At 43.3% G+C, this 141,071-nt stretch overlaps 10 protein-coding genes and 1 pseudogene across 21 annotated transcripts in view; 3 read left to right on the top strand and 8 right to left on the bottom strand.

Moving 5' to 3' along the window:
* LOC115200225 (ATPase MORC2A) overlaps positions 1 to 15,797 on the bottom strand; it is a 27,713-nt gene extending 11,916 nt beyond the window's left edge. For all 3 annotated transcript variants that reach the window (XM_029763098.1, XM_029763100.1, XM_029763101.1), the window contains exons 1-15: positions 15,626 to 15,797; positions 14,747 to 14,919; positions 12,945 to 12,998; positions 12,614 to 12,648; positions 11,333 to 11,401; positions 11,104 to 11,194; positions 10,801 to 10,909; positions 10,417 to 10,576; positions 10,208 to 10,319; positions 9,157 to 9,282; positions 5,797 to 5,876; positions 5,514 to 5,596; positions 5,314 to 5,399; positions 5,080 to 5,220; positions 4,794 to 4,948 (exon numbers count right to left, since the gene is read on the bottom strand). In XM_029763098.1, coding sequence (XP_029618958.1) covers positions 4,794 to 4,948; positions 5,080 to 5,220; positions 5,314 to 5,399; positions 5,514 to 5,596; positions 5,797 to 5,876; positions 9,157 to 9,282; positions 10,208 to 10,319; positions 10,417 to 10,576; positions 10,801 to 10,909; positions 11,104 to 11,194; positions 11,333 to 11,401; positions 12,614 to 12,648; positions 12,945 to 12,998; positions 14,747 to 14,814 — 1,369 coding nt within the window. In that variant the 5' untranslated portion in view covers positions 14,815 to 14,919; positions 15,626 to 15,797. The remainder of the gene's footprint in view (positions 1 to 4,793; positions 4,949 to 5,079; positions 5,221 to 5,313; positions 5,400 to 5,513; positions 5,597 to 5,796; positions 5,877 to 9,156; positions 9,283 to 10,207; positions 10,320 to 10,416; positions 10,577 to 10,800; positions 10,910 to 11,103; positions 11,195 to 11,332; positions 11,402 to 12,613; positions 12,649 to 12,944; positions 12,999 to 14,746; positions 14,920 to 15,625) is intronic.
* Positions 15,798 to 20,651: 4,854 nt separating this feature from the next.
* On the bottom strand, positions 20,652 to 34,636 carry plbd2 (phospholipase B domain containing 2). The gene is made up of 12 exons (XM_029763103.1): positions 34,410 to 34,636; positions 33,265 to 33,358; positions 33,004 to 33,162; positions 32,736 to 32,836; positions 32,317 to 32,531; positions 32,018 to 32,112; positions 31,777 to 31,937; positions 30,821 to 30,916; positions 30,632 to 30,703; positions 30,311 to 30,463; positions 21,558 to 21,720; positions 20,652 to 21,416 (listed from the first exon to the last, which is right to left on the bottom strand). The coding sequence occupies exons 1-12, from the start codon at positions 34,613 to 34,615 to the stop codon at positions 21,246 to 21,248; spliced, it is 1,686 nt and encodes a 561-aa protein (XP_029618963.1). The 5' UTR covers positions 34,616 to 34,636; the 3' UTR covers positions 20,652 to 21,245.
* A 105-nt stretch (positions 34,637 to 34,741) lies between these two features.
* Positions 34,742 to 45,868, bottom strand: rbm19 (RNA binding motif protein 19). The gene is made up of 22 exons (XM_029763102.1): positions 45,713 to 45,868; positions 44,697 to 44,879; positions 44,475 to 44,570; positions 44,191 to 44,229; positions 43,832 to 44,036; positions 43,487 to 43,746; positions 43,206 to 43,265; positions 42,923 to 43,073; positions 42,635 to 42,841; positions 42,395 to 42,525; positions 42,161 to 42,285; positions 41,918 to 42,014; positions 41,705 to 41,815; positions 41,380 to 41,580; positions 41,014 to 41,217; positions 40,837 to 40,897; positions 40,340 to 40,419; positions 40,179 to 40,234; positions 35,764 to 35,877; positions 35,505 to 35,616; positions 35,269 to 35,389; positions 34,742 to 35,176 (listed from the first exon to the last, which is right to left on the bottom strand). The coding sequence occupies exons 1-22, from the start codon at positions 45,746 to 45,748 to the stop codon at positions 35,094 to 35,096; spliced, it is 2,733 nt and encodes a 910-aa protein (XP_029618962.1). The 5' UTR covers positions 45,749 to 45,868; the 3' UTR covers positions 34,742 to 35,093.
* A 7,247-nt stretch (positions 45,869 to 53,115) lies between these two features.
* Positions 53,116 to 66,409, bottom strand: LOC115200222 (serine/arginine-rich splicing factor 9-like; annotated as a pseudogene).
* alkbh2 (alkB homolog 2, alpha-ketoglutarate dependent dioxygenase) lies at positions 64,921 to 90,334 on the top strand. Its single transcript, XM_029763093.1, has 4 exons — positions 64,921 to 65,304; positions 89,097 to 89,386; positions 89,469 to 89,667; positions 89,916 to 90,334. Exons 1-4 carry the CDS (start codon positions 64,997 to 64,999, stop codon positions 90,223 to 90,225), a joined length of 1,107 nt encoding a protein of 368 aa, XP_029618953.1. The 5' UTR covers positions 64,921 to 64,996; the 3' UTR covers positions 90,226 to 90,334.
* isg15 (ISG15 ubiquitin like modifier) lies at positions 71,798 to 73,072 on the top strand. The gene is made up of 2 exons (XM_029763097.1): positions 71,798 to 71,938; positions 72,388 to 73,072. The coding sequence occupies exon 2, from the start codon at positions 72,397 to 72,399 to the stop codon at positions 72,865 to 72,867; it is 471 nt and encodes a 156-aa protein (XP_029618957.1). The 5' UTR covers positions 71,798 to 71,938; positions 72,388 to 72,396; the 3' UTR covers positions 72,868 to 73,072.
* Positions 73,137 to 77,186, bottom strand: pxmp2 (peroxisomal membrane protein 2). The gene is made up of 5 exons (XM_029763096.1): positions 77,020 to 77,186; positions 76,449 to 76,571; positions 76,176 to 76,338; positions 74,006 to 74,125; positions 73,137 to 73,921 (listed from the first exon to the last, which is right to left on the bottom strand). The coding sequence occupies exons 1-5, from the start codon at positions 77,127 to 77,129 to the stop codon at positions 73,853 to 73,855; spliced, it is 585 nt and encodes a 194-aa protein (XP_029618956.1). The 5' UTR covers positions 77,130 to 77,186; the 3' UTR covers positions 73,137 to 73,852.
* On the bottom strand, positions 78,490 to 88,080 carry unga (uracil DNA glycosylase a). 2 transcript variants are annotated; one of them, XM_029763095.1, is made up of 7 exons: positions 87,854 to 88,080; positions 87,093 to 87,299; positions 86,909 to 87,004; positions 86,637 to 86,734; positions 83,815 to 83,903; positions 79,308 to 79,486; positions 78,490 to 79,202 (listed from the first exon to the last, which is right to left on the bottom strand). In XM_029763095.1, exons 1-7 carry the CDS (start codon positions 87,947 to 87,949, stop codon positions 79,062 to 79,064), a joined length of 906 nt encoding a protein of 301 aa, XP_029618955.1. In that variant the 5' UTR covers positions 87,950 to 88,080; the 3' UTR covers positions 78,490 to 79,061. The 2 variants fall into 2 exon arrangements, with proteins under 2 accessions (XP_029618955.1, XP_029618954.1); XM_029763094.1 differs by lacking the exon at positions 87,854 to 88,080 and having other exon boundaries at positions 87,093 to 87,503.
* Positions 90,335 to 90,376: 42 nt separating the features above from the next.
* usp30 (ubiquitin specific peptidase 30) lies at positions 90,377 to 114,633 on the bottom strand. 5 transcript variants are annotated; one of them, XM_029763091.1, is made up of 13 exons: positions 114,464 to 114,633; positions 98,476 to 98,585; positions 98,182 to 98,364; positions 97,900 to 98,003; positions 94,825 to 94,923; positions 94,647 to 94,692; positions 94,471 to 94,565; positions 94,298 to 94,357; positions 93,981 to 94,067; positions 93,785 to 93,865; positions 92,162 to 92,384; positions 91,817 to 91,925; positions 90,377 to 91,677 (listed from the first exon to the last, which is right to left on the bottom strand). In XM_029763091.1, exons 2-13 carry the CDS (start codon positions 98,573 to 98,575, stop codon positions 91,431 to 91,433), a joined length of 1,434 nt encoding a protein of 477 aa, XP_029618951.1. In that variant the 5' UTR covers positions 98,576 to 98,585; positions 114,464 to 114,633; the 3' UTR covers positions 90,377 to 91,430. The 5 variants fall into 5 exon arrangements, with proteins under 5 accessions (XP_029618951.1, XP_029618947.1, XP_029618950.1 ...); XM_029763087.1 differs by lacking the exon at positions 114,464 to 114,633 and adding an exon at positions 99,182 to 99,290; XM_029763090.1 differs by lacking the exon at positions 114,464 to 114,633 and adding an exon at positions 99,195 to 99,283.
* A 1,551-nt stretch (positions 114,634 to 116,184) lies between these two features.
* On the top strand, positions 116,185 to 134,954 carry svopa (SV2 related protein a). 2 transcript variants are annotated; one of them, XM_029763081.1, is made up of 16 exons: positions 116,185 to 116,386; positions 120,214 to 120,374; positions 120,644 to 120,729; positions 120,917 to 121,015; positions 121,255 to 121,326; positions 121,821 to 121,945; positions 122,301 to 122,364; positions 122,702 to 122,827; positions 122,917 to 123,045; positions 130,592 to 130,665; positions 130,904 to 130,980; positions 131,827 to 131,931; positions 132,084 to 132,195; positions 132,414 to 132,495; positions 132,973 to 133,062; positions 133,193 to 134,953. In XM_029763081.1, exons 1-16 carry the CDS (start codon positions 116,352 to 116,354, stop codon positions 133,406 to 133,408), a joined length of 1,653 nt encoding a protein of 550 aa, XP_029618941.1. In that variant the 5' UTR covers positions 116,185 to 116,351; the 3' UTR covers positions 133,409 to 134,953. The 2 variants fall into 2 exon arrangements, with proteins under 2 accessions (XP_029618941.1, XP_029618942.1); XM_029763082.1 differs by lacking the exon at positions 122,917 to 123,045 and having other exon boundaries at positions 133,193 to 134,954.
* Positions 134,955 to 134,963: 9 nt separating this feature from the next.
* Positions 134,964 to 140,586, bottom strand: LOC115200217 (D-amino-acid oxidase). Of its 4 annotated transcripts, none has more exons than XM_029763085.1 (12): positions 140,255 to 140,586; positions 139,937 to 140,003; positions 139,065 to 139,260; positions 138,643 to 138,757; positions 137,861 to 137,937; positions 137,594 to 137,659; positions 137,151 to 137,205; positions 136,586 to 136,690; positions 136,416 to 136,498; positions 136,107 to 136,224; positions 135,793 to 135,891; positions 134,964 to 135,655 (listed from the first exon to the last, which is right to left on the bottom strand). In XM_029763085.1, the coding sequence occupies exons 3-12, from the start codon at positions 139,256 to 139,258 to the stop codon at positions 135,530 to 135,532; spliced, it is 1,038 nt and encodes a 345-aa protein (XP_029618945.1). In that variant the 5' UTR covers positions 139,259 to 139,260; positions 139,937 to 140,003; positions 140,255 to 140,586; the 3' UTR covers positions 134,964 to 135,529. The 4 variants fall into 4 exon arrangements, with proteins under 4 accessions (XP_029618945.1, XP_029618944.1, XP_029618946.1 ...); XM_029763084.1 differs by having other exon boundaries at positions 139,937 to 139,984; XM_029763086.1 differs by lacking the exon at positions 139,937 to 140,003 and having other exon boundaries at positions 140,255 to 140,360; positions 140,513 to 140,559.
* Positions 140,587 to 141,071: the final 485 nt, after the last annotated feature.

Genomic DNA, 141,071 nt, shown 5'->3' with positions numbered 1-141,071 from the left:
TCAAGATAATAAGCCTGCTTTGTGGACAACATTAAATCAAGATTTCTGAGGTAAGATTACGGTCCGTGTACGTTTTGATCGTTAGCTTTCCAAGTTAAAACAGAGCAAACGGGAATGTGAAAACAGCCCATTTATTTGTTTTTGCATATAAAACCAAAAAAACACAATGTTTTATTTCGATGTTCAAATGTAGGTAGGGGTTAAATGTGGAATGCCTGGTCAAGTGCACAGCCAACACTTCCTGTCCTTTCAAAGCAGGTCACCCTTCTATACATCTATTATCTATTCATTAATAGCTGCCCGTACCGTTCCACAGTGCCAATATAAGGTAAGAGTTCTCAATTTCTACATAAGACTGTGTGTATTGACTTATTAACGAACTGCTGTTACTGTAAATGGTTAGCTGACTGATATAACCTCGCTACCATGGGTAATCTTATTAAATGATGCTATACAGCCAAAACAACAGTATCTATTGCTAGACTAGAGATATGCCCTAGCTATAGTCAGTCAGTGGTTGCACATCTAACTAGCTCAAATGAAGCAAGGGTGTGAATAGTAGATATGTAAATATATCCTTTCAGTGTTTCCAGCAGGTCTCCAGCTACCCAGACCTGTCTGATCAGCCTAGTAGGGTGTCGTGGGTGTGTCCAGCTTACACCTGTGCAAATCTGTGTGTATATAGCAATGGAATGAAACACCCAACCAATGCCTCAAGTGTAGTGCTATAGGTCCAACTCACACCTGGAGGGTTGTAGGGTCCTGTCCAGACACAACCCCTAGCCCCTACCCCTAGACACTGTGGAGATCTGAGAGAATTGGACAGGTGCAAGCAATCCTGCCAAAATTCAACCAAGCCTATCAGAGGGTAAGGTTGAGCTCTCACATGTCACCACCCATCAATCCCTCTCAGATCTCCACAAGTGTCTAGACTCTGGGCAGTAGGGGCTAGGGGTTGTTTCTGACAAGGCCATTGGTATTATTGTAGCTCAGTCAGTCAGTCTGGTACTGCCAAAAATACTTAATAGCTGTCAAATACTTGCTTTCTCTGTCCTTAGGAGAATCTCAATTGCATTTCCTTGATTCATTGGATCCTCTCTCCTCGTCTCCTTATCAAAACCCATTGAATGATAAGGTCAGAGGTCCCTACCCTTTCACCTTCTTATCCAATGGGTTTTGAGAAGGAGGCAAGGAGAAAGAAAGTGAGGAATGAAGGAAATGCAATTAAGATTCTTCCCGTGTTCCCTCCATTCCTCGCCTCCCTCTCAAAGCACATTGGGGGAGAGGAGGGAAGGTTCTTCCCCTCGGGCTCCAATGCACTTTCAAGGTCAGGCAAGGAGTGGAGGAAACAAGGACAGAGGAAGCAAGAAAGTGATGTCTAGTTCACACACACTTGCTTCAAGAGTTTAAGGATAATGATTTCGTTATTGGTCAATATTATTATTGTCAGAACCCATTGTATTATATTACTATACTGCTCAAAAAAATAAAGGGAACACTTAAACAACACAATGTACCTCCAAGTCAATCACACTTCTGTGAAATCAAACTGTCTACTTAGGAAGCAACACTGATTGACAATACATTTCACATGCTGTTGTGCAAATGGAATAGACAGGTGGAAATTATAGGCAATTAGCTAGACACCCCCAATAAAGGAGTGGTTCTGCAAGTGGTGACCACAGACCACTTCTCAGTTCCTATGCTTCCTGGCTGATGTTTTGGTCACTTTTGAATGCTGGCGGTGCTTTCACTCTAGTGGTAGCATGAGACGGAGTCTACAACCCACACAAGTGGCTCAGGTAGTGCAGCTCATCCAGGATGGCACATCAATGTGAGCTGTGGCAAGAAGGTTTGCTGTGTCTGTCAGCGTAGTGTCCAGAGCATGGAGGCGCTACCAGGAGACAGGCCAGTACATCAGGAGACGTGGAGGAGGCCATAGGATGGCAACAACCCAGCAGCAGGACCGCTACCTCCGCCTTTGTGCAAGGAGGAGCAGGAGGAGCACTGCCAGAGCCCTGCAAAATGACCTCCAGCAGGCGACAAATGTGCATGTGTCTGCTCAAACGGTCAGAAACAGACTCCATGAGGGTGGTATGAGGGCCCGACATCCACAGGTGGGTGTTGTGCTTACAGCCCAACACCATGCAGGACGTTTGGCATTTGCCAGAGAACACCAAGATTGGCAAATTCGCCACTGGTGCCCTGTGCTCTTCACAGATGAAAGCAGGTTCACACTGAGCACATGTGACAGACGTGACAGAGTCTGGAGACGCCGTGGAGAACGTTCTGCTGCCTGCAACATCCTCCAGCATGACCGGTTTGGCGGTGGGTCAGTCATGGTGTGGGGTGGCATTTCTTTGGGGGCCGCACAGCCCTCCATGTGCTCGCCAGAGGTAGCCTGACTGCCATTAGGTACCGAGATGAGATCCTCAGACCCCTTGTGAGACCATATGCTGGTGCGGTTGGCCCTGGGTTCCTCCTAATGCAAGACAATGCTAGACCTCATGTGGCTGGAGTGTGTCAGCAGTTCCTGCAAGAGGAAGGCATTGATGTTATGGACTGGCCCGCCCGTTCCCCAGACCTGAATCCAATTGAGCACATCTGGGACATCATGTCTCGCTCCATCCATCAACGCCACATTGCACCACAGACTGTCCAGGAGTTGGCGGATGCTTTAGTCCAGGTCTGGGAGGAGATCCCTCAGGAGACCATCCGCCACCTCATCAGGAGCATGTCCAGGCGTTGTAGGGAGGTCATGCAGGCACGTGGAGGCCACACACACTACTGAGCCTCATTTTGACTTGTTTTAAGGACATTACATCAAAGTTGGATCAGCCTGTAGTGTGGTTTTCCACTTTAATTTTGAGTGTGACTCCAAATCCAGACCTCCATGGGTTGATAAATTGGATTTCCATTGATTATTTTTGTGTGATTTTGTTGTCAGCACATTCAACTATGTAAAGAAAAAAGTATTTAATAAGATTATTTCATTCATTCAGATCTAGGATGTGTTATTTTAGTGTTCCCTTTATTTTTTTGAGCAGTGTATAGTACATTTTTATTTAACCATTTTGAAATTTTGACCCAGATGTCACACATTGGCGCCTTAATTTATAGAATGACCCAACTACGCTCATGAACAGTAGTGTCTCTTACTAGAGCTATTCACCTGATTAAATAGTTACATTGTTTTTCCACGCTTCTGTTTTTCTACGATCTGCTTATTTAGCCTACCAAACAATCTGCCTGCATTCTCCACTGTCCCTCTAATGTTGCATCCTAGACATAGGGAGAGGGGCATGGTATGCTACTTAAGTAGGGGTGAACTGTTTTGACTGTACTCATTTATGAACACTTTGAAAACACTATCAAGCAGTTAACTTACAATGTCAGTTGTATACTATTGAAAAGCAGAGAATGTCAACGTTCTAATGCTAGAATTACTGTAATGTATTGTTACCCTGAAGCCTAATTCATCTCTGATTAACCACTATTATGGTTATGTACAGTGCCTTCAGAAAGTATTCACAGTCAGCAAACTTTTCCCACATGTTGTTGTGTTACAGCCTGAATTTAAACTGTATTACATTTACATTTTTTCCCCACTGGCCTACACACAATACCCCATAATGTCAAAGCGGAATTATTTTAATTTTTTACAAATTAATAAAAAATGAAAAGACTTCAAGCCCTTTGTTAAGGCAAGCCTAAATAAGTTCAGGAGTACAAATGTGCTTAACAAGTCACAGAAGTTGCATGGACTCACTGTGTTCAACATGATTTTTGAATGACTACCTCATCTCTGTGCCCCACACATACAGATAATTGTAAGGGCCCTCAGTCAAGCAGTGAATTTCAAACACAGATTTAACCACAAAGACCAAGGAGGTTTTCCAATGCCTCGCAAAGTAGGGCACCTATTGGTAGATGTGTAAAAAAACACAAAGAAAACAGACATTGAATATCCCTTTGAGCATGGTGAAGTTATTAATTACACTTTGAATGGTGTATCAATACACCCAATTACTACAAAGATATAAGTGTCCTTCCTAACTGTTGCCGGAGATGAGGCCATGAGGCCAATTCAATGGTGACTTAAAACAGCTACAGAGACGAAAGGCTGTGATAGGAGAAAACTGAGGATGGATCAACAACATTGTAGTTACTCAACAATACTAACCTAAATTTTACAGTGAAAAGAAGGAAGCCTGTACAGAATAAAATATTCTAAAACATGCATACTGTTTGCAACAAGGTATTAAAGTAATACTGCAAAAAATGTGGCAAAGCAATTCACTTTTTGTTCTGAATACAAGACAACATTGAATCTTCCTGAGTGTCCTCATTACAGTTGGCTTAAATTGGCTTGAAAAACTATGGCAAGACTTGAAAATGGCTGTCTAGCAATGTTCAACAACCAACTTGACAAAGCTGGAATCATTTTTAAAGAATAATGTGCAAATATTGAACAATCCAGGTGTGCAAAGCTCTTAAGAGACTTACCCAGAAAGATACAGTTGTAATCGCTGCTAAAGGTGATTCTAACATACATTGACTCAGGTGTGTGAATACTTATGTAAATTAGATTTCTGTATTTCATTTTCAATACATTTGCAAAAATTTCTAAAAACATGTTTTCACTTTGTCATTATGGGGTATTGTGTGTAGACAGGTGAGATAATTTTTTTTTTTAAATCAATTTTGAATTCAGGCTGTAACACAACAAAAAGGGGAATAAGTTAAGAAGTGTGAATACTTTCTGAAGGCACCATGTACGTTAAGTGTGTTACCTATGTTGCTGTCCTTCCAGTACTGGGCTAGGTGTTCTCCCATGGCTCTCAGAAGGTGTCTGTATTCTTTAGCGTCCGCAAAGTCCTGCTTGTTGTGAGTGGGCTCCAGAACCAGGTATGGGACATCTACTACCCCCACAACACCCCCACAGGCCCTGCACACACACACACACACACACACACACACACACACACACACACACACACACACTTCATTAGAAAGCATTTCTGGTCATCACACTGGTCACAGACGATAGTCAATAAGAAAGGAGTGTGTGTTACTCACATTCCTCCCTCCAGCTGAGGTCCAGTCTTCTCATACATCTTGATGAGGCGAGAGCAGTTATACACAAACATCCCGTCCAGGTCTCTCTGCTCAATGTTCACCCCAAAGATAAAACTCAGCTCCTTTGGGTCCTTCAACGCTCTGGGGGAGGGAGAGAGAGAAGTGTTAAAGTTGTATAGTTTGCCTTAACTTTAGTTTGTTTATAAAGTTTGTTTGTCAAGTATTTTGACTGACTTCTGTTTGGACTCCTGAATCTTCTTCTTCACTTCTGCCTCCCGGCGAAGCATCATGGCACCCTCCTGAGCCTTACGCAATATGACCTGGAGGAGACAGAGACAGAGAGAGGGTGATTTGAATAAGGGAGGAGAGGAGTCAGACTATCGGGTCAAGATATTGTTCATCTTGCAGATTGGTGTGCGTATGTTGGTTCTTACCCGTGATTCTCTAGACATGTCGTCTCCCAGTTTGGTCTCCAGAGACAGACTTTTGCTCTCCGCCTCCCGAGCCTTCTCTTCAGCTGGAAAACACACACACACACACACACACACACACACACACACACACACACACACACACACACACACACACAGTCAGTGGGGGTAGTAGGTTCTAAAGGCAGACCTGGTTCTCTGTGTGTGTGTGTACCTTGCCTATCTTGGCCAGGTGATCTGTGTGTGTATGTGTGTGTGCGCACATGCGTGGATATGGGAAACTCACCTAATTTAGCGAGGTGATCAGCCTTTTTTACTTCCTGCTCAGCGCGGGTTTTGAATCGAGTCGATGTGTATTTATATACCCTGAGACAGAAAGACCCACACTTAGCTGAATAGACAAACAGGATTTAGAGATTCCTGCCTAGAGAGATCTCGCTCTCTCTCAAAAGTATGTGGACACCTGCTCGTCGAACATCTCATTCCAAAATCAAGGGCATGAACACTAGATGGTGGAACATTGTTGCGGGGAATTGCTTCCATTCAGCCACAAGAGCATTAGTGAGGTCGGGCACTAATGTTAGATGATTAGGCCTGGCTCGCAGTTGGTGTCCAAAATTAATCCCAAAGGTGTTCGATGGGGTTGATTTAGGGCTCTGTGCAGGCCAGTCAAGTTCTGCCATACCGATCGAAGTGCCTTCCCCAAACTGTTGCCACAAAGTTGGAAGCACAGAAACGTCTAGAATGTCATTGTATGCTGTAGCGTTAAGATTTCCCTTCACTAGAAGTAAGGGGTCTAGCATGTACCATGAAAAACATCCCCAAACCATTATTCCTCCGCCACCAAACTTTACAGTTGGCACTATGCATTTCGGGTAAGTAGCGTTCTTCTGGCATACCCAAACCCAGATCTGTCCGTCAGACTGCCAGATAGTGAAGCGTGATTCATCACTCCAGAGAACATGTTTCCACTGCTCCAGAGTCCAATGGTGGCGAGCTTTACACCACTCCAGCTGATGATTGCGCATGGTCATCTTAGGCTTTTGTGTGGCTGCTCGGGAATAAAAACACATTTTATTAAGTTCTCAACGAACAGTTCTTGTGCTGACGTTCCTTCCAGAGGCAGTTTGGAACTTGGTAGAGTGTTGCAACCGAGGAAGACGGTTGTCCTCGATTAGTTGAGGTCAGGGGTTTGTGGAGGCCAGGTTATCTGATGCAGCACTCCATCACTCTCCTTCTTGGTCAAATAGCCCTTACACAGCCTGGAGGTGTGTTGGGTCATTGTCCTGTTGAAAAACAAATGATAGACCCACTAAGTCCAAACCAGATGGTGTATCGCTGCAGAATGCTGGTTAAATGTGCCTTGAATTCTAAATAAATCACAGTGTCATCAGCAAAGCACCCCCACACCATCACACCTCCTCCTCCATGCTTTACGGTGGGAAATACACATGCGGAGATCATCCGTTCACCCACACCGCGTCTCACAAAGACATGGCGGTTGGAACCAAAAATCTCCAATTTCGACTCCAGACCAAATTACAAATTTCCACTGGTCTATTGTCCATTGCTCATGTTTCTTGGCCCAAGCAAGTCTCTTCTTCTTACTGGTGTCCTTTAGTTGTGGTTTCTTTGCAGCAATTCACCCCACGAAGGCCTGATTCACACAGTCTCCTCTGAACAGTTGATTTTGAGAACTCTGTGCAGCATTTATTTGGGCTGCAATTTCTGAGACTGGTAACTCCAATGAACTTATCCTCTACAGCAGAGGTAACTCTGGGTCTTCAATTCCTGTGGCGGTCCTCATGACAACCAGTTTCATCATAGCGCTTGATGGTTTTTGCGACTGCACTTGAAGAAAAGTTCTTGAAATTTTCCGTATTGACTGACCTTCATGTCTTGAAGTAATAACGGACTGTCGTTTCTCTTTGCTTATTTGAGCTGTTCTTGCCATAATATGGACTTGGTCTTTTACCAAATCTTCTGTATACCACCCCTACCTTCTCACAACACAACTGATTGGCTCAAACGCATTAAGGAAAGAAATTCCACAAATTAACTTTTAACAAGGCACACCTGTTAATTGAAATGCATTCCAGGTGACTACCTCATGAAGCTGGTTGGGAGAATGCCAAAAGTGTGCAAAGCTGTCATCAAGACAAAGGGTGGCTACTTTGAAGAATCTAAAATATATTTTGATTTGTTAAACACTTTTTTGGTTACTACATGATTCCATATGTGTTATTTCATAGTATTGATGTCTACACTATTATTCTACATTGTAGAAAATAGTAAAAATAAAGAAAAACCCTTGAATGAGTAGGTGTGTCCAAACTTTTGACTGGTACTGTATGTATATACATATACAGTTGAAGTCGGAAGTTTACATACACTTAGGTTGGAGTCATTAAAACTCGTTTTTCAACCACTTCACAAATTTCTTGTTAACAAACTATAGTTTTGGCAAGTCGGTTAGGACATCTACTTTGTGCATGACACAAGTAATTTTTCCAACAATTGTTTACAGACAGATTATTTCACTTATAATTCACTGTATCACAATTCCAGTGGGTCAGAAGTTTACATACACTAAGTTGACTATGCCTTTAGACAGCTTGGAAAATTCCAGAAAATTATGTCATGGCTTTAGAAGCTTCTGATAGGCTAATTTACATAATTTACATAATTTGAGTCAATTGGAGGTGTACCTGTGGATGTATTTCAAGGCCTACCTTCACACTCAGTGCCTCTTTGCTTGACATTATGGAAAAATCAAAAGAAATAAGCCAAGACTTCAGAAAAAGTATTGTAGACCTCCACAAGTCTAGTTCATCCTTGGGAGCAATTTCCAAATGCCTGAAGGTACCACGTTCATCTGTACAAACAATAGTACAAAAAGATCGTACTTTTTGGAGAAGGCTTGCAAGCCGAAGAACACCATCCCAACCTTGAAGCACGGGGGTGGCAGCATCATGTTGTGGGGGTGCTTTGCTGCAGGAGGGACTGGTGCACTTCACAAAATAGATGGCATCATGGGGAAGGAAAATTATGTGGATATATTGAAGCAACATCTCAAGACATCAGTCAGGAAGTTAAAGCTAGGTCGCAAATCAGTCTTCCAAATGGACAATGACCACAAACATACTTCCAAAGTTGTGGCAAAATGGCTTAAGGACAACAAAGTCAAGGTATTGGAGTGGCCATCACAAAGCCCTGACCAATTTGTGGGCAGAACTGAAAAAGTGTGTGAGCAAGGAGGCCTACAAACCTGACTCAGTTACACCAGCTCTGTCGGGAGGAATGGGCCAAAATTCACCCAACTTATTGTGGGAAGCTTGTGGAAGGCTATCCGAAACGTTTGGCCCAAGTTAAACAATTTAATGGCAATGCTACCAAATACTAATTGAGTGTATGCAAACTTCTGACCCACTGGGAATGTGATGAGAGAAATAAAAGCTGAAATAAATCACTCTCTCTACTATTATTCTGACATTTCACATTCTTAAAATAAAGTGGTGATCCTAACTGACCTAAGACAGGACATTTTTTTACCAGAGTTAAATGTCAGGAATTGTGAAAAACTAAGTTTAAATGTATTTGGCTAAGGTGTATGTAAACTTCCAACTTCAACTGTATATATATTAACCTGGGTTTGTAGAGGCAGCAGGACAGTCTCTTGGTCCTAACTTTGTGTCCCTGTATGAAGATCCTCATCCTGGGGTCGATGTAGAGGACAGCGGCATACGCTCGGAACGACCGACGCTCTGGCTTCCTGTATGAGAGAAGTGATGCAATCAACATAAACACAAAGTCCTAGGTAGTCTTCCGGTGATGTGACACAGAAAAAGCCTTAAATATTTTTCTTTGAAACATACTTCCACGCACACACTAGAGGTCTTCAGGGATCCACCTGTATCCCAATACCCAATCCAGGACCCGAGTGGTCTGGTGTTGTAGCTTGCTGTTGTTGTTGGCCAATCATAAATCATCAAAGCAGCAATAGGCTACAGTCATAGAGCCCCAGTGTGAGGCAAAAATTAGGAGATATCTAATCAATGGAATTAAAATGACGGAATTAAAAGTTAAAGGAGAAGAACAGGCTACAACGACCAAGAGCCAACAGGTAGGTTGCTCCTTAATATTCTGAATGGAGTTGTTGTTATTTGTAACTGTAGGATGAGAAAGTGCATGCACTGCAGCCTCAATTAACTTATCGAACTAATGTTAGCTAGCTTGACTAGCTTCTCCCGGTTTGATGCAATCAAGACAGGTGCTACGTAATGATATTTGATGATAAATAACCTAGCTATGGCAGCAAATAGTCTACTATAGTACGAGTCGGCTTGGTTGGTTGCCGTCTCTCATCTCTCCTTCCCTCCTCCCCGTTTCACAGTACGGCCCCTCCACCGCCTGCTAGAGCGGCATCTTGACCGCTCTCTCCCTTCTCTCGCGCTTTATCAGTTCCGGTTAATAAAGTAGCTTAAAAAAATGACTTTTCTGCTGATTCCCTCACTCGGATCGGATCTAACCAGGTCTATACTGAACGGGTATAGTTATCCTCGGGCTCGTTCATAACAGGTCTCTATTTTAAAAATGTTTTTATGCATATCGTGTCCGGGTGGGAAAGCCCCAGGTCCATTTCGGAACGAGTCCAACTTTTTGGACCTGTGAAGACCTCTAGCACACACCATACTTACACTCCCTCTGAGGGGGTTCCAGCCATCAGGATATCCTGGTGGTCTGTCTCCACATCCAGCTCTGGCTCTCTGGTGTCCATCAACTTCAGGTTATAGATGATCACCAGAGTACCTACAGACACACGGTTAGGATTATAGATTATCAACTACACATACACGCTGACACACACACGCCAACTCAGACACCCACATACAGCCACACGTCTCACCGCTGCTGCCCTCTATCTTGTTGAACTGTTCCATCAGCTGCTGTTCGTTTTTAAAAGGAGAGTATTTGTAGATGAGCTCCGTCTCTATGGCGAACTTCTCAGGGTCGCCTGTGATTGGCTGTCTGGTCAGCAGTTCCCAGGTGGGCAGGGGTACAATCACCTGACGGGGAGACAGATAGACAACCTTAAGATACACAGAGACACACTTCCCAAGAGGTGATGTTATGATGATGCAGAGTGTCGTTTCAAATAGCTGGACATAGTAAATCCTCTTTCAGAAAGTCGAAGGCTAACATGATTCACAAAATAAATATACTATTTTTTAAGACACTTGATGTGTGACATCACTGGATGGGAGAGTGCCTGCTGCAGCTGACCCCTCACCTCGTCAAGCCCCTCCTCTTCATGGAATGTTCTAGACAGGAACAGGCAGGACAGTGTGTTGTCCTTCTTGGTAAACAGAATAAAGTCTTTCCCAATACGCATGGAACCCCTAGAGAAAAACACACACAAATGATTTGGCTCACTTGGTGAGAGCTTGGTGCTTGCAACCCCAAGGTTGCAGGTTCAATTACAGCGGGCATCACATAAAAACACTATAAATGTATGTACAGTAGGTTTCTTTGAATGAAAGTGTCTGCAAAAGAGCATTTTTTGATTGTAAGGGAAGATTAAAGAGTTTCCTACGATTTGAGTCCATTCCCATACTGGCCAATGTGAGTGGAATCTGGTGTACGCTTACTGGACTTCCCAAATTGGATCACATGGGTCGCCTCGTCTGAGAGAGAGATACGAGGGAAATATAACCGTCATATATGGTTGACTGTTGCTTACTATGGTATTTATCATAGCTATATGGATCAACTCGATTACTGTACATGTCTACTCAAGTCATTATATTTTGAGTGGAACTCACTGGGGTCCATTCCTGTGCCGTCGTCTAAGAAACATAGCATGTAGCCTCCACGCAAGTCTTGTTTCTTCTCTGTTGGCCACGAGGGGAAGCGAGTTTAGACACAGGTTAGAATAGGAGGTGGATGACATCGAAAGCCACACACAGTTTAGATACAATAGGGGGAGAGAGAGCCTAACACAGAACTAGTCCTGACATAATGGCTTTTTCATAGCAGAAACTATACTTTCTAAAATCAGAACTAGTCAAAGTCTGGGTGTAGCTTATAATTAAAATCCGTAGTCAGGTAATCATTGGCACTCCAGGTATTCTAGATTGTTGATAGGCAGTGTGTGGTATGTATAGTATTGTCAGAGGGGTTATAGGTGAGGAATGTAATGTTTCCGTATATAAACACTGAACAAAAATTATAAAGGCAACATGCAACAATTTCCAAGATTTTACTGAGTTACATTTCATATGATGAAACAAGTCAATTTAAATAAATTCATTAGGCCCTAATCTATGGATTTCCCATGACTGGGAATTACAGATATGCATCTGTTAGTAACAGATACTGTACCTTAAAAGAAACGGGCCTCAGGATCTCGTTACGGTGTTTCTGTGCATTCAAATTGCCATCGATAAAATGCAATTGTGTTTGTTGTCCGTAGCTTATGTCTGCTTATACCATAACCCCACCGCCACTATGGGGCAGTCTGTTCACAACGTTGACATCAGCAAACCACTCGCCCACACAACGCCATACATGGGGTTTGCGGTTTAAAGGCTGGTTGGACATACTGCCAAATTTTCTAAAATGAAGTTGGAGGCGGCTTATGGTAGAGAAATTAACATTCAATTCTCTGGCAACAGCTCTGGTGAAGATTCCTGCAATCAGCATGTTAATTGCACGCTCCCTCAAAACTGTAGACATCTGTGGCATTGTGTTGCGTGCCAAAACTGCACATTTTAGAGTGGCCTTTTATTGTACCCAGCACAAGGTGCACCTGTGTAATGATCATGCTGTTTAATCGGCATCTTGATATGCCACACCTGTCAGGTGGATGGATTATCTTGGCAAAGGAGAAATGCTCACTAACAGGAATGTAAACAAATGTGTGCACAAAATTTGAGAGAAACAAGCTTTTTGTGCATATGGAACATTTCTGGGATCTTTTATTTCAGCTCATGAAACATGGGACCTTTACATGTTGCGCTTTTATTTTTGTTCAGTGTATGTAGATTTTTGTCTATGTACCTGTGTATGAGAACCAATATATTTGTGTGTATGCATGTGTGTACCTGTGTAGATGTCAATCCGGGTGGCATTGGCATCCCTGTAGTAGATGATTGGCAGGTGACAGACCAATCGGAAGACAGATAAAAACCAGTGTGGTTAGATGTGGTTCCTAGGCTTTTACCTTTTATTTCAGAATACAGTGAATAATAACACTTATACAAATCCCACAGGTTTAATCCTGGATCAGTTCACTATTGTTTCGCTGCAATTGACCCCTTGTGATTTACTAACACCTACGGATGATGTCCCACATACATACAAAGATTTTGGATGGGTAGAGATAGAAAAGCAGAGAATTGTGGATAACAACAGAGAGAAATGCATCGTTGGTACCTGGAGTTGTCCACCAGCTCAGCCAGAGCTCCAAACAGGAACTCATGGGTTGTCCTGGAAACAAATAACCAACCAATCAACCTACAGTTCTGGTCCTTAAAAAGTTCAATTTCCAAAAACGCTTGGCTGAGGTAAGGAGAGTGCATGTGAGCAAGCACAATTGCAAGTCAGTGTAAACAGTGTGTTTAACATGGGGTTTGGGCCCTGTGAGATCATTAGGCCGGGGGTTGGGTAACATCGTGAGAGTTATGGGGTGTGGCCGAATCATTGGTGAAAGTTGACGGTGGCATAATGGTTAGTGCTATCCAGGATCCTTGGAACATCCCTACCCTAAACCGTTTAAAATGTTAACTTCAATGGGGTGACGTCAGAGTTGGGACGTCCCACGGATACCGTTTATACTTTTCCGTGGATTTGGGTTTTTGTCTGAGAATCTCTACTGGAGTCTCATGTTAATGCGCTTGTGTAGCAATGGTGTTCTGATAAACCGAGTAACCTTGCTTGAGACCTGAAGACACATGCTAGCTCCCAGAAATAATGCCAAGGCTTTGACTCAGTCGGCCAACAGGGATGGACAATTCAGGTTTGAATGCAGTTTGTATCCTTCATCTTTCGGCTGTTCCGTTAATTTATTCCAGTGAAGGTATCACATCCTTTCATTTTGTTGTTTGAGAGGAATTGCCATAGGGAAGGGTAGAGTTAAGGAAGTATAACCATGGGCATAATGTATAAGAGGCTTTAGGAGGCTAACCTCATTACACCTGCTATAATCTCTATCCTCCCCAAACGTGAGAAAATAAATAAAATACACGTGGGGATATTATTGCTTGCTCTGACAACCCATGAATGTGGTTTTGATTATGTGTTGCCAGAGTTCGACAGCACATGAAGAAGTACAGTATGTGTGTGTTACGCTTCCTCAAATGAAATTCTCTCATTGCCTGCATCATCATCAAACATGAACAGTTGTTCTCTGGTGATGTCATGAGTCCTACATAGTCAGGCAGTATGATTGATAGCCATTTTATGTCAACAGGGCTTCATATGTTCAAGCCCCCAGTGACATAACTTCACGACTTGAGGGTGGAGTGTGTTGATCTACAAGTTGCAGCAGCTATTTATGTTGTGCTATTTGATGGTGTTAGTCTCTCTTTCTCAGCTCATCTTGGCCCTAGTCCAAAGTGCATCTCTCCTGTCCAGATATCACTCATACCACTGGCCTTCTGAGCCCTTAACTGTCCAACAGTAGTTGTTCATGCAGTGTTTTCAGGGAAGTAACAAAAGTTCAGACACAGTGGACAGCTGTCCTATATCAGCTGAATTCATCAATGACTTGGTTATGTAGGTACCATTAGCAACCATTTGACTTTCTCCTCTTCTGTGTTTTGATCACGAAGGTCTTTCAACCATATGATGCAGCCATATTTTGCTGTAAAAAGGCTTTTTAGCAGTTTATTTTTATGTAGTCTATTCAACCATCTTTTGTGAAATATCTGAAGGCACAATTTTAGTCACTCATGTTTTTGACAGTCAGTGTCCAAGGCATGAAATGTCCTTCTCCATAGTGTGGCCAATCTGTAGATCATTATCACTTGCCAGGCACAATGGCATTCCTCTCCTCTTTACAATGTGCACATTGAAAAAAACACTTTCATGTGATGTATTTTTTCATCCCAAAACAGAATTCCCACTGACTTGAACGCTGCCCTATGGCAATTTGTGACCTCCATGTGATGTGTAGCAGGAGTGTGATTCTGTGGAGTGTGTAGCTATGTTATGTATTTACCCCAGGCGGTACTTACGAGTTGGTGTGCAGATACTCGAAGGTGAGCTGAGCCCTGTTCAGTGTGCTGTAGTTAGAGTAGGCCATCTCCACTTGCTAAAAGCTATTTCCTGTTCTTTTCCTGGTCTTCTTTCTGACTTCCCTTCAGTCCGGTGTGGCTTTTCAAGAGCTTTATTCAAGAGCTTCATGCACCTACAGAATCACAGCAGCAGTCAGTGCCACTGGTCAACAGTATGAATGGTGTCAAAGACATTATGATGGTGCCTGGAATATAATGAGCTTTCATAAAGAGCAAAGAAGCACAAATAGCACTGAAGGAAAAGCATCTAGATATCTGAATAGAGGGAATAAGTCCTGTTGAACAGTATGAGTATTCAAACTTGAGAATAAGTCTTGTGGTGATTGACAACCTCTGGCAATACATGATTGGTTAGGAGGGTTTTTTCTAAGAGGTTAAGACATGTTTTCACTATCATCACACAGTCTATCTACACACATGCCCCCCTCTGTTTGCTCCCACTCTACAATAAACCATGAGCCAGGTAACCCTCCATTCAAACCGGCCGCCAAGATAACAGCACAAACAGGCCTCCCACGTGAGTCTTATTTGGATCATTCCAGAAGACTCATCTAGGCTAAATCTTGACGTCATTTTATTATCGAGTATTGATGATTAAAGAGACAAGGTCATTGTCAGTGATGGTGAGTTGCAATGTCCAGTAATGCTTTAAAAATGGTTAGTCTATTGACCAAGCTAGTTACTACAGTAGCTAGTAACCTATCCTGGCTGTCTCACATCCACAATCTCTGATAACGTTACCCATCCCCATGTAGCTAGCTAGTTGGGAAAACACATGTAAAGAACATATTAGCGTTTATATGTATCCAATATGCAAACCGTTTAGAGCACCCGCAGCTTCAAATTGAATTTAGGTCCGTGTAAAACATCCGTCGGTTCAGAATGAAGCGATAACTACTGATTTCCGAATAGAACCACACCGCAGGCCGCGAAAACCTCCTCGCCTTTCTCCCCTCCCTCGCGGTCCTGCGCACAGCGGAAAGGCGGGTCCGACGAGTACGCCCGCCTCTACCATGCATCAGAACACCAATAGGAACATATCTGATTTATTTACATTACTCCGATTTGTCAATCTTCGTGCTACTTGCACAGGGGTCAAATTGCGGGGATTATTGTTTCCGGTTTTTAGTATTGATGGGAAACGGGTTGGAAAACGAGGCTTTCAGAAGGCATTGGCGCTTTCAACAAATTGTGCCGGAAAACGGTTCATTACTCGTCAATTACCTGAATGTTCCATAGTTTCCTACTCTACCGGTCAGGTAAACGTTTTTGTACAAATCCTAACTATACTGAACAAAAATAGAAACGCAACATGGAACAATTTCAAAGATTTTGCCGAGTCACAGTTCATATAAGGAAATAAATAAATTCATTAGGCCCTAATCTATGGATTTCACATGACTGGTCACAGATACCTTAGAAGAAAAGGTAGCCCCCGTGGATCAGAAAACCAGACAGTATCTGGCGTGACAACCATTTGCCTCATGCAGTGGTGATTTTAGCATGCATTTCTTGGTGGGGCACACTCAAAAAAGATGTGCATTCATGCCAGCAAAGCCACTACACAACACTAAACAAAACATTAATTGCACCATAACGGTGACAAACGATGCCCACAAACTGTTAGGGCCTATATAAAGTTGTCCCAAAACCGGAGCTTTCTTTTCAGTGAATCCTTACCACTGCTACACCTGGCTATTAGCAGAGCCTTGTCTGGCAGCGAAACAGTTAATTCAGCCTCATTTACTGCCTTAAAAAAACAGCTGATATGGCTGACTTGATTAAACAAATGTGGTTTCTACTGACAATTGAGATGTACAAACTATGGCATAAGGGGACGACGAGCAGATAAGAAGCAATATTTCGATGAAGACACTAATGAGCGAGCTAGGACGGACGTTGTCAACATTTGTATTTATTAGGGATCCTCTTTGGCAGCAGCTACTCTTCCTAGGGTCCAAGCACTTACATTACATATAAAACAAAATAAAAAAAAGTACATCATATAACATTATTACACCACTAGATATCTACAATACAAAATGTATAATACAACCATACTAGAATATTAGAGAGTGCATGTGCTAGTTTATGTCTACCTTTTGTGTGTGTCTCTTCACAGTCCCCGCTGTTCCATAAGGTGTATTTTTAGCTATTTTTAAAAAATGTGATTCTACTGCATCAGTTACCTGATGTGGAATAGAGTTCCATGTAGTCATGGCTCTATGTAGTACTGTGTGTCTCCCATAGTCTCTTCTGGACTCGGGGACTCTGAAGACACCTTTGGTGGCATGTTTTGTGGGGTATGCATGAGTGTCCGAGCTGTGTGATAGTAGCTATAGTTACTACAGACCCGGATTCGATCCCGGGCTATTTCACAACCGGCCGTGATCGGGAGTCCCATAGGGCGGCGCACAATTGGCCCAGCGTCGTCCGGGTTAGGGGAGAGTTTGGCCGGGGGGGCTTTACTTGGCTCATCGCGCTCTAGCGACTCCTTGTGGCGGGCCGGGCACCTGCAGGCTGACTGGTTGTCAGGTGAACGGTGTTTCCTCCGACACATTTGTGAGGCTGGCTTCTGGGTTAATCGGGCGGGTGATAAGAAGCGCGGTTTGGCAGGTCATGTTACGGAGGATGCATGACTCAACCTTTGCCTCCCGAGCCCGTTGGGGAGTTGCAGCGATAAGACAATATCGAAATTGGGGAGAAAAAGGGGGTAATAAATAAATAATAGTTATTGTTGAATATTACTATTTTAATATGCATAATGAAGCCTACTAGCTAGCTAGGTAGCTGAGGAATTCAGGGAGCCCGTTATGCTGCTCTACCATAGTCCTAGGCTAGCTCTCTGTTTTTAGCCAAAACGAAACATTTATCTTTTGTTTGGACTTTTCTCAATTTTTCCCATGGTAAGTTTGTTGCACTAGCAACTGTTAGCTAACGGTTTATACACCAGTAAAGAATTCCCTGAAATGTTGCTAATAATGGAACAGGCTTTAACTTGTTTCAATAATATTCCTTTGTTTGAATCCTTTTGCTTGTTCATTTAGGACCTAGGTGAAATGAAGTGTTTTTAGCTGTGTGTTTTGTCAGTGTGTATGTTGTTGTTAGTTACGAGACAGCCATGTTGCTTGTCACTCAGGCAAATTCTGAAATGGCTGCCCGTGTCCTTGCTTGATACAATAATTAGTTTAACCATGTGTGCTTGTAATTTATTTACTTTTTTGAGTTGAGCATTACACCTGTATCTTTGCACAACTGTCTATTTTAAGTAGGCTACTGGAAAATGTCAATTGTCAACTCCCAACATTTAATTCAAATCAAATGTATTTATAAAGCCCTTCTTACATCAGCTGATATATCAAAGTGCTGTACAGAAACCCAGCCTAAAACCCCAAACAGCAAGCAATGCAGGTGTAGAAGCACAGTGGCTAGGAAAAACTCCCTAGAAAGGCCAACACCTAGGAAGAAACCTAGAGAGGAACCAGGCTATGAGGGGTGGCCAGTCCTCTTCTGGCTGTGCCGGGTGGAGATTATAACAGCACATGGCCAAGATGTTCAAATGTTCATAAATAACCAGCCTGGTCAAATAATAATAATCATAGTAGTTGTCGAGGGTGCAACAAGTCAGTAACACAAGAGTAAGTGTCAGTTGGCTTTTTCATAGCCGATCTTTGAGAGTATCTCTACCGCTCCTGCTGTCTCTAGAGAGTTGAAAACAGCAGGTCTGGGACAGGTAGCACGTCCGGTGAACAGGTCAGGGTTCCAGCAGGTCTGGGACAGGTAGCACGTCCTGTGAACAGGTCAGGGTTCCATAGCTGCAGGCAGAACAGTTGGAACTGGAGCAGCAGCACGGCCAGGTGAACTGGGGACAGCAAGGAATCATCAAGCCAGGTAGTCCTGAGGCATGGTCCTAGGGCTCAGATCCTCCGAGAGAGAGAAAGAAAGAAAGAGAGAATTAGAGAGAGCATATTTAAATTCACACAGGACACCGGAAAAGACAAGAAAATACTCCAGATGTGACAGACTGACCCTAGCCCCCCGACACATAAACTACTGCAGCATAAATACTGGAGGCTGAGACAGGAGGGGTCAGGAGACACTGTGGCCCCATCCGATGAAACCCCCGGACAGGGCCAAACAGGTAGGATATAACCCCACCCACTTTGCCAAAGCACAGCCTCCACACCACTGGAGGGATATCTCCAACCACCAACATACCATCCCGGGACAAGGCCGAGTATAGCCCACAAAGATCTCCGCCATGGCACAACCCAAGGGGGGGGCGCCAACCCAGACAGGAAGACCACGTCAGTGACTCAACCCACTCAAGTGACGCACCCCTCCCAGGGACGGCATGGAAGAACACCAGTAAGCTAGTGACTCAGCCACCGTAATAGGGGTAGAGGCAGAGAATCCCAGTGGAAAGAGGGGAAACCGGCCAGGCAGAGGCAGCAAGGGCGGTCTCTGCCTGGCCGGTCTCTTCCAACGGTCCTTTGTTATGTGACTACCATTTGAAGAGCTAGGGTGAAAAGAATGGTTCACCTCCAGGGATTAACATAAGCATCAGTAGGGCCATACTTTGTCTGCCTTTCACCTACACATAGGGGAGGAATGTAAAAGATCAGTAATGGAATTTTTGGTATTTTTTTATCAGTAAAACAATTCTCAGAGCAGGCTCAACTTCCACGACTGCAATAAATGCCATAAATTGTCTTTTACTTAAAAATGGAGAGGAGCCATAAATATCAGTTTTAGTCTACTGGAATTCATTGCAGTTTGGTTGTTTTTACTTAAAAAATAAATAACAAATCGCCAACCTCGGAGCAGGCTCAACTTGTGTGACTGCTCAGTTCACTTGCCCCAGGCAATAGGCAGTGTTTTCCCTACATGCATTTAGCAGCAGCACTCTGAATAAACTGCAAGATTCAACACAAGTTTTATCTGTCATTGTGTGAGTTTAGTGCCCACCACAAGTGATCTTTGTAGGAGAAGTGATAAGCTAGGGAAGGCAGTACGGGAGCCAAGGTGCATTGTGATTTAGAGACAGGTCCACAGGGATGACGTAGGCTTAGTCCAACATCAAGCCTCGAGTTGTTCTCTGCAATACTACCGCACATTGCTTGCCATGTTGTCAAGGTTAAGACAGACAACAGAATTTACCAGTCAAAGTACAACTTCCGTATCTGTGCTTTTCTTGATATTAAAAGTGTAGCACCTAGCTAGCCATACAACCCCATACTATCTAGCTAACTCGGATCCGAAGTCAACCAGCTAGCAAGCAGGCTTTGATACAATTGCAAACTAAATCATGACCATCCATCTCTAAACTAGCTACATCTGAAGTAAGCAGTTCACATGAGAAAACTAGCTAGTACTAGTAACAGTTACTGGTAGTTACATTTCAAACTCAGTTTATGCAGGAATATTTATGACCATTGATTTGAAAGGCAGAGGAACCGGAAAGATCTAACTCAGATAAACGGTTGATTGGTGGAAAGCACCTGCATTGTCATTGGATCTAAAAGGTGTGATGACCGTATCCTTTTTTCAGTCAGACTTGTTTTGCTTTCAGGACACACTTTTCACACCACTTCGATACAAAGTGATTTTCGTAGCAGGTTAGGAGAGCCTTTTCGCTAACTCTAACTAGAACCCTTTTCCTAACAACCTCAGTCTTCTAACCTGCTACAAAAAAGTCACTCCCGTATCGAAGTGGTGAGAAAAGAATGTTTCTCTTCTGCTTTCAGGTAGGCTTCAGAAAGTCTGTGCCATCTGATAGAACAGTGTCAGACAACAAAAGACAGTATGCCAGCTTTGTATTTATGAATAAGCTACAGTACACAACTGAAGTTCAAAACTAATTTAATGACAACCATTGACCATTGAATAAAAAAAACTGGACACATTCAAGCCTTTATCTGTCAAATGAGAAATGTAATACATATTTTGATCTGATTACGGTCTTAATAGCGTTGATATGAATTAAATGAATTGACCAGTGCCTTAGCAGCATGAATCAAATGGTAGAATACTTTAGGATTCAAATTGAAAACAGATTTAAAATGGAAAACAAAAATCATTCTCTATTGCCCAAACAAAGTATTTTTTGTGCGTCTAATAGGTACAATTTCCTACCTCAATATTGTAAGTCTCATTTCAAAACAGAGTTATACCATCTCACATTACATTCAATATGAGACAGCCAGTATGAGCAAAACATGATTTTGTTTTTTTTAACTGTTAAAACACATTCCCTTATCTCAAACAGCAGTGCAGTAAACAGTATACATATGCTAACCCTGAGCTTACTGTTGTACTGTATATCCATTTGCATTACATTTGTAATCATTTCCCCTTATCAAATGAAATCCAGCACCCCATAGTTTATTTTCTTACACTAATGGATGTGTGCTTGTAGGGTTCATTTTAAGGTTACGGGTTAGGTAGACCATGTGACGTGTATAGGTGTGAAAGCCCAGGTGTCGGGGTGTCCCATGTGCATCAGATCTGAGTAGGGAGAGGAACTCCACTGGAAAGCAGGTACCTGGTCCCACGTGGGTCCACTCGCTGCCAAGAACCCAAACTCACGCCACAGCCCATAAGACGTCACCTACACACACGCAAAGGTACACACACAGCCAATTAGTGATACCCACAGGAGGCATGACATTACAGCTCACCTAACTCATACTTAGATAGATGGAGGAGAGAGAGGAGGAGCAAGACAAAAGTAGAGGGAGGACAGCCTTACCTTCATATCCGTTCCACCATGTGGTCTCTGCTTCAGCGCTCCAAAGGGATATGTCCCGTTAGCCTGGTTCAGGTCGGAGCGGGCCGAGATGGTGTTCTCCCCGTTAGCAGGCGGGTCGCAGCCCTCGCACCGTGACAATGGGTCCTCCTTAAAGTTATTATACCTACACAGAGAGAGCGGGAAGGGATATTTTTATACATAGGCTAAAATGTCAGTAGGGGTACTCGTATACAGGTCAGGTGTGGACAATTCCACAGTAACGAAATTGCGCTGAGACTCCGATTCTTCACTTAAAAAGGTATGCCAAACAAAACATATAACTCTATGCACAAGGACTACTTTTAACAATTTACAAAACATTTACTGGAAGAACTGTACAGATGCAAAGTTTGGAAACTTCCTCAGTTTGTGTGTCCACATTTTCCAAAAACTCTTAAATACCTGCTCTGAATTAAGATTCAACAATGTCTGCAGAACGAATGGGGTGTCAGCTATGACATGACACATTGAAAAAAATCTCTTGGATATTGAACTACAGTAAGTGAAGTGGATTTTCACCCGGTAACGGAATCATGGGTTCCTGATGTGTACTACAAAGAAATGCATAACTATGAATGTAATTCTCTTCATGGTGATGCTTTCTAAATAGGTACAAAAAGGTATAAATATGCAATATCCTTGTTTGCATATTTGGGTATTATTCTACATAGTGGCTATTATTTTAATGAGCTCTGCCCCAAACAAGACAAAATTTGGTTGGTCCAGACCAAATCTGAACCAGTCATAGACGTCTACGTTTCACAAGTCTGGACATCAATGTACAGTACACATCTACCAAAATTGAATTTACTACTGGCAGTTTGATGCTGATTGACATCTCATTTCACCTCGTTGAAAGAAGCATTTATTTTGACATTTTCAAATCGAGGACAGGGAAGAGAGAATATTAACGTTGGTTGCGAGATACAGAAGAATAAGAATAACAGACAGAAGGAGAGAGAATATTTCCACAAGCTCTTTGCGATTGGCGAAAGCATCATATTTGAAGTAAGTTTTAGAATCGGGTTTAGGATTCCTGAACAATTTCTATGAAAGTTGAGTCGCTGTGTAAGTTAACGTTACACCTTTGGCTCCATGTATACTCAGCCTTGTCTCAGGGTAGTGAGTTGGTGGTTGAAGATATCCCTCTAGTGGTGTGGGGGCTGTGCTTTGGCAAAGTGGGTGGGGTTATATCCTGCCTAGACAGGGCTCTAACTCCCCTAGCTCCAGACTTGCTTGGGCCAAGAAACACGAGCAATGGACATATCCTGCCTGTTTGGTTCTGTCCGGGGGTATCGTCGGACAGGGCCACAGTGTCTCCCGACCCCTCCCTTCTCAGCCTCCTGTATTTATGCTGCAGTAGTTTGTGTCGGGGGGCTAGGGTCAGTCTGTTATATCTGGAGTATTTCTCCTGTCTTATCCGGTGTCCTGTGTGAATTTAAGTATGCTCTCTCTAATTCTCTCTCGGAGGACCTGAGCCCTAGGACCATGCCTCAGGACACCTGGCCTGATGACTCCTTTCTGTCCCCAGTCCACCTGGCTGTGCTGCTACTCCAGTTTCAACTGTTCTGCCTGCAGCTATGAAACACTGACCTGTTCACCGGATGTGCTACATGTCCCAAACCTGCTGTTTTCAACTCTCTAGGGACAGCAGGAGCGGTAGATACTCTGAATGATCGGCTATGAAAAGCCAACTGACATTTACATTCATCTATGAACATTTGAACATCTTGGCCATGTTCTGTTATAATCTCCACACGGCACAGCCAGAAGAGGACTGGCCACCCCTCATTGCCTGGTTCCTCTCTAGGTTTCTTCCTAGGTTCTGGCCTTTCTAGGAAGTTTTTCCTAGCCACCGTGCTTCTACATCTGCATTGCTTGCTGTTTGGGGTTTTAGGCTGGGTTTCTGTACAAAACTTTGTGACATCAGCTGATGTAAGAAGGGCTTTATAAATACATTTGATTGATTGATTGATTGGCTGGCCGGCCCTGTCCGGGGGTATAGTCAGAAGGGGCAACAGTTTCTCCCGACCCCTCCCGTCTCAGCCTCCAGTATTTATGCTGCAATAGTTTGTGTGTCGGGGGGCTAGGGTCAGTCTGTCATATCTGGAGTATTTCTCCTGTCTTTTCCAGTGTCCTGTGTGAATTTAAGTATATACATCCTCTCTCGCTCCCCCCCCCCCCCCCGCCCCGCTGTCTCTAACTCTGAATGATCGGCTATGAAAAGCCAACTGACATTTACTCCTGAGGTGCTGACCTGTTGCACCCTCTACAACCACTGTGATTAGTATTATCTGACCCTGCTGGTCATCTATGAAGTTTGAACATCTTGGCCATGTACGGTTATAATCTCCACCTGGCACAGCCAGAAGAGGACTGGCCACCCAGCATAGCCTGGTTCATCCCTAGGTTGTAGCCTTTCTAAGGAGTTTTTCCTAGCCACCGTGCTTCTACATCTGCATTGCTTGCTGTTTGGGGTTTTAGGCTGGGTTTCTGTATAGCACTTTCTGAGATCGTCTGACGTAAAAAGAGCTTATACATCAATTTGATTGATTGAACAGACAGTTAATCAGATAAGAGAGATCGGTTCCCAACATTGTGTTTACATCTGTGCTAGTAATACACGCATATACAGTGCAGTGTCATAAGTTACAGTATACGAATGTTTAGCTAATGTGGGGTAACTAGTAGGCTACAGCTGTCAGTGTTCAGCAAGTTAACATTCAGCAATTTGAAATCCATTAACTCAGATTTTTGTACTTGAACTCAAAACGAACAATTGTTATTATCAATCTGTTAACGTTACTCAAAAGATTACCACAATTTGCAGGTAGCCTGTTTGCTATCGTAAAGGTGTCAGAAATTATAGCTAGCTAAGTTACTTACTGCAGCGTAGGGATAGCCATGATCTAACTAATAACTTTAGGCTGGTAGTTGATTTTAAGGTACAGTTATGACAATGGGGATTTGTAATTAAGATTGAGATTGGACTAAAATGTGGGTAATTGGATGCTTAGATGTAACCAGATGGTCTTATTTTTGCATAGGGTCAATTAAACATGAAAAGAAAGGAAAGATAAAGAAGCACCAACAGGCAGATCAGGTGCAAACAGACCCCAGCCCTTGCATCACCACCGGACCCCAGAGCAGCTCCCTACCCGAGGCTACTCAGTGGTCAGACTTCCCAAGGACCCAGTCTACCACCACCAGGTCAGTTCAGAATTTAAGTTTAGCTTCAGCTTGTACTATATGATTTTGTCAGATGAAGCCTCACTTTAAAATGTTGGTTGTTGATTCATGGGTGTTCTTATTTTTATGGCTGTGGCATTTTTAGTGTGTTATTTTAATGTAATAGATGTATTAAGGGAAGACACAGAGACCTCTGTGGAGATGTCATTGAGCCCCTCCCAACTGCATCAAGCACCAGATATGCTGTTTCAAAAGGACTCAATGGTAGGCCAGGCCTATACTTTAAACTACACATTTTAGTTAGCAGCTGTTAGTATCTAATCTTGTGGATCCCTTAATTATACATTTCCATAGAGATACGACACGTTATTTAATGTGTATTTCAGAATATTTCAAGATCCAGAGAAGAGCTTGCCTACGGAGCTGTGAGGGGAACGGCACCTCCGTACCTTCAGGCTCTGATCAGTCCCTACACCCAAAGAAGGGCACTGCGTTCATCCACCTCTGGCCTGCTCGCCTCCCTACCTCTGCGGAAGCACAGTTCCCGCTCAGCCCAGTCAAAACTGTTTGCTGCTCTGGCACCCCAATGGTGGAACAAGCTCCCTCACGACGCCAGGACAGCGGAGTCAATCACCACCTTCAGGAGACACCTGAAACCCCACCTCTTTAAGGAATACCCCCCCCCCCCCAAAAAAAAAAAAGATATAGATGTACTATTGTAAAGTGGTTGTTCCACTGGATATCATAAGGTGAATGCACCAATTTGTAAGTCGCTCTGGATAAGAGCGTCTGCTAAATGACGTAAATGTAAGAGGGTCCTGTATAGCCGTGATTGAAAACATTTCACAGAACTCAGCATGGTACTAGGAAAAGGGCTTTCAACAGCAGTACTTACATTAAAACAATTGCAGATGTGCTCCTATTAACTGCCACTCAAAATGTAGCGCAGGAGGTCAGAGAGTCTGATGACTGTCGCAACAAGGGTCATTTTTTGACAATCTTAGAAAAAAATAGCAAAGCATAACCCTCTCATAGAGAAAAGGATGAATGCATGTGGAAATGTTAAGTACACAAACCACCATATCCAGAAGGAAGCTCTTGAGGGCTGAGCTGAGATGGTACTAAGTAAAATAATAAGAGAAGTAAAAGAAAGTGAAGTTTTTAGTGTAATTGCAGATGAAACCAAAGATTGAAAGAAAAAAATAACAAATGTCTTTCGTTGTGAGGTACTATTACAACGGGGCCATCCACAAAAGCTTTTTACACTTTCAGTCAGCTGAAAGCTTAGATGCAGCAGGTCTCACAAAAATGATAATTGATTGCCTTGAAAAACATGGTCTGGACTACAGAAATGATCTTGTGGGGAAAGGCTATCACTGTGCATCCGTCATGAGCGGAAAGCATTCTAGTGTGTCTGCACGGATTAAAACAGTGCAAGATCTGCATTTATGTGCACTGTGATGCACATTGTTTGAATTTGGTTCTTGTCGATGCTGTAAAATCAGTGCCTGAGGCAGTTAACTTTTTTGCTCTCCTGCAGAAGCAGGAGGGGTCTATGGCTCGTACGTTCATCTCAAGTGGCTTGCAGTTCAGAAAGAGCTGTATCCACAGCAGCAGCCCAGGGAACTACAGAGACTTAGGGATGTAAGGTGGACATGCAGATACATGGCATGCCGTAATCTGAGGGACAGGATTCCAGCAGTTCTGAGAGTGCTACAGGATATCACACTTGATAATAGTGGTGATAGTTCAGTGGAGGCAGGGGGCCTTCTTTCTCTTTTGATTACATTTTGTAATGTGGTTGGTGATGCCAAATGTCTTTCTGACATGCTCCAAATCAAGCTCTCTTGACCTAGGAAGGGCTGTGGATCTAGTAGGTGCCCTTACAGACACATTACAGGACTACAGAAGTGAGGGTTACTTTGGAGAAATATGGAAAGAGGTTGAAGAGATTGCAGAGCACTGCAAAATAGGTGTACAAACAGTGTGTAAACAACAGCCTAAAACAAGCTTAAGATTTCACAACTCATTGATTTACATTTACATTTAAGTCATTTAGCAGACGCTCTTATCCAGAGCAACTTACACATTGATGATGAGCACTGTAAGACAGAAAAATAGTGACCAAAGTGAAGGTGAGAGCTTCCAAAAAGCTATCTTCTATCAGGTGTTTGACAGTCTCACAGCTGAGCTGCAGAGGCGTTTTTCAAAGAAGAATTGCGAGAATGCAAGGGGTCCAGTCTCTCAACCCAAAGAGCACAACATTCTTGAATGAGGAGCCTCTCTGCCTTTGCTCAGACCTTTAGAGTCAGATTTAGAGGACCTCAAACATGAGGTTCATCAAACCAAGTGGCTTCTTGATAGGAGAGAGAAAAGTGGAAGGGACAGACCGTCTACTCTCCTTGACTTTGTTGTGTTTCTAGAACCTTATAAACGAGGTCTTCCATGAGCTATTTCGACTTTGTAAGATTTCTGTTATTACACCAGTTAGCAGTGCTTCTTGCAAGAGAAGCTTCTCAGCTTTAAAACTGATTTAATCCAACATTAGGACAACAATGGTTGATGACAGGTTAAGTCACCTCGGATTTATGCCGTTTTAAATCTACCTAGGATAATTTGGCACTTAGGCGGTCCCTCTGGTCATGATTAAAACCTGCACTGTGTACTAACTAGTACACTGACATTCTAAAATGATAAATCCAAAGGGTATCATGTCACACAATTTAATTTGATCTTGATTAGGCCAATTCCAAAACATTTCTTTGTTATTAGTTAACACACACACACACACACACACACACACATACATACATACATATGCATAAATATGATACTGTAAGTTTGTAATATTGATGGGCACCAAAATTATTTTTAAAGTCCATTTCTGCTTGATACCTGGTATGTCAAATTGCAGTGTTTTTGAAAATTTACTTTTTTGTAAATGGCCACTCCAGTACCTTGACTTTGTTGTCCTTAAGCCATTTTGCCACAACTTTGGAAGTATGCTTGGGGTCATTGTCCATTTGGAAGACCCATTTGCGACCAAGCTTTAACTTCCTGACTGATGTCTTGAGATGTTGCTTCAATTCCTCATGATGCCATCAATTTGTGAAGTGCACAAGTCCCTCCTGCAGCAAAGCACCCCCACAACATGATGCTGCCACCCCTGTGCTTCACGGTTGGGATGGTGTTCTTCGGCTTGCAAGCCCCCCCCCCCTTTTCCTCCTAACATAACGATGGTCATTATGGCCAAACAGTTCTATTTTTGTTTCATCAGACCAGAGGACATTTCTCCAAAAAGTACGATCTTTGTCCCCATGTGCAGTTGCAAACCGTAGTCTGGCTTTTTTATGGTGGTTTTGGAGCAGCGGCTTCTTCCTTGCTGAGCGGCCTTTGAGGTTATGTCGATATAGGACTCGTTTTACTGTGGATATAGATCATTTTGTTCCTGTTTCCTCCAGCATCTTCACAAGGTCCTTTGCTGTTGTTCTGGGATTGATTTGCACTTTTTGCACCGAAGTACGTTCATCTCTAGGAGACAGAAGGCATCTCCTTCCTGAGCGGTATGACAGCTGCGTGGTCCCATGGTGTTTATACTTGCGTACTATTGTTTGTACAGATGAACGTAGTACCTTCAGGCATATGGAAATTGCTCACAAGGATGAACCAGACTTGTGGAGGTCTACAATTTTTTTTCTGAGATCTTGGCTGATTTCTTGTGATTTTCCCATGATGTCAAGCAAAGAGGCACTGAGTTTGAAGGTAGGCTTTGAAATACATCCACAGGTACACCTCCAATTGACTCAAATGATGTCAATTAGCCCATCAGAAGCTTATGAAGCCATGACATAATTTTATGGAATTGTCCAAGCTGTTTAAAGGCACAGTCAACTTAGCGAATGTAAACTTCTGACCCACTGGAATTGTGATTCAGTGTACTATAAGTGAAATAATCTGTCTGTAAACAATTGTTGGAAAAACTACTTGTGTCATGCACAAAGTAGATGTCCTAACCAAACTATAGTTTGTTGACAAGAAATTTGTGGAGTGGTTGAAAAACAAGTTAATGTTTTAATGACTCCAACCTAAGTGTATGTAAACTTCCAACTTCAACTGTGTGTGTGTGTGTGTGTGTGTGTGTGTGTGTATGTATACACACACACACACACACACACACACACACACACACACAAAAACAGAGTGACCCAAGTCTCTCCAGTATGCGAGTACAGTGTGTGTGTGAGAGAGAAAGAAATTGAGCTGCAGTTCTGAGGTAGTGACACTGACTATTCATAGTATGTTAAAGAATTCTAGTGAAGTAACCCTTTTGGACCTCACTATCTGCCACATTGAAGAACTCTGGGTTCAGTGAATTACCACTTTACCTCTAATCAGCAATCATAGGATTCATTAATGCTCCTTAGATGCCAGGTTAGGGTTACACACTAATTTTCTGTCTTGGTCTATGGACCCCCTGAAGTAGCCTTGTCCACCCCATGTATAAAATTCTAGTTCCGCCACTGGACAACAAACTAGAATGGTCCAAACCCACCAAGACAGTCGTGAAGAAGGCACGACAAAGCCTATTCCCCCTCAGGAAACTAAAAAGATTTGGCATGGGTCCTGAGATCTTCAAAAAGTTCTACAGCTGCAACATCGAGAGCATCCTGACTGGTTGCATCACTGCCTGGTACGGCAATTGCTCGGCCTCTGACCGCAAGGCACTACAGAGGGTAGTGCGTACGGCCCAGTACATCACTGGGGCTAAGCTGCCTGCCATCCAGGACCTCTACACCAGGCGGTGTCAGAGAAAGGCCCTAAAAATTGTCAAAGACCCCAGCCACCCTAATCATAGACTGTTCTCTCTACTACCGCATGGCAAGCAGTACCGGAGTGCCAAGTTTAAGACAAAAAGGCTTCTCAACAGTTTTTACCCCCAAGCCATAAGACTCCTGAACAGGTAATCAAATGGCTACCAGGACTATTTGCATTGTGTGCCCCCCACCCAACCCCTCTTTTACGCTGCTGCTACTCTCTGTTTATCATATATGCATAGTCACTTTAACCATATCTACATACTACCTCAATCAGCCTGACTAACCGGTGTCTGTATGTAGCCTCGATACTTTTATAGCCTCGCTACTGTATATAGCATGTCTTTTTACTGTTGTTTTATTTCTTTACCTACCCATTGTTCACCTAACACCGTTTTTGCACTATTGGTTAAAGCCTGTAAGTAAGCATTTCACTATAAGGTCTACACCTGTTGTATTCGGCACACGTGACAAATAAACTTTGATTTGGACCCATTGTCCATCTGTTTGACCACTTATCAAAGCCTTTGCTTATTCCAAATGTATGCCTTCATTTTTTAAAATTTAAATATAGATTTTGACATGCTCGTATAAACTTCACATTGGTGCTCATGGGTCCTTTTACATGGAAATGACCGTGTATAAAAGCAGGTCTGTCCATCTCCCTCCTATGACACATTTGGATTGAGGCCTCTGAATGCAGGCATGTACCTCATGAGGCGGACCATGGAGTCCATGTCTGTGACGTGTGATTGGTTCCTTCTGAAGATCTGGGCTCGAGGATTCATGTCCAGAGAAAACCACGGACCAAACTGCTCTACCAGTTGTCTACAGCCGCTGGCATTAAACACCTCCTCATAGTACCTACACAAACACAAAGGGAGAGTGTGCGTCACACATATACACGTTAAAGCTGAACAAATTAGAACCACCATCTCCAACACCTGCAAGACCGACACAGTCAACTGCTCTTTTTATTAATAATATAGTCATTACTAATGTGTGGTAGTTATAGATGTTATTGGTACTTACGGGATGTTGTAACTAGACCAGTAGCCTTTCTGCAGCAATTCCTGGGTTTTATCAGAGTGAACAACTAGCCCACTACAGAACAGAACCACACACACCTATTATTGTTACTGATAAATAACCAGGCCATTTCTCAAAATGTATGTGTTGAGAGGTTGTGGTGTGTGTGTGTGTGTGTGTTGCCTGTCTTACGGGATCTGCTCCAGTACAGTAAACAGCTGCTCCTTAGTCTCTGTCATCCCTGGAGTGAAATGCCTGTAGTCCACTATCATCCACTGGTTATTATACCTAACGCACACACACACACGCACACACACACACACACATTAGACCTACATGCGAGGGAATACATTAGCTTTAAAGGTAGACACTACGTGGTATGTGGGTCTGTTTAAAGGCTGAGTAATTAATGACGATGATACACTAGTCAGTCTCAGGTTCCACTGTGCTGAGTGACTGAGGCTGATAAGACACTGTGTAGATATTCTAGAGATCAGAGGAGGCTGGTGGGAGGAGCTATAGGAGGACGGGCTCATTGTAATGGCTGGAATGGAATACATGGAACAGTATCAAACATATGGAAACCACATGTTGGACTCCATTCTATTCCAGCCATTACAAAGTCTATAGCTCCTCCCACTAGCTTCCACTGATAGAGACAGACCTAGATAGGCTAGATAAATAAACAAATAAGCCGCAGAAGACAGATGACAGATAAATGTAACCATACAAAACAACATGAGTGCGTCACCTTTGATCTCAGGGGACTTTGGCCTGAGTGGGCATTACTGATAAGTCCCAGCCCTGCTTTCCCAGGCCTGCCTAAAGTGTGTGTGTGTGTGTCATAAAAGACGACTCAGCACTTTAGAGACACTACTTTATCAGCTGACTTAACTCTGTCCTACCCCCACTCATGATATTTAATGTGATGTTTTATAAACTCTTATAGTTTTACTTCCCTTCATTCTTTAAAAAGATAGTTCCCTTCACTCTTCCTCTCCTAGCTTCCTTTAAATGGATAGTTCAAAAGCCTGTACAAGAGTTGGTTTACAGAGCTCCAGCCTGACCGAACCGGAGAGATAACCAACATGGTGGACATCTACAGGAAGAAGGGAAAAATGTCAACCAGAGGGACCACAGAGACTTACGTTCCGCTGTTGTGTTTGCTGAAAATCTCTGCCCACGCCTTGCCAGTTGTAGCCAGCCGATTGGCTACGATGTTCCTCAGCCACTCCATCACTGCTCCGGTTGGTTGAACAAACTTCCAGAGGGCGGGGTTACTGTTGCCGATGGTGGTCTCCAGAGTAACCTGAGGAGGGACATCTTTAAAATAAAAAGACTACACACACTGTATATGCTATGTCCACACATATTACACACAGCTCTCACCAGCCCAGTGCTAAGGATGTAGAAGTCATCTCCAGAGAAGATGGAGCCTGGATAGGAAGAGAACGCCTGGGTTCCACCAGGAATCATATCACTGTCTGAGAACAACAGAACACAGAAATCAAACTCAAAATATAGAACTCTGAACCACATAACTCATGTTTGTACTTTCCCTGTGTTCACATGCATAGTTTCAAGGAGTGTTTCATGAAGAGTGTATATGTTAGGGGGAAAGGGGGGACGTTGAGACGCTGTAGGCAGAGTTAAGTTATCCTTATGAGAGGTTTAGGGGTTAGGGTTACCTGTAGGAGAGACACGGTAGGCAAACTGGTACTTCTTTAGGATGCGCAGCATGGCCTGGTAGATGTTCCAGGTATCATGAGACACCAGTAGATCCTTGTTGCCAGGCAACAGCTTGATGAGGGCGGAGCAGGAGCCGGAGCCAAGAGTCCGTGAATGGCTGGATTTGTTTAGGGCCCCCTCAAGATCCTCTAGGTCTCCTCCCATCTGGAAAAGTCTGAATAGCCACATAAAAATGGAGGGTTGTCAGAGCTGTGATGCAAGGCATTATTGGCCACACTTAATTTAGCTCACCCCATTGGAACCATTTACATTGCTCCGGAGATGGGTACTCCACATTAAATCAAGGGCGCTTACAGAGACTGTCACTAATGGGGTGAACTCAAACCCACCAATCACAGAGATCACGGACCACACTTACAGGAAGCCGAAGGGGTTGAGAGTGAAAGGGCCTCTGGGAAATGACAGCTGATCATTGTAGCCGTCCTCCAGACCTTTCAGCTGCAGCAACGCCAACCGCACCTGAGAGAGAAAGTCTAAATGAAAAATATTCTCTACTAAGATGTTCTTCTTAGATCCCAAATGTGTACTGAATGAGCCACTCTAGCAATAATTCTTTACTGTTTAGGCACATAGAGAAAAGGAGCAGACACTTCATAATTTAGCACGCTGGCTGACCCAGACAGTACCTGGTGCCAGTAGGGACAGTGTGGATGCTCCTCTATCTGCTGACTGACCCACTGCAGGTTGGAAGTGATGTAATCCTTCAGTCTCTGGCAGAATCCCGACTCGAAGGTAAACGGGCCGCAGTACCCCATAAGAGTGTTCATCCAGTGCTTATAGATCAGCTGAGACAAACACAAATACACACACAATCGGCTATAGATTTAGACTCCACTGCCCCAGCAGGATATGGTTTTAGGTTAGGGGTTGGGGCAGACGGTTTCTACCTGGGAGGTGACTGCAGCCTCAACGGCCCCGGCAGCATACGCCTGGATGCTATCATTATAGCGTCCGCTAGTGGTCACTTCCAGATATGCCCAGCTGAGGGAGAGAACACTTAGTAAATACATCATGATCAAATTTGTTTGGGTGAGGAGTTCAACTTCGAATGGTTGTTTTGGACTGTCATAGGCAGTGCGGTTTGTAATACCGGTATACAGTCACATTTTTACATTGAAGTAGGCCTCAGTAAGCTACTGTAATTACATATTTTTTTGTAGCCTGCCCTACAATGTTTAAGAATTTCCTTGCAGTCCATCACATTTAGGTTGGGGGAAAAGTCGATGCAAAAAACTTTATGCTTACAGGGCCACAACGACTTGCCATGTTTTGCCTTAAGATTTATGGAACCACACCAAATGTAACATATCATAGTAATTTCAGTGTACCGGATTTACATTTACTATGTTACGTCTAGTCTGAGTCCAGGCTCCAAGGCAGGACATAGAAACTCAATAATATATTGATAAGTAAATCTCAAACAACAACTCGTCTTTTGCATGAATCGTACCAAACTATGCCGCAAATAAAGGGTGTTATTGTAAACTTAACAAGTGAATGTAGGGCGTATTTTCAGGCAGCGTTAATCCTCGTTCACGTATACATATATTTTTTTTATGGCAGGTCTGATGCGTATGTATGGCGTGCGCCAGGTTTATACGTCTCTGTATTTCTGTACATGCGCAGTCTTTTCAGAAATGGTGCATTTAAATCTCGTGTGAAATTTGCGCACCGTTTATAAATGAGGCCCTTGTGGTTTTAAAATTGTTCTGTTCATATTGGAATTTGTAACAGTAATTGGTTACATTTTATTTCAAACCTAGACTTTCAAATCTCTTTATTCCGCAACATTGGGACAACATAGCCTGCCATAACCCAATTATCAATCCAACGTTATTGTCTAGACTTATTCAGAAGTTATATTCTGCTAAAATGGTTGTGGTAACTCGCTGTTTACCCAAACGCATATTTTTATTCCTACATCGTCTATGAACCTAGATTAGCTCTGGTCCAGGGAGTTGGTGCGCGTTAGCCGAGGAACTCGGTAACGCTCTAGCCCAGAGATACAGCTACATCAGATGACTGAATTTACCCCGAGTTCTTGATGTCGTCGGTAAAGTTCGCCCAGGCTACATAGTCGTCTCGGAACCCCTCCTCCAAGGACAGCTGGCCAGTTTGTTTATCGAGAACTGCAGAATGAATCTCGGCCCGAACAGACGTCCATGATAAATAAAAAACACATAAAAACATAAACATCTTCTCTGTTGTTACTGACATCTGTGTGCGCCTGTCAGCCATCTTTATCAATGTGGTTCATGTGACCAAAGATGAAGGAATTTCAAAATAAAAGTCCAACCCTCTAACGTAGATAAATATGTTAAATTCTCTGATAAAATACAATTCAATAAAAACTTAAAGCCACAGTAGCAGATGGGTAAAATTTAATTGTTGTGTACAAATAATCCTATCAATCATGTCATCAGAGCTCTCTCACAGACATTCTCTCTCTGTCCCGCTTTCTCCTCACACACCCACCCACCCACACCCGTTCCTCGTAACAACAACGCTCTGTCAAAGTCCCTCAGTGTGTTTGAGAGGATTTGCTTGTCAAGGCTTTGCACAGAATCACTGACAAAATAATTGGCTTCTGTCGAGTTCTGGTCTGATTCTTTCTTCTCCTGCCACTCAGGTCCAGATTACGCAGTCACTCCTACCCACATGGGTCAACAGAGCAACAATCAGGGCTGGGTTGGGGTTAGGGTGTGTGGTTGAGAGGTCAGTCATCCTCTGTCCCCGCGGCCTCCATCGTCTCCATAATACCCTCCATCACCTCGGCCTTCCGCTTCTTCTTAGGAATTTCTAAGAGAAAGAGAGAAACAGGGACATCAGAGAACAGGTTTCTCAAAACATCAATCTGAAATGTATTACTGTATCTGTACGCTGGGTGTTACCATGGAAATGTTCTGCTGTTTTCCTGCGTAGCGTCTCCACAGTGTCTTCAGCGTCGGCCCACTCTAGAACCAGCCGCCGCCCATACAGATGGGTGCTGTGGCACAGTGCTGAGAACGCTTTCTACATGGGGACACAAGAAATAACAACACCGGTCAACACTACTGTACAGCAACAATACACATTTTAAAGGGGAAACAAGAAATAACACACACTGTGCTCATTCATCCTCACTCACCTTTGCATCCTGTTTGGTGAGGAAGTCTACAAAGCCAAACCCGCGGTGAGGACCCGTGCCGGTACCAGACGCTTTCTTCGGCAGGCGAACAGTCTTCAGCTCCCCAAACGTGCTGGAGGGGATATACATATTATCATCATAATTGAGTGATTAGAAATGCAATGTCTCAGTGAGAAAGCTCTGAGGATGTGTGTGTGTGTGTGTGTGTGTGTGTGTGTGTGTGTGTGTGTGTGTGTGCGTATATATATATATATATTACCAGAAGAGCTCTCGTATCTCCCTGACTGTGGCCTGGAAGGGGACATTGCGTACAAGGATCTTAGAGCTGGTCTGTTTCCTCTCTGCCTGCTTCTTACGAGACACTATTGCAGACCTATACAAAATAAACAAATACAAAAAAATTACAAAATACTCACGTATCTATAAGGTGTGGCATACAGCAGGTCAGCCACCAGGGGAGACTCGTCGGGGCCTATGGCGATGGCTCCATCTGCTGGATGTGCCAGGTCTCGACGGGCTCTCCGGCCAGGACTAATTGGGAGCTGGTGAGTAATCATGGGCTGATTGCTCACCAGCTGTGCAAGGCCCATAAAGCTGCCAGAAGGGCAGCACATAAAGGAGAGCGGGGGAAGAAAGGACTCCCGTATAGTTGAGTACGGTTGCAGAGGTATGTGCAGGGAGTTCAGTTTTTGTGCCTGACAGGATACAGCAAGACCACGGAGCCCAGAAGACGCTATCCCGGAGGGTCTCATGGGGGAGACCTATCCTTTTCTTTTTGATTTTTTGTTGTTGAATAAACACTCTTGAAACCAAGCTAATCATACTCTGTCCATGTTTGATCTGTGTAAACGTCTTGACCAAACCCCCTGGTCTGCCACAAAGGATAAACGCTGCATTGTGTCATCATAAGTGGCTTATACAGATCCCTTCCATTTTTCCACAATTTGTTACGTTACAGCCTTATTCTAAAATGTGTTAAGTAGAACATTATCCCTCATCAATCTACACACAATCCCCCATAATGCCAAAGCAAAAACAGGTTTAGACATTTTTGCAAATGTATTAAAAAAAAAAGACAGGAATACCTCAATTACAAAAGTATTTAGACCCTTTGCCATGAGACTCAAATATGAGCTCAGGTGCATCCTGTTTCCATTGACCATCCTTGAGATGTTTCTACAACTTCATTGGAGTCCACAGTTGACAATGCATGTCAGAGCAAAAACAATGCCATGAGGTCGAAGAAATTGTCCGTAGAGCTGAGACAGGATTGTGTTGACACACATCTGGGGAAGGGTATCAAAACATTTTTGCAGCATTGAATGTCCCCAAGAACACAGTGGCCTCCATCATTCTTAAATGGAAGAAGTTTGGAACGACCAAAACTTTTTCTAGAGCTGGCCGTCAGGCCAAACTGAACAATCAGGGAAGAAGGTTCCTTGGTCAGGGAGGTGACCAAGAACCAGATAGTCAACTCTGATAGAACTCCAGAGTTCCTCTATGGAGATGGGAGAACCTTCCAGAAGGACAATCATCTCTGCAGCACTCCACCAATCAGGTCTTTATGGTAGAGTGGCCAGACGGAAGCCACTCTTCAGTAAAAGGCACATAACAGCCCGCTTGGAGTTTGCCAAAAGGCACCTAAAGGACTCAGACCATGAGAAACAAGATTCTCTGGTCTGATGAAACCAAGATTGTACTCTTTGGCCTGAATGCCAAGCATCACATCTGGAAGAAACCTAGCACCATCCCTACAGTGAAGCATGGTGGTGGCAGCATCATGCTGTGGGGATGTTTTTCAGCAGCAGAGACTGGGAGTCTAGTCAGGATCAAGGGAAAGATGAATGGAGCAAAGTACAGAGAGATCCTTGATGAAAACCTGCTCCAGAGCGCTCAGGACCTCAGACTTAGGCAAAGGTTCACCTTCCGACTGGACAACGACCCTAAGCACACAGCCAAGGCAACGCAGGAGTGGCTTCGGGACAAGTCTCTGAATGTCCTTAAGTGGCCCAGCCAGAGTCCGGATTTGAACCCGATCAAACAACTCTGGAGTAGAGATCGACCGATTATGATTTTTCAACGCCGATACCAGTTATTGGAGGACCAAAAAAAAGCCGATACCGATTAAATCGGCCGATTATTTTTTATTTTTTTGTTTGTAATAATGACAATTACAATAATACTGAAATGAACTTATTTTAACTTAATATAATACATCAATAAAATCAATTTAGCCTCAAATAAATAATGAAACGTGTTCAATTTGGTTTAAATAATGCAAAAACAAAGTGTTGGAGAAGAAAGTAAAAGTGCAATATGTGCCATGTAAGAAAGCTAACGTTTAAGTTCCTTGCTCAGAACATGAGAACATATGAAAGCTGGTGGTTCCTTTTAACATGAGTCATCAATATTCCCAGGTAAGATGTTTTAGGTTGCAGTTATTATAGGACTATTTCTCTCTATACGATTTGTATTTTATATACCTTTGACTATTGGATGTTTTTATAGGCACTTTAGTATTGCCAGTGTAACAGTATAGCTTCCGTCCCTCTCCTCGCTCCTACCTGGGCTCGAACCAGGAACACATCGACAACAGCTACACCCTCGAAGCAGCGTTACTCATGCAGAGCAAGGGGAACAACTACTCCAAGTCTCAGAGCGAGTGATGTTTGAAACGCTATTAGCGCGCACCCCGCTAACTAGCTAGCCATTTCACATCGGTTACACCAGCCTAATCTCGGGAGTTGATAGGCTTGAAGTCATAAACAGCGCAATGCTTGAAGCATTGCGAAGGGCTGCTGGCAAATGCACGAAAGTGCTGTTTGAATGAACGCTTACGAGCCTGCTGCTGCCTACCATCGCTCAGTCAGACTGCTCTATCAAATCATAGACTTAATTATAACATAACACACAGAAATATGAGCCTTAGGTCATTAATATGGTCGAATCCGGAAACTATCATCTCAAACAAAACGTTTTTCCTGTCAGTGAAATACGGAACCGTTCCGTATTTTATCTAACGGGTGGCATCCATAAGTCTAAACATTCCTGTTACATTGCACAACCTTCAATGTTGTCATAATTACGTAAAATTCTGGCAAATTAGTTCGCAACGAGCAAGGCGGCCCAAACTGTTGCATATACCCGGACTCTGCGTGCAATGAACGCAAAATGACAATTTCACCTGGTTAATATTGCCTGCTAACCTGGATTTCCTTTAGCTAAATATGGCGGTTTAAAAATATATACTTCTGTGTATTGATTTTAAGAAAGGCATTGATGTTTATGGTTAGGTACAGTCGTGCAACGATTGTGCTTTTTTCGCAAATGCGCTTTTGTTAAATTATCCCCGTTTGGCGAAGTCGGCTGTCTTTGTTAGGAAGAAAGTCTTCACAGTTCACAACGAGCCAGGCGGCCCAAACTGCTGCATATACTCTGACATTGTTTGCAAGAGAAGTGACACATTTTCCCTAGTTAAAAGAAATTCATGTTAGCAAGCAATATTAACTAAATATGCAGGTTTAAAAATATATACTTGTGTATTGATTTTAAGAAAGGCATTGATGTTTATGGTTGGAGCAACGTGTACCTAAGCGATTATATGCAACGCAGGACAGGCTAGATAAACTAGTAATATCATCAACCATGTGTAGTTAACTAGTGATTATGATTGATTGATTGTTTTTATAAGATAAGTTTAATGCTAGCAAGCAATTTACCTTGGCTTCTTACTGCATTCGCGTAACAGGGAGGCTCCTCGTGGAGTGCAATGTAAAGCAGGTGGTTAGAGCGTTGGACTAGTTAACCGTAAGGTTGCAAGATTGAATACCCGAGCTGACAAGGTAAAAATCTGTCGTTCTGCCCCTGAACAAGGCAGTTAACCCACCGTTCCTAGGCCGTCATTGAAAATAAGAATGTGTTTTTAACTGACTTGCCTAGTTTAATAAAGGTAAAATAAAAAAGGGGCTTTACTATTCTTAAATCGGCCATTCCGATTAATAGGTCGACCTCTACTCTGGAGAGACCTGAAAATAGCTGTGCAGCGACAATCCCCATTCAACCTGACAGAACTTGAGGATCTGCAGAGAAGAATGGGAGAAACTCTGCAGGTGTGCCAAGCATGTAGCATTATACCCAAGAGGACTCGAGGCTGTAATCGCTGTTTTTGGTTTGTCATTATGGGGTATTTTTTTATTTTCCCTTTATTTAACTAGGCAAGTCCGTAAAGAACAAATTCTTATTTTCAATGACGGCCTAGGAACAGTGGGTTAACTGCCTTGTTCAGGGGCAGAACAACAGATTTTTACCTTGTCAGCTCGGGGATTCGATCTTTTTATTTATTTATTTCACCTTTATTTAACCAGGTAGGCAAGTTGAGAACAAGTTCTCATTTACAATTGCGACCTGGCCAAGATAAAGCAAAGCAGTTCGACAACATACAACAACACAGAGTTACACATGGAGTAAACAACTTGCAACCTTTCGGTCACTAGTCCAACACTCTATTCCCTGTAGAGGGATTTTTTTCTCCCATTCAATTCAGAAAAAGGCTATACCGTAACCAAATGTGGAAAAAATCAAGGGGTTTGAATACTTTTCGAATGGACTGTAATTACTACTATCAGTTTGTTGTTAATTAAATGTAACCATGGTTAGTACGATGGAGTGACTCACTTGGTGGCTCTCTCAGACACTTTCAACTCCAACTGGTGGTCATCCACACTGCAGTGCTGAGAGAAAGAAGAGAGATGGGGGATGAGAGAAACAAAGAGGTGTGAGGTCAGTATCGATAGGTGTAGAGGTTAAAGGTTAAGGATCAGGGCTAGGGTCAATACCTGAAGCTGCCTTATGGCCTTCTCTGCTGCCTTCTGCGTCCGATAGGTGACAAAGCCATACCCCATGGACAACAGCTGACCTACAGGGACAAAACAGCACAGACATCACTGAACCTCACAAATGTTCAATTTATGCTTGATCCGAATATGTGGTCGGAGACTGACGCAATTGCGGAGCCTCCGGAGGCACGCAGAGACCAAATTGAGCTCCGTTTCACATTGCTGTGCACCTCCCAAATGTATGTAACAAGGCGGAGGGCTCTGTATAGCTCCACATTGAAATGATTTGATTGACAGTAGGTGGGGGCGGGAGGTCCTGTATAAACACAAACTCAAGCCCTTGACAACTTCCTTCACAACAGCTCTGCGCTGCTCCGCAAATCACAAGAAGTATCAACGCCCTGACTTCTGCAGAGGCCGTATAACCATAAATGCTGCACTGCCAATGCAGATGTGGGATTGACCACGCAGCGCCTTTAAAATGTCATGTTTAGTACCGGTCTTGTCTTTTTTCTTGGAGATCGTGCAGGTCTTCAATGTGCCACATTTGGAGAATGTCTATAGAAAGACACAAACCAAAAACATGAGACATTCAACAAAACTTCCGACCTAACTGCATTGTCTAACTATGCCTCACTCATCGTCTATTCCTCATCATCTAACGCTAACCCTACCTCATGCAATGTCTCCTCTGTTGTGGTGAAGTTGAGGTTCTTGATGAAGAGGGTGGATCCCAGTGCTTCCTCCTCCTCCTCCTCTTCCTCCTGTGCTGAGGAATTGGTGGTGGGCCCCGGATCTGGTGTAAGTGTCTTGCTAGGCATGGCTGCTGAGAATACTCCCGTAGGGGCCCACTCCAAATATAAGGGGACATGCTGGAACTAGAGAGTGAGGCAGGCAGAGGGAGAGAGAGGCAGTATATGTTACAGTATACTCCCCTGAACGGGACCATGGTCTTCCTCAGACAGCGTTCTATTTTTACATTATATAGGCCACATTTGTATGGAACGAACACACACACACACACACACACACACACACACCTTGCTGTATGCCAGTCTAGTGAAGGCTTGTTTGGCCTCAGTGGGTTCCAGGTATTCTATGATGGCAGTCAAGCCTGCAGGCGGCAGCAGCACTCTACCCAGGGTGCCATGCGGCGAGAACAGTTCCTCCAAGTTCTCCACCGTCACTCCCGCTGGAAGATTCTTCACCAGGAACACAGACATGCTACGAGGCCCTGCCGCCTAAACACACAGACACAAATAACCAGAATCCAAAATTATAAATTTAAATAATGTTCTAAACTTTATATAATGTTATGTTCTTTATGCACGGTTAGCACATCCTAGAGAGTGTTTTACAACATACCTGACTGAAGGAGTCCAGACAAACGTGGTTGTCCAACAGGAACTGTCGAGTCTCCTGGACAATTTGAGTCTCTCCTAAAGCCATCCTCACTGCTACACTCCCCTTAGACTCCTGAGAGAGAATCACATCATTAAAGAGGATGGGGGAAAGGTGTATTCGGTGGTAAGGGGAGACGGGTGAAAGGGGCCGAGGAGACGGGAGAGTAGAACTCACATGGTCCAGGACTTGGCTCTTGGTGGTGTTGTATTTTTCAGCGATAGCATCTGCAACAGCACTGGTGCCCAGAAACAGGGTGTTCCAGTTATGGGAGCTGTAGAGGGACAAACATCACAATGTGAACAAACACAAAAAGGCAATAAGATTACTGGACAATTCCAGTACTGGGTTGTAAACATAAACTTGGACAATTTAGAGATATTTTAAACTAAGGAGAGATGTCTTTAGACTGTAACTGACCTGGTACTACTGGCTTTGTTCTTGGCATCTTTCTGCCGTTTGTAGGAGGAGGAGCCTGGGCCAGAGTGGGCGGAGTCAGCCTTTTCCTTCTTCAGAGTGGATGGAAGCAGGTGCAGCATCCTGCCCTGAGAGAGAGAGAGAGAGAGAGAGAGATGGGGGTATAGAAGATGAGAGGTTAGATGTTACAGGTTAAAGGTCAGAAACACACGATGGGTAAGGGTGTGAGATTAGTACCTGGAATATGTGTCCATCTAGCTGAGCCAGTGCTGTCACTGCATTCTCAGGGATCATGTAAGAGACGAAGGCATATCCTTTAGGCTTCTTGGTCAGATTGTCAATGGGGAAAACCACTTCAGCCAGAGGACCTGTAACACAGGCTGAGGGGGTCAGGGGTGTGTGTGTGTGTGAACTCCTGTTCAGTGCAGGTATACAGTGTGTGTGTGTGTGTGTGTGTGTGTGTGTGTGTGTGCGCACCGTGCTTGGAGAATAGGTCTTGGAGCTCCTCTTCTGTACAAGTGTAGGGCAGGTTCCTTATGAAGAGTCTTCCTGACTCTGCAACATCTTCCTCTTCCTCATCGTCCTTCAGCTCCCTGGTGAAGCTCCTCTCGCTCCCTTTCTCCCGCCTCACTGCGCGCCCCTCACCCTTCACACTCGTCCGAAAAACCTCAATATAGCGCCCCCCTTAGGACAAACAAACACAATACATGTCTATATTCTCAGTGAGGTCACCAACATGCACACACACAACAGTCTGATTCTCACCCATGTAATCTTTGTTCTTCTTCAGAGCCTTTTCAACCTCCTCTTCTGACCGCATGTCCACATATATATACCCGGTTTTGTTGCCAGTGGCATTCTTGATGATTCGAATGGCTGCAGGCTTCAGAGGAGTCATGAACTCTCGTACTTGTTGCTGTTGATTTCACACATTAACAACCCAAGAAGTCATACATAAACAAACAACTGCATCATAATAGAAGGACACATCTCCCTTTTCCCACTCATCTGAACTCATCACACCCCCATGCCATGCCCAAACACTTACCTCTTTGACATTGAAAGGACATCCTCTCAGTTTCACTGTGAACTCAGGGGTGGGCTCAGTCTGTGGAACACACACACACACATATTACCAAAGGGAATAAGGCAATGAAAACCCTCAACCCTAATTGCACTGTCAGAATGCTACACCATTATGCTGTTTTAACTGCTAACCTCCATCAGTTCGATTAAGGTTGGATTTGAGGTCAAATATACAATCCCAAAGTTTGAGGGTCAGTGGTGCCCGTCAAGTGCTAGGGGTTAAAGGTTAGGAGTCTGCCCTACCTCCTGCTGTTTGCCAGGCTTGCTGGGTTTGCCCTGGTTTTGATCCAGTGAAGAGGCTGGTGCGGTGGCCCTCTGGATACAGTCTCTGTCCCTACTCTCATAGGCACCATCTGTCTGCTGCACAGCGGCAGGCTCGTCTTCCGCATCTTCATCCTCATCGTCATTGTTCTCCTCCACAGCAGCACCCTCTGTCTGTGCCACTTTGGAGCGCAGGTACTCCATATCAGACAGGCCAGACTTCAGAGCCTCCTTATCAGCACCTGACAGTGAAAACACACCGTTTACACACACAGATCCTTACCGGCATCTGTCAGACAAAGGGTCTATGTAGGCATGTGTACCTACCCTGATTTTCCTCCTCCTCCTCCTCCTCCTCATCTGACTCGTCAAAGTTAAGGTAATCATCGGAGGCAGGCTTCTTCTCCTGACTCCTCCCCTGTCCGGTCTCGGGGGCTGCTGATTGGGGTAGAGTGTCGTTGGCCCAGGTAGACACCTGGTTGCGGTTCTGATGCACCGACACAAACTCCTGGAAACCCTCGTCATCCTCCAGCTGACACACACAGACACACAAGTTTAAACAGAAACAATATTAAACAGAGCACCAGAATGTCAAGGAAGACAATAATTGTCAACATTTCAGGCATTTGCGTTATCTTACACGCCATCCATAGTGTATTTCCTCTGCCAGGCAGACAAGGACTTACTTTGCCTAGAATACTGGGGGATTCCTTTTTCTTCTTCTCCTGGTGGAAAAAAACACACAACAAGAGAAAAATGTAAGAATAGATATGATCTCTCACAACAATTCAGCACAAAATACATCATAGTAAATACCCTGTTATTATGGTACATCAACACCCAATATAATAACTCCCCAATGTTACCCAGGACCCTGTGTCTAGACATGACCTGAAGATGAAGGGAACATCTCATGATGTGAAGCATTCGAAAACAAACACTTGACTGCAGCCCTATCATTATACTGTACCTTGTTATTCTCCCTGGGGGCTGTGGCTGGGCCACGGGAGTGTTTACTCCAGGCTCTGGCCTTAGTGGGGTCCCCAAACGACTTACACATCTCCACCTGGGCAAAAGCACAACACACACTATCTGTCAACCAGGCTAGCGAATCCAATTTGGCATACAATCTGTGATTGACTAGCTGTCTATCTCACCACTACTCAGGAGTATGGGTGGCTAACTGTCTCACCGTTACTCTGGACGTGTCCACAAAGCTTTTATTGAAATGCTTCAGCGCCTTGTCCGCATGCTCCTCAGTCTTGAAGCCCACAAATCCGAACTTGCGGAACTTGCCCTCCTTGGTGAACTTCAGGCCGCAGTCTGTCAAGGTTCCGAAGGCGGCAAACATCTCCTTGAACCGCTCCTCCTTCATCTGCAGGCAAAGCTCATCATTAGTAACCTAAACTCAGTTTAACAAACCCTGAATAACAAATCAACCCAGATCTAGCCACTACTCCATCGGCACTTGTGGAGAAAACATCTAAGAGGATTGATAACTCCACTTGACCTATCAGCAGGCAAGATGGAGCTACCACTTCAGACATAGTTACATATATTATGATATCCTTTCAAATACCCAAGTGCCTAAGAGGGTAGGGGCTAGAAGTTAATTTTGAACTAAGGGTAAATGTAAACGCGGTCATTAACTAAACTTAGGTTTAGTAAATTCAGTCACAAACGTAAGCCACTCATCTCCAGTTTACCACACATTAGCGCCTGTAATTCAACAACGAAATAGTAGATACAATTATTTGCTGTGTAGTTTTAGCCCTTTACGTTTAGCTTAGATCTGTAACGTTAGCTACACTCCATCAAAACCATCTGAAAACATTGACTTTCGCTATTACGCACGGTATGTACATCAACAAAATGTATGTATAAAAAGTTTTGTTTTTGACCAAGTGCGCAAATCACTCATTACTGCCACGCAGGTCGGCTGATCCAGCAGCAGTACAGTAACCCGAAAAATCATTGATATTTAAATTATACATTTTTTTGGAAGTACATAACGGCAGTAATGACGACAGTTGCTATGCGAAATACCTAACGTATTTGAACATTATCAAGTTTGCAGAGCTTATTATTGGGTCTTTGAATTAAAGGATCCTGGGCGTCAGAAAAGATCTCATCATATTCGTCTTCTCAAGCCCAGATACTGGTTCAAACTCCATCCTCCATTCAACAACACATTCTAACATAACTTACCCCGTTTGGAAGGTTTTTGACGATTAATCTCGACATTTTTGTCAACCTATATCCCGTCTAAACACTGAAATAAAGGGGAATATAGATGTCAACAACAAACACGCGTGGACGTCTGTCTTGGTGGTCATTGGTAACCTGGAAACATTTTGCAGAATAATATGGAATCACTTCCGTGTCAATTACAAAGAACCTTCAGTCTTCAAAATAAAAGTCCTTACCGAAAGATGTGTGCTGTACATTGGCATTAACAGTTTGAATTCACATCATTGGCTGTCCGTGGGCAACAGTGGGCTACATTACGTATTTTTCAGGCAATATACCACAACAAATGACATAATTTATTTGAATCCTGGACCCTCAGATTGAAAGTCTTTAGCTCTACCGACAGGGGGGCGCCATCTGGGCGCGCGTGTAGAAAGGATATTTTCCGTTTAACCGAGAACAAACATGACCGGATTGTCATGTCGGTAGTATTGGGCTACTTTGAAAACGTATTGGTCGCGGGATGAGTGTCAGTTTTTGGTCTCGGGCGCTGCGCGAGTGGAAATTTGAAATGGAAGTTATCGAACTCCCTCACATACTTCTGTTATGGGGAAAAGTCCACAATGAAACTGACAGTAAATGTGGAAAATTATACATTTGCATCTGTTGGGCATCAAGTAGCCTATTTCTATGCAATTGTAGGCTACTCTAGCCTACCATTTTATACAATAAATGTTGAAATGAAGATATGACTAGTCCTTGCAAATCCATTTGTGCCACTTGTGTAGCCTACCCAGAGGAGCTTGCAAACGAATTTAATAAATAACCTATAACTTCAGTTGGTTGTTATAGCCTTGTGTTATTATGCAATTATTAAAGGCCATGGCTAATTAAATGTAAAGTTATCAATTGAGATCATGGTCACAGCTGGAGCTCTGTCCTAATTGCCGATCAGCTGTTAGAATGCATTAGATTGATGGTAAAAATCAGTTGTATTTGGCTACAGGTAAAAAATAAACACTGTTGTTGACAATCACATTCAGTTCATATCCATATAATTAATATTTGATTGAGTGATTGAAATTATGACCCCATCCTCAGTAGCCTATTCGAGCAGGCTATTTGGCAACACAAGCGCATCTTACCTCGAAATAGCTTTGCTATTAATGTTGAATAAATTAGTCCGTAAATTTGAAATAAGCAAGTTGCGAAATCGTTCAGTCTACATCTTACCTACATCTTGCCTAGGCTACCTGAAATTAGACGTAGACCTATCAGGGACTACTTGTATCTGGCAAAGCAAACCATGGCAAAGTTTAATTACACAATCATAAACACAGATTTTAGTCAGCCTATGCCTATTAAAATGACAAGTCAATCTAGCAAATATACAATTTACAACGTTTTGTAGTCTTAACATCTGGCACATAATAATGGCACAATTGCCACAAAATAGCCTAACATTTGCTTTTTTAAGTTTGTCCAAGTGTTTCTTGTGCAGAGATTGAGATCATCTGTCCAACTTTCATTTTTTATTTATTTTATTTCACCTTATTTTAACCAGGTAGGCTAGTTGAGAACAAGTTCTCATTTACAACTGCGACCTGGCCAAGATAAAGCAAAGCAGTTCGACACATACAACAACAGAGTTACACATGGAATAAACAAACATACAATCAATAATACAGTAGAAAAAGTCTAATACAGTGTGTGCAATGAGGTAAGAAAAGGGAGGTAAGGCAATAAATAGGCCATGGTGGTGAAGTAATTACAATATAGCAATTAAACACTGGAGTGATATATGTGCAAAAGATGAGTGAGCAAGTAGAGATACTGGGGTGCAAAGGAGCAAAATAAATAAAATAAATAACATCATGGGGATGAGGTAGTTGGATGGGCTATTTACAGATGGGCTATGTACAGGTGCAGTGATCTGTGAGCTGCTCTGACAGCTGGTGCTTAAAGTTAGTGAGGGAGATATGAGTCTCAAGTTTCAGTGATTTTTGTAGTTCGTTCCAGTCATTGGCAGCAGAGAACTGGAAGGAAAGGCGGCCAAAGAGGAATTGGCTTTGGGTGTGACCAGTGAAATATACCTGCTGGACCGTGTGCTACGGGTGGGTGCTGCTATGGTGACCAGAGAGCTGAGATAAGGCGGGGCTTTACCTATCAAAGACTTGTAGATGACCTGGAGCCAGTGGGTTTGGCGACGAATATGAAGCGAGGGCCAGCCAACGGGAGCGTACAGGTCGCAGTGGTGGGTAGTATATGGGGCTTTGGTGACAAAATGGATGGCACTGTGATAGACTGCCTCCAGTTTGCTGAGTAGAGTGTTGGAGGCTATTTTGTAAATGACATCGCCGAAATCGAGGATCGGTAGGATGGTCAGTTTTACGAGGGTATGTTTGGCAGCATGAGTGAAGGAGGCTTTGTTGCGAAATAGGATGCCGAATCTAGATTTAATTTTGGATTGGAGATGCTTAATGTGAGTCTGGAAGGAGAGTTTACAGTCTAACCAGACACCTAGGTATTTGTAGTTGTCCACATATTCTAAGTCAGAACCGTGCAGAGTAGTGATGCTGGACGGGCGGGCAGGTGCGGGCAGCGATCGGTTGAAGAGCATGCATTTAGTTTTACTTGCATTTAAGAGCAGTTGGAGGCCACGGAAGGAGAGTTGTATGGCATTGAAGCTCGCCTGGAGGTTAGTTAACACAGTGTCCAAAGAAGGGCCAGAAGTATACAGAATGGTGTTGTCTGCGTAGAGGTGGATCAGAAAATCACCAGCAGCAAGAGCAACATCAGTGATGTATACAGAGAAGAGAATCGGCCCGAGAATTGAACCCTGTGGCACCCCCATAGAGACTGCCAGAGGTCCGGACAACAGGCCCTCCGATTTGACACACTGAACTGTATCAGAGAAGTAGTTGGTGAACCAGGCGAGGCAGTCATTTGAGAAACCAAAGGCTGTTGAGTCTGCCGATAAGAATGTGGTGATTGACAGAGTCGAAAGCCTTGGCCAGGTCGATGAATACGGCTGCACAGTATTGTCTCTTATCGATGGCGGTTATGATATTGTTTAGGACCTTGAGCGTGGCTGAGGTGCACCCATGACCAGCTCTGAAACCAGATTGCATAGCGGAGAAGGTACGGTGGGATTCAAAATGGTCGGTAATTTGTTTGTTAACTTGGCTTTCGGAGACCTTAGAAAGGCAGGGTAGGATAGATATAGGTCTGTAGCAGTTTGGGTCTAGAGTGTCTCCCCCTTTGAAGAGGGGGATGACCGCGGCAGCTTTCCAATCTTTGGGAATCTCAGACGATACGAAAGAGAGGTTGAACAGGCTAGCAGTAGGGGTTGTAACAATTTCGGCAGATCATTTTAGAAAGAGAGGGTCGAGATTGTCTAGCCCGGCTGATTTGTAGGGGGTCCAGATTTTGCAGCTTTTTCAGAACATCAGCTATCTGGATTTGGGTGAAGGAGAAATAGGGGAGGCTTGGGCAAGTTGCTGTGGGGGGTGCAGGGCTGTTGACCGGGGTAGGGGTAGCCAGGTGGAAAGCATGGCCAGCCGTAGAGAAATGCTTATTAAAATTCTCAATTATAGTTGATTTATCGGTGGTGACATTGTTTCCTAGCCTCTGTGCAGTGGGCAGCTAGGAGGAGGTGCTTTTATTCTCCATAGACTTTACAGTGTCCCAGAACTTTTTGGAGTTAGTGTTACAGGATGCAAATTTCTGTTTGAAAAAGCTAGCCTTAGCTTTCCTGACTGCCTGTGTATATTGGTTCCTAACTTCCCTGAAAAGTTGCATATCACGGGGGCTATTCGGTGCTAATGCAGTACGCCACAGCATGTTTTTGTGCTGGTCAATGGCAGTCAGGTCTGGAGTGAACCAAGGGCTATATCTGTTCCTGGTTCTACATTTTTTTAATGGGGCATGCTTATTTAAGATGGTGAGGAAGGCACTTTTAAAGAATAACCAGGCATCCTCTACTGACGGGATGCGGTCAATATCCTTCCAGGATACCCGGGCCAGGCCGATTAGAAAGGCCTGCTCGCTGAAGGGTTTTAGGGAGCGTTTGACAGTGATGAGGGGTGGTCATTTGATCGCACACCCATTATAGATGCAGGCAATGAGGCAGTGATCACTGAGATCTTGGTTGAAGACAGCAGAGGTGTTTTTGGAGGGCAAGTTGGTTAGAATGATATCTATGAGGGTGCCCGTGTTTCATCACTCAAACTCTCCTGTAAGATTTAGTTATGAACATGTGCAAAACTGATTTATTTAAGATTATAAACCATGGTTCGTTCCCTGAATGCTGATTGTCTGAAAGCAGTGGTATATCAGACCATATACCATGGTTATGGCAAAAAAGTACTTTTTATTGTACTAATTGAGTTGGTAACCAGTTTATAATAGCAATAAGGCACCTCTGGGTTTGTGGTATATGGCCAATATACCACAGCTATGGGCAGTATCCAGTCACTCCCAAGTTGTGTCGTGCATAATAACAGCCTTTCTTATGCACGACACAACTTGGGAGTGGCTGGATACTGCCCATGGCTGTGGTATATTGGCCATATACCACACACCACCGTACCTTATTGCTTAATCATAGCATTCAAACGAGTTAAATCAACATCCATTTATGGAAAATTATCTGGGGAGTTTAATAAGGGCAAATGATTTTCTCTTATATTCCATTTAATTTATTAAGTCACGTTAGCTCGCAAGAATGATTATTTTGATGGAGAACCACATTTTGATTATTTTGTTGTTACAAGTTATGTCAATATTCCTTCTTACTTCGCTCGATAACGTTATGGAAAATGGGTTTATTGGATATAGGCGGAAGTCTTAAAACGTTAAGTTGATCGATCCCGTGGAGGGAGGAGCTGATTTTTTGTAAATGACAGTAAAACATTATTTTGATGACTATAACATCTGTCGGAACATTCAATTCTTGAAAATGTTCTCAACACTCACACGCGCAGGAAAAATTGCAGAACTAATGAACTTGGAACCAAATCAGAACTCCCGTACATACCCCTCGTGATGAAGGCAGCCAATGGCCTGCTTCTATCTACGACGTAAACACAGCCTCTTGTGAAAAGGCGAGCTGCTGTCTGATGAAGAGGAACACACATACATACACTGAACAAAAATGTGAATGCAACATGTAAAGTGTTGGTCCCATGTTTCATGAGCTGACATAAAAAAATAACAGAAATGTTTCATATGCAAATTAGACCAGCTTCTAAGCTTGTGCGCAGCGCTTCTAAAAATGTATCTTTCACTCAGCTCTTCAAGCACGCACAGCCCCCTGCCAGACAATGTTGCAGCGCATGGTGGAATAGGCTCTATACAGTACCAGTCAAAAGTTTGGACACACCTACTCATTCAAGGGTTTTTCTTTATTTTTACTATTTTCTACATTGTAGAATAATAGTGAAGACATCAAAACTATGAAATAACACATGGAATAATGTAGTAATCAAAAAAAAGTGTTAAAAAAATCTAAATATATTTTATATTTGAGATTCTTCAAAGTAGCCACACTTTGTCTTGATGACAGCTTTTGCAGCTTTGAAAACTCTTGGCATTCTGTCAACCAGCTTCATGGGGTAGTCACCTGGAATGCATTTCAGTTAACAGGTGTGCCTTGTTAAAAGTTAATTTGTGGAATTTATTTCCTTCTTAATGCGTTTGAGACGGTCAGTTGTGTTGTAACAAGGTAGGGGTGGTATACAGAACATAGCCTTATTTGGTAAAAGACCAAATCCATATTATCACAAGAACAGCGCAAATAAGCAAAGAGAAACGACAGTCCATCATTACTTTAAGGCATGAAGGTCAGTCGATACGGAAAATTTCAAGAACTTTTCAAGTGCAGTCGCAAAAACCATCAAGTACTATGATGAAACTGGCTCTCATGAGGACCACCACTGGAAAGGAAGACCCAGAGTTACCTCTGCTGCAGAGGATAAGTTCATTAGAGTTACCAGCCTCAGAAATTGCCGCCCAAATAAATGCTTCCCAGAGTTCAGGTAACAGACACATCTCAACATCAACTGTTCAGAGGAGACTGTGGAATCAGGCCTTCATGGTCAAATTGCTGCAAAGAAACCACGACTAAAAAGGACACCAATAATAATAAGAAGAGACTTGCTTGGGCCAAGAAACATGAGCAATGGACATTAGACCAGTTCAAATCTGTCCTTTGGTCTGATGAGTCCAAATCTGAGTCTGTGATTTATTTACAATTCAATTCAAGGCACACTTAACCAGCATGGCTACCACAGCATTCTGCAGCAATACATCATCCCATCTGGTTTGCACTTAGTGGGACTATCATTTGTTTTTCAACAGGACAATGACCCAACACACCTCTAGGTTGAATAAGGGCTATTTGACCAAGGAGAGTGATGGAGTGCTGCATCAGATGACCTGGCCTCCACAATCACCCGACCTCAACCCAATTGAGATGGTTTGGGATGAGTTGGAAGACAGCGTCCTGAAAAAGGGACGTTTCTTTTTTTGCTGAGTTTATAAATGTGAAGCATCTGGTTGGCTTTTCCACTCACTACCAAATATGGCACTGGCGGGCAGTGAGAGAAGATGGAACTAGGTGTATTTTGGCTGACATTCTGCAAATTCTCATCCAGTAAACATTTGATCTCAATACAGTTTTCTATTCCCAAAACTAGAATATGTTATGAACAGAGTGGAATAAATTTTGTAGACTATACCCTTCGTAAAAATGTGAAAACTTTTGCTTACTTCAGAATATGCAGCGCGTGCTTGTTCTGCCCACTATGGCTCATTTGTTCCCAGTGGAAACGACAAGCCGTGGTCTCTTGGTTTAGCGATAAAGAGTTTCCATAAGTTTAAGTAAAAACCGTCCCATCCATTAAGTCAAAAAGCTTTATCTTGCTTATGATGACCTAGCTCCTGGCTGACTGAGCTAGCTAGATTTATCTCCCCAGACCAACAATGGAAAAATCCTGATTTTCTCTTCACGGTTAACACTTTCCAACAAAAACTGAAGATGTTAAATCAGAACATCATTGAAAATAATATTTTATGAATCTTTAGCCCTTCTCTGAAGGCGCATTGTTCCCCACTGTGTTTGGGTTAGTAATAATTTATAGTGGCTTTACTTTCCCTCAGCAGGCAATTTTTCACCCTTTTGAATGTCTAAATACTGGCCATGTTGAACTCCTATGGTGATTTGACAAAATTTCAAACATAGTCTTGAATTGGACTCACGGTGTCGGGCCCCCTTGTCCCCCTCCTGGTCTCGGGCCCCACTCGGTATTGCCCCGAAATACATGGAGAAAGACTGTTTGTCCAACCATAAAGAGGGTCAGGGCTTGGCTTCATTGCGCCTCCAAACCAGAAACTGAAGCAAAACCAAAAGAAACATCATCCAGAGTTGTGGATATTTGTTTACTCCCTTGTATGCACTGTATTCTCTATGAACATTGTTTATGTACAGTGTCATTATGTTGAAAAAGCAGAAATCCATAACTCCCAATGGTACATATGCTTCAAGGACTTGAGGCCACTAATGGATGAAAAATGAATGCATTGAGAAACTAAAACAAATAAACATTCTACTAAGAGTACTCACTTTATAAAAAAACATGTAAAAACTTTACAAAGCTGTTACGAGATAAAGATTAATTTGAGAATGGAGCAGGAATAGTACAATTATTTCACTCATGTAAAATAAGAGGAACAAAATTGAGACCAGCACAAACACATTTGCAAGGCAACCATTCACAAGGAAGGGTAGTCTAGACAGGTTCTTACAGAATTTTTTTTAAGTGAAGAAACACTACATTACTAAAGAGCTGTATTATGTTGTATCCCTCCAGTATGCAGTCTCCTTCACAAATATCTCTAACTAGCTATATCCTCGGTCTGAGAATGAACCAATTAGAATGTGAGGCAAATGCATATTTGTCCATCCGCTCTGTCTACGCTATTTTAAAAAGTCCTAATTTGTAGACAGTCTTCATAGTGGAATGCACATGACAGCCTAAAACAAAAAGCAAATCACCAGTCTTGGCTCCCTCCTATCGGTAGTGACGGGGAGGAGGGCTGCGGGGGGGGTGGGCTATGGTGTGCTGCAGGGTGGCGACGTGGAGGGAGGCTATTGCGAGACAACCTGCGAGCAGGGGGAGACTGATAGCGAGGGGGTGGAGAGCCGCGACCTTGATAAGCGGGTGAGTACCGTCCCCTGGATCTGGAACGGGAGCGTCCTCTGCTGGCCCCCATCTCTCCATGGACCCGGATAGATGAAGTCTCCCCCTGAAAAATGTCCGCCATGTCAGAGAATGTCCTGAAAATGCTAAATTTCTTCAAGACTGTAGAGCTGAGGATCTGAGTGTTTAGTTACCTGATGTGATCTGAACTCTGTCCTGTTTAGGCACCGCATGGCATACTCCATGTCCTCTCTGCGTAGGTACTCCACCACCCCTTTCCCGTCCCGCTGAACATCTGTGAAACAAACATCTCCCGCCTCCCTCATGTGATCTTTCAAGTCTTGCCAGCTTCCAGTCGGAGGCAGGCCTGTGGGAACAGAGACCAAACCATGAAGCACTTTATAGGCCGGTGTTTCCCAACCGAGGTCCTCGAGTAGCAGCACAGTTTTGTTGTTGCCCTTGACAAACACACCCTCATTCAACTCATTGAGGGCTTGACGGACCATCAAACAGGCAAAGTGTCAATACAGGACTAAGACTGAATCGTACTACACTGGCTCCGACGCTCGTTGGATGTGGCAGGGCCTGCGAACTATTAGACTACGAAGGGAAGCACAGCAGAGAGCTGCCCAGTAACATGAGCCTACCAGATGAGCTAAATTACTTCAATGCTCGCTTCAAAGCAAGTAACACTGAAACATGCATGAGCGCATCAGCTGTTCTGGACGACTGTGATCACACTCTCCGTAGCCAATGTGAGTAACATTCAAAGGTGGTAAGGATAGGTAGCCACGCTGATCCTCAACATGGGGCCCCTCAGGGGTGTGTGCTCAGTCCCCTCCAGTACTCCCTTTTCACCCATGACTGCATGGTCAGGCACGACTCCAACACCATCATTAAGTTTACAGATGCTGGTGGGCAGTACACACTACCCTCTGTAGTGCCTTGCGGTCAGAGGCCGAGCAGTTGCCATACCAGGCAGTGATGCAACCCGTCAGGATGCTCTCGATGGTGCAGCTGTAAAACCTTTTGAGGATCGGAGGACCCATGACAAATCTTTTCAGTCTCCTGAGGGGGAAAAGGTTTTGTTGTGCCCTCTTCACGACTGTCTTGGTGTGCTTGGACCATGTTAGTTTGTTGGTGATGTCGATGCCCTGCTCCACTACAGCCCCGTCGATAAGAATGGGAGCGTGCTCGGTCCTCCTTTTCCTGTAGTCCACAATAATCTCCTATGTCTTGATCACGTTGAGGGAGAGGTTGTTGACCTTACACCACACGGTCAGGTCTCTGACCTCCTCCCTATAGGCTGTCTCATCGTTGTCGGTGATCAGGCCTACCACTTTTGTGTCACAAGCAAACTTAATGATGGTGTTGGAGTTGTGCTTGGCCGTGCAATCATGAGTGAACAGGGAGTACAGGAGGGGCCCCTGTGTTGAGGATCAGCGTGGCGGATGTGCTGTTAGAATGGGTTGTTACCTACCCTTACCACCTGGGGGCGGCCCGTCAGGAAGTCTAGGATCCAGTTGCAGAGGGACGTGTTTAGTCCCAAGGTCCTTAGCTTAGTGATGAGCTTTGAGGGCACTATGGTGTTGAACGCTGAGCTGTAGTCAATGAATAGCATTCTCAAATAGGTGTTCCTTTTGTCCAGGTGGGAAAGGGCAGTGTGGAGTGCAATAGAGATTGCATCATCTGTGGATCTGTTGAGGCGGTATGCAAATTGGAGTCAGTCTAGGGTTTCTGGGATAATGGTGTTGATATGAGCCATGACCAGCCTTTCAAAGCATTTCATGGCTACAGACATGAGTGCTATGGATTGGTAGTCATTTAGGCAGGTTACCTTGGTGTTCTTGGGCACAGGGACTATGGTGGTCTGTTTGAAACATGTTGGTATTACAGAAAATGTCAGTGAAAACACTTGCCAGTTGGTCAGGGCGTGCTCGGAGTACACATCCTGGTAATCCTTCTGGCCCTGCGGCCTTGTGAATGTTGACCTATTTAAAAGATCTTACATCGGCTGCGGAGAGAGTGATCACAGTCGTCTGGGAACAGCTGATGCGCTCATGCATATTTCAGTGTTACTTGTCTCGAAGCGAGCATAGAAGTTATTTAGCTTGTCTGGTAGGCTTGCGTCACTGGGCAGCTCTCGGCTGTGCTTCCCTTGTAGTGTAATAGTTTGCAAGCACTGCCACATCAGATGAGCATCTGAGCTGGTGTAGTGCGATTCGATGTTAGTCCTGTACTGACGCTTTGCCTGTTTGATGGTTCGTCAGAGGGCATAATGAAATTTCTAATAAGCTTCCGGGTTAGAGTCCCGCTCCTTGAAAGCGGCAGGTCTACCCTTTAGCTCAGTGCGAATGTTGCCTGTAATCCATGGCTTCTGGTATGTACGTACAGTCACTGTGGGGACGACGTCTTTGATGCACTTATTGATGAAGCCAGTGACTGATGTGGTGTACTCCTCAATGCCAGCGGAAGAATCCCATAACATATTCCCGTCTGTGCTAGTAAAACAGTCCTGTAGTTTAGCATATGCTTCATCTGACTACTTTTTTTATAGACCGAGTCACTGGTGCTTACTGCTTTAATTGTTGCTTGTATGCAGGAATCAGGAGGATATAATTATGGTCAGATTTGCCAAATGGAGGGCGAGGGAGAGCTTTGTACGCGTCCGTCTCTGTGTGTGGAGTAAAGGTGGTCTAGAGGTTTTCCCCTCTGGTTGCACATTTTACATGCTGATAGAAATTAGGTAAAACTGAATGAGCGTTTTACTGTTTGCTTATGGCAGTATACAGCTCATTGAGTGCAGTTTTAGTGCCAGCATCAGTCTGTGGTGGTATGTAGACAGCTACGAAAACTCTTGGTAGACAGTGTGGTCTACAGCTTATGAGATACTCCACCTCAGGCGAGCAAAACCGCGAGATTTCCTTTGATATCATGCACCAGCTGTTGTTTACAAATATACACAGATATACAAATATACACATACCCCGCCCGTGTCTTACCAGAGACTGCTGTTCTATCTTGCCGATACTGTGTATAACCCACCAGCTGTATGTTATTAATGTCATCATTCAACCACGACGAAACATAAATATTAGTTTTTAATGTCTCGTTGGTAGGATATACGTGCTTTCAATTCGTCAATTCGTTTCAATTTATTTTCCAGCGATTGAACATTGGCTAACAGTACGTATGGCAAAGGCAGATTAGCCACTCGTCGCCTGATCCTCACAAGCACCCCGATGTTTTTCCACAAAATCTCAGTTTCTCCAGCGAATGACGGGGATGAGGGCCTGTTCAGGTGTTTGGAGTATATCCTTCCCGTCCGACTCATTAAAGAAAAATAATTTGTCCAATTCGAGGGGAATAATTGCTGTTCTGATGTCCAGAAGCTCTTTTCAGCCATAAGAGACAGTAGCAGCAACATTATGTACAAAACAAGTTAAACAATGAAAAAAAAACTAACAAAATAGCACGGTTGGTTAAGAGCCAATAAAACGGCAGCCATCTTCATATTACCTCAACTAACCGGTGCCCCCGCACATCGACTCTGTACCGGTACCCCCTGTATATAGCCGCGCTATTGTTATTTTACTGCTGCTGTTTAATTATTTGTTACTTTAAATTCTTTTTTTTTTACGTATCACTTATTTTTCTTAACTTCATAAAGCACTGTTGGTTAAGCGCTTGTAAGTAAGCATTTCACTGTCAGGTCTACACCTGTTGTATTCACCGCATGTGACAAATACAATTGGATTTGATTAGTTGAATCATGTGTGCTTGTCCAGGGTTACAATAAAAATGTGTACTGTTGTGGGTACTTGAGGACTAGGGTTGGGAAACTGTTATAGGCAACCCCCAACAATACCAGGGTACATATAACCTTGCATTGGCATACAGTGTCAAATGTAAATTTCACACCTATGATGGAATTATTTTACACGGATACCTTGAGAAATGCAGCATATAAAAAACAAAGAGGGAAATGAGCGCAAACTGACATTGATGGAAGGAAGAGATAAGCTTTCATTAAACAAATAAGCAGAGCTGGTGTAACAGAGCTGGTGTAACTGAGTCATGGTCTGAGCCGTTTCCCTGTTCATACGGTTTTTTCCTGTTTCCTGTTTCCGGTCACAACTTGCAGACTTGCAGACTTGTTTACGCCGCTGTGCGTTTTTGTTGCCGATCTTACTTTGCTACCTAACGGTTTTTACTTTTTCATTACCGTATATTTTTACTTTTTACCCTCACTCAACTTTTTTCATTCAACTTTCTTACCCCGGAGGTTTTATCTGGACATGGTTCGTCAGGACTTCAAACAGCCGAAGCTAAGTAACATTAACATGATGCCTTCTAATTGCAGTCGTTGTACTTATAATATACAGGAGAACGATCGCCTTACGGCAAGGATAGCTGTGCAGCAAGCCCAGCTTCAGACGCAATCGCTAGGCAAGGGTAATTTCAGTGTAGGAAAGGATGAAACAGCGTCTGTGCCACCAGTAAGTACAGATAGTAACGTTAGTATAAACCCCCTCGCACGGTCCCCGCAGCCGGACAACTTTCTCATGGCTTCTGGAGGGAAACGCTGTAGGAATGCTCAACCGGTGTCGCTTATTCAGCCGACAGAAACTTTCAACCGGTTCTCCCCATTAAGTGAGTCGGAGTCGGAGGCCGAGACTTCTCTGGTCTCTACTCCTCCCGCTGTGGGGTCTGAGACGCCGACGGCTCCCACCATTAGCTCTGACAAATTGAAAACCCTAGTCATTGGCGACTCCATTACCCGCAGTATTAGACTTAAAACGAATCATCCAGCAATCATACACTGTTTACCAGGGGGCAGGGCTACCGACGTTAAGGCTAATCTAAAGACGGTGCTGGCTAAAGCTAAAACTGGCGAGTGTAGAGAGTATAGAGATTGTTATCCATGTCGGCACCAACGATGTTAGGATGAGACAGTCGGAGGTCACCAAGCGCAACATAGCTTCAGCGGGTTATTCAGCTAGAAAGATGTGTCGGCATCGATTAATTGTCTCTGGCCCCCTCCCAGTTAGGGGGAGTGATGAGCTCTACAGCAGAGTCTCACAACTCAATCGCTGGATGAAAACTGTGTTCTGCCCCTCCCAAAAGATAGAATTTGTAGATAATTGGCCCTCTTTCTGGGACTCACCCACAAACAGGACCAAGCCTGGCCTGTTGAGGAGTGACGGACTCCATCCTAGCTGGAGGGGTGCTCTCATCTTATCTACGAACATAGACAGGGCTCTAACTCCTCTAGCTCCAGAATGAAATAGGGTGCAGGCCAGGCAGCAGGCTGTTAGCCAGCCTGCCAGCTTAGTGGAGTCTGCCATTAGCACAGTCAGCGTAGTCAGCTCAGCTTTCCCCATTGAGACCGTGTCTGTGCCTCGATCTAGGTTGGGCAAAATTAAAAATGGCGGTGTTCGCTTTAGTAATCTCACTAGTATAAAGACCTCCTCCATTCCTGCCATTATTGAAAGAGATTGTGATACTTCACATCTCAAAATTGGGTTACTTAATGTTAGATCCCTCACTTCCAAGGCAGTTATAGTCAATGAACTAATCACTGATCATAATCTTGATGTGATTGGCCTGACTGAAACATGGCTTAAGCCTGATGAATTTACTGTGTTAAATGAGGCCTCACCCCCTGGTTACACTAGTGACCATACCCCCCGTGCATCCGGCAAAGGCGGAGGTGTTGCTAACATCTACGATAGCAAATTTCAATTTACAAAAAAAAAAATGACGTTTTCGTCTTTTGAGCTTCTAGTCATGAAATCTATGCAGCCTACTCACTCACTTTTTATAGCTACTGTTTACAGGCCTCCTGGGCCATATGCAGTGTTCCTCACTGAGTTCCCTGAATTCCTATCGGATCTTGTAGTCATAGCAGATAATATTCTAATTTTTGGTGACTTTAACATTCACATGGAAAAGTCCACAGACCCACTCCAAAAGGCTTTCGGAGCCATCATCGACTCAGTGGGTTTTGTCCAACATGTCTCTGGACCTACTCACTGCCACAGTCATACTCTGGACCTAGTTTTGTCCCATTGAATAAATGTTGTGGATCTTAATGTTTTTCCTCATAATCCTGGATTATCGGACCACCATTTTATTGCGTTTACAATTGCAACAAATAATCTGCTCAGACCTCAACCAAGGAGCATTAAAAGTCGTGCTATAATTTCTCAGACAACCCAAAGATTCCTTGATGCCCTTCCAGACTCCCTCTGCCTACCCAAGGACGTCAGAGGACAAAAATCAGTTAACCACCTAACCGAGGAACTCAATTTAACCTTGCGCAATACCCTAGATGCAGTTGCACCCCTAAAAATTAAAAACATCTGTCATAAGAAACTAGCTCCCTGGTATACAGAAAATACACGAGCTCTGAAGCAAGCTTCCAGAAAATTGGAACGGAAATGGCGTCACACCAAACTGGAAGTCTTCCGACTAGCTTGGAAAGACAGTACCGTGCAGTATCGAAGAGCCCTCACTGCTGCTCGATCATCCTATTTTTCCAACTTAATTGAGGAAAATAAGAACAATCCGAAATTTCTTTTTGATACTGTCGCAAAGCTAACTAAAAAGCAGCATTCGCAAATGGAGGATGGCTTTCACTTCAGCAGTAATAAATTTATGAACTTCTTTGAGGAAAAGATCATGATCATTAGAAAGCAAATTACGGACTCCTCTTTAAATCTGGGTATTCCTCCAAAGCTCCATTGTCCTGAGTCTGCACAACTCTGCCAGGACCTTGGCTCAAGGGAGATACTAAAGTGTTTTAGTACTATATCTCTTGACACAATGATGAAAATAATCATGGCCTCCAAACCCTCAAGCTGCATACTGGACCCTATTCCAACTAAACTACTGAAAGAGCTGCTTCCTGTGCTTGGCCCTCCTACGTTGAACATAATACACAGCTCTCTATCCACCGGATGTGTACCAAGCTCACTAAAAGTGGCAGTAATAAAGCCTCTCTTGAAAAAGCCGAATCTTGACCCAGAAATTATAAAAAAAACTAATCGGCCTATATCGAATCTTCCATTCCTCTCAAAAATTTTAGAAAAAGCTGTTGCACAGCAACTCACTGCCTTCCTGAAGACAAAATAATGTATACGAAACGCTTCAGTCTGGTTTTAGACCCCATCATAGCACTGAGACTGCACTTGTGAAGGTGGTAAATGACCTTTTAATGACGTCAGACCGAGGCTCTGCATCTGTCCTCGTGCTCCTAGATCTTAGTGCCGCTTTTGATACCATCGATCACCACATTCTTTTGGAGAGATTGGAAACCCAAATTGGTCTACATGGACAAGTTCTGGCCTGGTTTAGATCTTATCTGTCGGAAAGATATCAGTTTGTCTCTGTGAATGGTTTGTCCTCTGACAAATCAATTGTAAATTTCGGTGTTCCTCAAGGTTCCGTTTTAGGACCACTATTGTTTTCACTATATATTTTACCTCTTGGGGATGTCATTCGAAAACATAATGTTAAATTTCCCTGCTATGCGGACGACACACAGCTGTACATTTCAATGAAACATGGTGAAGCTCCAAAATTGCCCTCGCTAGAAGCCTGTGTTTCAGACATAAGGAAGTGGATGGCTGCAAACTTTCTACTTTTAAACTCGGACAAAACAGAGATGCTTGTTCTAGGTCCCAAGAAACAAAGAGATCTTCTGTTCAATCTGACAATTAATCTGGATGGTTGTACAGTCGTCTCAAATAAAACTGTGAAGGACCTCGGTGTTACTCTGGACCCTGATATCTCTTTTGAAGAACATATCAAGACTGTTTCAAGGACAGCTTTTTTCCATCTACGTAACATTGCAAAAATCAGAAACTTTCTGTCCAAAAATGACGCAGAAAAATTAATCCATGCTTTTGTTACTTCTAGGCTCGACTACTGCAATGCTCTACTTTCCGGCTACCCGGATAAAGCACTAAACAAACTTCAGTTAGTGCTAAATACGGCTGCTAGAATCCTGACTAGAACCAAAAAATTTGATCATATTACTCCAGTGCTAGCCTCCCTACACTGGCTTCCTGTTAAGGCAAGGGCTGATTTCAAGGTTTTACTGCTAACCTACAAAGCATTACATGGGCTTGCTCCTACCTATCTTTCCGATTTGGTCTTGCCGTACATACCTACACGTACGCTACGGTCACAAGACGCAAGCCTCCTAATTGTCCCTAGAATTTCTAAGCAAACGGCTGGAGGTAGGGCTTTCTCCTATAGAGCTCCATTTTTATGGAATAGTCTGCCTACCCATGTGAGAGACGCAGACTCAGTCTCAACCTTTAAGTCTTTACTGAAGACTTATCTCTTCAGTAGGTCCTATGATTAAGTGTAGTCTGGCCCAGGAGTGTGAAGGTGAACGGAAAGGCTGGAGCAACGAACCGCCCTTGCTGTCTCTGCCTTGCCGGTTCCCCTCTTTCCACTGGGATTCTCTGCCTCTAACCCTATTACAGGGGCTGAGTCACTGACTTACTGGTGTTCTTCCATGCCGTCCATGGGAGGGGTGCGTCACTTGAGTGGGTTGAGTCACTGACGTGGTCTTCCTGTCTGGGTTGGCGCCCCCCCCCCTTGGGTTGTGCCATGGCGGAGATTTTTGTGGGCTATACTCGGCCTTGTCTTCGGACGGTAAGTTGGTGGTTGTAGACATCCCTCTAGTGGTGTGGGGGCTGTGCTTTGGCAAAGTGGGTGGGGTTATATCCTGCCTGTTTGGCCCTGTCCGGGGGTATCATCGGATGGGGCTACAGTGTCTTCTGATCCCTCCTGTCTCAGCCTCCAGTATTTATGCTGCAGTAGTTTATGTGCTGGGGGGCTGGGGTCAGTCTGTTTCATCTGGAGTATTAATTTGTCTTATCCGGTGTCCTGTGTGAATTTAAATATGCTCTCTCTAATTCTCTCTTTCTTTCTCTCGGAGGACCTGAGCCCTAGGACCATGCCTCGGGACTACCTGGCATGATGACTCCTTGCTGTCCCCAGTCCACCTGGCCATGCTGCTGCTCCAGTTTCAACTGTTCTGCCTGCGGCTACGGAACCCTGACCTGTTCACCGGACGTGCTTGTTGCACCCTCGACAACTACAATGATTATTATTATTTGACCATGCTGGTCATTTATGAACATTTTAACATCTTGACCATGTTCTGTTATAATATCCACCCGGCACAGCCAGAAGAGGACTGGCCACCCCTCATAGCCTGGTTCCTCTCTAGGTTTCTTCCTAGGTTTTTGGCCTTTCTAGGGAGTTTTTCCTAGGAAGTTTTTCCTAGCCACCGTGCCTCTTTCACATGCATTGCTTGCTGTTTGGGGTTTTAGGCTGGGTTTCTGTACAGCACTTTGAGATTTCAGCTGATATACGAAGGGCTATATAAATAAATTTGATTTGATTTGAAGCACTGACTTTATCCACTTACCAGTCACAATAACTCTGAACTCTTATCTCCGAGTAGGAGGCCCAAACCTCCCTTTAGGACCACCGGGACCTCCATCACCACCCCCACCCAATGGGACCGTTGAATTTAGAGAAGGCAGAGCGAGGGTGCTCAACGCGCAGCTTGCAGTCTCCATAACCATTCCTCCCATAGACTGCATCCTCTGCATCCCTAATGCATAAGGACGTGTGAGAATGTGGCGGCAGTCATATGGGAGTCAGTCACAGATGACAAAACTACAAACACTATTTATCTAGTCTTATTGGTCAACAATTGAGAATGCCATTCTTGGATAGTGGTTTATCTTACCGTGTATCTTCAAAGCGCACAAAGGCAAAGGGAATAGTGCCTCTGTTATTCTTTAACTCAATGTCGCGGATTTTGCCATATTTGAAGAATATATCCTCAATATCCCGCCCTTGCACATCAGCCGGAAGGTTCCCCACGTTGATCCTGCCATCTGCCATGATGTTACCAGAACTGATCCTGATGGGAAAAAATAAAGAGAAGGTTATCAATACTTTACACTTCCTGAACTCAAAGAACCCCCCCCCCCCCCCCCCAATTTCTGCCCTTCACAATGTCTAAACAAATGTTAACACTTCATACAACCCCTACAAGTCAAATGTATCAAGACTGCATAGACACAAAACTCAAATACCGAGCAAGGTCCCCACATGCTCCAAGATGGGCATCATTGTTCCTGTACCCAAGATGACATAGGTGACTGAATGACTATCACACCGTAGCACTCACTTCTGTTATCATGAAGTGCTTTGAGAGACTAGTCAAGGATCATATCATCTCCACCTTACCTTCTACCCTAGACTCACTTCAATTTGCATACCGCCCCAATATGTCCACAGACGATGCAATCGCCATCACACTACCCTATCCCATCTGGACAAGAGGATTACCCATGTAAGAATGCTGTTCAATGACTACAGCTCAGCATTCAACACATTTACATTTTAGTCATTTAGCAGACTTACAGTAGTGAATGCATACATTTCATAAATTTTGTATTTTTTGTATTGGCCCCCAGTGGGAATCGAACCCACAACCTTGGCGTTGCACACACCATGCTGGCGTGGCAAACACCATGCTCTACCAACTGAGCCACAGGGAAGACACCATAGTACCCTCCAAGCTCGAGACCCTGGGTCTGAACCCCACCCTGTGCAACTGGGTCCTGGACTTCCTGACGGGCCGCCTCCAGGTGGTGAAGGTAAGAAACATCTCCACTTCGCTGATCCTCAACACTGGGGCCCCACAAGGGTGCATGCTCAGCCCTCTCCTGTACTCCCTGTTCACCCATGACTGCGTGGCCATGCACGCCTCCAACTCAATCATCAAGATTGCAGACGACAACAGTAGTAGACTTGATCACTAACAACGACTAGACAGCCTACAGGAAGGAGGTGAGGGCTCTGGGAGTGTGGTGCCAGCAAAACAACCTCACTCAACGTCAACAAAACAAAAGAGATGATCGTGGACGTCAGGAAACAAAGAACGCACCCCCCTATCCACATCGATGGGACAGCAGTGGAGAAGGTGGAAAGCTTCAAGTTGCTCGGCGTACACATCACTGACAAACTGAAATGGTCCACCCACATATACAGTGTCGTGAAGATGTCGCAACAGCGCCTCTTCAACCTCAGAAAGCTGAAGAAATTTGGCGTCGCACCTAAAACTTTTCCAGATGCACAATTGAGAGCATCCTATCGAATTGTATCACCGCCTGTTACGGCAACTGCACGGCCTGCAACCGCAGGGCTCTCCAGAGGGTGGTGCGGTCTGCCCAACGCATCACCGGGGTCAAACGACCTGCCCTCCAGGAAACCTACAGCACTTAATGTCACAGGAATTACAAAAAAAACATCAAGGACAACAACCACCCGAGCCACTGCCTGTTCACCCTGCTACTATCCAAAAGACAGGTCAGTACAAGTGCATCAAAGCTTGGACCAAGAGACAGAAAAATAGAAGCTATCTCAAGGCCATCATTGTTAAACAGCCGTCACTAACACAGAGAGGCTGCTGCCAACATACAGACTTGAAATCATTGGTCACTTTAATAGATGTATCAGAAGTCACTTCAATAATAACACTTTAATAATGTTTACATATCTTGCATTAGTCATCCCATATGTATATACTGTATTGGTATACCATCTATTGTATCTTGACAATGCCGCTCGGTCGCTCATCCACATATTTATATATTCTTATTCCATCCCATTACTTAGATATATGTTTATTAGGTAGTTGTTGTGGAATTGTTAGGATATTACCGCACTGTCGGAACTAGAAGCACAAGCATTTCGCTACACTCGCAATAACATCAGCTAACCATGTGTGTGTGACCACTTTGATTAACGAAACCCCGACGCATGCCCAAGTTTCAACCACCCTGTGAGGCGAAATCCCAGCCAGGCTCGGTAAGATTTCTAACTAACTACGCTAAAGCTAGCTTAGTTATTCATGGGATATTACCTTCCAAAACGGGATAACATGGCTGGGGTCGGGACAGTAGTTAACTAACAAGTTACGTTTGTTAATATATTTCAAACAGAAAAATACGTTGCATATCGCCTCGTAGTAGTTACCTACATTCCCTGCATTCCCAAACTGTGCTCACCTTTACTTCAGGTTAGCCCAATCATTCAGTACATAGACACCAAGTTGTCGACAACAATTCGTTAGCTAGCCTGGCTGACTCGTGTGTCATGTTTTGTGTTTGCGGAAGAGCTCATGATAGCTCACCTAACTTCCTGTGTCGCTGACCAGATCTGCAACCCTTGTGGTTGCTGTTGTTATTTTCAAAAACTCGTATAATACTATTTTTCACTTATCTCCGGAGAACGGTAGCCTCAAATGTATCTCGGTGGTTCTCTATGCTGCTTGAAGTTAGCTAGGCTAGCTTCCGGTTCCGTTACTTCAGGTTCCGTCAAAAAGCTCCTACCATATTCATCAGGTGGCGCCATTGGACACAAACACTTTTAATACACAAACATTTCGAGGGCTGCGTGTCATGTTTTGCAGGTCGAACAGTAACAAACTAAAATGTGAGATATGTTGGTTTGTTCGTTTTTTGCCCCTTGAGGGTCTGCCAGCCAATGTGTGTGTGTCCCAGGCCCCTTGATAAGTCTCTGAGACCCACTGAGGCTCATATAGACTCCCTAGTTAGCTGTTGTAGCATAAGTATGCCATACGTACATTCACAATCGGCCTTTTTAGTTACATTTGAGCATTTTACACCTTGACTGTAACTGAAGTCATATGCCTGAAAAGATCAACACCCAAGTACTCTGCTCATTACAGAAATTAGAATGACCAAGAATTCTGCCTCAAGGCACATCTGTAATGTAAAATGTATTTGTATTTTACTAACAGGACATCAGAGGTGAAATGTTTTGTTACATTACAGCCTTATTCTAAAATCGATTAAGTAATTGTTCCCCTCTTCAATCTACACACAATACCCTATAATGACATAGTGAAAACAGGTTTTTAGAAATTTTTGCAAATGAATACAAAATAAAAAACATAGCTTTTAACATAAGTAGGCAGACCCTTTGCTATGAGACTCAAAATTGAGCTCAGGTGCATCCTGTTTCCATTGATCATCCTTGAGATGTTTCTACAACTAGGAGTCCACTTGTGGTAAATTCAATTGATTGGACATGATTTGTAAAGGCACACACCTGTCTATATAAGGTCCCATAGTTGACAGTGCATGTCAGAGCAAAACTGAGCCTTGAGGTCGAAGGAAATGACCCTAGAGCTCCGAGACAGGATTGTGTCGAGGCACAGATCTGGGGAAGGGTACCAAATAATTTATTCAGCATTGAAAGGCCCCAAGAACACAGTGGCCTCAATCATTCTTAAATGGAAGAAGTTTGGAACCACCAAGACTTTTCTTAGAGCTGGCCACTCAGCCAAACTGAGCAATCAGGGGAGAAGGGGCTTTGGTCAGGGAGGTGACCAAGAACCCGATGGTCACTCTGACAGAGCTCTAGTTCCTCTATGGAGATGGGAGAACCTTCCAGAACAGTGGTTACCAAACTTTTTATAGTCCCATGCCCCTTCAAACATTTGACTAGGCTACCTCTGACATTGTGTTGTTATTTCGCTCAACACTAGATGGGTCAATTTTATTTTTGGCAGTGAAACGAAGCTACTCAGGCGAGGGAAAAAAACCTCACCCAAATGTATAATTGGAAAATATAAATGTGCTGTTTGAAAATGTAAAGACCATTTAAAAAAAAAATATATATATATATATATACACACTGCTCAACAAAATAAAGGGAACACTTAAACAACACAATGTAACTCCAAGTCAATCACACTTCTGTGAAATCAAACTGTCCACTTAGGAAGCAACACTGATTGACAAATTTCACATGCTGTTGTGCAAATGGAATAGACAACAGGTGGAAATTATAGGCAATTAGCAAGACACCCCCAATAAAGGAGTGGTTCTGCAGGTGGGGACCACAGACCACTTCTCAGTTCCTATGCTTCCTGGCTGATGTTTTGGTCACTTTTGAATGCTGGCGGTGCTTTCACTCTAGTGGTAGCATGAGACGGAGTCTACAACCCACACAAGTGGCCTCAGGTAGTGCAGCTCATCCAGGATGGCACATCAATGCGAGCTATGGCAAGAAGGTTTGCTGTGTCTGTCAGCGTAGTGTCCAGAGCATGGAGGCGCTACCAGGAGACAGGCCAGTACATCAGGAGACGTGGAGGAGGCCGTAGGAGGGCAACAACCCAGCAGCAGGACCGCTACCTCTGCCTTTGTGCAAGGAGGAGCAGGAGAAGCACTGCCAGAGCCCTGCAAAATGACCTCCAGCAGGCCGCAAATGTGCATGTGTCTGCTCAAACGGTCAGAAACAGACTCCATGAGGGTGGTATGAGGGCCCGACGTCCACAGGTGGGGGTTGTGCTTACAGCCCAACACCGTGCAGGACGTTTGGCATTTGCCAGAGAACACCAAGATTGGCAAATTCGCCACTGGCGCCCTGTGCTCTTCACAGATGAAAGCTGGTTCACACTGAGCACGTGACAGACGTGACAGAGTCTGGAGACGCAGTGGAGAACGTTCTGCTGCCTACAACATCCTCCAGCATGACCGGTTTGGCGGTGGGTCAGTCATGGTGTGGGGTGGCATTTCTTTGGGGGGCCGCACAGCCCTCCATGTACTCGCCAGAGGTAGCCTGACTGCAATTAGGTACCGAGATGAGATCCTCAGACCCCTTGTGAGATCATATGCTGGTGCGGTTGGTCCTGGGTTCCTCCTAATACAAGACAATGCTAGACCTCATGTGGCTGGAGTGTGTCAGCAGTTCCTGCAAGAGGAAGGCATTGATGCTATGGACTGGCCCGCCCGTTCCCCAGACCTGAATCCAATTGAGCACATCTGGGACATCATGTCTCGCTCCATCCACCAACGCCACGTTGCACCACAGACTGTCCAGGAGTTGGCGGATGCTTTAGTCCAGGTCTGGGAGGAGATCCCTCAGGAGACCATCCGCCACCTCATCAGGAGCATGCCCAGGCGTTGTAGGGAGGTCATACAGGCACGTGGAGGCCACACACACTACTGAGCCTCATTTTGACTTCTTTTAAGGACGTTACATCTAAGTTGGATCAGCCTGTAGTGTGGTTTTCCACTTTAATTTTGAGTGTGACTCCAAATCCAGACCTTCATGGGTTGATAAATTGGATTTCCATTGATTATTTTTGTGTGATTTTGTTGTCAGCACATTCAACTATGTAAATAAAAAAGTATTTAATAAGATTATTTCTTTCATTCATATCTAGGATGTGTTGTTTAAGTGTTCCCTTTATTTTTTTGAGCAGTATATATATAATACATTTTTTATAGAGGTGCGGTTTTCAGAAAATTCACAAAAGCTCTGACGAAGGCCGTGAGGCCGATACGTAAGCTTATTAAATATCAGTGATACTATCAAGAGCAGTGTGCGGTTTCCTTTTTCCTTCATTATTTTTTATAACGTGAATCACATTTTAATTTGGCGTTCCCCCGACGGCATTGCGCGTACCCCTGTTTGGGAATACCTGTTCCAGAAGGACAACCAACTCTGCAGCTCTCCACCAATCAGGCCTTTATGGTAGAGTTGCCAGACGGAAGTCACTTCTCAGTAAAAGGCACGACATCCCGCTTTGAGTTTACCAAAGGCATCTAAAGGACTCTCAGACTATGAGAAACAAGATTCTCTGGTCTGATGAAACCAAGATTGAACTCTTAGGCCTGAATGCCAAGCGTCACGCCTGGAGGAAACATGGCACCATCCCTACGGTGAAGCATGGTGGAGGCAGCTTCATGCTGTGGGGACATTTTTCAGCGGCAAGAACTGAGAGACTAATCAGGAACAAGGAAAAGATGAATGGAGCAAAGTACAGAGATCCTTGATAAATCTGCTTCAGAGCACTCAGGACCTCAGACTGGGGCAAAGGTTCACCTTCCAACGGGACAATGACCCTAAGCACACAGCCAAGACAACGCAGGAATGGCTTCGGGACAAGTCTCTGAATGTCCTTGAGTGGCCCAACCAGAGTCCAGACTTGAACCTGATCGAACATCTCTGGAGACCTGAAAATAGCTGTGCAGCGACGCTCCTCATTCAACCTGATGGCGCTTGAGAAGAATGGGAGAAACTCCCCAAATGCAGGTGTGCCAAGCTTGTAGCATGATACCCAAGAAGACTTGAGGCTGTAATCACTGCCAAAGGTGCTTCAACAAAGTACTGAGTAAAGGGTTTGAATACTTAGGTAAATGTGATTTCAGTTTTTTATTTTTAATAAATTTGCAAACATTTCTTAACCTGTTTTTGCTTTGTCATGGGGTAGTGTGTGTACATTGATGGGGGGGGGGGGGGGGAAGTCTGTGAAGTTACAAAATGTGAAATAAGTCAAGGGGTCTGAATACTTTCTGAATGCACTGTACTTCTCAGTAGTTTCTGAACAGCTTTCAATACCACTTACCTCAGCTGACATGGCAGACATCAGTTCTGACTCATTAGAATTACATTGTGCATTTTACTAGAGGTCATTGACCCTTGGAGATGTCCACAGATGCAGAAATAAAATAGGATTTACTGGAGAACATGAAAGTAACTGTACTTCCACTGGTTACAGTTTGTACTAGAGAAGATAAGGGTGAATAACTTTGGGTAGTCTGAGATGTGAAGTCCGAAAGCAATATGGTTCAACTGCTGACAATAACATGTGATGGTTCAACTACTGACTTATCATTTTGGGAAAGGTGAGGCAGGGTGTGTCTATTTGTATTGCTGTTAAAATTCCCTCTGCACTCACGTATGTCTGACGTATCACTAAATACCTGCAATTGTTAGTCATTATCATCTGAGCCTGAGTTTCATCGACAATGACATTCGGTTTCTCTTTCTGGTGTCCGACATACAGCATCTGTGTGAATGATAGGAAATTGTCTAGAATGAGAGAAATGTATAGAATTATAAGGAATGAGCTTTGTAAACTTGAGTGTGATATGTATAAACACTTACACCAATGAAATACAGTACCAGTCAAAAGTTTGGACACACCTACTCATTCAAGAGGTTTTCTTTATTTGTACATTGTAGAATAATAGTGAAAACATCAAAACTATGAAATAGCACATATGGAATCATGTAGTAACCAGAAAATATATTTTAGATTCTTCAAAGTAGCCACCCTTTGCCTTGATGACAGCTTTGCACACTCTTGGCATTCTCTCAACCAGCTTTATGAGGTTGTCACCTGGAGAGTGACGGAGTGTTGCATCAGATGACCTGGCCTCCACAATCACCCGACCTCAAACCAATTGAGATGGTTTGGGATGAGTTGGACCGCAGAATGAAGGAAAAGCGCCCAACAAGTGCTCAGCATATGTGGGAACTCCAAGACGGTTGGAAAAGCATTCCAGGTGAAGATGGTTGAGAGAATGCCAAGCGTGTGCAAAGCTGTCAAGGCAAAGGGTGGCTACTTTGAAGAATCTCAAATATAACATATATTTTGATTTGTTTAACACTTTTTTTGGTTACTACATGATTCCATATGTGTTATTTCCCAAGTGTTGATGTCTTCACTATTATTCTACAATGTAGAAAATAGTAAAAATAAAGAAAAATCCATGAATGAGTAGGTGTCCAAACTTTTGACTGGTACTGTAAAAAAATTATTACATTCTTGGAATGGGTGCAAGTCATTGGGCTACTTTATTTCATAGGGTTTAGCCTAGTACTTTGTTCTAAGTATTAACTCAACAATAACAAAAACTATTGCAGACAACTTTCTATAAATAGCAGCAGACATCATTATTATCAGAGAATAGAAACCGAAAGTGGTGGGAGGCAAAGAGGGAAAACGAATCTGAATTTGAGGGGCGGGGCAGATCAGCTGTTATATACCAGGCTCAGCTGTACACGGTCACCATCTTCAATCGTAGAAGTTGTTTTTGTCAACATACCGATTTCTCAAAACTATTTGTTGAAACAGTTTGCAAGACTTCACAAGGACTTCTCAACAATATCTACTGAAAAGGTAATTTTTTTTTTAATCATTAGGCTATAATACTTTATATAAAACTCTGCTGTTAAAGCTAAATAGCTATCAAGCAACTCTCTTACACATTATTTTAGTTATTACAAAGGGCTGAATCAATGGTAACCTTGAAGCCTGTAGGTTAATATAAAGGTTATAATATGTTGTATAAATTGTCATGAGCATGTATGATAATACCCCCTTATGTCTGTCAATCATCTCATAATGATTCTTACTAAATTCCTGCCATTTGAGTCAGCATAAATGTTGATAGAGAGTGGACATTATATATTGAAAGCCTTATTATAAGACAAAGGATCATACATGCTTTTAACCAGTTATAAAGCATTATACCAGCAGGCTTTAAGTAAAGACTAATTCATTCATATCATTCAAATGAGCTATGCTATTGTAAGGCCAAATAAATAATACATTAAATCCTCTTTCAGATATCTGTCATGGAACTCACTATAACACTTTTGAATGGGGACTCACATACCCTGATGGTTCAGCCACACAGCACTCTGGGGTCCCTCAAGAGTCTGATCAAGCAACACTTTGGAGTGGCCATGGAAAGGCAGAGGCTGTCAGGTGTCAATGGGAACAACATCAGTCTCAGCGATGATTCAAAAACTTTGAGTGACTATGGCCTGCATTCAGGATCCAAACTGACGTTGCTGATTACAGAACCCACTCATATCCAGGTGTTCCTGAAAAACGAAAAGGGCCAGACTCACACATATGAGGTGGTATCAGGTGAGACTGTAACCCAGTTCAAAGCCAAGGTCCAAAACAAGGAGGGAGTCCCAGCCAACCAACAGAGGCTGATTCACGAGGGCAAGCAGCTCGATGATGGCAAGAAACTGGAAGACTATGGTGTCAGAAATCTAAGCACTATTCACCTGACGCTCCGTCTAAGGGGAGGCTGAAGACACCCAGTATCGACCTGAAACCACCGGTCACCTGAAGCCCTTAACTTATTATGCATTCCATGTCTATAGAGAAAAAGCTATCTTGTCCAAAAATGATTAGTGTTACTTTTGTATTCAGTTGAAACTTTTAAATTAAGCATGGCTGATATTGGCTTTTGTTGAAATAATGTAAATGAGATTGTAATAAAGTAATAACCAAGTATAAAACTCAGTCTACCATCATTGTCATGGCTCCAACTCAAAACAAAAGTTAAAGCAACATAAGGTAATGGACTGGTTCTTGTTTTCATTTATAAAATACAGCTAAATCAAATGCATCAGGATGTAAAATACTTTGGCAGTTTCAGTCCGATGTGCTGTTGCTCCCTTATTTGACCTGATAGAGACAGCAGTCACATTTACAGTTGAGTTGAAACTTAAACTAAACTGAAGGCAGTTCACATGAGGAAACTACAGGCCAGTCTTGTCAGCAATATACACAATGCTTCATGGTCTGATAAATCTTAACATTGCATATTCAGATGATGTTAAATGAATTGCATTCAAGGTTGAAACGGTTACTGATATTAATTTCCTACAGCAAATTTGCTTCATCTTAAATTATAATATACATTTGTATCTATCAAGAATAGGTAACATGTATTTACCATTGTTCAAACCAAAATACACCACGCACAAAGATACTCAAGTATTTCAATTAATTTAAGATTGGAAATATCAGTAGTAGTAAGAATTAACATTAAACATTTTAGTTATCGGTTATTCTGCATGTGAGCAACACATTAGATGTGTTACAATTTCCTTAGTGTAGTACTTTTGTAGTATGCGAGTGAAGTCCTTCACATCACCCCAGTCAATTTGCCTGGTTGTACCAGCTTGCTGCACTGGCATTCACAGGCCTGTCCTTGTAACATTCTGTAGCTCCCGAGGTACACCCTGTGCCTTCTTACTTCAGCAATCAACGAAAAGATCTTGGGAGTCTTCACTTCCTCACAGACGCAAGGTAAGCATACCAAAATAAGGCCACCATGTTGGCGAACAGCACTCGAAACTGAAAACACAACACAGATTGGTAACAGAGCACAACTACATTCCAGATGAATGCATAAAAGAAAAGCCAGGGAGAACTGCTCACCTCTACAGCCACATAGTTGATGTTGATGAACTGGAAGGGGGTCCACACTTTCCAGTTCATCTTCAAGGCAGGCCAATAACTACTATTCACTTTGCTCTGGAAGTCTGCCCACCTCTTACCCTAAAATAGCATTAGAATGGATGAAAATGAATGTACAGGCATGGCAATAGTCTGGATTAGAATGTAATTAATGAACCACTAATGGAAATTAACTGTCTGAGTAGTAGTGCATAATTTTGCTAGGACCAACCTAAACTGACAGACTAGGAGGCAGACCCTGCATAAAGTTTGAACTACACAGAGTAATATTTTTTTTATACGAGACAGTGCTATCTGATCCAAGCAGGGAGAGTTGGTCAGTAATAATGGACTAAAGGAACCTAATGTTACTGCTTATAGTCCAAGGACCTTACATGTTCTGTTTAGAGGCTTACTGGCTCTGGCAGCCAAAACAACCAAATCATCTAAATGTGAATCGATTCTCAATTGCGGTACGGTTCTAAACTTAAAGCCCTCTACTTTCATATCACATCAAAATAATGTCACAAATGGAAAACATACACTACCGGTCAAAAGTTTTACAACACCTACTCATTCAAGGGTTTTTCCTTTTTTAATTTTTTTTTACTATTTTCTACATTGTAGAATAATAGTGAAGACATCAAAACTATGAAATAACACATATGGAATCATGTAGTAACCAAAAAAAGTGTTAAACAAATCAAAACATATATTAGATTTGAGATTCTTCAATATAGCCACCATTTTCCTTGAGCACACACTCGGCATTTACTTACTGTACACTGTTTTAACCAGTTTTAACACAGTTGCAGCCAACACTATTTTTCAGTGACATCACGTTTGTGGCATCCATCTTCCGTTTACACATAGGTGTTAGGTGACGCATATAATTTGCACAGGTAGTCGACTGTCTTGCGTCTGTTTTCTATAAACAAACGCTGTAACATGGAAATATGTCCGCGTGGGAACTCTATAAATTTGTGAAGTAATATAAACTTTTGTTTTTGAAAATGATTTCTCGCTGATATGAAAGATACAGTTTTGGAAAATAAAAGAAACAGAAGAAATGTATGTTCCCCCGGCTAGAAGATACTATTGTCAATAGGCGCTAAAGTCAGTAGCGTCTATGAATGGGCAAGTCAGGTGTATGGTACAGAAAGACTTCTCCTTCCCCCTTCTGATAACCAGGTGGCGAATCGCATCTCTGCATGTCTGGCAGACATATCAGTGTGGCTGACGGATCACCACCTCAAGCTGAACCTTGGCAAGACGGAGCTGCTCTTCCTCCCGGGGAAGGACTGCCCGTTCCATGATCTCGCCATCACGGTTGACAACTCCATTGTGTCCTCATCCCAGAGTGCTAAGAGCCTTGGCGTGACCCTGGACAACACTCTGTCGTTCTCCGCTAACATCAAGGCGGTGACCCGATCCTGTAGGTTCATGCTCTACAACATTCGCAGAGTACGACCCTGCCTCACACAGGAAGCAGCGCAGGTCCTAATCCAGGCACTTGTCATCTCCTGTCTGGATTACTGCAACTCGCTGTTGGCGGGGCTCCCTGCCTGTGCCATTAAACCCCTACAACTCATCCAGAACGCTGCAGCCCGTCTGGTGTTCAACCTTCCCAAGTTCTCTCACGTCACCCCGCTCCTCCGCACACTCCACTGGCTTCCAGTTGAAGCTTGCATCTGCTACAAGGCCATGGTGCTTGCCTACGGAGCTGTGAGGGGAACGGCACCTCCGTACCTTCAGGCTCTGATCAGTCCCTACACCCAAACAAGGGCACTGCGTTCATCCACCTCTGGCCTGCTGGCCCCCCTACCTCTGCGGAAGCACAGTTCCCGCTCAGCCCAGTCAAAACTGTTCGCTGCTCTGGCACCCCAATGGTGGAACAAGCTCCCTCACGACGCCAGGACAGCAGAGTCAATCACCACCTTCCGGAGACACCTGAAACCCCACCTCTTTAAGGAATACCTGGGATAGGATAAAGTAATCCTTCTAACCCCCCCCCCAAAAAAATATAGATGTACTATTGTAAAGTGGTTGTTCCACTGGATATCATAAGGTGAATGTACCAATTTGTAAGTCGCTCTGGATAAGAGTGTCTGCTAAATGACGTAAATGTAAAATAGTGAAGAAGATGACTTACCTCCAGGATGTTCATAACAAAAAAGAAAAGCAGCAGGAATGCAGGGGCGAAGATAAGGCGATCCAAGAGCAAGCGTTTCACCATGCAGTATGGAACAGTGGTAGGCATCAACACCTCCATAAGTTGGTAAAAGTAATGGCTTACAGGCCCAGTAATGAGCAACCTGAAACAAAAACAGGAAATTTCAATGACTGTGTTCATTGTACAGTACATTGCAATAAATAAAAAAAACGAATTCAAGTGATTTGGACCTGATTTTAATCACATGCCTACCCATAAATGGCAAAGCGGGCAGGTCCTGAAATGTCAATCTCCTTCACTGGGATCCCTTCTTTGGCCTTTCGTTTTGCTTCCAATGCTTGAGATAGAAGATTTCCCATTGCTGAGAGAATGCCACTGAAAAAGATGTAGACCGTTTATTTGTAGTCATGCCATGGTAGTGCATTGAAACAATGCAACTATGACAGCAACAGTTGCCAGGAAAGATGAGGGAGGTTCTTAGAGCAGAGGCTGATTGGCTGAAAACAGACAGAGCAAAGTAGAAAGGTCTTGGCAAAAGGATATGTTTACCTTGCCTAGGCATAGCTTGCAAATTATCAAGTAGCTCCATACCCTTACGATGTCTACCACAAATGAGTTAATGCATTTTTTTAACCTTTATTTAACTAGGCAAGTCAGTTAAGAACAAGTTCTGTATGCGTGACCAGTAGTAATTGTTGTCAATTGTTAGGTGTTACACTAGTTAGCTTGCAGGGGTCATTCTCGTTATTTTATAGCTAACTAGCTAATAATCCCACTATTTTCAAACTATTTGAAAAGGCTAGCTAACGTTAGCTATACTGACCTCGTCACGGATTTGGTAAGAATTGGGTATTTCTTCAGCAGAATCAAGTATTGATGCAGCAGTCGCACATGGAAGGCAGAGTCTCGAATCGGTAAACTTTGTACAGGCATTGTCACGGTAGAAATGTTGCATTTAGACGATACGTTTTGTGTTTGAAGGACCACCACCGCACAGATGTGTCTGGCCCTATGACAGATATGTTTGGACAAATGATGTATATAAACCCTGGTTTGCTGAAGCTATGTTATGGCCAATGAGCGAATTTGAAGCCACCTGTCGGCCATATTGGCGGTACCTAGAATAAGAAGCAGTCCTCCATAGGAGTGGATGGAATTCTACAGTATTTTAATTCAATGATTCAAGAACAAAATTACATGTGTTTACGTTTTTTTTGTAGTGGTGACAGTAACATTACAAAATCATACTTTAGGTAAATGTTTTTATATATATTTTCATTTCTATGTTAAGCTCACATAATGTAAAAGTATACATTAAGTTGCCAATAATATAATAAACGTGGAACAAACAAATGCAGGCATAAAAATAAAAAAAATCTATAGTTTTCAAAATATTTTTTACAACGTGGAGTGCGAAGACGGAGGGGCGGTGGCTTCAAAACAGCACCCCATGTGCGTCCTCTAGTGTATATATAAATCATTGGTATGGCCCAATAGTCATTGGTCTGGCCAGTGGCCACTCAAGGTCTGGAACGTAACCTGACAGTGGGCGGATTCGATTACGCTGAGCTGTCCACCATGTATGGCACGTGAGAGTGAAAGTGCAAAAACGGTGAGGGAGAAGCATCCTACCCATATCGAACACTAATCTGCACTGCTCGTCCATTTTGTCAACAAGTGTTCATTGGGAAGACAGATAAAGCAATGAGTTTTGCATTTGAAAACAGAATCCGACTCATTATTCCACATGATTTTTACACCACTTCTCTTTTGCCAATGTAGTTGTGGGCTTTGTATTTATTAGGGATCCCCATTAAGTCTTCCTGGGGTCCAAACATATTAAAGCTCTTACATTACATAAAATTGGGCACCAGGCTCAAGCTCGCGAGGCAGCCGGTTCCAAAACAAATACAAATCAACTTTCACCCGGCGCAAAACACCCGGGCAATCGAATCCCCCCTCACCTCATGCAGCACATCACTTTTAATTATTTATTTTTTTACCTTAAACATGTCATCAACTTAGAGCATCGTTTCCCAAACTCGGTTTTGGTGACCCCAAAGGGTGCACATTTAGTTTTTTGCCCTAGCACTACACAGCTGATTGAAATATATCAAAACTTTAGGAATAGTTGATTATTTTATAATCAGCTCTGTATTGCTAGGGCAAAAACCAGAACATGCACCCCATGGGGTCCCCAGGACTGAGTTTGGGAAACCCTGACATAGAGGCATCAATCCCAGAGGAAACATTCTAAAAATATTCTTCTTATTGATTACAGTATCACAAAACAGCCTTGAATAACAGTATGTTTATTTTTAAAGTAGAAAAGCATAATACAAAATCTACTAAAAACCAAGAACAGAATAATTACATATTTACAAACCAGCCACATTTAGCTCAGGGTTTCCCAAACCCAGTCCTGGGTTTCCTAAAAAAAAAATCTGATTCAAATAACCAACTCATCAACCTTTGATTATTTGAATCAGCTGTCTGGTGCTAAGGCAAAAACCAAAATGTGCACCCAGAGGTAGGGCCAAGACTGAGTTTGGGAAACCTTGATGTAGCTGCTATGTTTTGACATACCAAAGTGATACTTGTTGATGAGGTATTACTTAGCCTGAATGTAGATCAAATCCAATTACATTTTAAAGGGTGCAAACTGCAAACCAGAGTGAAAACTATAATCTGCCAATAAAGGAATATAGTATGGTCTTGCCCACTGCAGTACACATTTACACACGTCACCCAGATACTTGATAACAAAAATAATACCATAAGCTTATGGTTTGGTAACAGTAGTGATGAATCTAGTTAGTTGCATTTTGGAATCCACACCGTGAAAATAAGGCTGTGTGGGACATCTCAAAGTGCCTTCCAGTCTATGGGCTCCTTCCCTGATTTCTCCAGCAACTCATTGGTCTTGGAAAAGTGCTTGCATCCGAAGAACCCTCGATGAGCAGATAAAGGGGAGGGGTGTACAGTGGGGAGGACATGGTGACGTTTCTACAGAGGATAAAGACAAAATACCATTAAGCTGAGGTCAGTGGATTGTGTCAAGAATAGAGAAGTGTTTGTTTCACTATTAATACAATATTAAATTAAACCAACCCTATCAATAGCTGCTCCCTTCTTCTGAGCATAGGCCCCCCACAGCATGAAGACGAGGCCCTCCCGGTTGGAGCTGAGCCACTGCACCACAGCGTCAGTGAAGGTTTCCCATCCCTTGTCTTTATGAGAGTTGGCCTGGTGCGCTCGGACGGTCAGCACAGCATTGAGCAACAAGACACCTGGAAAGAGAAGCATTACGCCAGTTGGCTCATGATAACTGCACATCAAGGCATTGAAGTTCATCAATGCCCAATCCATACTTCAATTGACTTGTTCTGATTATCTGCATGATCCTGAATAGTGCCTGCATTCATGACAGTCCTAAGATATTGCGTCAGGAGTCTATGATATTTATACTGTATGTCTATAGCCAAACTTGCTAGACCAGGGGTGCCAAACTTAGAGCTGGCCTATATTGCCAAAATATCATATCACAATATTACAACAAATTGGGACAGTATTTGATGTTTTGGAATAATAAAAAGTTGTACATTTCCTTTATGAGTAGTGCATGATCCTAGGGTGGCAACACATACATTCTAAGAGATGTCAATGGGACTTTCTCCATTTTGATTGATTTAAACAGTGTAAAACAAACTTCAACCAAAAATAATTCACCATTTATCCCTTTCTGCATTTCCTGCAGTCATTTGAGATCATTTCCACGTTGGGTTGCATGATATGGGCAAAAAAATCTAGGCCTTAGTTTTAACCAAATATTGCAATTGCAATTTGACTAGCGATTTACATCAAAACACTTGGGTGAACTGTTGGAATGGAAATCGAATGAGGAGTTATTGTGACAGGGTAGTAACCAATGTGTTGGTCAGTGTTTCATTGGGGACCCTATAATCTTTGACTCTATTAAATGTTTGTTTTTTCGTAACTACTTCTATTCATGTGGACGTGACATGGCAACAAATTTCAAGACACAAGAACCATTTGAACAGTTTTCTACTACAGCGGATGAAGGACTGGAAACAGCATGGAGATGTGGAAATGGACAGCGAGGAAGAAGGAAAGGAGTGGAGTGTAGAGGGAAGCGGTATGGTGGAGAAGATTGACATTAATTACAAAAAGGAAAAACCGTACCCCAGTAGCTCAAAGATTTTACCCGACGAGAGAGAATTAATTACCTGCAGTGGTAGGTGTGGTGAAGACCGCCGAGGTCGAGCCTTGTCCCGATGATGATAAAGATCATTGTGGCCCAGTGAGAGTGAGATTTTGAGAGAATGGATCCTTGTCTTATGGCTGATCCATACGTGGTGTCAGGTTGGGTGGAGAAGAGTTTGGGGACTATTGAATCGGTGAAAGTACCTTGAAGTGCTTTGCTTTGCTCTCAGGAGCAGGGCATCGCTAAAAGGAGTGATAAGTGGAATCGCGTTAAGTGTTGAGGAGGATCAACTGAAATGGAAGATTCCTGGTGTCTGTGACGACCGCCATTTGGTGCGAAGCAGACCCGGTGGAGAGCGTAATGAAACAGAAGACACGGTCTGTCCTGCTGAGTTTTGATGCAGTCCTTACACGTCAAAGTCAAGTTAGGATGTGTCAGTTATCCTGTGAGAGCTTTTGTCCTGAACCGATCAGTGTTGTAGGTGCCAAGCTTATGGTCATGTTGCAGCAGTGTGTAGGAGGGAGATTCTTAGAGAAGTGTGCAGGAGAGCATGAGACAAAGGAATGTGTAATATCGGTGAGAAAATCTGTGTGTGTTAATGTTGCTGGAGATCAGAAGAGTCCGGTGAGAGAAAGGCAGGTCGAGGTTGACTGGGTCAGAGTAGTACAGAGGGTGTCTTATGTTGAGGCTGTGAAGGGAGTAGTAGAGGAAGATGGGTCCAGGGCGAGTGATCCTAAGAGGTTCCCTGAGAGTAAGTGGAGGCCAATGGAGAGTAATAGAAATAACATGTACTTCAGTAAGATTGGCTTCTTAGCGTTCATAGCCATGGTTATCAACTGTCCTGCAGAAATGGAACGTCAATCACAGAATATAATGTTGTGGTGGCAGCTGCAGGGAAGTACTTTGTTGCACAAGATTTTACTGCAGAGGAGTTACTAAGTGTGTTGAATGATAGTGTCCCGTCCTCCCAGGCTGCCAGCCTTAGTGGAATAGTGGTGAGGTTAATGGGTGTAGAGCCATTTCTTTCCCCTTTGTTTCACAAAGTGTAATGAATTCACACTCATTAACAGTAGGTGGAAACAAAGGGCTAGATCAGAGAAATAGATGAATGGGGGGGGCCATAACAGGCTTCACACTCCAGTACAGTAGGTGGCGGTGCATGCAACTTTCAGTTGGTTGCGATCCGCAAATACTAGCAAATGCTTTGCATATAACTCTTTAACCTCTCTGGGGTGTGTGAGATGCTAGCATCCCACCCGCGGGACACACTATTCAACAGCCAGTGAAATAGCAGGGCGGCAAATTCAAAACAACAAAAATATCATAATTCAAATTTCTCAAACATACAACTATTATATCCCATTTTAAAGATACACTTCTCGTTAATCCAACCACATTGTCCGATTTCAAAAAGGCTTTACGGCGAAAGCATAACATTAAATTATGTTAGGACAGCGCTGAGACAAGAAAAACCACAGCCATTTTCTAAGCAAGGAGAGTCGTCACAAAAACCAGAAATACAGCTAAAATGAATCACTAACCTTTGACGATCTTGATCAGATGACACTCCCAGGACTCAATGTTACACAATACATGTATGTTTTGCTCGATAAAGTTCATATTTATATCCAAAAACCCCATTTTACATTGGCGCGTGATGTTCAGAAAATGTTTTGCCTCCAAAACTTCCGGTGAATGAGCACATTAATTTCCAAAAATACTCATCATGAACGTTGATAAAATTTACAACAGTTATTGAAAGAATTATAGATACACTTCTCCTTAATGCAACCGCTGTGTCAGATTTCAAAACAGCTTTACGGCGAAAGCACATTGTTCAATATTCTGAGTACAGAGCTCAGCCATCAAAGCAAGCTATACAGTTACCCGCCAAGTTCTGGAGTCAACAAAACTCAGAAATAGTATTATAAATCTTCACTTACCTTTGCTGATCTTCATCAGAATGCACTCCCAGGACTCCCACTTCCACAAGAAATGTTTGTTTTGTTCGATAAACTCCATATTTATGTTCAAATCCCTCCGTTCGTAGAAACATGTCAAACGATGTTTACAATCAATCCTTAGGGTCTTTTTATCATAAATCTTCAATAATATTCCAACCGGACAATAGCGTATTCATTTGAGGAAAAAGAAGGAACGGCGTGCCTGCGTGACCGCGCAGTAAACAACTCATTGGCCTCAGGCAGTCCACTTGTTGAGTCAGCTCTTATTCTCTCCCCAGTCACAGGAGAAGCATGAAACAACGTTCTAAAGACTGTTGCCATTTAGTGGAAGCCTTAGGAAGTGCAAAATGAACCCTAAGTCACTGTATACTGTATAGGCAATCACTTGAAAAACTACAAACCTCAGATTTCCACACTTCCTGGTTGGATTTTTCTCAGGTTTTTGCCTGCCATATGAGTTCTGTTATACTCAGACATCATTCAAACAGTTTTAGAAACTTCAGAGTGTTTACTATCCAAATCTACTAATTATATGCATATCCTACCTTCTGAGCCTGAGTAGCAGGCAGTTTACTACGGGCACGCCCTACATCCGGACGTCAAAATACTGCCCCCTACCCTAGAGAAGTTAATTTAGAAGATACTGTTGCACAAACATGTTGATTTAGGCCTACACAATCAATGGAATCAGGCTATATTAGCTAGCTATGTTTGCTCTGACTCAGTACATTTATTAGCTAGCTAACTAGCAATTAGCATTAGAGGCTAAAACGATTCATTTTAGCCACAACTTTCTAAGAAGTTGCAGACAGTACGATACAAACTAATTGTGTAATTATATTACACTTGTGGACTATATTAAGACGCAAAGTGGAAATCAGCATCGTTATCAACATCTTGTTCCATGTGTGGCATTGACCATGCAGACTAGATCAAGCAAGTGGTCTCGTGGTCGAGCAAAAACAACTGCGCTCTTTGAGTGACAGGGGGCAGGGCTTGGTCTGTGTGGAAAGCGGAATGAGAGAGACGACTCAAGTAGCGGAGTAAACTATAAAAACGGACGCTACACACGGTGGAGTAGCGTCTCACATTTCCCAAACAATATTAATAGAAAAAATAAAATAACATTATAGAAAGTAAAGTGAAACCCAAACCGGTCCGTGCATCAATACCGGTATATCGTCAAATACAGTATACCACCCAGCCCTAGTCAAACTCAATTCCTCAAGGGCTGTCTCTCTGCTGGCTTTCTTCATTTGCTTTCAATTAGTGTCCACTTAAGACCTAGACAACCAGGCAAGGGGAGTTCCTAACTAATCAATGACTTTAACTGATCAATAAGATAGAAGGGAGGAGCATAAACTTGCAGACATTATGCCCTCGAGGACTGGAGTTAGACACGTGTGCTAGACTATTGTGCCAACAGTACCTTGTTTAGCCCATCCAGTTAAATCTCCATGTCCAGGGTGCTGGAAGCCCTCTATATCAGACGCCAATTCTTTGTACATATTCAATAAGCTGAAAAAAAAGAAGAGGCTCTACATTTGAGGATGTGGCAACTGTGTCAATGATATGAAAAACTAAATCCAATACAGCACCGAATAAAAAAGGCTAAAATGCAAAATGTCCTTCACACAGATAAATGTACAGTGCCTTCAGAAAGTATTCACACCCCTTGACTTTCTCCACATTTTGTTGTTACAGCATGAATTAAAACATGTATTAAATGTAGATTTTGTTTTACACTGGCCAACACACAATACCCCATAATATCAAAGTGGAATTATGTTTTTCAATTTATTTATCTTTTACAAATGAAAAGCTGAAATGTCTTGAGTCAATAAGTATTCTACTCCTTTGTTATGGCAAGCCTAAATAAGTTCAGGAGAAAAAATGTGCTTAACAAGTCACATAATAAGTTAAATGCACTCACTGTGTGCAATAAGTGTTTAACATGATTTTTTTAATGACTACGTCATCTCTGTATCCACACATACAATTACCTGAGGTCCCTCAGTCGAGCAGTGAATTTCAAACAGATTCAACCACAAAGACCAGGGAGGTTTTCCAATGGCTCACAAAGGGCCCCTATTGGTAGACATCGAATATCCTTGGAGAATGGTGAAGTTATTAAGTACACTTTGGATGGTGTATCAATAAGTTGGTTGGTGGCACCTTAATTGTTCAAGGACAGACTCGTGGTAATGGCTGGAGCAGAATTAGTGGAATGGTATCAAATACATAGAACACATGGTTTCCATTTACTCCGTTATTATGAGTCATCCTCCCCTCAGCAGCCTCCACTGGTATCAATACACCCAGTCACTACAAAGTCACTAACTCAATTGCCCGGAGAGGAAGGAAAGCGCTCAGGGATTTCACCATGAGGCCAATAGGGACTTTAAAACAGTTAAAGAGACTAACGGCCGTGATGGGAGAAAACTGAGGATGGATAAACTTTGTAGTTACTCCACAATACTAACCTAATTAAACAGTGAAAAGAAAGACACCTGCACAGAATAAAAATATTCCAAAACATTAATCCTGTTTGCAATAAGGCACTAAAGTAAAACTGCAAAAAATTTGGCAAAGAAATTAACTTTACGTCCCGTATACAAAGCGTTATGTTTGGGGCAAATCCAACACAACCAGGGCCTAAAATTAACACCCGCCACCTGCCAAATGTGGGTAGATTTTGGCATTGGTGTGTAAGATGTCTATTTCACCAACCACGTTGACAGATGGTCAGGGCTCAACAGTGCGAGCATTTCACTCATATGTGAATAAAAAGTCAAGTATGATCACATTTATAGTAAAATAAATGGTGCAGTAGCTGTCTTCAAAGTATTTCTGCCGTTTTGTTTCATAGTTTGTCAATTAAATCGCACAAAGTCAAAGAACGATGAATCCTATATAGCCTATTCCACATCACACTGCCTGGCTGGGGGCTGTGCGCATGTAAAGAGCTGAGTGAAAGATTCATTTTTACACCTCGATCACACCGACAGCATCATTGCATTTTGGTACACCAGAAGTACATTCATTTCCAATGGAACGCTGTGTTCGCCGTGCAGCATTGTGTTGCAGAGGCAGTTGCAGTGCGTTCTGTGTGGTGCATACATTGAACGTATGTGTCAAACTGTATGTGTAGACGGCTTGACAGAAATGGTAGCAGAAGGTGAATGTTGAACTTTTGTTGCACACATATCCAGATGATGATGTGTAACATTTTGAGTAATGACGCTGTCGGTGTCATCAAGGCGTTAGAAGCGCTGCGCACAAGCATAAACACTGGTCTAATTTACTTGAAAAGAAAGTCTACTGAAGTTAGACTTTGTACTTGTGTTTCTTGGCTATTTACATTGTTTTTCTATGTTTGAGTTTCAACTGCTAGGGAAGAGAAGACAACACTTCTACTAGTCAGACTCAATCTCACAGGAACAAACATGACTTGAGCTACCACAGTAACCTCTGTTATTTTGGTTAAAAGACTCAGGTTACGGGGCCTGCCGAGTGGCGCAGTGGTATAAGGTACTGCATCACAGTGCTTGAGGCGTCACTACAGACCTGGGTTCGATCCCAGGCCGTGACCGGGAGTCCCATAGGGCGACACACAATTGGCCCAGCGACGTCCAGGTTAGGGGAGGGTTTGGCAGGGGGGGCTTTACTTGGCTCATCGCGCTCTAGCGACTCCTTGTGATGGGCTGGGCGTCTGCAGGCTGACGTCAGTCGTCAGTTGAATGGTGTTTCCTCCGACACATTGGTGCAGCTGGCTTCCGAGTTAAGCGGGCTGGTGTTAAGAAGCTTGGTTTGGCGAGTCATGTTTCGGGGGACGCATGACTCGACGCATGACCCGAGCCTGTTGGGGAGTTGCAGCGACAAGACAGGATCGCAATTGGATATCACGAAATTGGGGAGAAAAAGGGAGTAAAATACAAAATAAAAAGACATCCAGAAAGACTTACAGCTGTAGTCGCTGCCATCGGTGATTCTAACATGTATTGACCAAGGGGGTTGAATACCAATCTAATTAAGACAGGGTTTTATTTTTCATAATTTTTTTTACAGATGTTAGAATTTTTCCTCCACATTGACATTCAAGTATTTTGTGTAGATCATTGACAAAAAAGAATTAAAATACATTTCTAAAGGCACTGTATGAATTACACCATACATTTTATTGCAGGAAACATATTCCCCTTGCCAGGATATGTTCAACATGGTCTACAACGTAATAATACTGTAGGCTACCTGGGTGGAGGTGGGATAGGTCTCTGCACACTGAAGCACAATCCATGGGCTTGGTTTGGACCGTGATATGGGTCCTGGCCGAGGACTACAACCTTGACCTGTACCAAGGAGAAATGGCTCTGATCATTATGGGCAGTGCAGTGGTTCTTCCCCCTGGAAATAACTTGTACAGCCTAACCTTATGAGTTGGCTCATACTGTACATTAGAGGGTTTCTGTCCCTTAATATGAAAATCTGTACATGTGCCATTGTTGTCAAAAACCTAAACTTACATCTTGGATGTCACACATCTGTGTCCAGGTGAAAACATGCTGAGGGGGTGGGTAGACAGTGTTCAGTTTCCTCTCTCCATCAACGAAATACATCAACTGTAACAGTAAGGAGCGAAGGGAATTAGATTATGCACATTTCTGATAATCTGTACGATGTAGCTATGTGTGGGTAGACTCATTTTACGTTTCTGAAATAAGGCTTTCCAAACTCAGAGCCCAAACTCTTTCGCCAACTCTCCCCAAATGCATCCGGTGTGTTACTGGCGCTCAGTTTCTCCAACGCTGCTTGCTTGTTTTTGGCGATTCGGGCCAGCAGTTCTGGACACAATGAAGAAGGGGGTGACTCCGTCTTTCCGTTGCCTGATAGCTTCAGCTTCTTCACCCGTCCAACCTTGATATATTGAGCAAAATGCAAGGTTGGTGAAACACGTGTGGCTGTTAATGGTGCAGTTAAAAACATTATTGGAGAACGTCTCAAATATGGTACATTCATTGCAAGCACTTTAGCTAACTAGCAACATGTTCTAAATCTGCTACGAAACTCGAGCAAATTTCCTAAACACTGACGCCAGTGAGCCCACCCCCTGTGATCGCTGATGGTAAAGATATCGCGGGATTTGTGTGTTACGGTCAAAGATGGTTTAGAATCCTGGTTTGAAACTCATGTTGTATGGTCTTTTCAATGTTATCACATAAAATGTAACAATTGAATCAATGATTTTGTTAGTTAGCAAGCAGATTATTGTAATAACAGAGTCAAGACAACAAGGTACGTGCTGGTGAAACTGTATATAACCTGATTTCAATGTGTATACATGCAACTTTAGGTTAAAAGTTATGTACAGAATGTTAGCTACCTAAATTAGTTACACATTTGCACCGGTTTGTACTCATGCAGCTCGCGTGCAAACAATTATTATAAATGAATAGTGCGCTAATTCTCACATGTTCTTGGGCATCCTCTCTCTCATGTTCCTCTCCCGAAGCTCTCTTCTTCGAAATGGGCGAAAAAAAAGAATTGATAGTTTTCTGCCCTATCATTTTAGTAACCTTGATTAATTTGTTAGTAATTGAATTAGAGCTTGCTTTCCTTATTGTTCAGCAGCACTAACACAGTCCCGCTTGTTTTGAACCACTTCTCTGACAGAACATTTCCCGCCAACTTGCGATGACGTATTGGTAAGGTGAACGCGCAGGGCTTCGGTCATAGTATGGTCGGCGCTATCCAACCTGGTCTCAGAGCATTTAGTTTTATTCTGCACGTAAATTCGCGACAATCTATTTAGTATGATATGTTTACATTTGTGGCAGTCCATCGCCCATTTCGTATGATGTGTTACAAATTACAATTCGTATTATATGTTATGAATTTGAAAAACGTACCATATGTTATACATTTGCAAAACGTGTTATATGTTACGAATTTGCAAAAAGTGCAATGTTATGTTAGCTAGGCTAGGGTTGAGGGTTAGGGGTTAGGGTTAAGTTTAGGCGTTAGGTTAAAGGTTAGCTAAAATGGTTAGGGGAAGGGTTAGCTAAAATGCTAAGTTGTTGCAAAGTAGCTAAAAAGTAGTAAGTAGTTAAAAAGTTTCTAATTAGCTCAAATGCTAAAGATGTCCGTGATGAGAGTCGAACGCACAACCTTTGGGTTGCTAGACGTTCACGTTTTACGCCAACCCATTCACCACGACCAACCATTGAAGTTGAAATTTAAAATGGTTAAGGCAGTGTTTACCAAACTCGGTCCTGGGGACCCCAGGGGTGCACGTTTTGATGATAACTTGATTATTTGAATCAGCTGTGTAGTTCTATGGCAACAACAAAAAAGTGCACCCCTTGGGGTCCCCAGGACCGAGTTTGGGAAACACTGGGTAAGGGTAGAGGTTAAGGGTAGGGACGTCCCAAGGATCCCGGGTGGCACTGTCCATCATAGTGTGTATTTTGTACCTGTTTACGTCAATGGTTATAGTTCAATGTTCATACTTGAGATTAGCAAGGTATTAAACTGTAATGGCCAAGTATAGTGATATATTGTAAACTTTCCACTCATGTATTTAGTAATTAATTATCCTATGCTATACGTTTATCTGTAGGCCTATTCCTCCTGTTATCCGTACTCCTGTGTTCTCTTTTCATTCTTGGTCTAGGACATTATTACAATGAAGTTTTCTCATGTTGGTGAGCACAGAGCAAGAAGGTGGCTGATGGATACATTTGTGAGTCAAACCAGGAAGCGCTATATTGATGGGACAACAGATGAACAGAGAGAACCTGTGTGGAAAAAATGTAAAGAGGAAGAATGCAATCAGGGGATTGTAAAGGAGGATGTGAAGGAGGATGCCTATTTGACTGAGTTCTCTCAGCCTTGGCAGAAGATTGAAGCAGAGGGACTGGACTGTGACTATGCTCTACTCTTTCCTAAAGAGGAAGCAGACTGCCTCTACACACAGCTGGAGGAGGAGGTAGTCTACCTCACAGGTATACAATTGTCACAGTCAATTCAGTGACAGTTCAAATACATTTTTTCTTGGTATGTAGATGAGCCATTCTTTTGTTACAGGAGATAAAACAAAGATTCAGGTGTTTGGAAAGGTCTACAATGTCCCCAGAAAGCAGGCGACTTGTGGGGACGCAGGACTAACCTACACCTATTCTGGAGTGAGTCTTCAGGCTAGCCCGTGGACTCCAACCTTGGAGTACATTCGTGATGCTGTTACAAAGGCAACAGGGCAAACCTTCAACTTTGTCCTGATTAACAGGTGAGTCTGTCTACACTGCTATAGAAGATTCTACATCTACAGGGTGTATTCATTACGTCTTGCAACAGAAACAGTTTACCGAACCAAATAGATGCAAATAGAGCAAAACAGGGAGGAACCTATTTGAATTTGTCCAATAGAAACTAGTTTTCGTTGCAAAACGGTTTCTGTTTGGAGTAAACCGTTTCGGTGTAATAAATAGGACTGTGCGACTGTGATTCCATTGTAGCTGCTCCTGGTTTTCTCAGGTACAAAGATGGACATGATCACATGGGTGAGCACCGTGATGATGAGCGGGAACTGGACCCCCTCTGTCCCATCGCCTCCGTATCCCTGGGGGCGGTCCGGGACTTTGTCTTCAGACACCGGGAGTCACGGGGAAAACAGTGCCGGCGGCAGATCAACCCGGTGAAGCTGGAACTGGCCCACGGAAGCCTGCTCCTCATGAATTCTCCCACAAACACCCACTGGTACCACAGCCTGCCAGCCCGCAAGAGGGTCCTCACACCCCGCATCAACCTTACCTTCAGACGCATCCTCCAAGACGGCAAGAAATGAGGGTCAAACATGGTCCGTTGGGAGTCTCACTTCATTGTGGCTGACGTCAGGGGACGTACTATCTAACCACTGTCCCCACTGCAATATTGATTAAACTAGTTTCTGAATGTATCTTTGTTCATGGTCCAATTCATACAAATCAGTCATGTGGTAACTCTTTACATAGATTTTTTATTTTCATAATTGTATCTATGAAAACAATCAACTTTTTGACAGATCTCACACACACAAATCTTCAAAATATACATTAGTGCAAATTGATCAGAAAATGGGTTAGAGGGTTATTTAGAGGTTGCATCCTAATTCAATACTAGGAGGAGAGTGAGTAAATGGCAGTATTTATAACAACTGGTATGCTTGTTGAGCAATACACACTTAGATTTTGTAGTTGTACACACTGCCACCACAACTTTAAACACTTTGGCAACTCAGACAATATTTGGGGTAAATTTGTTACATTGCTATAAATTCCAATTCCGCTGCTCTATAAAAGAGTTGTAAAACTCATGTTGCTTCAATATCATTTAGGAACAAAAATAACAATATACACATTAGCTTGATACCATGAGATCTTGTGCAACAACTGCAGAAATGATTCTAGACGAAAGTAACTGGTCTGCAGACATGTGGAGCTAGACTACAATCCAAACCACCTGCACGTTATTACAGTATTCTGAATTTGTTACACACGTAGAAAAATGTAATAAACAGCAGCTTATATACAATGTCAATTTAAACATTGCATTATTTTAAATAAACCTACATTTTACAATATATTGAGTGATTATTTCCAGACTGAAATGGCTGAGGACAGTGATTACATATCAAGTACCTGCACATTTCCTAATCTAGTAACACCCATTAAGCCTAAAACATCTTGGTTGAAGTAACGAAAATCTTTTGTGAAACGACTACCAGTATTCTGAGATGTTTTTGAGAACAGTCCAATCATTCCTACAGGTAGGCAATCTCTGGGATCTAAAAGGCAGTGCCTCCTAAATCGATGTAAAAGACGAGGGGGACATTCATGATTTTAATATGACAGGAGGTCAAAGTAGAGCAGCATAATCTTTTGTACTGTTAAAGCACAATCCTACAGGTAAGGAGAATTACACTTCAGGGGGTGTTTTCTGTGGCACTCATGGCTGTGGTGGTATGGGTTGGCAGGGGAGTAGGTGTCCAGTCTGGCTCAGTGCTCCGGGGCTCTACTCCTCCAACAGTAGACGGAGCCGTCTCACCCGCTCATAGAAGAGTAGGTAGGCGTTGGAGGACAGCACCTCCTGCAGACTGGCCTTGCGTACAGAGTCATCTGAAACCCACAGCCACTGGGAGCTGAATGGAGAGGGGCTGCGGGGCGAGGGAGGGCAGCGGCGGTAAGTGACAAAGTGTCCTGAGTGCATGTCACCATGGTGAACCAACACAGCCATCAGTTGAAAGTGGTATTCTGAGGAGCTGTGGAGAGACATGGTGTATTCAACAGTGTTATCAGAGTACACGCTATAATTCCAAGACAATTTATCTGATTTTGTATAATTGGTTCTTCTCTTTATTGATATGAAAAGGCTGTTTAAGATTATCAGGTTGTGTTTACCTGTAGTCATATGTGAGGTTGACCTGTGGGTTCAACCCAGGAGAATGGAGAAAGACAGACGAACAGGTTCCATTGGACAGAGGCTTGTTCTTGTTATGGTGTTCTATATCTGAAAATAAGTAGAATACAGTATGATCTTACTGTTGTACAAGGCCTTTCAAAAGTCTGTAAAATAACAATTACATTATGAGAGTAATCTGGAGTATCTGTCCTCAAACAAATCCCAAATAATCTAAGGCCAATTTCCAAGAACAATCATGACCGTTTTCAGTCCTCTCAAGCTGAAAAGGTAATAAGAGGTCATAAGACAAGCAATTTAGTCCCAGGAAAGTGATTTCACCCTACCTTTGCCATTGGGAGGGGTCTTATCTGCAGCCTCTCCTGAATCCTCTGCTTTAATGGTTTTGGGAGTACAGTTAATGCGCTGGAGCCTCTGAACGGTGGCGCGGTGTTTGTAGCGGTCCATAGACAGGTACTCTGAGATCTGGACATGTTCCTGTCTCTTTATGGGCGTACCCTCATTAGACCATGTCAGTCTCTGCAGGTGAATACAGAGACACTGTGGGAGCTGGAGGGAGGAGTCACACAAACACACACCGTCATATACCTGTATACAGTATGTCACATAACTGAGGACAAGGATATGCTGAAGCCAGACACAAATGCATCGGATAGTGATGTGTGCAGGGGGATACCAGTAAAGCAGTGAAACCATTTAGTACACAGCAATTGTTTCACATATCATCAAGTAGGTCACAATAGGCAGGTTTCCATCCAATTGGCGACAGATTTTCATGTGAATATTCTAAAATCTGCACATTTTGTTGCAGATAGAAATCATTCCGTGATGTAGTGCACACAAAATGTACTTTTTTGCTTACGTTTCATGTAGTTTCCTCCCTCTCCCGCCCTACCGCACCTGCTGTCTCGACCTCAATGCTCGGCTATGAAAAGCCAACTGACATTTACTCCTGAGGTGCTGACCTGTTGCACCCTCTATAATCACTGATTATTTTTTGACCCTGTGGGTCATATATGAACGTTTGAACAGCTTGAAGAACGATTTGGCCTTAATGGCCATAAACTCTTATCTCCACTCAGCACAGCCAGAAGAGGACTGGCCACCCAGAGCCTGGTTCCTCTGTCGGATTTTTCCTAGGTTCCTGCCTTTCTAGGGAGTTTTTCCTAGCCAACTGTGCTTCTACATCTGCATTGCTTACTGTTTGGTGTTTTAGGCTGGGTTTCTGTATAAGCACTTTCTGACATCTGCTGATGTAAAAAGGGCTTTAAATATATTTGATTGATGTACCGAATAAAAATCTAAAGTCCAATGTGTTTCCATTGCATTTTCAACTACTGAAAATACGACCCTGGATATTTATTGGAAAGGAGCATCAAGCTCATCACCGTGCACTTTCACCACCCTGTGAAGTTCATAACTTGTTTCATCTGCACTGCACTACAAAAGGCAAAATGCAGTAACTCCCTTTGTCTAGACAGGAATTTCTGATACTCCATAATATATTCTGATCAACTGGCTCGTTCTTGTGTCAAGAAACTAAATGCCAACATTAAATCAGATAATATACCTGGCCATTACAACAGATCAAACATTTCTGACCAAATTCATAGTTACTGCGTTTTGCCTTAGTAGGGCAGCGTAGTCTAATAAACTGCATGGTTTCCTGAGTCGTAGTGGGAAGACCACACACCATATTATTGTGACTCAAAGTTTACTTCGATATGATGGTTATCTAATCAATATTTGCGCATAAAGGATGTTTCCACCGCCATTTCTTGTATAATTAATTTCACCAATACAAAAAGATCCCACCATGTCGAACGAACAAATTATCTGTCGGCATTTCTAAAATTGTGCCGAAACTTCCTGTGTCTATCACAGCAATTTCTGTGTATATGTTTTGACTTTACTTGCATAAAAACATGGTTAGTGGGAAAGACCATTACCTTTCCCAGTTTAAGCTGTTTGATGAAGGTTGTCCTCTGGCTTTCCAGGACATGCCCATTCACTAAGGCGCCTTGTTGAAGCTGACGGGAGAGAAGATGTCAAAACAAGGTTCATTCTAAAGCTCCAAAATAACATACCCATAGGCTCACAGAAGAACAGTTCCTCTTTCTTAACCAACCAAGTGAAGACTAGTACCTTGGTGCAGTTTTCACACTCCACCTCTTTAATGGTCTCTGAAGAGATGAAGTGCTGGAGACAGTGATCCAAAGAGATAGGCCAGCCCTAAGGGAAATATACTCAGCACATTGCGTATACTGTAGCTCACAAGCTATTATTTTACATACAGTCTTGTAGAACAGGGTTACCTGTACTCGTGCAAGATTTTGCTCCAGCTACCTTGGTGTACACATATCAATGATAATTGTACCACCAGTGGTACAAGGAAAACCGTCACCTGAATGATTTCAAGGTTTCCGTCATGTATTTTTTCTCCCGTCACCCATTCTGCTTACCCATTGCGGCGAAGGGATGGATAAGGAGAGGCTGTCGAAAGAGTCATATCGCACTGGACTCTGCGAACAAGAAAATGAATTAATAGCACAAAAAAACCACTGATTTAATGACAGTACACTGCCAAATATCTGATATTCACGTGATATGAAAAATAAACAAATACATTAATCACCTGTTGTTCGCAACGCTTGCAAGCCATATTGCTTGTTAGGCGGCCATGGAAAGGATGTGGAAACTTCCAAGGACTTCGTAAAGGATGAAGAGGGCCTGGAAGAGCAAATGTAGTTCCCATTTTCCCAAAATCTACTTCTCTAGTAAAATATTCCACACCACTATTTGCCTCCTTACCTCGACTCTTGCAGCTTAATGTCTTATCATCTATATCTGGGAGACTCTGATGCCAAAAACAAAGGAACAGAAGTCAGAAGGCAAAACTACAATTAACTTACATCAAAAACACACTGTGCTGAAAGAAACAAAGCTTAGCAGGACTGTGAGTATTAAAGGAAGGGGAGTGACAACTTACCTCAAGGGACTGAATGTCAAAGAGGTGGGTGACTTTGGGCTGTCGGTCTCGCTCCTCCTCCAGGGAAGAGGTGAGGACATGGAAGAGCTCATGGGCATCCTAAGAAAAGTAAATAGGGACGAGAGATTAAACCAATATACCTTATATATTTACATTTTAGTCATATAGCACTCGCTCTTATCCAAAGTGACGTAGTTAGTGCATTCATCTTAAGATACTTTTGTGTATGTGGATACCCCTTCAAATTAGTGGATTCAGCTATTTCAGCCACACCGTTGCTGACAGGTGTATAAAATTGAGCACACAGTCATGCAATCTCCATAGACAAACATTGGCAGTAGAATGGCCTTACTGAAGAGCTCAGTGACTTTCAACATGGCACTGTCAAAGGATGCCACCTTTCCAACAGGTAGCTTAGTCAAATTTCTGCCCTGCTAGAGCTGCCCCGGTCAACTGTAAGTGCTGTTATTATGAAGTGGAAACGTCTAGGTGCAAAGGCTCAGCTGCAAAGTGGTAAGACACACAAGCTCACAGAAAAAGACCGCCGAGTGCTGGTAAGTTGCAACACTCACTACTGAGTTCCAAACTGCCTCGAAGAAACATGAGCACAATAACTGTTTGTGGGGAGCTTCATGAAATGGGTTTCCATGGCCGAGCAGCCACACACAAGTCTAAGATCACAATGTGCAATGCCAAGCGTCGGCTGAAGTGGTGTAAAGCTCGCCGCCATTGGAGTGATGAGTCACGCTTCACATGGGCCGAATACAACAGATGAAATGCTTACTTTCAAGCCCTTAACCAACAAAGCAGTTGGGAAAAATAAGTGTTAAGTAAAAAATATAATTAAAGAGCAGCCGTAAAATAACTGTAGCGAGGCTAAATACAAGGGGTACCGGTACAGAGTTAATGTACGGGGGCACAGGTTAGTCGAGCTAATTTGTACATGTAGGTAGAGTTAAAGTGACTATGCATAGACAATAAACAGAGCATAGCAACAGTGTAAAAGGGGGACGACGACAATGCAAATAGTCTGGGTAGCCATTTGATTAGCTGTTCAGGAGCCTTATGGCTTGGGGGTAGAAGATGTTAAGCCTTCTGGCCGTAGACTTAGCGCTCCAGTACCGCTTGCCGTGCGGTAGCAGAGAGAACAGTCTATGACTAGGGTGGCTGGAGTCTTTGACCATTTTTAGGGCCTTCCTCTGACACCGAATGGTATAGAGGTCCTCGATGGCAGGAAGCTTGGCCCCAGTGATGTTCTGGGCCGTACGCACTACCCTCTGTAGTGCCTTGTGGTCGGAGGCCGAGCAATTGCCATACCAGGCAGTGATGCAACCAGTTAGGATGCTCTCGATGGTGTAGCTGTAAAACCTTTTGAGGATCTGAGGACCCATGCCAAATCTTTTAAGTCTCCTGAGGGGGAATAGGCTTTGTAGTGCCCTCTTCACAACTGTCTTGGTGTGTTTGGACCATGATAGTTTGTTGGTGATGTGGATGCAAAGGAACTTGAAGCTCTCAACCTGCTCCACTACAGCCCTGTCGATGAGAATGGGGGCGTGCTCAGTCCTCCTTTACCTTTAGTTCACCATCTGGCAGTCCAACAGACAAATATGGGTTTGGCGGATGCCAAACCTGCCCCAATGCATAGTGCCAACTGTAAAGTTTGGTGGAGGAGGAATAATGGTCTGGGGCTGGTTTCATGGTTCGGGCTAGGCCCCTTAGTTCCAGTGAAGGGAAATTTAAACGCTACAGCATACAATGACATTCTAGACGGTTCTATGCTTCCAACTTTGTGGCAACAGTCGGGGAAGCCCATTTCCTGTTTCAGCATGACAATGCCCCCGTGCACAAAGCGAGGGCCATACAGAAATGGTTTGTCGAGATCGGTGTGGAAGAACTTGACTGGCCTGCACCGAGCCCTGACCTCAACTCCATCGAAACACCTTTGGGATGAATTGCAACACCGACTGCGAGCCAGGCCTAATCGCCCAACACCAGTGCCCGACCACACTAAAGCTCTTGTGGATGAATGGAAGCAAGTCCCTGCAGCAATGTTCCAACATTTAATGGAAAGCCTACCCAGAAGAGTGGAGGCTGTTATAGCAGCAAAGGGGGGAACCAACTCCATAATAATGCCCATGATTTTGGAATGAGATGTTCGACGAGCAGGTGTCCACATACTTTGGTCATGTAGTGTAGGTAGGACGACCACATATCTCAGTCATAGACTGAACAAAAATATAAAATGCAACATGTAAAGTGTTAGTTCCGTGTTTCATGAGCTGAAATAAAAAAAATCCCAGAAATGTTCCATATGCACAAAATGCTTATTTCTCTCAAAATGTTGTGCACACATTTGTTTCTGTTAGTGAGCATTTCTCCTTTGCCAAGATAATCCATCCAACTGACAGGTGTGGCATATCAAGAAACTGATTAAACAGCATGATCATTACACAGGTGCACTTTGTGCTGGGGACAATAAAAGGCCACTAAAATGTGCAGTTTGTCACACAACACAAGGCCAGATGTCTGAAGTTGATGGAGCGTGCAATTGGCATCCTGACTGCAGGAATGTCCACCAGAACTGTTGCCAGAGAATTTAATGTTAATTTCTACCATAGTTCCTCTTTCCACTTGTTTTTACATCCATTTGAGTTTTTCAGAAGTCAACTATAGCTTTTAATGTCATTTTTGAGAATTTGGCAGTAAGTCCAACCGGCCTCACAACCACAGACCACGTGTAACCACACAAGCCCAGGAGCTCCACATCCGGCTTCTTCAACGGGATCGTCTGGGGGGGGGGGGGGGGGGGGGGGGGTAATATAAAACTTTTTCTGATTGGCTGGGCCTGGCTGTACCCCTGCCAAGTCATGTGAAATCCATAGGGGGATTTCTTGCTGCTCCATTGGAAAGTACCATAGTCTTGTAGTGGATGTGAGCTTCGACTGGAAGGGCTGCCTTTTAATTTGTTTTGAACGTGGAGCAGAATTCTTATGGGGAACAGATTAAAGACAATAATATTGACTTGAATGCTCTGAAATAATGCTCCCAAATGCTTAACAAGTAAGGATAAAGTACCTGTTCCTCAAAGGAACTGATGTGCCACCTGTAGAGTCTGAGGACCTCCAGCAGACGCCCTGCATCCAGCACATCCTCCTCCCCAGTGTTGTCGTTTGACAGTGCTGCAAATCAGAGAATGTACTGTCAGGGTGCATCCCATATGGTACCCTATATAGTGCATTACATGGGTCCTGGTCAAAAGTAGTGCACCATAGGGTATAGGGTGCCATTTGGGTTGCAACCATAGAGTCTAACAATTGAGCATACAGGGATTCTGAATCCTTCTTCGCCCATCACTACCTTTGAGAAGCTGCAGGAGAGTTGTGGAAAGTTTGGGGTCCTTCTCTGGCTCACCCTCTGACACACCTTTGCAGCTAGTGAACTCATCCAGCCACTTGACGAAGGAAGGGCAGGCTGCCAGGCCCTGGAGCAGAGAGTTCATGAAGCAGGTGTTTCCCAGGTTCAGCAGGCCTGGTACCATGCCTATGGTGGATACTTTTTTTAGTATACAGTCAATGGCCCTCATAAACATCCACCTACATAACATTAGTGATCCCATCTTTAACTGCCTACACAGACATTGGGCAAGCTTACCTTTCTTCCTTTTCTTGCTGTCTGTAATTGGACCCCATAGAACATACACTCCAGCAGCCATGGCAGCCGCTATTCCACCAATGACTCCCCAGTTTTTCATAATTTTGTTCCTGAAAAATATTCCAAAGTGATACATATTATTGACAGTCTCATAGAAAAGACTGAACTGTTGGGACATCAAATGCGTTTCCCTTTAGTTACTCTGAATATATTGTGTGCGCCATACCTAACAAACTCTAATGTATCCAAAGCAGCAGCGGAGGCCAATTTAGCTCAATAACCCTGTTTACTAGATAATTCCTGGTTCATGTGAGTCGAATTTCATGTGACATGTTCGGCAGCCAACGACAGGCAGTCCTGTCGACTTGACAGACAGATCTGCCTATAAACGTTAGCTACTGTAGATTGCTCTTTTTGACATAGTCTACTACGACACAACGACTTCTCTAAAACATGTTGGAATTTTGCTAACAGGTGGTATGGTAATCCCATAAAAGTAGTCCGTCAACTCGTTAATTTCAGATTGATGCAGTCAGATCAACAGTACTCGATTGCTTTGGCGTCGTTTGTGTGTGCGCCACTTAAAAACGCCGTTCGAACTGCGCACTAAGAAAGAGCAAGCTCATTGACTACACTTCGCTAAACCCCGACACAATCACACATTTAATGCGCGAAAAGAAAGACCTTTTAAACATTCAGGTCTGACCTGACAATGGTACCAGAGTACAGGAACTCCCGAATAAGCTTTTCAGATGTCGCTGGTCTGCACCACGGCATACTCTCGGAGCTAACGTAGTGGAACTTAAATTGGGAGTCTTTGGATTTTTGACGGACCAAACACAGCTGTACAGGAAGTCATTTGTCGCAGACTTTTTATTTTTATTTTTATAATTAACAACAACTCAATACAGGAAGTACATGTGGTAACACAAGTATATATAAATAATATACAAAGGACAATTGGGCTAGGGGGTACAATATCACATTACACAAGGACCTTAAGGGACATACATACACTTATTCTAACAAGAGTATTTAATTGTCTTAAAATACAGTTCAATTTATTTTTGTAAGGTAAGAAAATGTGGTGTTTTGTTTGTAAATTTACATTTGTGAATATGAAATTTGTCCAAAAGAATAATGAAATGAATTACATAAAATGTTTCAGCTTATTTCTATCGTAGGTAAATAATCCAAGCAGTACATCTCTCCACAATAGTGTAAAATCTTCATAAATGTGTTCAATTATAAATCTACTGATGTCTTGCCACAGTTTTTTCTTACATGAATACAATGCCAAAAAAGATGCAACACTGTTTCTGGGTGGTCATTACAAAAGGAACAATTTGAGTTGATGTTTTCCTTAAACTTCTTCATATAGTGGTTGGCAGGATAATATACTGCTCAAAAAATAAAGGGAACACTTAAACAACACATCCTAGATCTGAATGAAAGAAATAATCTTCTTAAATACTTTTTTCTTTACATAGTTGAATGCGCTGACAACAAAATCACACAAAAAGAATCAATGGAAATCCAATTTATCAACCCATGGAGGTCAGGATTTGGAGTCACACTCACAATTAAAGTGGAAAACCACACTACAGGCTGATCCAACTTTGATGTAATGTCCTTAAAACAAGTTAAAATGAGGCTCAGTAGTGTGTGTGGCCTCCACGTGCCTGTATGACCTCCCTACAATGCCTGAGCATGCTCCTGATGAGGTGGCGGATGGTCTCCTGAGGGATCTCCTCCCAGACCAGGACTAAAGCATCCGCCAACTCCTGGACAGTCTGTGGTGCAACGTGGCGTTGGTGGATGGAGCGAGACATGATGTCCCAGATGTGCTCAATTGGATTCAGGTCTGGGGAACGGGAGGGCCAGTCCATAGCATCAATGCCTTCCTCTTGCAGGAACTTCTGACACACTCCAGCCACATGAGGTCTAGCTTTGTCTTGCATTAGGAGGAACCCAGGGCCAACCGCACCAGCATATGGTCTCACAAGGGGTCTGAGGATCTCATCTCGGTACCTAATGGCAGTCAGGCTACCTCTGGCGAGCACATGGAGGGCTGTGTGGCCCCCCAAAGAAATGCCACCCCACACCATGACTGACCCACCGCCAAACCGGTCATGCTGGAGGATGTTGCAGGCAGCAGAACGTTCTCCACGGTGTCTCTAGACTCTGTCACGTGCTCAGTGTGAACCTGCTTTCATCTGTGAAGAGCACAGGGCGCCAGTGGCGAATTTGCCAATCTTGGTGTTCTCTGGCAAATGCCAAACGTCCTGCACGGTAAGCACAACCCCCACCTGTGGACGTCGGGCCCTCATACCACCCTCATGGAGTCTGTTTCTGACCGTTTGAGCAGACACATGCACATTTGTGGCCTGCTGGAGGTCATTTTGCAGGGCTCTGGCAGTGCTTCTCCTGCTCCTCCTTGCACAAAGGCGGAGGTAGCGGTCCTGCTGCTGGGTTGTTGCCCTCCTACGGCCTCCTCCACGTCTCCTGATGTACTGGCCTGTCTCCTGGTAGCGCCTCCATGCTCTGGACACTACGCTGACAGACATAGCAAACCTTCTTGCCACAGCTCGCATTGATGTGCCATCCTGGATGAGCTGCACTATCCGAGACACTTGTGTGGGTTGTAGACTCCGTCTCATGCTACCACTAGAGTGAAAGCACCGCCAGCATTCAAAAGTGACCAAAACATCAGCCAGGAAGCATAGGAACTGAGAAGTGGTCTGTGGTCCCCACCTGCAGAACCACTCCTTTATTGGGGGTGTCTTGCTAATTGCCTATAATTTCCACCTGTTGTCTATCCCATTTGCACAACAGCATGTGAAATTTATTGTCAATCAGTGTTGCTTCCTAAGTGGACAGTTTGATTTCACAGAAGTGTGATTGACTTGGAGTTACATTGTGTTGTTTAAGTGTTCCCTTTATTTTTTTGAGCAGTGTATTTATAAATAATTTTAAAGGAAACTTCCTTAATTTTGTTAACAAGTAGGTATGTGTGTGGCAACATCCAAACTTTTTTCCAACAGATATTATCAATAAATCCATTCCAATAAGGCATGACATAAGGTATAGATACAACATCCTGCTGAAACAAGGTTTGTATCGCTCTGTTGTTGAATGGTCAAAAGAGAAACAAATCTTTCCTACTGATGAGTCAACAGGGTCAACGGAAGGTAGGCTCTGAGGGTCAGGTCTTGACACGTTCCTGAATAATAAAGCAACAGCTGAGGGAATAGCATCTAAAACAATTGCAAAATCTTTAGGTGTTACAGGGACCTTGTAAAGTGATAAGAATTCCTTATAACTAAGTAAAAGACCCTCTGCATTTACCAGTTGGCTCACCAATAGGATATTATTTCAGAACCAATATTCTAAAAACAAAGAAGTATTTTATACAATATATCCCGATTATTCCATATATAATATCTGTGTGGAGAAAAATTATGATTATATATTAAGGACCGTGACAAGAAAACTTTCTGCTTTTCATTGGCAGGTTTCACTGGAACTTTGTCAATATTATAATTGCAAACCAACATGAAGTTAAGGCCACTAAAAGTAGAGAAGACATGATGAGGAATACAATTCCACATAGTGGGTCTTCTTAAGAATTGTTTTATCCAGATGATCATAAAAGTATTATTTAAGGTAGCAAAGTCCAGAAAATTCAGCCCACCATTCTCATAAGTGTTCATTACAACAGTTTTCCTAATGTAATGGGTACGGTTTCTCCACAGAAAGTTGAAAAGCATCTGGTCCATTTCCTTGCTTATTTTACAGTCAAGATATAAAGATAGAGCGCCATATGTTAGTCTAGAGAGACCTTCAGCCTTGGTTATTGGGACTCTTTCTTTCAAAGATAAGTCCCTCTGTAGCCATTGATTTAGCTTCTTCTGGGGTTTTTTAATAAGAGGGTTAAAATTTAGTAAGCCTCTCGACTTCTGATCCTTGGTAATGGTTATGCCTAAATATGTAAGTTCTTCTTTTACTGGAATACCATAATATGAAGGTGTCACACAATCTTTCACAGACATGAGTTCACATTTATTAATGTTAAGATATAGACCAGCCACTTTGGAAAAGGATTGTATCACATTGATCGATATGGGAATTTGGTTAGCGTCTTTCAGAAAAAGTGTAGTATCGTCAGCCAGCTGGCTTATAATAATTTCTTTACCAGCTATGGAAATACCTTGTACAGGACTATTATTTAAAGAATTTGTAAGAAGTTGGGTGATTAATAAAAACAGGTACGGAGAGATAGGACAATCTTGCCTAATTCTTCTCTTTAATTCAAATCTAGGTGAGGTGCCATATTTCAATTTGATAGAGCTGTTACCATTCGTATAGAGAGTCTTAATAGCCTTACAGAAAACATCCCCAAAGCCAAGTCTCTCAAGGGAGTGGAAGAGGAACTGATGCTCTACTGTGTCAAATGCCTTATAAAAATCTAAAAATAATATGAAGCTATCCTCGGTTATTAGGTTTGAGTAGTCAAGTATGTCTAATACTAGTCTGATATTGTTAGAAATATGTCTGTTCCTCATAATGCCAGACTGTTTCATCAATGATTGCATCCAGGACTTCTTTAATTATTTTTGCAAGTAGTAAGGCTAATATCTTATAGTAATTATTAAGAAGACAAATTGGACGGCAGTTATCGATGAGCAGCACTTCTTTTTTAGGCTTAGGTATCAGTGTTATTAACCCAGACTCATTGTAGGAGGGAGAACATTGTTTTTTATACTCTCTAAAAAGACTTCAAATAGGAAGGGAGCTACTTGTTCAGAAAATAATTTGTAAAATTCTGATGTAATTCCATCAACACCTGGTGATTTATTGTTCTTTAGATGTTTGATAGACTCTATAATCTCTTCAACTTTGATGAGTTCATCACACTGTTTAGATTCTATATCACTGATAGGGTGAACATTATTCAGTGAGTCAAAAATACATATCTGTGGATTCCTGACAGTACGTAGAGCTATACAATTTTATGTAAAAATTGCTACAGTATTTAGCGATTCATTTTTGGGCATCTGTAATAACAACATCAATGTTTAACTTATGGATAGTGTTATTTGTAGAGTGAAATTTCTCAAGTCTAAAGGAATAGGATTAATTCTGTTCTCCCTCCTCAATCCATTTTTTTCCTAGATATAATAAAGGCTCCTTCTGCTTTTAATCTATATATATTATCCACTTTATTTAATCTATATATATTATCCAGTTTATTTAATCTATATATATATGATCCAGTTTATTTTGTAACTCAATCAGTTCCATCTTCTCCTCCCCCGAGGGGCCGGCCGGGGACCTCTGAGAAAGGGAAGTTACCTTAACGATCACCTTTTCCTCCTCAGCTCTTCTGGTCTTAGCAAGATTACTACCATATTTTCTAAGGTATTTGGACACCTCAATTTTAAAGAGCTCCCAGTTCTTGCAATAAGATTTTTCTTCACAAGCCCTTTCCCAAAAGTGTGAAAGCAGATCTTTAACCTCAAATGTAACTATATCATTTAATAACAAACTATTTAGCTTCCAGTAGGATGCTCTACCAAGGTTAGTATCAGGGGTAAATATTTTGATATCAATGTAAATGGCCCTATGGTCTGTGAGGGGAGTAGTACACATGTTTGTAGTAACACACTCACTATCAATACATTTGGATATAAGCCAAAAATCTATTCTGGATTGTCTGGAACCTGTTTTGTTACTCCAAGTGAACGATCTGTCGGCCGGAAACCTCTCTCTCCATATATCAGTAAGATCAAACTTTTCCATAAAAAGCATTAAACCCAAATTCTGATTGATTGGCCTACCTGGGGGCCATCTATCAGTTGAATTATCTATAGTAATATTAAAGTCCCCTCCTATCAATTATAATGAATTTGGAAATTTAGATAACCAATGAAGTATATGTTTCTCTATAGATTCAAGCAACTCATCATTCTCATGTATGGTGTTGTACCCGTAGAAGTTTACAGTAATGAGTGTAATGTCATTGTAACTGATCACAAGACAAATAAAGTGGCCAAAGGGGTCACATCTGAGTGTAGAATATTACCACCAAAGGTATTTTTCATTGTAGTGACACCAGCAGAGCGTTCAGATCCATGGGAAAGACAAATATCGTTGCCCCACTGTGACCTCCAGAAGTTGGCATCAGCTGAAATTGAGTGAGACTCTTGAAAAAATCAGTTTGAAATTGTTTAGCAAATAAAAATAAGGCCTTGCGCTTCACATTGTTTAGTAACCGCCTAGCATTAAGAGAAACTATAGACAAAGACAAAACAACAAAGATTATATAAAAGTATAAACTGTAGTAGGATGAGTCAAAAATGTAGGAGCAGTGAACGTAGGCGTTAAGGAACTGAGATCTGCACCATTTAAGTCAACTTAAAGCGAAAATAGCTTATTCCATAAACTCAGAAACAGTAAAGAGCCTTCCGCAAACTGTTGCCACAAATTTGGAAACACAGAACCGTTTATGCATTGGGTGTCAACATACTCTTGGCCATGTAGTGTATGTCCAAAGCACATAATGTAACTTGGTAAACATATTCTAAAAGTTTGACATACAGTGCATTTGGAAAGTATTTAGACCCTTTCACTTTTTCCACATTTTGTTAAGTTTCAGCCTTATTCTAAAATTGATTAAATTGTTTTCCCCCCCTCAATCCACACACAATACCCCGTAATGACAAAGCAAAAACAGTTTTTTTGATTTTTTTGTAAATGTATAAAAAAATATATATAAATAAACTCACATTTACATAAGTATTCAGACCCTTTACTTAGTACTTTGTTGAAGCACCTTTGGCAGCGATTACAGCCTAGAGTCTTCTTGGGTATGACACTACAAGCTTGGCACACCTGTTTTTGGGGAGCTTGTCCCATTCTTCTCTGCAGATCCTCTCAAGCTCTGTCAGGTTGGAGGAAGAGCATCCCTGCACAGCTACTTTCAGGTCTCTCCAGAGATCAATCGGGTTAAAGTCCAGGCCACTCAAGGACATTAAGAGACTTGTCCCAAAGCCACTCCTGCGTTGTCTTGGCTGTGTGCTTAGGATCGTTGTCCTGTTGGAAGGTGAACCTTCCCTCCAGTCTGAGGTCCTATGTGCTCTGGAGCAGATTTTCATCAAGGATCTCTCTGTACTTTTCTCCGCTCATCTTTCCCTTGATCCTGACTAGTCTCCCAGTCCCTGTCGCTGAAAAACATCCCCACAGGATGATGATGCTGCCACCACCATGTTTCACCATAGGGATGGTATTGGCCAGGTGATGAGCGGTGCCTGGTTTCCTCCAGACGTGAAGCTTGGCATTCAGGCCAAAGAGTTCAATCTTGGTTTCATCAGACCAGAGAATCTTATTTCTCATGGTCTGAGAGTCCATTAGGTGCCTTTTGGCATACCTCAAGCGGGCTGTCATGTGCCTATTACTGAGGAGTGGCTTCCGTCTGGAACCTCTACCATAAAGGCCTGATAGGTGGAGTGCTGAAGAGATGATTGTCCTTCTGGGAGGTTCTTCCATCTCCACAGAGGAACTCTAGAGCTCCTCTGTCAGAGTGACCATCGGGTTCTTGGTCACCTCCCTGACCGAGGCCCCTCTCCCCCGGTTGCTTAGTTTGGCCAGGCAGCCAGCTCTAGGAAGAGACTTGGTGGTTCCAAATGTCTTCCATTTAAGAATGACGGAGGCCACTGTGTTCTTGGGGACCTTCAATGCTGCAGAAATGTTTTGGTACCCTTCCCCATATCTGTGCCTTGACACAATCCTGTCTTGGAGCTCTACTTACAATTCCTTCAACCTCATGGCTTGGTTTTTGCTCAGACATGCACTGTCAACTGTGGGACCTTTATTTAGAAAGGTGTGTGCCTTTCCAAATCATATCCAATCAATTCAATTTACCACAGGTGGACTCAAATTAAGTTGTGGAAACATCTCAAGTATGATCAATGGAAACAGGATGCACCTGAGCTCAATTTTGAGCCTCATAGCAAAGGGTCTGAATACTTATGTAAATAAGGTGTTTCTATTTTGTTTTATTTTTTTTAAAAATGCTAAATCTTCAAACCAGTTTTCGCTTTGTCATTATGGGGTATTGTGTGTAGATTGATGAGGAAAAACATATATTTAATACATTTTAGACTAAGGCTGTAACGTAACAAAATGTGGGAAAAGGGAAGGGGTCTGAATACTTTCCTGAATGCACTGTATTCATGATTTTATAGAATGTAAAACACAAGTGTGCTCTAAACGCTTTGCTGAGGGCAGCTGGATGAGGACCCTGACAGGGCTATTTTTGTTTTTGTGTAGTAATATTAGACAATTCCAGGAGGCCTCTTAGAAGTATAACGTTAATGTAAGTTAAATTGAGCTACTAGTTTAAAATGCTAATGATTATGAAATTACACTATCATTATAGTTACATTTGCTTTCACTTTTTACAGTGCCCCTGTCAATGCTGAAAAGATAGACAGATGAGCCCACTGCGGAGTTAGTTGGTGATCCATGGTGAGTATTTCTGGAGTTCATGTTTTGTTACAGTAATGAATATTCTGAATTGTTCACATTGACTGACATTTAAAAAATGGTAAACTATTTTACACCTGCCGATCTCTGTTATAATATTAGGCTAATTATCCTACATTATCCCCACTTCTTTTACATCACCAGAAAATACAAGTTCACAAATATCCTAACAGCTTATCTTCAGTTCCAACCAGGTTGCAGAGCTGCTATTCCCAAAGCATGATTACACAGAAGCCCCTTCCTACGAAAGAGCAGCTGGAGGCAGCGCGTGATGAAATAGATTGGCTGGCAAAGGAGAATGACTCACGAAGAAGTCAACCATTCAGTTTCCAGTGTGATCCCAGGTTCATCATGTTGTACACTGGGGTTAAAGACTGACACCCTGAAAGCTGATTGCCAGGCTTAGAAGACATATTTGATAGCGTGATCCCCCTGACACTCGCCAGTTCAGTTAACCAGCTGTGGTTTGTATGCGCTGTACTCAACTTTCCAAGGGCTACTTTTTTAAAGAACACTTATCTTGTGGCCCTACCCACTTCCACTATATGGGAATGAATGAAGAATTGTTTATTGTAAGCATTTATCCATTTGTCTAACCCTCAATGTACACAGCCACTGTAATGCTTAAGGGAGAACCCTGTATTTCTGTGATGTACAATAGATTGATATACTGTTCTACCTGAGAAGAATACCATGACAAATGCTTTTCAAACATGACTATTTAATTATCAAAATACATGTCTCCAGCGTCAATAATTTCACAGTTCATTAAAAAGCTCAAGCTTCAATCAAATAGGTTAACTTCAATTATAGACATATTTTAAGCTTCAATCATGTAACTGGAATTACAAACATTTCAAAGTCCAGTCCTGTACATCACTGAATAAACTATACACCGTTATTTATTATTACCATGGCACCAGGGTATCACCTTTCCACCTTCTTCTTCTTCTGAGGATTTTATATGGCGGTTGGCAACCAACTTTAACCTGTTTGGGATAATGGGCAGTATTTTGACGTTCGGATGAAAAGCGTGCCAAGAGTAAACTGCCTGCTACTCGGGCCCAGAGTCAAATATTTGCATATTATTAGTAGATTTGGATAGAAAACACTCTGAAGTTTGTAAAACAGTTTGAATGATGTCTGTGAGTATAACAGAACTCATATGGCAGGCAAAAACCTGAGAAAAATCCAACCAGGAATTGGGAAATCTGAGGTTTGTAGTTTTTCAAGTGATTGCCTATCCAAACTACAGTGTCTGTGGGGTCATTTTGCACTTCCTAAGGCTTCCACTAGATGTCAACAGTCTTTAGAACCTTGTTTCATGCTTCGACTGTTACTGGGGAGAGAATAAGAGCCCATTCAACCAGTGGACTTCCTGAGACCTATGAGTTGTTTACTGCGCGGTCACCCAGGCGCGCCGTTCCTTCTTTTTCCTCTGTAATGAATACGCTATTGTCCGGTTGGAATATTATTGAATATTTATGATAAAAAGACCCTAAGGATTGATTGTAAACATTGTTTGACTTGTTTCTACGAACAGTAATGGAACATTTTGACTTTTCGTCTCTGGTTTTGCGCTCGCGCATTTTGCCTTTGGATAGTGATCTGAACGCGCAAACAAAAGGAGGTATTTGTACATAAATATGGAGTTTATCGAACAAAACAAACATTTCTTGTGGAAGTGGGAGTCCTGGGAGTGCATTCCGACAAAGATCAGCAAAGGTAAGTGAAGATTTATAATACTATTTCTGAGTTTTGTTGACTCCAGAACTTGGCGGGTAACTGTATAGCTTGCTTTGATGGCTGAGCTCTGTACTCAGAATGTTGAACAATGTGCTTTGTGGGAGATAAGCAGCTGTGCTGAAGGAGAAAGAACATAAATATTTTGGCTATAGGAGGAGAAGAAGACATCTGGTTCTGATAGAGCAACAGGCCACGGTGGGAGGCATAGCGACCTGACAACCAGACTTGAGTTATGCAGAAAGGGCCCCAAATACATCGAGATAGTCAGACAAAGGGGCACAGAGAAACCACATGAGGAGGCCCTGCTAGCATTATAACCTATACAGCTGTCAGATGTGGGCGTTAACAAGCAACAACTGATATGGAGAGATAATGGTAAAGAACGGTCAAGGGAAGCTATATTCATATAGAGGGAGGGGACTCTATACGTTATGCAAAGACAGAATCATATAAAGATAGGACTCAGTAATATGAGAATTTAGTCTTTTCCATGGAGGGGCTTGGCTCTGTTACGTGTGTAATAGGGTCCTTCCATGGAAGGGCTCGGCTTTGCTACTCTGTATTAAAGTCTATATTGAATTCACAAGTTCTTGTAAGAGTATTATGTTCTTAAGACAATTTTCCACGACAGCTTTCGCCTTAAAGCTGTTTTGAAATCTGACACAGCGGTTGCATTAAGGAGAAGTGTATCTATAATTCTTTCAATAACTGTTGTAAATTTTATCAACGTTTATGATGAGTATTTTTGTAAATTGATATGCTCATTCACCGGAAGTTTTGGAGGCAATACATTTTCTGAACATCACGCGCCAATGTAAAATGGGGTTTTTGGATATAAATATGAACTTTATCGAGCAAAACATACATGTATTGTGTAACATTGAGTCCTGGGAGTGTCATCTGATAAAGATCGTCAAAGGTTAGTGATTCATTTTAGCTGTATTTCTGTTTTTTGTGATGCCTCTCCTTGCTTGGAAAATGGCTGTGGTTTTTCTTGTCAAGGTGATGTCCTAACATAATCTAATGTTATGCTTTCGCAGTAAAGCCTTTTTGAAATCGGACAATGTGGTTGGATTAACATGAAGTTTATCTTTAAAATGGTGTAAAATAGTTGATTGTATGAGAAATTTGAATTCTGAGATTTTTGACGTTTTGTATTTTGCGCCCTTCTATTCCATTGGCTGTTGGCTAGGGGTCCCGCTGGCGGAACGTCTGTCCTCAACAGGTTTTAAGGTGCATTACCGCCACCAACTGGACTGGAGTGTGGACCAGAGACACACCTGTCCACCTACCAGTGTGATTTATTTTTTCTTTATTCCTACACAGGACTGGCAGGAAGTGCTCAAAAAGTATTGGTCCAACTTGGACTTCATGTCTACCAACTTTTCAGACTCAAGGAAATAATTGTTGCATTTCACAAAAAAAGTATGCTCTGAGTTTGAGGCCAGCAAGGTATATATCTGGCAGTTGCTTCCTATTGCAGCAAGGTTTTGCATAAGGTTCATAGCAAACTATTTACTGGGCAATGGTGTAGGGACTGGACAATACTTATTTGGCACAATCCCTTCAAGTCCTGCGGACCTTGTTGGCAGGTGCATTGTCTTTCCTCAGTGGCTTTACTTTCGATAATTTAACTGTATTTACATGTTTTAGTCATTTTTGTCATTTTAGTCATTTTAGTCATGATTGAAGCTTAAAAGTCATTTAGCAGACGCTCTGATCCAGAGCGACTTACAGTAGTGAATGCATACATTTCATTTCATGCATTATTTTTATTTTATTTTTTGTACTGGCCCCCCGTGGGAATCGAACCCACAACCCTGGCGTTGCACACACCATGCTGGCGTTGCAAACACCATGCTCTACCAACTGAGCCACAGGAAAGACTTCAGGCCTGACGTACGCATCGGATGTGCCATGTTTGAGGCAAGCATGTTTAGCTTTCTGTTGGTGGAATAGAAGTGTAGCCCATTTTAATGTAATGAGCTATGGTTTACAGTAAACCGAGGGCATGGTTGCACTGTCCCGGGCCAGCTTTACAGTTGCATTTAGTTTCCATGATGAATGGACTTTCAGAGTAGAACTGCACCTGGGGAAAAAAAAGAAAAAAGTGAGTTAACCTGTTGGGGCTAGGGGCAGTATTTGTACGGCCGGATAAAAAATTTACCCGATTTAAACTGGTTACTACTCTTGCCCAGAAACGAGAATATGCATATAATTAGTAGATTTGGATAGAAAGCACTCTAAAGTTTCTAAAACTGTTTGAATGGTGTCTGTGAGTATAACAGAACTCATATGGCAGGCCAAAACCTGAGAAGATTCCATACATGAAGTGCCCTGTCTGACAATTTGTTGTCCTTCTGTTGCATCTCTATCGAAAATACAGCATCTGTGCTGTAACGTGACACTTTCTAAGGCACCCATTGGCTCTCTAAAGCCGCCAGAAAGTGGAATGGGGTGTCTGCTGTCTCTGGGCGAAGAACAGCAGGAGAATTTGTGAGTGGTCAGCCTGGGGACAGTGACACTGGAGATGCGCATTCACGAGAATTCAAAAAAAAAAAAATCTTTCAGCCTTTGAATAAATACAACGTTGCCCGGTTGGAATATTATCGCTATTTTACGAGAAAAATCGCATAAAAATTGATTTTAAACAGCGTTTGACATGCTTCTAAGTACGGTAATGGAATATTTAGAAATCTTTTGTCACGAAATGCGCTCGAGCGTCACCCTTCGGATAGTGACCTGAACGCACGAACAAAGCGGAGCTATTTGAATATAACTATGGATTATTTTGAACCAAAACAACATTTGTTGTTGAAGTAGAAGCCCTGGGAGTGCATTCTGACAAAGAACAGCAAAAGTAATCCAATTTTTCTAATAGTAATTCTGAGTTTAGTGAGTCCCAAACTTGGTGGGTGTCAAAATAGCTAGCCGTGATGGCCGAGCTATGTACTCAGAATATTGCAAAATGTGCTTTCGCCGAAAAGCTATTTTAAAATCTGACATAGCGTTTGCATAAAGGAGTTCTGTATCTATAATTCTTAAAATAATTGTTATGTATTTTGTCAACGTTTATCATGAGTAATTTAGTAAATTCACCGGAAGTTTGCGGGGGGTATGCTAGTTCTAAACGTCACATGCTAATGTAAAAAGCTGGTTTTTGATATAAATATGAACTTGATTGAACAAAACATGCATGTATTGTATAACATAATGGCCTAGGAGTGTCATCTGATGAAGATCATCAAAGGTTAGTGCTGCATTTAGCTGTGGTTTTGGTTTTTGTGACATATATGCTTGCTTTGAAAATGGCTGTGTGATTATTTTTGGCAGGGTACTCTCCTGACATAATCTAATGTTTTGCTTTCGCTGTAAAGCCTTTTTGAAATCGGACAATGTGGTTAGATTAACGAGAGTCTTGTCTTTAAAATGGTGTAAAATAGTCATATGTTTGAGAAATTGAAGTTATAGCATTATTTCGCGCCACGCGATTCCACTGGCTGTTGACTAGGGTGGGACCTAGCCCAGGGAAGTTAGACAAGTAACGTTAGACATAATATTTATTTCAACACACCATAAGGTGAGATGAAGGCAGTGGGAAGGTTTACTCCTAAATGGCAGGTAATCCAAAGAAAGAAGAAGAGTAGGCGGTCGGGATGTTGCGACAAACTTTAGTTAACTATTAACAGAATATATTTACAAAATAATACATATGGGTGCAGTCAGCCTAGAACATCAGGACGAACAACTGTAACACGTTTCAACTACTAGAACCTTCCATAAGGGACACACAAAGAACAGATAATGATATGGATTGTCCATACAATTCCATAATGCATTAACTTAGGCTAAATCAAAGCAGAACCCAAAACAATGCAAAAAAAAAAGGCTACTTGCCTGAAATTAAAAACTTAAGAGGTTTGGTTATTGCATAGATTTATGGATTTTCACTAGTGAGGGGTTTGAAGAAAATACTGCTAAGTATTGTAACTGTCTGGTGGGGTCAAAATTATTCAATTATGGTCTATTATATCTAATTGAAAATAACATAAAGGGATGTAATTTGTGGCCTCCCGGGTGGCGCAGTGGTCGCAGTAGCTGTGCCACTCTGGGTTTGAGCCCAGGCTCTGTCGCAGCCGGCCGCGACCGGGAGGCCCATGGGGCGGCGCACAATTGGCCTAGCGTCATCCGGGTTAGGGAGGGTTTGGCCGGCAGGGATATCCTTGTCTCATCGTGCACTAGTGACTCCTGTGGCGGGCCGGGCACAGTGCACGCTGACCAGGTTGCTAGGTGTACGGTGTTTCCTCTGACACATTGGTGCGGCTGGCTTCCGGGTTGGATGCGCGCTGTGTTAAGAAGCAGTGCGGCTTGGTTGGGTTGTGTTTCGGAGGACGCATGGCTCTCAACCGTCGCCTCTCCCGAGTCCGTACGGGAGTTGTAGTGATGAGACAAGACAGTAACTACTAACAATTGGATACCACAAAATTGGGGAGAAAAAGGGGGTAAAAATACATTGTAAAAAATGTAAAAAGCGATGTAATTTAAGGGATTACATGACCATTTTATTATTCCAGATGAAAATGGGAATTGGGTAAATTTGAAACACATATAGTACCTTCCATTTGTGGATCGCAGTTCATGGAATCCTAGCACACGAATAAAACACAGTGATGCCAATTTAGCAATTTTGTTGCTAGATTTAGCAGACTACCTGGCAACTTTTTTTTCTCCAAACAGCACCTAGCAACAAATTTAGCTACTTTAAAACATTTATTTGGAACTTTTGAAAAGTGACTCAAATGCTAAAATGCTCGTATTTTCCCTCTAAATGACACAAAAACGATTTTCTCTGTCACACACTCAGTCACAACACACGTGCCTGGCTGCAAAAGTGCATTGTGAGCGACGTCAGTAGCAGGCCAGCAGCAATTTCAGTAGATTGCAAATCATCGTTGGCTGACTGCAGCAGCAGTAGTACGGGTTCGACGAGCCAAACCCAATAAATATAGTTGGTCATGAATGTTTGATCTTGAACAGAACGTACAACATCAATCAACATGTCTCAATCAAAATTGTACAGCCAGAAGTACAGAAAAGAGTGGGAGTCTGGACCTGAACAAATCCGAGATGGCCAGTCAATTTGTGTAACGTTATTGTGTATTCAACGTAATGACGCAGTTTTACGTTATCACGCAATGACATCACAACGTCATTTAGCAACAAATCACCCTGCCTCTAGCAATTTATCCTGAAAATTAGTTGGCAACACTGATACCTCCACACTTGCCATTACAGTCGTGCATCCAAGCGCATTTCCGTTTGTTCCTAAAGTAATATTATCCTAATTTGCAGATAGAAACAGAATTACTCAATTGACACCTACTTTCCTAACTGACCCGCATCTACCTGAATTATGTACGAATAATGTGAGGGCAATGTGTGACATTGCTGTCAAACTACACCTGCCTGCCTCACTCCTGACGGAAACCATACTTATACCAAGATGGCAAGCACAACAACAGGAAACATTAACTAAATACTTAACTACAAATGTTGTATGTAGGAATAGCTGAAAACATTCAGTAATATGGTCAAATAAGCGATGTAAAATAACAACTTTACACCTTTTTCAACCTACAAAGTTACGTTAGCTACCTAGCTAGCTGCAAAAAAAAGTACAAATACATAATCTTACCTTGTACATCGTGAATGTAATCCTCGATCCAGTTACAGTAACCTCTTAGTTTGACTGCCTTGGGCAGACAGGACTCCCGAGTAGCGCAGCGGTCTAAGGCACTGCATCTCAGTGCTAGAGGCGTCACTACAGACCCTGTTTCGATTAACGTTACAGGCTGTATCACAACCGGCCGTGATTAGAAGTCCCATAGGGCGGCGCACAATTGTCCCAGCGTCGTTGTAAATAAGAATTTGTTCTTAACTAACTTGCCTAGTTAAATTAAAAATAAATGTTAAAAAGTCTAACATCTGCCCATGTATCGATATAAATCCAGTGCATTGTTGTTTTGACTAGCGACTTCCGGGGGTTACCCACCTCAGCCTCGCTTTCATTTTAAAATGGCGCCTGCGTGACTAAAACGTATTACACAGGTTGTCACATGCTAAAAAAGCATTCTACTTTATCCACAGAAATGTTCTAAATAACATCTTAAATACAAACCTGACTAGCATACAACATTGTTAGGATTGATTCCATAATCATTGTGAAGGGATCAAAAAGCTTACAGCCTATAGCCTATCACAGACCTGTGACAATGTCCCTTCTTATTTTCTCTCTGCATATGTGTGTGTGTGACAGACAGCCAAATATAGAGAGAGTTCTAGGGCTCCCGAGTGGCCCAGCGGTCTATGGCACTGCATCTCAGTGTAAGAGGTGTCACTACAATCCCTGGTTTGAATCAAGGTTGAATCACATCCTGCCATGATTGGGAGTCCCATAGGGCGTGCACAATTGGCCCAGCGTCGTCCGGGTTTGGCCGGGGTAGGCTGTCGTTGTAAATAAGAATTTGTGATATGTGTATTGGTTTGAAAGACAGAGAGGGTGTCAGTGTCCCCTCACTACAGGTGTGTGTGTTTGTGACAGCCCCCCCAACACACACACACACATTCCTCTGCTTATATAGATATAGCCTCTCTGTAAAGTATATATTCCCTCTGTAATCAGCCTATACTCCAATGTTTTATGTTTACTGTTCTTTATTGTCTATTCTTTATGATGTCTATGTGGACATGCGTCTGTATTCTGTTTGTTGTCTATTGCTGGCAGCACCTTCTCACTAAGGCAAATTATGGGTATGTGTAAATATACATGGCGAATAAAGATCATTCTGACAGACAAAGATTTGTCTAATGTTATTTGCACATTGACTCAGGATTAAGCAGAAGTAGCTGAGCTTGTAGAGTACTAGAGATCTGCATCTTAATTAGAGAAAGGTTTAGATTAGTTCTGAGGGTCAATAGATGTTCCTTGATTCTTAAACTATGAAAAGAATGATCGAATCCCTATAGTAAATCCTTGCACTGGCAGCGGATCTGGCATTTTCTCACAACAGCCTATGCAGTAACGTGGTCTTCGTTGTGATTACCCTGTGTCTTTCTTCAATCAGTTTGAAATACATTTAGTTCTTAATTTGTGATCAAACAGACTAAGACATCAGTTGTGTTGCACCATGCAGTGAACACACCGGTCGCGTTCCCCTGCTCAGACGTTGCATGCATAAACCAATGGTTGCGTGCCACGTCTCGACCGTGTCATCGACTGACAGATTGCTATAACATATGATGTGGTTAGCTGATACGTAAAATACCTATCCAGGCGTTGTAAGATCTGGTATATGTCAGCAACGCCAGGGCAGAGGAAAACACCCGTCCTCTCTGACTGGCACACTACTGTGACACAACACTGGAAGCTGAAATTGTAAATACCCCGCTCCTCATTGGCTCTCGGCTGAGAACAAGAACGGGTCGCTCTCCTCAAGCCTGTGGTGCTGAAATCTCGCCTCGCTATGATAACAATGTAACGGCAATGAAACACTTCACTGTGGAACCCAATAAACACCACCAAAATGGAAGATGATTTGTTCCAGTTAAGACAACTCCCGTGAGTATACTCAACAAGATATATGTATATACATAAAAAATAGACTTAATTTCTAATTTGATCGTAGCTGGGCTAATTTGCTAAACCGACCCAACAGACACAGCCTTTCTTAGCACACATTTTCGTGATCGTTTGATTCGCAGCTGTTGGTTGACAGAATGGTCTCTTGACAATATTATGTGCAACATTGCATTCCTCTGTTGAGATAGCCACAGTGCAATACGCCACTCTACGCGAATACAATGTGGCATGTCGAGGAACTGACGGTGCGTTTTGTTTGAAAGCATCAATGACCGGTAAACAGTAACCATAAACCAACTCCTCATATGGGTGCTACAACAAGGTCGGCTAGTATTTGTATCTATTTTTCCCTTGTATCTCAAGGTATTTTTTACTGGTAGTGATAGTGTGCATATTTGTAAAATGGTTCATTCACATCATTGCCTACTGTATATGAAGCTACTACTGTGACAACATCATTAGTCATGTCTTTATTTTGATCATCCATGAGTTGCACCAGTTTGTTAGTATGGATTGGATAACATAATATGTTACACAACATGTAGCAAATGTAAAATTAAAATAAACAAATTCCCCTAATATTTCTGCTCGGTAATAGCCACGCATTTAGCCTACCAATTATTGTATAGGGGCTGCCTATTACTCATTATTTAGTAGCAACAAATATGGCCATGATTTAGAATATCCATACTACAATGTCATCTTTTGTGCATGATCATCTATTATGTTAATTTATGTTTATTGTTAAAAAGATTAACATGCTTTTCACTGAAGGTACAGTGAGTTTAGGAAAAGCCTTTAGTTTAGCAAGTCAAACAGAGATGTCCACACCTGGCTGTCACTATCAATTTCCAACAAAGTTCCTATTGAGACTCTCCTTTTTAATGTATAATAAAATTAAGGCATAACATTCTCTTTATAATTGTTCCTATGGTAGTAAAGCAGTGACTTGGCAGTAGGCCTGGTTACTATCTAACTAAGAACTGAAATTGTGTAATAAGTGACTGTGGCTGCAAACCTTGAGTTCTAATGCTCAGAACTGCCTTTCTCCGCAGTGTGAACCCCCAAATAATATTTCCTAACAGGATACATACTGTATATCTTAAAGCTATTATGTTAAAGGAGAGGATTTTTGAGGCAATTAGGCCACATTGAAACGTTATTGCAGAAAGTGTCAAGCCACCAACACAAAGGTTTACAGGATCTGTCCATTTTCCATTCTCCAAATCTATATATGGGATAAATGTGGGATTGTTCTGTACAGAACTGAAAGAAACTGAAGTACAGGAAACAAGGCATGTTGATTTCTAGGCTCCTCACTGGGCCACCAGCTGTATTTATTCTGCCCTTGGCAAATCTGTGTAGTAATTACAGTGATTAAGACATCACTGGTTCTCCTTCTCACCCTTCTCTGTCTCAGAGGTGCATACAGGCCTGAAAGCAATTGATGTCAAAAAGTCCCCTGGCCCTGATGCTCTAGGCCCCTGTCTACTAGCTGCAGACATAATTGCTCCCCCTTTAACGTGCATCTTTAACCTCACCCTAGAGTGTAATGAAATCCCCAAATTGTGGAAATCAGCATTTGTCCTACCTCTTTTGAAAGGTGATCCGACTCTACTAAATAACTTTAATTCCAAATCGAAATTGTTTGTTCTGGCAAAGGTATTGGAGTCCCTAGTCAACATTTAAGGTTTTTAATGATATTCACTGTGCTCTGGATAAGAAGCTACATTGTATATCTGTAGTCATAGACTTGTCAAAGGCACTTGACACTGTGGACCATACTGTCTTAGTGTAGAGTTTGAAGTGCATTGGGATCACTGGTCATGCTCAGGAGTGGTTTGTGAACTACTGGTCAATTCAAACCCAGCGTGTTAAGGCAGATTGCTATACACCGTAGAGTTGTGCTCAGATATGCCTCAAGGAAACATTTTTGGTCCCCTGTTGTTTATCTATATCAACAACATTGGGAGACATATTGAAACAGCTGATGTAGATTTGTATGCAGATGACACTGTTCTCTATTCAAGTGGCAGCAGTTTGATTTTGGCTTTTGAAAGATCTCAAACAGCTTTTAACATCATTCAACAGAATCTGTACGATTTGAAGCTTGTTCTTAATTCTTCTAAAACAAAATGCATGCTATTTTCCAATACTGAACACTCTGAAAACCATGTAATTACTACTTTGGAAGGACATTCTGTAGAGCAAGTCAAAACGTACAAATATCTAGTAGTTTGGGTGGGTGAGAAGTTGAGCTTCACCACCCATATAGAGATCCTTGTCAAGAAACTTAAGCTGCGTATTGGGTTTTATTACCGGCACAAAGCTGTTTTTTCCTTTGCCCCCAGAAAATGGTGGATTCGTTGTACTTTTCTCTGTGTTGGACAATGTTGATACTATGTATCTTCCCTCCTCAAGCTCTACACTGAAGACTCTTGACTCTGAATCATGCAGCCATTTATTTTGAAACCAATCAGAGATGTCTAACTCAACATTGTGATCTCTACAGTGCTGTCAGGTGGACATCACCAGCAACACGCAGGCTCAAACACTGGTACATTCTTATTTATAAGGCCATTTTAGGAAAACTGCCATTTTATCAATTTATCCTCTCTTCAAGCTCGAAATGAAAGCAAATAAAAACTCAAAACTCAATCTTGTTTTATGCTAGCAGTCCCAAAAAGTAGAACTGCGCATGGAAAAAGGTCATTTCATTACTCAACCCCTTGGTCTTGGAATTCCCTCCAAGCCAACCTGACACTCCAGAACCTGTTGTCCCTGGAGGAGTTCAAAGGACAAATAGATGAACAGGTTGTTGAGACATGTAGTTGTTTCTAGTTGTCACCTGTTTGCATTGCCTTATGTAAGGAAGCATGTTGTGTTACTTCACGTACACCATACACATTCCTGCACGCACACATTCACTGTCTTTTGCCTCTTGCCAGGCCGTCATTGTAAATAAGAATTTGTTCTTAATTGACTTGCCTGGTTAAATAAAGGTAAAAAAAAGAAAGGTGGTCTGCCTCAATGTTCCTTTTACAATGTTCCACCCTCTATCAGCAATTGTCACGGTTGTCGTAAGAACGGGACCAAAGGCGTAGCATGTGTTCCACATCTTTATTCCAAAGTGAAACTTCAAGCAAAAACAAATAAATCAAATAAACAAACAAATAAACATTACTACGTGGTGTGGTGCACAAACACAAAAACAATATCCCACAAACACAGGTGGGAAAAAAAGCTGCTTAAATATGATCCCCAATTAGAGACAACGATTACCAGCTGCCTCTAATTGGGAATCATACAAAACACCAACATAGAATATATAAACTAGAACACAACATATAAATATTAAACTAGACTACCCCCTAGTCACGCCCTGACCTACTACACCATAAAGAAACAAGGGCTCTCTATGGTCAGGGCATGACAGCAATCTGTTATTTTACAAAATGAGGAGTTTATAAACTCCATGTACAGATAACATACAGGTGTTTTAAGTATTATCTTAATTTAAGAATTAATATTTTTCCTAAAATCCAATCTATTTGCCATCTACACACAATTTTTAGGAGTCACACAAGTTTCTCAGTTGTGAACAGCAGTGTGTAACTTCCCTCTGTTTCCCTGACACATCTCACCCACTGATGGATTTCACCACCCAGTCACAAAGCACAGAGAGCACATAGGAACAGCTATATCACCTAGGCAACAGCCTCTCATTCTCGCTTCATTCAGCTCTGTTTCCTTACGGTAGACTGGCAACTGATCAAAGTTGATCTTCCTGGCTTTCTCTCTTGCAGCGTGGTCAAGTTCCGTCGCACGGGTGATAGCACACGCTCTGAGGATGACGACAGGGGCAGAGAGCAGGAGGTTCAGATCGATGGGAGGCAGGCTTACATGGAGTCTGTGGCACTTCAGGATGGTGCACCAGTACCTCGGGAGTTTGCTAATCCAACTGATGGTATGACTGGGTCCCTCCTCAGCCTCCACTCTCACTTTCCCATCCAAACTCATAACAACTCCCATATGCATGGACCACCTTCCCCCCCTCTCCGTCCACCTATCCCCTCCCTGCCTGGGGACCACTGGGCTTTTATAAGTGGCTTTATCTATTATGAGATTGACTACAGTTGCTCATTTTGTACACATTTATTTTAGTAACTTGTAATCCATACTTGCAAGTCATCATCTGTATTTTATGTGATTTCTTACTTGAGTTGTTCTCCCCAGACACTTTCATGGTGGAGGATGCTGTGGAGGCCATTGGCTTTGGGAAGTTCCAGTGGAAACTCTCCATCCTCACTGGTCTGTCCTGGGTGAGCAGCCAAGTGTTAGACAGGGCTAGTCTGGTCAGAGAGGAAAACATAACAGTTTCATAACATGTTGTGTATGTTCTGTATTACAAACCTGTACATGTGGATTTAATGTACTGTATATGAGCAAAATTCACTGTGTCTTCATTGTTTCCTTCCACACTGGTCCTTATGGCTGTTGTTTTTTCAGATGGCTGATGCTATGGAGATGATGATTCTGAGCATCCTAGCTCCACAGCTGCACTGTGAATGGAGGCTGCCAAGCCTGTGGGTGGCGCTACTCACCTCGGTAATGCCTGACACATTCTTACACTGACTACAAGTAATACTAAATGACGACTAGATTGGTGGGCTAACGGTAGTTGTTGAGAAGCTGGTGGTGATTGGATGGACTAGTAGTGGTAGTGATGAGTTTAATAGCAGTAGCTGTTGATGTTAATGCAGTCTTACAGTGTCACTTGTCACTTTTCATTAGAGATAAAGCCTTTACATATAGTGATATCTAGTCCCTCTGTTTCTTTTATCCAGGCGGTGTTCATTGGAATGATGATCAGCTCTTCCATTTGGGGGAACATATCCGACAAATATGGCAGAAAAACTGTAAGTTCAACGACTGGGTTTATTATAGGGGAGGTTATGACTTTCACAACAGAACAGACACAGCTATATTGATTAATAATTTCACAACAGAACAGACACATCTATATTGATTAATAATTTCACAACAGAACAGACATAGCTATATTGATTAATAATTTCACAACAGAACAGACACAGCTATATTGATTAATAATTTCACAACAGAACAGACACAGCTATATTGATTAATAATTTCACAACAGAACAGACACATCTATATTGATTAATAATTTCACAACAGGACAGACACAGCTATATTGATTAATAATTTCACAACAGTTATTTGTTTTACAGGCTTTCGTGAGACATCAGTTTTATATCAATGTATTGGGAAGAGATGGGGAATGGGGAGATCCATGACAGTGTGATGCGTGGTAGAGATAGCTGGGGTATTTTGCTCTCAGTGTCAGAGCTCACAGCTGTGGATGTGGGTGTGTATGTCTGTGTGTACACAGGGTCTGAAGATGAGTGTGGCGTGGACCATGTTCTATGGTGTCCTGAGCGCCTTTGCCCCCGTCTATGGCTGGATACTCTTCCTCCGTGCCCTGGTGGGCTTTGGCATCGGAGGAGCACCACAGTCGTACGTGTCCCTTCTCTCTGGCATTATAGCAATAGCTACAGTATATACTGTAGTAGTTCATAGTAAAGGATTGGGTTATGTTATTTACCCAGCTATAAGTAGGCAATTTATAACTGGGTAGATAATATAACCCTGGCTGCGCCCCATAGGGACATTGATATTTCTCATTGTCACAGTTGTAAGCAAATATATATATATATTTTATTGTTTCATTCACACCTGCCCTGCTGGAGCTCGGAGCTTAAGAATTTCACTGTACACTGCAACTACAACTGTGCATGTGACTAAATAAAAAAATAAAAAATAAAACTTATTCTAGAAGTGGCATAATAGTGACATGTCCTTCTCCCTTCAGGGTGACACTGTATGCAGAGTTTCTCCCCATGAGGTCCAGAGCCACCTGCATCTTGCTGATAGAGGTATGGCTTACCCTTCACTATCCTATATACTGTATGCAGTTCCACCTTCTGTCTGTAGCTTGTCCAACCCAATTCCTTTCCCCTACCCTTCTAACTCTGCTGTCCTGTGAGGTCCACTTTCAACTCTGTCAAGTCCTTAATTGATTTGAGACATTAGCAGGTCGGTGTGGTGCACATTGAGCCACTTGTTTGTGAGTGATCCTCTTGATGCCAGGTTTGTGGCACCTCAGGAGCAGGATAGGTCTTTCACTCTTAGCTGGATCAATGAAGCTGCTTCACTGTGCCAGGGAACTCATCATGCCAACCTTCTCCTGTACCTATTGCTGTGCCCCTGCAGATATTCTGGGCATTGGGCACTGTGTTTGAGGTGCTGTTGGCCATCGTGGTGATGCCCACTCTGGGCTGGCGCTGGCTGCTCGGCCTCTCTACCATTCCGCTCTTCATCTTTGCTATCCTCTCTTTTGTGAGTATGACAGTAACAGCTACTACCAATTCACTTGAATTCAGTTTTTTTACACTATTGAACGACTGACCCTTTGGTTTTGGAAACAGTGGCTGCCAGAGAGTGCCCGCTATGATGTGTTGACAGGGAACCAGGAGAAAGCGCTGAACACCCTGAAGCGCATCGCCAAAGAGAACGGAGCCCCCATGCCCCTTGGCAAACTCGTCGCTGCAAGACAGGTATAGCCTGCCCTGCCCTGCCCCGCCCCGCCCTGCCTCGCCCCGCCCTGCCCCGCCCTGCCCCACCCTGCCCTGCCCCGCCCTGCCCTGCTCTGCCCTGCCCTGCCCCGCCCTGCCCTGCCCCGCCCCGCCCCACTTTTGTATGATCTCTTATATACTATTTTAGGCCCAGCTTTTGGAACTTTGGCTTTCCTAGATATAGCCACTATATTGTGATCACTGCATCCAATGGGTACGGATACAGCTTTAGAACAAAGTTCTATAGTATGAGAAAAATATGATTTCTACGTGTGGATGATCTTGTTCCTGTAGTGTTTGTAAACACCCTGGTATGTTGATTAGTTACCTGAGCCAGATTACAGGCTCTGGTTACAGTGAGAAGGTTCCACTTGAGTGGACAGATTGATGAGAACCAGTCAATATTCAGATCCCCAAAAAAGTAGACTTCTCTGTTTACATCACATACACTATAAGCATTTCACACATATTATTTAGATATTGACTGTTAGCACTTGGTGGCCTAGCAACCCCCCAAAATAAAATGCTTTAGATATGCCAAGTGAACCTGCAACCACAACACTTCAATAACACTTGACATAATATCTTCTCTAAGCATTACAGGGATATGGCTTTGAATATATACATCAACACTTCCCCCATAAGCATTTCTGTCTCTTCTATAGATGTTATATCCCTGTATTGCTACTGCTGTATCAAATGAATTATCTAAGTGAGTCTCAGAAATGGCTAATATATGAATGTTATCTGATATTGGCAAGTTATTGATTTCATGAACCTTATTTCTAAGGCTACATATATTAATATGGGCTATTTTCAGCCCATTCTTGGGTAGCTTATCAGAGATAGACATAATATGGAAAAGAACAAACAAGATAAAAAATATACACATTTAAGTGTGTAAGTGTCTGTGTGTGCTGCGGGGTTGAAGATATGAGCCCATTGGCTTGGCTCTCTCTTCCCTTCCAGGCTTTTAGAAAGGAGGGTGGACAATGAGCCTGTCATAGTGGATGTAAGCAATGTCCCCACACACTCTGGCAGCTTTCATGGCTGGGATCAGTTCTTTCCTCTTCTGGCGCACAGCTTCAGAATAGTCCTTGTTGAGGAAGATATACATTCCTCTCAAGTTCTTGGCTCTTTCCAGAACAGCTACTTTGTCCTTGTCACGACTTCCGCCGAAGTCGGCCCCTCTCCTTGATTGGGCTGCGTTCGGCGGTCGAGGCTGGGGACGAGGAGCGCACAAGAGTTCGCGCTGGAATTCCGGACCTTGGCCGCCGGAGCGGGATGGAGCGACAGGGCCCTCATCGACCACTACTGATGTAGCCTGCACGAGGACGTCCGACGAGAGTTGGCCTGCAGGGATGCCACCATCACCTTTGACCAACTGGTGGATCTGTCCATCCGGTTGGATAACCTGCTGGCTACCCGTGGACGTCCGGAGGGGGCTCTGTCGGTTCCATCTTCCAGCACTCCCGCTCCGGTGCCTATGGAGCTGGGAGGGGCTGTGCGTAGGGAGGCTGAAGGAGGGGCCTTCACGTGCACCATCTGTGGCCGCAGAGGGCACACTGCCGGTCGGTGCCGGGTTGGTTCCCTCTGGGAGTCAAGGCAGCAGGCAGGGCACTCTGGCGTCACCCCAGGTGAGTCTGCACCACTCTTATCCAGAGTCCTCTGTTGTCAACCTGTTTGTACCCGTTTGTTTCCCTGAGTTTTCCCCGCATTCCCAGCATAAGGCGCTCGTCGATTCAGGCGCAGCTGGGAATTTTATAGACAGAGTGTTCACCCTTAGTTTAGGGATCCCCATTATTCCTGTGGTTAGACGTTTTCCGGTGCACGCTCTGGATAGTCGACCATTAGGGTCCGGGATAATCAGGGAAGCCACCATCTTCCTGGTCATGGAGACGCAGGGGTGTCACGAGGAGAGAATCAGTCTCTTCCTCATTGACTCTCCTGCGTTTCCCGTGGTATTAGGCCTTTCCTGGTTGGCTCGTCATAACCCCACCATTTCCTGACAACAGAGGTCTCTCACGGGGTGTCTCCTCTAATTTCTTTTTTGTGAAGAAGAAGGATGGAGGTCTGCGCCCATGCATTGACTATCGAGGTCTCAATCAAATCACGGTGAGGTACAGTTACCCGCTACCTCTTATCGCCAAGGCGATTGAGTCAATGCACGGGCGCGCTTCTTCACTAAACTGGATCTCAGGAGTGCGTACAACCTGGTACGTATCCGGGAGGGAGACGAGTGGAAGACGGCGTTTAGTACCACCTCAGGGCACTATGAGTACCTCGTCATGCCGTACGGGTTGATGAATACTCCATCAGTCTTCCAATCCTTGGTAGACAAGATTTTCTGGGACCTGCACGGGCAGGGTGTAGTGGTGTATATCGATGACATTCTGATATACTCCACTACACGCGCCGAGCATGTGTCCTTGGTGCGCAAGGTACTTGGACAACTGTTGGAGCATGACCTGTATGTCAAGGCTGAGAAATGCCTGTTCTTTCAGCAGGCCGTCTCCTTCCTAGGGTATTGCATTTCCGCATCATGGGTGGAGATGGAGAGTGACCGCATTGCAGCCATGCGTAATTGGCCGACTCCCACCACGGTAAAGGAGGTGCAGCGATTTTTAGGGTTTGCCAATTATTTCCGGAGATTTATCCGGGGTTTTGGCCAGGTGGCTGCTCCCATTACCTCACTTCTGAAGGGGGGTCCTGTACGTCTGCAGTGTTCGGTTGAGGCGGACAGGGCTTTTGGGCACCTGAGAGCTCTGTTTACTTCGGCTCCCGTGCTGGCCCATCAGGATCCCTCATTGCCGTTCATAGTGGAGGTGGACGCGTCCGAGGCTGGGATAGGAGCCGTGCTCTCTCAGCGCTCGGGCACACCACCAAAGCTCCGCCCCTGTGCTTTCTTCTCGAAGAAGCTCAGCCCGGCGGAGCGGAACTATGATGTGGGGGACCGAGAGCTGTTGGCTGTGGTTAAGGCTTTGAAGGGGTGGAGACATTGGCTTGAGGGGGCTAAACACTCTTTCCTCATCTGGACTGACCACCGCAACCTGGAGTACATCCGGGCAGCGAGGAGACTGAATCCTCGTCAGGCAAGGTGGGCCATGTTCTTTACCTGTTTTGTGTTTACCCTGTCTTACAGACCAGGTTCCCAGAATCTAAAGGCAGACGCACTGTCCTGGCTGTATGACACAGAGGAGCGGCCCATGGATCAGACTCCCATTCTCCCGACCTCCTGCCTGGTAGCGTCAGTCATGTGGGAGCTGGACGCAGACATAGAGCAGGCATTGCGTACTGAGCCCGCTCCACTCCAGTGTCCCGTCGGGCGTCGGTACGTTCCGTCTGCTGTCTGTGACCAGTTGATCTATTGGGCCCACACATCTTCATTCTCAGGTCATCCGGGGATTGGTCGGACGGTGCGCTGTCTGACTGGGAAGTACTGGTGGCCCACCTTGGCTAAGGACATGAGGGTTTATGTTTCCTCCTGCTCGGTGTGCGCCCAGTGTAAGGCTCCTAGGCACCTGCCCAGAGGTAAGCTACACCCCTTACCCGTTCCACAACGGCCTTGGTCGCACCTGTCGGTGGATTTTCTGACGGATCTTCCTCCTTCACAGGGTAACACCATGATCCTAGTCATTGTGGATTGTTTTTCTAAGTCCTGTCGTCTCCTCCCTCTGCCCGGTCTCCCTACGGCCCTACAGACTGCGGAGGCCTTGTTTACACACGTCTTTCGGCACTACGGGGTGCCTGAGGATATAGTGTCTGATTGAGGTCCCCAGTTCACTTCGAGAGTCTGGAGGGTGTTCATGGAACATCTGGGGGTCTCGATCAGCCTCACCTCAGGTTTTCACCCCGAGAGTAATGGGCAGGTGGAGAGAGTGAACCAGGATGTGGGCAGGTTTCTGCAGTCCTATTGCCAGGACGGGCCGAGGGAGTGGGCAGCATTCGTGCCCTGGGCAGAGATGGCGCAGAACTCGCTCCACCACTCCTCCACTAACCTCTCCCCCTTTCAGTGTGTATTGGGGTACCAGCCGGTTCTGGCACCGTGGCATCATAGTCAGACCGAGGCTCCTGCGGTGGACGATTGGTTCAGGCGCGTGGAGACATGGGAGGTCGCCCATGGTCACCTTCAGCGGGCCGCGCTATGCCAAAAGACCAGCGTGGGTGCTGGGTGCTGGGTTCCGGTGGGTGCTGGGTTCCGGTGGCGGATGTGTTGGACCCTGAACTTCTACGGGAGTTCCACCGTCGCCAGTCGGATCGTCCTGCGCCTCGACCTCCGGGTCGTCCCCGAGGCTGGTGTCGGCGGGCCGCTGGAGCCGCACGTCAAGGGGGGGGTACTGTCAGCCCCTCTCCTTGTTCGGGCAGCGTTCGGCGGTCGATCTCACTGGCTTTCTAGCCATCGCCGCGCCATTCTTCAATTATCCATTGGTTTTGTCTTGTTCCATTCACACCTGGTTTGCATTCCCCAATCACACTACATGTATTTATTCCTCTGTTCCCCTCATGTCTTTGTGGGAAATTATTTGTGTGTTACGTGTTGTACGCGCTAGGCTAAGCGTTTGTTATTTTCCGTGTGTTTTCACAAAGCTTATTTGTATTGCTATACATTTATGTTGTGTGACATTTGTGCGAGCTATACACTTTGCTTTGTTGGCTGGAGGAGGTTTTTGACGCAGCTGCGTCCATCTGTATATCTCTCCTGCCGTAATAAAGTGTGCGCCTGTTCACAATTCTCTGCTCTCCTGCACCTGACTTCACCACAAGTACGCACACGCCTGACAGTCCTTGAACCTCAGAAACTTGACCACTATCGGCATGGGCCTGTCACCTGGGCCAGTAGTGGGTTTTCCAGTCCTTTGGGCGCTCTCCACCTCAATCTTCCTGTGGTCCAACTTCAATTTCTCAGAGATTATTTCCCTCACTTTTTCCTCAGGCTCCCTCCAGGTCTCATGTTGAGATTCTGCAATTCCGTCCACAACCATCTTATTCTGCCTTGATTGTCATTGTTATCATGGATTCACACACAGAACTGATGTCCTCTCTCATCTTGCCGTTCTCCTGTTTCAATTCATTGAGCTGACCCTGGGAGAACTGCAAGCTGTTCTTCAGGTCCTGGACCTCTCTGGTCAGATTGTCCATTCTTTTATTAGTTGAATCCACCAGTATTTGGACAAAATACTTGAATCTATTTTCTTGTTGTTGTAACAATTGTTTGTAGAACTCTTTTTGTTTCGTTTAAAAGATCGTTCACCAATGATAGAGAGACACCACTGTCCTCAACGGTACTCCCGCCGGCTTTGGTCTTTGTCATGGTGTCACGTCCTGACCAGCAGATGGAGCTAGTGTTTTAGTTTTGGGGTCAGGACGTGGCATGTTTGTGTTGGGAATGTTTGTGTGGATGATTGGGACTTACAATTGAAGGCAGGTGTGTATAGTTGCCTTTGATTGGAAGTCCTATATAGGTGTGTGTGTTTTTCTTTGGGGTTGTGGGTGGTTGTTTTTGCACTGCGTTTATAGCCTGTAAAACTGTTACTGGTGTCACCTTTATTGTTTTTTCAAGTGGATGCTTTACTCTTTTTTGGTAATAAAAAACCATGAGTATTCACATACCTGCTGCACCTTGGTCCATTTATGAAGACAACCGTTACAGAACCACCCACCACCAAAGGACCAAGCAGCGGAAGAGGAGGAAGCCACAGGAGGAAAAAGTGGAGGAATGGACTTGGCAGGACGAAAGACGATTCTGGGAGGACAAACTAAGGGAGCTAAGGGAACCCGAGAGGCAGCCCCAAAACATTTTTTTGGGGGGGCACACGGGTAGCTTGGCCAGGCTAGGGAAGAGCCGTAAGCCAGCTACCCGTGACTACAGGGAGGTGCATATGAGGTGGAGGGCGCCATGTTACGCTGTGGTACGCACCATCTCGCCTATACGGACGCACAGCCCAGTTCGCCCAGTACCAGCGCCCCGCAGGTGCCAGGGCAAGGGGAGCATCGAGCCGGAAGGGGTGATGCCAACCCTGCACTCAAGACCGCCAGTGCGCCCTTTCGGTCCGGTGTTTCCCGCTAGACGTACTAGCATGGAGGTGCGTGTCTCCAGGCTGGCACGTCCAATACCAGCCCCACGCATGAGGAGTCTAGTGTGTCAGCCCAGCCTCACCAGTCAACAGTCACCAGAGCTGCCCGCCAGTCAACAGTCACCAGAGCTGCCCGCCAGTCAACAGTCACCAGAGCTGCCCGCCAGTCAACAGTCACCAGAGCTGCCCGCCAGTCAACAGTCACCAGAGCTGCCCGCCAGTCAACAGTCACCAGAGCTGCCCGCCAGTCAACAGTCACCAGAGCTGCCCTGAACTGCCAGAGTGGCCAGAGCTGCCCTGAACTGCCAGAGTGGCCAGAGCTGCCCTGAACTGCCAGAGTGGCCAGAGCTGCCCTGAACTGCCAGAGTGGCCAGAGCTGCCCTCAACTGCCAGAGTGGCCAGAGCTGCCCTGAACTGCCAGAGTGGCCAGAGCTGCCCTGAACTGCCAGAGTGGCCAGAGCTGCCCTGAACTGCCAGAGTGGCCAGAGCTGCCCTGAACTGCCAGAGTGGCCCTCCTGCCCTCCGGCCCAGCCCGAGTGGCCCTCCTGCCCTCCGGCCCAGCCCGAGTGGCCCTCCTGCCCTCCGGCCCAGCCCGAGTGGCCCTCCTGCCCTCCGGCCCAGCCCGAGTGGCCCTCCTGCCCTCCGGCCCAGCCCGAGGGGCCCTCCTGCCCCCCGGCCCAGCCCAAGAGCCCTCCTGCCCCCCGGTCCAGCCCGAGTGGTCCGTCTGCCCGGCGCAGCTATCGGCGCCATCAAAGTGGGCGACGCCGAAGGTGGAGCGAGGTCCACGGCCTGCACCTGAGCCACCTCCAGGATAGGTGGGTTGGGGAGGGAGGGTGTAGCACAGTGCCGTCGGTGACGGCAGCCACCCTCCCTTCCCTCCCTTATTGTTTAGGGGTTACTGTTTATGGGTTTTTTGTTGGTGTTTTTCTGTTGGTAGGTGCATTCCGGGGTCTGCACCTTGAGGGGGGGGGTACTGTCACGTCCTGACCAGCAGATGGAGCTAGTGTTTTAGTTTTGGGGTCAGGACGTGGCATGTTTGTGTTGGGAATGTTTGTGTGGATGATTGGGACTTCCAATTGAAGGCAGGTGTGTATAGTTGCCTTTGATTGGAAGTCCTATATAGGTGTGTGTTTTTCTTTGGGGTTGTGGGTGGTTGTTTTTTGCACTGCGTTTATAGCCTGTAAAACTGTTGTCACCGTTATTGTTTTTCAAGTGGATGCTTTACTCTTTTTTGGTAATAACAAACCATGAGTATTCACATACCTGCTGCGCCTTGGTCCATTTATGAAGACAACCGTTACACATGGTAGCTAGCAACGTAGGTTACTCTGCTACTCCTCGCAGTTCCAGACACGGCAGGTCACGTGTAATGAAAATAGGGTGTACTAAAATGGTTGTAGTGTGTTTTGTTTCAGTTATTTATCTGTCATGTTGCTTTTCTGTTTTTCAATCAGGAGGACCGTGGGAAGATCCAGGATCTTTTCTCACCGCATTTTCGCTGGACCACAATTCTGCTGTGGTTTATTTGGTAAATAACCATTTTAACAAAGAAACTTGAAATTTCCTAATTTCTAAATACAGGTAATTAAAAGTTAGTAAATCACATCTGATAACTAATTTCAACTTTCCTACATTATTAAACATAACCAGTACTGCTCGGTTACATACTTTGATTACACGTCTTCATAAGAGTTGCATCTTTAATTAACCCAGTTTCCTTATGGGAATCCTTATATTGACTGAGCACTGTGTTTTATCTGTCTCAGGTTTTCTAATGCATTTGCCTACTATGGCCTGGTCCTGCTCACCACTGAGCTCTTCCAGGAGGGGGGCGCCTGCGGGGGTGAGTCACTGCTCCTCTCCTCTGACATCATCAGTAACACTCACACAAACACTCTCAAGGACAGCATTAACCTGCTGAGGCCAAACAATCTTATTAATCAGTTCATTCTTAGTGTAATGGGAGAACAACACAGGCCAAGGTAATTTCCGACATACAATTAACATGTCATCTTAACAACTAAAAACAGGATGTTTGTGTCATGCTTTAACCAAGAATAGCTCCAGTTGACCTTAGGTCACATTAGCATATACACTGAGTGTACAAAACATTAAGAACACCTTCCTAATATTGAGTTGCACCCAGTTTTGCTCTCAGAACAGCCTCAATTCGTCGAGGCATGGACTCTACAAGGTGCAGAAAGTGTGCCACAGGGATGCTGGCCCATATTGACTCCAATGCTTTCCACAGTCCTCAAGTTGTCTGGATGTCCTTTGGGTGGTGGACCATTCTTGATACACAGGAAACTGTTGAGTGTGAAAAACCCATCAGCGTTGCCGTTCTTGACACACTCAAACCGGTACACCTGGCACCTACTATCATACCACGTTCAAAAGCACTTAAATATTTTGTCTTTCCCAATGGCACAATCCATGTCTCAAATGTCTCCTTCTTTAACCCGTCTCCCCCCCTCTACACTGATTGAAGTGGATTTAACAAGTGACATCAATAAGGGATCATAGCTTTCACCTGGATTCACCTGGCCAGTCTATGTCATGGGCAGAACAATTGTATCTAATGTTTTGTACACTCAGTGTAAGTCTCAAGGCCATTTCAGGAGTTGTGATTCTGGATGTCTGTAGTGATAACCGGTGCATTACGTGTTTCTTGTGTTATGTCTCCCTCTAGAGTCAAAAGGTAGTAAGAGGGAGCCCAGGTGTAGCCTGGAGTGTAAATACCTGACCTCAGACGACTACAAGGATCTGCTGTGGACCACCCTGTCTGAATTCCCAGGTATACTTCTTCAAACTCAACTCAGTCAGTATATTGCTAAACACAATAATTGCTGTATGGGGAGCAGTGTACTGTGAAGTAAAGTAGGTTGTAAATTGTTCTGATTGATAAAAATATCTGAATAGATTGGTTGATGTTTTAATGTTGGGCAGGCCTACTGGTGACTCTGTGGGCCATCGATCGGCTGGGAAGGAGGAAGACCATGGCACTGTGCTTCTTTGTCTTCTCTCTCTGCCTTGTTCCACTCTACGCTTGTGTAGGGAGGTAAGACCATCCATTCCGGAGTTATTACTACTAGTATTAGTAATGTACTACTCTCAAGTTTAACATGACAAACATCACACTGTGGTGGATCCACAACTGACAACACAGTAACTGTGTTGCGTTTAACGGTGCTGTTATTAACAGTGTTGTTAACAGTGTTGTTGTTATTACCAGTGTTGTTGTTGTTGTTATTAACAGTGTTGTTGTCTCTGCTCCAGGACCTGGTTGACAGTATTGATATTCATCGCCAGGGCCTTCATTGCAGGAGGTTTCCAGGCTGCTTATGTCTACACCCCTGAGGTGAGGTGATTGGCCATGGAACCCCATGGCTACATTATTGACTCTATAGAACGTCAGCTCATACTCTAAAAACAAAGCTGAAATGACTTGGCCTTGATTACAGGTAGATGGAGGTGGACAAACACGACTTTGATATATAACCAGATCAAACACAGTAGCTCTGTCTCTTCCTCTGTTATTGTATAACTATGTCTTGAGGTTATTTATGGCTTCATGATTATACTACATTTCAGACGTCAGCTTTCTGTTCAGTTGTATTTCTTTGATAGATTTGTGACTAAACGAAGGACTAGTTCTTTGCTTCATACTCTTCTTCCCCATTGGTTTCTAATAAGCGTCAATATGGTACAAACTAAACCATACTGTAAATGCAAATAAGGCGTAAAATAGACATTCCCCTTTGCGTAAACCACTTGAAGTGTCTGTCCTGAATGTTTATGAGTGATGTATTCCTATGGTGTTCTCCTGACTCCATAGGTATATCCAACAGCAACCAGAGCGTTAGGTCTGGGCACTAGCAGTGGAATGGCCAGAGTGGGAGCCCTCATCACACCCTTTGTTGCACAGGTAAAAAAATGTTTTAAAGGTTACCACAACCAATATAAGGTATATTTGCTTTGTACTTAATGTGTACTGAAAGACAGTCAAGCCTTCACAGAGAGACACTACTACTGCATTCCTCCTCTCTTTCCTGCAGGTGATGTTGGAGTCTTCTGTGTACCTGACTCTGTCAGTGTATAGCATCTGTTGCATGCTGGCTGCCATCGCCTCCTGTGCTCTGCCCATTGAGACCACTGGCCGGGGCCTCCAGGAGTCCAGCCACCGCGAGTGGGGCCAGGAGATGATGGGCCGGGCCCATGGCAACAGCTCTGGGGGCATCCCACACTCCGACTCTGGGTCCCAGGAGGACTGAACACAGGCAAGAAGGTGGTGGAGGATGGAGGCTGGAGTGGAAAAGAGGGGCAATGAAGGAGAAGGAAGCTAGGCAAGAAGCCCTTGTCAATTCTCAACTCAAATGTGTCATTATTGGTTTGTATATAGGCACCACGGTGGCTTGAGAGAGAGCCTGCCAGCAAAATGTTATTCAAAAACATTTCTCTCCGATTTTAATCTTCGACCACTATCATGATTTTTACTAATGTACGATAACCTCACTCCGAGTGAGACAGAGCTCAATGGAGTATTCAAAGTTGCACTGGATGGTGGCAGGGAGAAAAACAATCAGGGTGGGATTGCCATGCTTCCAGCTCAGTATTTTAATTTTACAGTCATATTGTGAGAAAAGAACAGCGAGAGCAATGGTAGAAGAGTGTGATAGAGGACGTTGATTTTCTGCATTGTTTCTATTAACCCGTTTCCTCTAAGAGATCATACTCAGGTCCTACTACTTGTTTTTGGATGAGGGACAAATTGAGGACTTTTGACTAATAAGAGGGCAGCTGCTTTGAAACATCCCAAAAAGTCAATTATCTTGTGCAAAGCTATAATGAAAACAATGACATGTAACGAATTGCTATCTAATGTTACTGTAATTACCCACTCAACATAATCAAATCTGTACATCTTGGGTTGTCTGCACGTCCCCATCACCATGGGAACCATCAGCCACTGTAATCACCCTGCTGTCAACTGACATGAGGCACTTCTAGGAGGTGTGGGGTCACAAATCTCAGTTACACTTCAGTTTAGAAACGTACAAGTGAGGCAATCAAAATGACGACGTAAAGTCTCTCTGTGCAGCTTGTATAAGCATTTATTAGCACTCATATTGTAGTCCGACTTGAACGGGGTCGTACTGTTGTTGCACGGTGACCAAAGTTGATGTAAATTAGGGAAATTGCAGATGGGTACTGATCATGCCAGGTGTTACAATGCTTATATGTGCATGTTGAAGGCTTTCTATGCCATGAAACTGAAGTGCTACTGAAATCTTTGAACCGTACTATACTTTCACCTCTTATTCACCTAAAGTTGTCAGTCTGGTACAGTAGTATTTACTCCACATGGGTGAAATTATTCAAAGCAAACATAATCACATGGTTTTTCAGGGTACACCTCAATGGCTGGCTGTGAATGCTAAACATCATGTTAACCTGAATTTACATATTTAACACAGAACACTCAACAATACTGATAATACAAACCGTCATACAACAATTTATCAGAGTGGCACAGCTTTTGCTTACTGGACAAAAGTCATCTCTGTATATACTATACCAATACCTGGTTTGGTTGTTGTTTGTTGGTGAGGTGGTGCGGGGATGGTCTTTGTCCCCTTGTAAAAGTAACACATGAAACAAGTTGTTGTTGAAAATGGTAATGAACCTTGGACTTGTCCAGAAAGCTGTTTCCCACGTCTGCCATTGCAATTTAGTACCGCATTAAAAATGTCTGTGCACAGATTCTTCTCACTACACTGGATGTAAATGTGTATGATACAACAAATTACATTTCAAAAAAGCAGAATGTTGGATTGTGGAAGTATTTATTTCTTCATTCATTTTCAAACTTCATAAGTTTTAGAACACGATAGAATATTATTAATAAGATATCTTAACATTTTAGTTTGATATTGCACTCCTATTTTTGTCACATTTATAAGATTTGCAAATCACATTTTTGGAAAACATTTTATTGGTTCAATATGTTTTTATTAGCATCTCTTTAACTACAATATAAAATCTTAACTTTTCAAAATAGATTTAAATCGATTAGCTAATAGTTATGACTACACAACAAAGGAAATTGGCATTCAATAAAAGCAATCCTGATGGCTGGAATGAAACCATTTTAAGGCTGGCTGGTAGTCTTTGTTTTCCAAGTTAGCTGGTTTTGGGTTAATCAGGTACTCCACTACCTAAACTCTGATTTAGAGTTGTTCTCTTGCAAATATGAATGAAACCTCACTGTTGTCTGAAGGCCCCAGGAGTGTCCTATGCAGGTTCCTTCGCAAACCGTTCTGATGTTAAAATGGTCCCATACAGTCATGTGAGAGATACTGATGCCACTGCTGTTTAGGTAATAAACCACTAGTTTATAAACGAGACCTGGGCCCCCAGCCCTTCAGCTCCAATATCTCCCCCAAGAGCCGAGCTGCCTCCTGGGCACAGCCTCGATGGATGGTCAATCCGAACCCTCCATGGCCATAGTTGTGGATCACCTGAAAACAGCACATTAATATCAGTGTTATGTCTATGTACTTCTAATCTGTAGCCTAAAGGGTGACGAACACTAATAGCCAGACAATACATCTTGGTTACTGAAGAAGTAGTAACCAGTCTATTCTTGGTGACTCACCTCAAATGTGGTTGGTCCAGACTGCATGCTCTCCCTCTCCAGTCGGACTTTACTGCGAACAGGCCTGAGCCCTGACCAGTCCTCCACTATCCGGGCATGCTGAGGAGTCAGAGGGGAGGTGAGCCATATGAATAAACAGACAGGGAAGAGCTAGCTAATGTAGTTATTCTGTATCTGTACTTGTATTCTGTCTACTGGATGAGAAGCATTGATTTGGTTTGATGGCTGAGCCATTTAAACATAGGTGCTGTGATAACCCCTCTATTCAATGTCTGTCAGACCAGGGATCTTTTCAAAGGTCTGTGACCTCTGACCTTGAGGCTGGGCTCCAGCTGGCAGGCCCCCTCCCATATCTCCTTGTGGTCCTCAGAGTTGTTCTGCTCACTCCAGTTCCCCAGCTGGAAACACCCACCAACAACCACTGAACGACTCCTACAGAGACAGGGCAGAAGTTATTGGTCTTCAATTCACTGTATTCCAAAATAAAAAAACACAAGGAGCTGAATACTTAGACAAACGTATACTTCGATGCTGTAATTATATGCAACAACTTGAACATTGTGTAATAACTGCTTTATTGACACCTGCAGTAGGTGGAATTTCTGATATTTTATCCACTTTACCCTGGTATAATGTATGGTGAATTGTAGGTTCCAGCAGTGAAATTGTGGGTGATGATCCAATGCTTAAGCCATGGAGCATCCACCTGAAACACAGACAGATTAAGAGTAACATAATCAGCCATGTCCCCTTTGTAATTACCAAATTCACCTTTCAACCTTTGCACTCTGACCTTCAGTATCTGCCCACGGCCTGGTGTGAGGTCAGGGTCAGGCTGGAGGTCCCCTGACCTCACTCCTGTGCAGTTGATGATGACGTCCGCCCCACTCTCCGCAAGCTGAACTCAACAGACAAGAAGGAAGGAAGAAAAGTCGGGAGGTTGAATTAAAAATAAATAAACACTGCTGATATTCATGAACAGGGGTTTATGAGAGCCAAAGCTCTCCCTCTCTCTGGGGTGGTCTGTAGGATATTAATGACTGAATATTGGATATGAATACTTTCAGGATATTTCTCAAAATTAAACACTGAGTAAAACTAATATGGTTGAGCTGCACTCTGAGCATGAATGCACTGTACTGTGTAAGGCACTCCCGTTGGGTAAGAAAAACACATGCCAGGATTAGATGGAAATTAAATAAGCATAGTAAAATTACTGTCATCTGGACAAAAGAGGCCAAGGACAGAGTGAGGGCCTCAGAAAATACAGCACCTTCTATCGTCATACTCCTTGTGAGGTGGGAGTCTTAGAACATTCCAAACTCGCACTGTTCATTATATTCATTTAGAACTCTCACCACTTTGAAGGACTCGATCTTCCTCTGGTAAAATTTTACACCTCGCTTCTGTAACCTAGAAACATCACATAAAGGTATATAGAAAATGAAGTAACATATGGAACCCAAATTGCACCTATTTATATGTTAGGTTTGGCGCTAAAACATAATATTGACCTTGAGAGATGATGAAACCACCATAAGATATAAATAACACATTATCTTTTGCTTCCCCTTCCCACTAGAGAAACCCAGTTTATCCCACAGCTGTGCCAATATAAAGTTATTCTCAAACAAATCGTGTTTGACCATTTGTAAAAATTAAACTGCTTTAAAAGTGTATATTTTGTAATTAACTAAACTGGTCATAGATTGATGTAAAATATAGATGGTTAACATACGAAATGTGTGTGAACTATCAACACTTTTTTGGATATCACAGATAAGATAAGTAAATCACTCACCAGTCCATCAGCCAAGGCAAGTAACTTTTTCCCTCCACCATGAGAGCAGTGTTGAACCACCCATAGCTAAAAGGCCCCCCGACATAAACAAGGGGAGAATGACAGTGAGGGTCAAAAACAATGACAACTGATAGGGGCACATGCTGCCTGACCAGACTCATTCTAAAGTCATCAGCTGTATAGGGTTGCATGACTCCTGTCGACATATGACAACAGCCAACGGGACTAATGCAACAAAAACATAGCAAATATGTCCAAACAAAGTACCAGTATCCAGGAAACAGCTCCAGCTCTCGCTTGGTAAGCTGTCTGAAGCCCAGCACACTATCTTTAAAAGAGGGATCCTGCAATATAAGAGAAAAAATATAGTTATTAGTTACTCATTATTTTCATTACCTTCCATGCCTGTGCTGGTTTGCAGTTGTAATGCAGAGGCTTCATTACAGAGAGCATACAGTGTGGTCTCAGTTGCCATGTCTTCTAATTATGTCATGGACCTGTCTTTGTAATGCTGAACAGTAGACTATTGAGATGGGCTTAGCGTATTCAGACTATTCAGAAAATACAAACATTGTAAACTGAGCGAAGCCACTGCTACGATAGACCATTGCTACACTGTAATAACACAGATATTGGAACAGGAACTTGGGCTCAAGTTCATCTACTTCAGCAAAAGGCTTATACAGAAGTAGATGGACTTTATACCAACTGGGCTCCCAAGTGGCGCAGCGGTCTAAAGCACTGCATCTCAGTGCAAGAGGCTTCACTACAGTCCCTGGTTTGAATCCAGGCTGCATCACATCCGGCTGTGATTGGGAGTCCCATAGGGCGGTGCACAATTGGCCCAGTGTCGTCTGGGTTTGGCCAGGGTAGGCCGTCATTGTAAATAAGAATTTGTTCTTAACTGACTTGCCTAGTTAAATAAAAATCTTGAAATGTTTAACTGCTAGGCCCTGCCTCCATGTAAGTGATGAGGTATGGGTCAGTTAACTGTTATCTGAGTGTGAATCTATGGCATGATGTTTAGCTGTAGATACACTAATACTCACTGGTGCAGGCTCACTGCAAAGGTTGTAGCCAGACTGGAGGAAAATCCCCATTTTGATAGAGTCCGGGGAGCTCAGGAAGCTCAGCAGGTAGTCAAACGTCTCCTTACACCATTTACTGCAAAATAACACATACAGAATGATACAGTGTAAGCATTCAATTATAAAACATTCTATTGATTCACTGACTACAGGCGTGCACAAAATGTACTCATCACAGGAGATTGGTGGCACCTTAACTGGGGAAAATAGGCTTGTAGTAATGACTGGAGCGGTATCAGTGGAATGATATCAAATATATCAAACACATGGTTTCCAGGTGTTTGATGTCATTCCATTTGCTCCGTTCCGGCCATTATTATGAACTGTCCTCCCCTCAGCAGCCTCCACTGGTATTCATAGTGCCAAGCAGAAAGCCCTCTCACGTCTCCTGGACATTGCCCTTGTCGTAGAGGTATGGCTGCCAGAATCCTGCAGCCCCATCGCTGGTGGTCAGTGGGGTGAAGCGGTCCGCATACACCTCAATGGTCAGTGGACTGACTATGGAGTGGTACTGCTCATAGATGCTTTGAGCCGTGGACAGGCCACTGACCCCAGCTCCGATCACTGCCACACGCATGTCTGGAAATAACAAACACAACAGTTTACTGTTGTTGCTGCTTTTGTTGTTATTATTACTTATTTTTGTTTCTGATTTGCATCCATTCTTTGTGACCTTGGTTCTGCTCAGAATCTGCTACCATTCCATATAACTTTGAACAAACATTTACATGTCCTTAAGTGTACCTGACCCGCTGACCCATCTAACTGTATGAAGTAACCTGAAATTGTGAGAAATTGTGGAAAAAAAACTGAAAATAAATATCTATCAAAACAACAACAACAAAAACATTATGCAAAACATTACACATATTCAGACCATACCTCTATGAGGGTTTGTGTAGTTGCATTACATTGACTGAACTACTATTTTATCTATTTATTCCACAAATAGACTATAAACAGTGACAATGAATCAATCTTCACCATTACAGACTATGGCTGCCAGAGTTGAACATAATAGTTGCAAAGCAATCAAATTCAGCAGCTTTATTGCTGCAGCCTTGGGGCGGCAGGTAGCCTAGTGAGCGTTGGGCCAGTAACTGAAATGTTGCCGGATCGAATCCCCGAGCTGACAAGGTAAAAATCTGTCGTTCTGCCCCTGAACAAGGCAGTTAACCCACTGTTCCCCGGTAGGCCAGGCCGTCATTGTAAATAAGAATTTGTCATTTGTCATTGTAAATATGAACTTACTTACCTAGTTAAAAAAGTAAAGCCTGCACCGTGTCCACACAAACAAATCCTTCTGAAAACAACATTGGAAACTGAAAAAGTAGCAATATAGCCTGTAGAGATTGGTATTAATAAGTAGGCTACTTGCAGGTTAAAAACAGTGTGAAGTATCTGTTTGCTCGATATTTGATGGCTTTGCTGCAACTTGGAAAAGGAAACATTCTCGAAATGGCGATTGGTTGGATGCAGAATGTAAGAAAAGAAGGTGAACAAATAATTCAAGAAATGTAAAAGTAAACTAGAAATCATTATAAAATTGAGACAGCAGGAAAACTGGATTTACCTTCTAAGTTGCCTTGCCCTCTAGCTCACAATCCGCCTCCAAATGTAGCGTCACATGGTCGGTCCAAGGTACAGAAGTCGTCTAGGCTCTACATGGCAGATAAAGGCTTGAATATGAAGAAAAAAAATATCCCACTCTATTAGCCTTGACCGGCTCCATTAGCCTTGACCGACTGTAGAAAAAGATTTTGTTAAAACTAATAGACTGAAAAAAATGACATATACTTCTACTATGTTACATTTAAAACGTTCACCGTACTTGAACCCATAAGGCCTGTAGGGGAGAGAGGCGAATGTTGAGCCATTGTTTTTACGCGTCTTTCTTTTTCCCAACGCAGTTAAGCCTAAACCACACCCCGTTATTCAGAGAGGAGTTCCACAACGCTTTGAGCACTCTCCAAGTCCGGACATACGTACATGTGTTTATTTGCTAGCAGCAAAATAATTATTTGTTTATCAATCATTTGTGTTGTAGTGAATATCAGTTTGTGTGGAGCTTGTATTGGCTTTAATTAGGCAAAGTGTAACAGGGGTGGGGGAAAGAAATCAAGTAAACACAGAATAGCCAGAATGCAAGATTGAATACAATGTTAGAGATGTGTAATTGATTAACTGAACTGTTCAACATTTGCTGAAATACATTTTTTTTAAACAAATCTATTCTACTGTAGATTTCTTCACAAGAACATCAATACTTATTTTTCGTGAATGGGATCCATTCAGGTGCGAGAAACACTTCTGCAAGTAGTGGTAAAAATACAAGTGGTCAACCTTCTCTCATATTTTTTTAAACCTGTAGCTCTTTATATATCCTTTCA

The sequence above is a fragment of the Salmo trutta genome, chromosome 9 (genome assembly GCF_901001165.1).
Source record: "Salmo trutta chromosome 9, fSalTru1.1, whole genome shotgun sequence".
Classification (NCBI taxonomy): Eukaryota; Metazoa; Chordata; class Actinopteri; order Salmoniformes; family Salmonidae; genus Salmo; species Salmo trutta.
This window is presented reverse-complemented; position numbering and strand designations above follow the sequence as displayed.

Bases quoted from the DNA above. Each gene is read 5' to 3' on its own strand.
- plbd2 (XM_029763103.1), bottom strand. From the start codon at position 34,615: ATGGCTGACAGGCGCACACAGATGTCAGTAACAACAGAGAAGATGTTT. The intron at 32,837-33,003 runs GTACTGTCTGGG...TTTCTCTCTCAG, and splicing joins ACTGTCCCTACTGGCACCAG to GTGCGGTTGGCGTTGCTGCA. The intron at 32,532-32,735 runs GTAAGTGTGGTC...GTGGCTATTCAG, and splicing joins CTCAACCCCTTCGGCTTCCT to ACTTTTCCAGATGGGAGGAG.
- rbm19 (XM_029763102.1), bottom strand. From the start codon at position 45,748: ATGTCGAGATTAATCGTCAAAAACCTTCCAAACGGG. The intron at 44,037-44,190 runs GTAAGTCCTTGT...TGTGTGTGTCAG, and splicing joins CCCCCAGTATTCTAGGCAAA to CTGGAGGATGACGAGGGTTT. The intron at 43,074-43,205 runs GTAAGTGTTTGG...TGAAATCAACAG, and splicing joins GTCCTTTCAATGTCAAAGAG to CAACAAGTACGAGAGTTCAT.
- alkbh2 (XM_029763093.1), top strand. From the start codon at position 64,997: ATGTCGCAACAGCGCCTCTTCAACCTCAGAAAGCTGAAGAAATTTGGC. The intron at 89,387-89,468 runs GTATACAATTGT...CTTTTGTTACAG, and splicing joins GGAGGTAGTCTACCTCACAG to GAGATAAAACAAAGATTCAG. The intron at 89,668-89,915 runs GTGAGTCTGTCT...TGGTTTTCTCAG, and splicing joins AACTTTGTCCTGATTAACAG to GTACAAAGATGGACATGATC.
- isg15 (XM_029763097.1), top strand. From the start codon at position 72,397: ATGGAACTCACTATAACACTTTTGAATGGGGACTCACATACCCTGATG.
- pxmp2 (XM_029763096.1), bottom strand. From the start codon at position 77,129: ATGCCTGTACAAAGTTTACCGATTCGAGACTCTGCCTTCCATGTGCGA. The intron at 76,339-76,448 runs GTAGGCATGTGA...TTTTTGTTTCAG, and splicing joins GCCCGCTTTGCCATTTATGG to GTTGCTCATTACTGGGCCTG. The intron at 73,922-74,005 runs GTGAGCAGTTCT...TTGTGTTTTCAG, and splicing joins TCAACTATGTGGCTGTAGAG to TTTCGAGTGCTGTTCGCCAA.
- unga (XM_029763094.1), bottom strand. From the start codon at position 87,401: ATGAATGTACCATATTTGAGACGTTCTCCAATAATGTTTTTAACTGCA. The intron at 86,735-86,908 runs GTAAGTTTAGGT...TCCTTGGTACAG, and splicing joins AGATGTGTGACATCCAAGAT to GTCAAGGTTGTAGTCCTCGG. The intron at 79,203-79,307 runs GTTGGTTTAATT...TATCCTCTGTAG, and splicing joins AGGGAGCAGCTATTGATAGG to AAACGTCACCATGTCCTCCC.
- usp30 (XM_029763087.1), bottom strand. From the start codon at position 99,252: ATGCCGTGGTGCAGACCAGCGACATCTGAAAAGCTTATTCGGGAGTTC. The intron at 98,365-98,475 runs GTAAGCTTGCCC...TATCCACCATAG, and splicing joins CAGCAAGAAAAGGAAGAAAG to GCATGGTACCAGGCCTGCTG. The intron at 94,924-97,899 runs GTACTTTATCCT...TACTTTTCTTAG, and splicing joins TCAGTTCCTTTGAGGAACAG to GATGCCCATGAGCTCTTCCA.
- svopa (XM_029763081.1), top strand. From the start codon at position 116,352: ATGGAAGATGATTTGTTCCAGTTAAGACAACTCCC. The intron at 120,375-120,643 runs GTATGACTGGGT...TGTTCTCCCCAG, and splicing joins GTTTGCTAATCCAACTGATG to ACACTTTCATGGTGGAGGAT. The intron at 131,932-132,083 runs GTATACTTCTTC...AATGTTGGGCAG, and splicing joins CACCCTGTCTGAATTCCCAG to GCCTACTGGTGACTCTGTGG.
- LOC115200217 (XM_029763085.1), bottom strand. From the start codon at position 139,258: ATGCGTGTGGCAGTGATCGGAGCTGGGGTCAGTGGCCTGTCCACGGCT. The intron at 138,758-139,064 runs GTGAGAGGGCTT...GTTATTTTGCAG, and splicing joins AAGGGCAATGTCCAGGAGAC to TAAATGGTGTAAGGAGACGT. The intron at 137,938-138,642 runs GTGAGTATTAGT...CTTATATTGCAG, and splicing joins TTTGCAGTGAGCCTGCACCA to GATCCCTCTTTTAAAGATAG.